The sequence below is a fragment of the Neolamprologus brichardi genome, chromosome 4 (assembly GCF_056152115.1).
Source record: "Neolamprologus brichardi isolate AB-2024 chromosome 4, ASM5615211v1, whole genome shotgun sequence".
Lineage (NCBI taxonomy): Eukaryota > Metazoa > Chordata > Actinopteri > Cichliformes > Cichlidae > Neolamprologus > Neolamprologus brichardi.
Genome location: NC_142107.1, coordinates 3737384 through 3858537, shown reverse-complemented (window position 1 = coordinate 3858537; position 121154 = coordinate 3737384). Strand labels below are relative to the sequence as shown.

General features: G+C 40.6%; 7 protein-coding genes across 8 annotated transcripts; 2 read left to right on the top strand and 5 right to left on the bottom strand.

The window, feature by feature from the left end:
- Positions 1-10088: 10088 nt before the first annotated feature.
- On the bottom strand, positions 10089-31149 carry slc29a4a (solute carrier family 29 member 4a). Of its 2 annotated transcripts, none has more exons than XM_035910812.2 (11): positions 30946-31149; positions 28827-29192; positions 25404-25535; positions 25205-25318; positions 22562-22690; positions 20736-20810; positions 20358-20626; positions 16187-16307; positions 15814-16001; positions 13554-13794; positions 10089-12681 (listed from the first exon to the last, which is right to left on the bottom strand). In XM_035910812.2, the coding sequence occupies exons 2-11, from the start codon at positions 29047-29049 to the stop codon at positions 12536-12538; spliced, it is 1638 nt and encodes a 545-aa protein (XP_035766705.2). In that variant the 5' UTR covers positions 29050-29192; positions 30946-31149; the 3' UTR covers positions 10089-12535. The 2 variants fall into 2 exon arrangements, with proteins under 2 accessions (XP_035766705.2, XP_087695769.1); XM_087839643.1 differs by having other exon boundaries at positions 20367-20626.
- A 17960-nt stretch (positions 31150-49109) lies between these two features.
- Positions 49110-51945, top strand: atp5mf (ATP synthase membrane subunit f). Its single transcript, XM_006797984.3, has 4 exons — positions 49110-49202; positions 50113-50220; positions 51623-51739; positions 51849-51945. The coding sequence occupies exons 1-4, from the start codon at positions 49115-49117 to the stop codon at positions 51875-51877; spliced, it is 342 nt and encodes a 113-aa protein (XP_006798047.1). The 5' UTR covers positions 49110-49114; the 3' UTR covers positions 51878-51945.
- A 102-nt stretch (positions 51946-52047) lies between these two features.
- On the bottom strand, positions 52048-55676 carry cpsf4 (cleavage and polyadenylation specific factor 4). Its single transcript, XM_035910842.2, has 8 exons — positions 55248-55676; positions 55056-55106; positions 54444-54596; positions 54248-54343; positions 54019-54112; positions 53714-53786; positions 53395-53553; positions 52048-52654 (listed from the first exon to the last, which is right to left on the bottom strand). The coding sequence occupies exons 1-8, from the start codon at positions 55348-55350 to the stop codon at positions 52586-52588; spliced, it is 798 nt and encodes a 265-aa protein (XP_035766735.2). The 5' UTR covers positions 55351-55676; the 3' UTR covers positions 52048-52585.
- Positions 55677-58370: 2694 nt separating this feature from the next.
- shmt1 (serine hydroxymethyltransferase 1 (soluble)) lies at positions 58371-65404 on the bottom strand. Its single transcript, XM_006797983.3, has 12 exons — positions 65254-65404; positions 64470-64612; positions 64214-64359; positions 64000-64115; positions 63731-63891; positions 61868-61949; positions 61507-61719; positions 61272-61385; positions 61058-61180; positions 59619-59735; positions 59043-59153; positions 58371-58955 (listed from the first exon to the last, which is right to left on the bottom strand). Exons 2-12 carry the CDS (start codon positions 64560-64562, stop codon positions 58783-58785), a joined length of 1449 nt encoding a protein of 482 aa, XP_006798046.2. The 5' UTR covers positions 64563-64612; positions 65254-65404; the 3' UTR covers positions 58371-58782.
- A 1816-nt stretch (positions 65405-67220) lies between these two features.
- Positions 67221-71453, bottom strand: pdap1b (pdgfa associated protein 1b). Its single transcript, XM_006797982.3, has 6 exons — positions 71326-71453; positions 70968-71059; positions 70317-70421; positions 70058-70179; positions 69625-69776; positions 67221-67677 (listed from the first exon to the last, which is right to left on the bottom strand). Exons 1-6 carry the CDS (start codon positions 71336-71338, stop codon positions 67613-67615), a joined length of 549 nt encoding a protein of 182 aa, XP_006798045.1. The 5' UTR covers positions 71339-71453; the 3' UTR covers positions 67221-67612.
- A 247-nt stretch (positions 71454-71700) lies between these two features.
- bud31 (BUD31 spliceosome associated protein) lies at positions 71701-76701 on the top strand. The gene is made up of 4 exons (XM_087840252.1): positions 71701-72041; positions 72489-72611; positions 73858-74024; positions 76233-76701. The coding sequence occupies exons 1-4, from the start codon at positions 71948-71950 to the stop codon at positions 76281-76283; spliced, it is 435 nt and encodes a 144-aa protein (XP_087696378.1). The 5' UTR covers positions 71701-71947; the 3' UTR covers positions 76284-76701.
- Positions 76702-111267: 34566 nt separating this feature from the next.
- LOC148102898 (uncharacterized protein C2orf81 homolog) lies at positions 111268-112402 on the bottom strand. The gene is made up of 2 exons (XM_087840251.1): positions 111693-112402; positions 111268-111523 (listed from the first exon to the last, which is right to left on the bottom strand). The coding sequence occupies exons 1-2, from the start codon at positions 111924-111926 to the stop codon at positions 111272-111274; spliced, it is 486 nt and encodes a 161-aa protein (XP_087696377.1). The 5' UTR covers positions 111927-112402; the 3' UTR covers positions 111268-111271.
- Between the last annotated feature and the right edge of the window lie 8752 nt (positions 112403-121154).

The window sequence follows — 121154 nt, the reverse complement described above, 5'->3', positions numbered from 1 at the left end:
GTCAGCCAGCTGGTTTTAGCATTTTAAATAAATAAATCTGGTATCAATCTCAGAAGTTGGTGGAGACTAAAAACAGATGAAAGCAGAGTAAACCTCTGACTTCTGTGCAGTCATCAGGTGGTCCCAAACCCTCCTGAATCACAATGTTTCCCTCATATCAGCTCGTCGTGTTTACTAAATAAGTAACGACTTGATTGCACATGTATATGTTACTCCCGATCAGATTCATCCTGCTTCAGGTGACTCCGTGTTTCACGCTTTTGCAAAGCTGCAGAGCTCCAACAGCGTGGAAGTCCTGCTGAGCTGCAGGATGGTGTAGATTTACCTGACATGTCTGTGAGTGCGCATTCTTTGCTTTCTCTGGCGTTTGATCTCCTCTCACTGCGTCTCTCGTTCTTCTCCCTCTTGTGATAAATCTGAATGTGAAAAGACAAATATTAGTTCAGAGCCACGTAGCAGAGTGTGTGCTCGCGCGCCGTGCGAGCACGTGCGTGGTCTACTGCATATCAATTAGCTATCTATTATTCATGCTGACAGTGTAATGAATGAAACATCACAGGCTTTGTATTTCAGGCATGTTTACTTGTCTCTCACTCTCTCACACACACGCAGCTGCCGTTGTGCGTATTTAGACAGGAGAAGCAGTGTGAGCTCAGTCCCATTGTAGCCGCGAGGGCGAGGTGGCGCTCGCTGATGATGTGACAGCTGAATCCAGCCAAAGACAACCAGCTCCTCGTAATTAAGAGGGAAGGACATCATTTGGACTGAGAATGAGGGAGGGATGATTTAGTTTGCAGAATCTCTCTCAGCAGCGTCCTCCAACTGGTCCAGGTGCCAAAATCCAGAGAAGAGTTGAGTTCATAAAAATGTCCATGTGCTGGTCTGCCCTCATTTGTTATCGTGGGCTCAAAGCAATCAGAGTGGAGGCTGAAGCGTCTGCTCTGTGGGCGTTTCCCCCCCGGGTTTTGCCTCTTAGGCGACATTCTGTTCAGGCTGCCCTCACCCTCATGATGGGTGGAGGTTGTTAGGGCCCACGTGAGAGGTCGTAGAGACACGGAAATGTCAGTTTTAAAGGGGAAAAACTCAACGTGCAGTTTGTTTTTTACGTAGGAAACCATGAGGATGATTTAAACACAAAGAGGCATGACACATTCTTGGCAAGACCAGAAGTTGCCTAAAAAAAAATGTACATGTGGTTTTGAGTGACATTAATAATGTATGTTTACTTGGTGTCAAGCTCTTCCTTTTCTTTGTTTGTTTTTATTACCAGGCAACAAAAAGAAGTACACTGTAATTACTCATTTCTAAATAAAGAAGTGTATTTTTCTAGCGAAGAGAGCGTGTTTTGCGTTATGTGTGTTCATTATTATATTTAGTTATGTAATGACGTGCCTTCTTCGCCATGTTTCCCTTGAAAAAATAATTTTAATCTCAACGGACTTCCTTTTTAAATAAAGTTTTAATTAAAATAAAGCAAATAGAAATAATTAAATAAATCGATTTTTTTTCCATTAACCCAGTTCAGGGTTGCAGGATCGTTGGTGCCTGTCCCAGAGAGGCGGGGTACACCCTGGACAAATCTCCAATCTGTTGGAGACTCACACAGAGAGCAGACAGCAACTCGCACTCACACCTATGGCCAATTTATTTATAATCATAACAGCAGTCATATATTGAGGCTTTATACTGAGCAAGCTCTTGTCGACAGTGGGAAAGAAGAACTTCCTTTAAAAAGGAAGAAACCTCCAGCAGAACCAACACAGGACAGGACAAAGGCGTGTCTATTTATTATATTATTTTACATATTTATTATATTATTTTTAATAAAATAATCGAAGAACCACAGTGGTCCTATAGATACACTGAAGCTTGTTAGGGTTTTTATTACTGCTATTATTTTAATGTTTATAAACTCTATCTCATCACGTTCAATAACATTATATTTAGTTTTAAAATAAATGAAATGAATATGTACAAAAAATCTATTTACTTAGCTCTCATGTTGAAACAGCTCTGTATAACTGTGGCATAATGAAAAATTACCATTTTTGGAGCAGGATCACAGGAAGGGAGGACTGAAAATGAAAACCAATTTTTCTGGCTTGATTTTTGTTTGCTCTGTGGACTGTTTAAGGAAACGGTGTTAAAAACCAGAGAAAATTGAACAAGAAGAAAAGATTAGTCAGAAAGAAACCCAGATAGTTTTTCAGTATATCCAACATTTGTCTTCCCTGTTCTGATAATTAAATATCTTTAAACATCTTTAAAGAAAAAGCATTTTTATACACAGCTAAACAAAATCTAGAAGGTTCCAGATGTTTAAGAAGCCCAAGCTAGCTTTGGCTGTAACATGTAAGGAAAAAAAACACGTTGTGGTCTCAAGAGCTGGATTTGTTTTCAGGATAACTGTGGGCATGACTCACCTACTTAAGCTGTATTTATGGCTCAGTATTGAGTTGCACTAAAAGATGCTTTAAAAAGATATAGCTTTAGCTTTTGTGGAAAGTACCTTATATTTAAAGCTTGTTTTTATAGCAAACTAAAATTAGCATCTCAGTGAATATCACAGTAAATTAGCTATGGACCATGCTGCTGAACTAGCCAGCCCTTGCTGACTGATAACTCCCAGCTATGCTCACTCCTCCAAATATAGCCACAAAAAAGGCAAACCAACGGATGGAGAGACATTGGGTGCTTCTATCTTTTATTTACAGTCTATGGTGAGATTATTACATTTATTATATTAATTCAGAGTTGATTATCGATATCTTAGAGGTTGGTATCTGAATTAAAAAACCTACAGGAGAATGTCAGAAAATAATGCTGAAATATCTTAAAGTCTCTTTGGGAATACAATCTCACGCTTGTTTGTTATAAATAACTTGCTTTTTAAGTCTTACAACCTGTTTGGATTCATTCAACTTCATAGTCATGACATTAAATTAGAGTTTTATTATTTAAAGTAGCAGAGGGCTGAAGCGTTCGCCAGCTCAATGCTGCCACCTGTAGGCCAGAGCTCACATTCACGTCCTGAAAAGTTTACTGTCATATTTCATCTTTTATATGACAGATTTGTATTGTTTTCTATCCATCTCAGATATGAGACAATTCAGAGCATTGTGTCTCTTATCAGGAGGCCTCCGTCTGTCCCTGTAACCAATCCACTGCCACTCAGCCATCGCCTCTCCTTCCTCCTTCTCCTCCTTCCTCCATACCTTCACGCTGTAGCCATTGTTCTTTATCATGTCTTTCTCATTTGCTCTCTTCTATTTCTTTCAACCTCATTAAGTCAGAAGTCGTGATGCTACTTTTTCTGCCATTTTTCCTTTGGCTGAACAACAATTTAAAAAAAAAAAAGACTTGATAGCAAATAGCAGCCTTGTGGTTGGACATTAGCTGTATGGCAATTATTTCGAACCCCTGCTGTCTCTTTATCAGCATAGATAGCACGTATTAGTTTGTGTTTGTCTTCCTTGCTTTAAGCATTGAGTTTGTTTAGTCAAATCTGTGGTCCATTAATAAGCAACCCTAGAATGGAAATGAAGGATGAACCGTAGCATAGAGAAAAAGACAAGTGATCCCTCCTCAGGGAGGCACGGAGATACAGCAGATGTGCAAGGAGGAAGCATAGTTTACATGTTCTGATGCTCAGATAGGATGCTGCAGATTGTTACAGATAATTGCATACAGCGCGATCATGGTGCTTATTTCCTACATTCCTCTCATAGCCTCTGATGATGTTCTTGCAACATTTTAAATTTAGCTGTGACCATGAAATGCCGAACTACAACAGAAAGACTAAAAGTAGGACATCGACAGTCACATGCAAATAGCTCGTTACTAGAGGTGCATACAGAGACATTATTATCTCTGTGTGTATCTGTTCAGCCAGAAAAACGAGAACAGCCGACTGGAAGAGGTTGATCTGTTATGTCTTCATGTAATGTTTTCTGGAATGTAATTGTTGTACTTTATATACCAGCATCCAGTAATGATGAAATGTCTGTAGTACTGTATCAGTTACTGTATTTAATATTTCACATCTCTCTGTCTCATGTTTTTTTTAACCAAAGTTTTAAAAACTGCCTGAACCCCACAACAACCACACCCTTCAAGCCAAAAGTGAAAAAAACCTATGTGTCAGATATCCAAGAGGTTTATGGAGGAAATGCAGGATGATCTGATCTATCAGATGCTCTTATGAATGTTTTGTACAGAAAGGATGTGCATCTGGAAAGATCCAAAAGTACACAAGTTCATGGATCTGTCAGTCCATGATGTTTACCGGGGCCCTTTCACGGAGTTCTGATCTTACACAGATGGTTGTGTTATATTGTCCTGATGTGATATGACTGCAATTCGTCAGTTAGAATACAAGATTAGTACATCGCAAAGCTCTTATGTCTAGCATAATAGAATCAAAGGGTTTTTCAGGAAACTGCGTACAGTTAATGGAAAGTTATAGAAAGACTAAAAGAAGATGTGACTGTGTTATTTTCACTGCTTTATAAATTGAAGGATTCTGTTTTGCACACATGCACGGTCCTTCATACTGGTTGGTTAGCTGAAATAGAGAAGCCTTACAAATCAGGTGTTTAGTTTGTCATTCAAAATGAAAATCAGGTACTGTTTTTGTCTATTTTTCTTTTTTTCTTGAACTTTAATCTCATTTTAACGACGAAACTGTAAACGCACACGTCTCTTAAACCATCTGCAGTTACTCCAAACTCCCCCAAGTTGTATTCAGTGAAAACCAGGGCTTGCACGTGACTCTGGAGTGACAGAGTGACAAACACATCCTGCTGTGACAAATAGTGTGTCTGATGAGATGTTTGGTACAAGGCAGGTCAGCTACTTGTGTCCCTGACTTCAGCCCTAGTTTAATTGGACTGGTGTTTGGGACGAGGTTAAACAGTCCTCCAGAAATCCTGCTTATCAGCAAATACACTTAACTTCCATACACAGGATGCCCTATAGGCACCACTGGCACCTTATATGGTGTAGTATGTGAATGCACTGGAGTCTCCACTTTTTTGCAGAGTGGTTGGAGATATTACTTATCTGCGGTCTCCATCTATCCTGACTTTAAATTATTTGCATCAGCTGCCATTGCACAAAACCCAGAAGCGCGTTTTTGCCGACGTGACAGCTGTTTCAAAGATGGTTTGCTTTATCATTATCAGAGCTAACGTTTATCGATGTTGCTTATCACTCTCCTCGTCTATGTTGCTCCATTCCTCTATTTCTGGTTCCTGTGGGTTTGTCATTTGCTTAATCTTTCTCTGTGGTTTTAGTGAATGTGTGACAATTTTTGTTCAAATGGCGATAAAAATGAGATCTAAGCATCTAAGCGTGCCAGCTAGTTAGGTTTACACAGATTCCTGGAAGCAGCAGGTTCTCCAGACGGCTCGGTCGACTTATCTACCTCAGCAAAAAACAAAACATCCATCCTCAGGTCCCTGAGAAGTGACTTGGGTACCACCTTGAATCTGCCTTACCTTGGGGACCAATCATCAAGGACTGGTCAGATATTTTGACCACATATGGACAGCTACTGTGAACACATGTTTCTACTGCTTTATTTGAACTAAAGGTGTCCAACAGTAAAGCTTTGAGAACCTGCACACACATCAACAGAAATGAATGAGCCCCACAGACTGGACAGTCTGTACTCCGGCCTCCACTGTGCACTACTGCTAGTGCACTAATGAACCCCTTAAATCCGTCTGTGTCCTCACTGCAGTGATTAACCTTTTCTTGCTTGAACATATGGAGTGTAGACTTCCACCCAGTGGACAGGGGAGCCACCGGGACATTTACTCCTGGAGTTCAGCGAGCAGCCTGTTTGAGTCACCAAGGCTGCTTCAGAGTTCAACATCTTCACAAATCTGCTGTTTCTGTCTCTTGAATATGAAAGCACTTTGAAAGCTTAATGGAAATCCCTAACCAAGAACAGTCACCTGACCAGGTGTGTGGGACGTGGGGAAAAACCCTGATACAAGGGTCATTATTTAGTCTTTCAATTGCGTGTCTGAAAATCTGAAAATACAACACCACAAATAAAATCCATAACTATATTTTAACAGTTTTCCACAGTTAGTTGCTGTGTTATAGGAAACAGACAGACTGACTCCAACTTATTGCAACATTTATGGTAGCCTTTTCTGACCTGTTGGTTTTCTTGACAGTCTCATTGTTAAGCCAATAAATACCCAACGTGGCGTGACTTCATCTTATTGGATAAAACAGATGCTGACAAAGTTTAAGTTTGAGGACGTAATTTGCAGTTGACAAAGGTGATAAATTGCACTATATGTTACTGAAATACTGGGGTAGGGCTTGGCTTCTGTGGACTCGCACAGAAACCAACTTCCAGAACAGTTTTGTTTTGTATCCTATCAGGTTTTATTGTAATTAAAAACATTATTCTCCTATTCCTCATTTATGTACAACCCTGGCAATAAAAGTGATTCTGATTCTGGTTACAGGGAATAGATGTAAGTTGCACAAAAGTGAGTGGTCAGCTCAGCAGTTTTGCATGTCTAGTGCTGGTTCCTCCTTCTCTGTTTGGGGTTTGATTCGCACCACAGAGAGAGTAAAGAAGAACAATTTTTAACGATGCGAAAACAGCGCTTGTTGCAATTTCACATCAGTAAAAATAAAGGATGCAAAAATAAGCGCCCCGTGGCACAGAATCACACTTTTTCTTGCAAGTTTCCTGCAACATGTGACGGATGTGACAGATAACGTTTCAAAGGAAGCAGTGGGCTGATGATGCACCATGTTTAGAGAAACAAATGAGCTGATGTGAGGCTTCTCATTATGTGTTTAACTTCAGACTTTAAATCGCAGCATCCACACAACAACACTTTCACTCTCTTTCCACCTTTATGTATCTCCTCCACCTTCCTCCCTCTCCTCCACTCTTCCTCGCTACGGTATGTGGAGCAGAGTGACTAATGATCAGTGGCTCTGTCACACACGGGAGACTTGCTTTCCCTGCAGCCACATCCAAAATTAGCACGCACAGACACCAATGGAACACAGGCGTACACAAGTCTGCGTGCAGACGTTTCCAACCAAAAACCAGAAAGGTGCATGCACGCACTTGCAGATGAGCAGCTCCACAAGAGCGCTTTGACCTCTGTAACACAGCACACAGACGGAGGCGTCATTTGTCTCAGTGAAGCATTTCTGTGCCAAAAAGATAATTTTTTGTTTGGAGCCCCTGATCTGCTGTAGATATTGAAGTCCTGTGAAGTCCTGATACTGCACGGGACTAAATGCTGTGCTCTGATCTTGTGCTCTCTCTGCTGGATGGAAGCAGCAAATACAAATCAGCTTTCAAAAGCAGTTTTCTTTTCAGGAGCACTTTAAGAGTATTGCACTTGCTGGAGTGAAATGAAGAAAACCACAGTTTCTTGTTTCTTCAGTTTCTTTCCTGCAGCAGGCTGCTAACTGACCCCAGATCACACAGCAACCAACCCACACCTGAAGAACAGAGCAGCTCCGGCATCAAACCTCCCTCTAGGGTTTCGTGTTGTGCACAAGCCCAGATAATTCAGTGTTCAAACACTCGTAATCGTGGCTGGATTTGTACGAGCTCAAACGAAAGGAAAAAAAAAAGATTTTGCGAGATTCGAGCTTTTGTGGTGCAGATCGGTGCTGCTTACAGCTGTTTAAACATGAGAAAAAAAGGGGGGGGGGGAAGAGCCAAATCCTAGCGACTGAATGTGGTTGCAATGTTCTTCCTGTTTTCACAGATAAATGATCTCTGATCTAAACCACAGCATGCGAAAGAGTCTTATCTCCATTTCCATAACTGCAAAAATAGCAACACAAACAGCAGATGTTTGCTGAGGGTACGGGCAGATGGATCCTAAACCAAAAAGAGAACAGTTCATATAAAAGCACTTTTAGTTTAAGTCATTTTATTTTATTTTTTAATTTTTGCACATTTGCTCAGTTCCTACAATAATATCAGTCATGTTTTGACAGGTGAAGTACTACATATCATTTTTTAAAGGGTATCCTGCCCTTATTTACTTCAACACCCTATAAATTGTAGTCAGGAGAATGATCTCTGTTGAATCCTTTGCTAATGCAAAAGGATTTTGCATCAAAAAGCTGATTAGAGACCCAAAGCTCACACAATAATTTAGCCAAAAGTAGCTCGCGGCCCCTCTTTGCAGAACAGGTCTTTAAAGAGGACGCGCAAAGCCCTTAAACTCTTCTTTGTTTCTTCTGTTTCACAAATTAACTGTGAAATATCATCACGTTACAGTGTGTGCGTGCATGTCTGTGTATGCTCCATCCTTTTACACCATCTCAGTGTTTCACAGCGTGCAGTCACATGTTAAAGCCTAAAATAGTCAGCGTGACGTAGTCCTAAAATATATCATAGTTTAAAAAAAGTGTTATGGAACAGTGTGGCTGAATTTATAAACAGAAGCAGGAAATCACAGGCTAGGTGGAAGATATCGGCCCCCGATGGGTGAGATAAAATGTAGAATGAAAAGAGTTCCCGTGCTTCTGTTTCTGTTCTAACCAGATCCCTGTTTTCATGAGGCTGAAAGTGAAAGTCGTTGCAAAGCTGTGGAGTAACCTTCAAACTCCTTCACTTTCCATCACAGGCACAAACCTCCCCCTTGGGGATCTTTTGCCCACTGCTCCAAGGCTCACTCTAATTGTCATCCGACTATTCCTTCTGCCTCTTTTGCCCCTTTTTTATGTGATTTCTTGACACGCTTTCTCTTTGAGGATCTTTCTGCTGTCATGTGTGATTTTGTCAGAGCTCTCTGAAATTTTCAGAGATTCATTTTTTCATGAAGCTCGTTCTTCTGTGAAACCCATCATGTGTCACTTTGGATAATCCGAGAAAAGTCTATGACATGATGAAAGTCCGACATCACCAGTGGAAAAATTCCCGGAGTGTACATGCAATTCTTCTTGTAGTAGATTATTAATATCAATTTGGCTGGATTCATGTTCTCAGCTGCTCCTATGAGCTGTGACAGCATGGCTGTCTTCATCCTGGAGACAACTTTTTTCATTTTTTGGCACATGGTTACAGTTAGGTCCCTAATTTGTCGGACAACACACAATATTTCATAATTTTTATAGTGTTGCCTCTTCATACTGCCTCCATGGATTCATTCAGACTGGTATTGCATTAATTGTTTAGCAATATCAAACATTTTTCCTCAAATTTCTAAAGGTTTTGCTTTGGTTTATTGTCCATTTGCACTTTAAATCATTGTCCAGATAGTTTTGGAGCATTTGTCTGAATCTGAGCAGAGACTATAACCCTGTACACTTCACAAGCCATCCTGCTGCTTCTTTGCAGTCACATCATCAATAAACACTGATGAACTATTATCAGCCACACATCTGCACAACATCCTTCACCATGTTTGACAGATGATGCAGTCCGCTTTAGATCCCGAGCAGTTTCATCAAGGTTATCTTGGTTTCATCAGTCAAAATTTTTTTTCCAGAACTGTGCAGGCTCCTTTAGATGCTTTCTTAAAGCTGTTTTTCCTAACCATGGAATTAATTCGGTCTATTTAGTCATCTTTTGTGGTCTTACTGCAGCAGGAATGATCACAAAGTTGCATTCGCTGGTGCAACTGAAATCATTATTAAGAGTTTAGGTGTGGTGTGTGATCGTACACCACATGGTCTCTAAGTATTCATTCTTCCTGAAGTTTAAATATGTACAAGTATGACGTCCTTTGAGGTTGTTTCTTCCACAGTGGGCGTCTTGAGGACCATATTTTGCAGTGGTGAGACAGAAAAGAGCGAAATCAACATTTAAAAAAAAGCCATCTCCACCCCATCATCAAAGCTCGTAAAAATGGGGAGTTGGTTAGTTAGATAGCTGCTAGTTTCTTGTTTACCCTTCTTGAAAACCCTACAGAAAAAGAATTTCCATAAAACACCAGACTGCTTTACTAATCCTCACAATGAATGTGCGAGTTCATCGTGAGGAATGGTTAAAAATGCATTCCTGGGAAAGTTGGATTTCCCCCCTCTCTCAAAATGTCTGCAGGAGAGAAAGAAAGAGAAGGAGAGAGACTTTTCATGTCCTTTAATGACACAATTGACCAAAAATAACTAAAAACACCTTCAAACCCAGCAGCTCGCTGAGAGGCCGCAGGAAGCAGGACATACATACAGTAATGAGGTTAGCTCCCAAATGGCATCCCACCGTTTCAAACAGTGCCAACATTCTCCATCCAAGCCATCGCTTACATAATGCAGTGCACATTTGCGGCTCTTTACACTGAGGTCTGTTATTTATTTCTTTTTTTAAAATATAATATATAAACTGTGAACTCGGCTGCTTCTCTTATCGCTGAAAAATTAATCAAGTCCAACAGGAAACATGAGGGAACGGAGACGCTGCTGCGCGTCAGCTGGAAAAAAGAAAGAGATAAATAAAGGAGGGGATCCAGGGGTCACTTCAACTAAATAAAGCTACAAAAGATATGAATCTGATTCTTTCTACAGGCTTTGCAGTAGTGAAAATAAATGCCTTTCATTGCCTTGAATGCATTTTATTCTACGTATTTACAACTTTACATTCACTTTTTTCTCCCTCCCCCAATCGCATCTGTCATAAACACAGACTGTTTGGCACTAATTTTTTTGTCCCCTTATATCCCACATCATCACATAGACATTTAATACAGACACCATTCAAAGGAGGTGCAAAGCATTTCAGATAAACCAACAAAGACTAGCGCGACAGGAGCGCAGTACCTCCGATACCTCTAGTAAATAAATACTTTTTTCAGCCATCAGGGGGCGCAAGAAGTGACCTGAAATCTCTCCTTTTACAGGATTTCTTTCTTTCTTTTTTTACCCTACAGCTGGTATTGTTTGTGTGTCATGATGACAATTGCGTGGTCCTGAAGACCCTCTGCTGTAGTAGGAAATACCACACCGACAGGTTCGATTACTTTGTGGACAGATTCTTTCAACACAGTTTCACAAACATGCAAGATGCAGTCACAAAATGTTACAAGTGTTTAGAGATTGAAAAAAAAAAGAAAGAAGGTGAGTTTAGAGAGGAGCGTGGTCCGCTCACGTGAAACCAAGCGGTCACCCCGAGGTTGAGAGTGTTGCCTGCTCCAAGGGACGAAGCAATCGGACTGATTGGTGAATTTTTGCTGATAATCATTGTTTAGTTTACTTTATAAATGGAGACAGATCGTCAACATGTTGCACTCAGTCTATAGTAGTCTGCATCGAAGAGTACAACTTGTCTGCAAAGTGTCTCGTTGTAGTAAGGGGTTTGGATCAAATGGTTGCAAACTAGTTATTCTCCTGTTAGAACGCAAGGTTGTTGAGCAATCCTGCAGCAACTATGTCACTATTGAAACAGAGGGAGTTCTCTTTCAAATCTGTGAGGTTCTGGATGGATTCCGAATTTGAAGTAGTTGTTGTGAATTTCAGTGTTTGTTGTTATCAAAAACAGACTGCCAACTTGACTCCATTTAGTCTTTTTGTTCCTTTACCGTCATCTCGATGCAACAAATTCACTTTGAAGACAACGACTGACTGCAAGTTGTTGCAAATCCGATTACGTTGTCAAAGCAACCATTTCAAAGGCAATGACATTAAAATTTAATTGCACACAGTTGCAATAATTGCCTCCACCATTAATTCCCCCAGTCTGGTTGCAGCATTAGATATCTAACACAGTGCTCTCAGGGTCGAAAAAATGTCTTTGGGTCTTAGGCAGAAAAGACACTGTTTGTTTAACCCTTGTGAGGTCTGAGTCGTTATTGGTAACAGCTCATAGCCCGAGCCCTAACCCAAGACGTAAGTTTTTTTCAGTTAGAATGATTATTTGTTTGAAAAATGACTTATTCTGATAGCACAGGGTTAGGGTCGTCCTCAATAAGGGCTGAGATCTCATAAGGTTAAACTGGTTTTAATAACAGGGCCTGAATAAAATGAGCATTTTCGGAACTCATCGTCTAAAAACGCTGATCATATTTTTATGTGAGTCTGAACACCATCTCGCTATGATGGGCGACAGCTCTGAGAATTCATAAAACATAACATCACATATAATGCAAGGTCTCCTCTAAAACCACAAGCCATTAGCTCCCCGCAACAAAATATCACTTGACTTTGCACTGTACAAATGTCAGATGATGTGTTCGCACATATGCAGACAGTAATTTCACTGTGTGATACTCTGAGGGTTAATGTCTGCCTGCTGGCAGACGCACAGCTCCACTTCTCTTCCTCCGGGGAAGTTCATCGGAGCAGATGCTTGAAGGTCAGTGGATTACCGGGAGATGAGCGAGTGGAGAAATCTGCACTTTTTTCACTTAATCCCTTTCAACACTAAAAGCCACTGCTTGTCTTTTCTTTTGTTATTGTTGAGTTATTTTGCAGCTGGAGTCTAGTACATCAGTTTATGCTGCTGAAAGGGCAAATGTCCTGTCCTTACGCAGCATGTGTGTACATGTAAATGTATACAGATGGATGAGTGAGTGCGTGTCAAACCTACGGACATTCAATACACGGTAGTGTTGGCAGGTGTGTGTATGTTGAGCGTGGAGGAGCGTATTCCTGTTGGTGGAGCAGTGAAGCTATAAGCTGCATACGCTACAGCGGAGCCAACCATCAGGCCTGTCATGTAGGAGACAGTCATAGTATTCCCTGGCGAGAGAGAGCAGAGAGTAACTGTAGTGCTGATCATACTGCCTAATCCGGGGGGAATGCTATTTTTAAATAAAGAATACTGCTCGGCGTGAACAAGTAAGCAAGAAACATGTTAGACAGTGAGTAACAAGTCTAAGAAAGTACATCTTTGCTATCCACTCTTTGATGTTCTTGCATGTTAGCATCAGCAGGGATAGCATGTGCCATTATAACCATCCTAATTTAGCATGCTAATTTAGCATGCTAACATTAATAGGAGCGCAAGACATCAAGCACAGGTCACTCAGAGGAAAATTATAATAAAACCTATAATTATAATCTAAATGTAACTTTAGTATTTCTTCACAAAATCCCAGCCTGAAAACAATGTGAGACTGCTAGCTAAAAAAACACTTGAAATATGCATTACTTTTGAGTGTTAAAGATAACATTTAAAAAGCATCTCACAGGTAATAATGTGTAATATTACAGCGCACATAACAGTGTTGAGTTTGTTTGATATCTCATATGTAATCCTTCTCTGAAGGCTTAAGCTAACATAAAATTACATCTAATATAGGCTATATTTGCCTGGTTGCTACTAGCTAAGCTAAGCTAGCTGTCAGGCCAAAAAGAAGTCATTCATTCTAAAGCAAGGCACCTTTATTAAGTTGATAAAATAATTAAGTTACAGTTACAGTGCTAAGGTCAGTGTTATTCTGCTAAGAAGAATATAATGATCTAATTTTCAACCATTTAATGGTATTCTTGTGACATACAACAACTTATATGGCTAAAATTAAGCTAAATGGGTCTAATCAACTGGCTTCAGTTCAATTATTGATGCTTTTTATTTAACAATAAATCAGACAAAAGAAGTCAAAAATCACCTGCAAGCTCCCGCTGTTCAGGTGGCACTTTGCCCGCAGCCTGGATCATCGGTACGGACCCAAAATATCCGTTGGTGACTCCCATGAGGAGAGAAAAGAGACAGGGCCAGGCAGGGTGGGATAGAGTGGGTTCATTGGCAGGATACACACACATGACAAACAGAGGGATGAAGACCACCCTCAGGCAAGAGAAGAAGAGCAGACGACCCCCAGACCAGTCATATGGCAGTGCTGCCAGGATCTGAGGGGACAGCAGGAGTGTTTCAGTCAGGCTGTGTATTACACTTTGGAAAAACAAGGAAAACTATTCAAATAATATATGAAATATACGAGCATTTGCAGTTTTGAACTTAAGACCGTTATGTTCAGTAATTCTCCATTGCTTGGAACAATTTCTAAGGAAAGCACTTGTCAGGGAAAATAATTAAGAACAATAACAGTATTAGTGCAAAACAAAGTGAACCGTGAGAGAAATGCAAAAGAAAAATCCTTTTTACACTTTTTCAGTGTCTTATTGTGACATTTTTCTTTCTCTCTCTCTTTTTTATACCTCTAAGCTACCTTAATTTTTCCTTTTCCTTTTTCAATTTAATTCCTCTTCTAATCTCTTTCCCTTTTCATTTGAAGAAAAAACTCAATTTGCCGCGAGGACAAAGCCAAAGCCTACATAACAACTTTCACTAAACCAAAGTTGGTGCCTTCAAAGTCAAAATTATGACCCAAGGAAACCAGATAAGTTTCAGAGTGTTCGGATGAAGCCTCCAAGCTATAGTAAGTGCAATTATCCCACAATACACCAGACGTTTTACCAGCCTTACGTTAAATTAATGGGTTGACGACTTTAATGGTTTCACGAGGTTAATTCTGCCTTTCTGTCTTTCTTGTTCCTTTAATGCCAAGATGCCTGTAAATGGAAATTTAAATCCCAAAATCTCAGTAAGTGTAGCGTGAGAAGGGCAATAGCATTTAATATTAATGTTAAACCAGTGAATTTTATACATTGGCAGTAGGTTAATACAGGCCCAGTTCCAAAAATGATGGGATTCACAACAGAACAAATCTAAAACTTAATTTAAAAAGAGCATCTTAGAGAGGAAGACTTTCAGCAATCTGCAAAAAAACTGCATTTTTGGAACAATTTCAGTAATATTCCTCATCATCTGTTATACATAGTAGATCAAACAATTCTGATAAATCTCTGTGTGCAAGGGACAAGGCTGAAAAACAGCTCAGACAGCACTGCATTAAAAATTATGGAAGCCTGTTTCTGCCACAAAAAAAAGTATCCATAACTTGAAATTTTGAGTTATTTTCTTGAAATTTCGACTTATTAACTCAACATTTTGAGTTAGCGCTGCCAATCAGTAATCTACATGAATGAAGTCATTTCCTTGTTACCTGGAAGCTGAATCCCTCAGCTACAAATGCTACAGCTAAGCTACCAGTATTACAGCCAGTCATGAACGCACAAATTGCTGATTATTTTCTTCACAAATGATGAAATCCTTGTGTTATTAGCTGAATCACGTGGCGTTACTATCAGCAAACGTAATCTAAAAAGCCCCAATTTGTTGCGATCCGGTTTTGAGTGCGTATTCCTCTTTGCCGTATCCTTCCAGGTTGCAAGAAAATGACGCCATTCACGTAGATTACTGATTGGCAGAGCTAAATCGAAATGTCGAGTTATTAACTCAAAATTCTGAGAAAAGTAAGTCGAAATTTCAAGTTAATAAGTCGAAGTTTTGAGCTATATCATATGGATACCCTTTTTTTGTGTGTGGTGAAAACAGGCTTCCATAAAAAACAGACATGACTCTGTCATAGAAATCACTGTGTGGGCTCAGGAGTGCCTCCAGAAATCACTGTGTGTGACCACACTGTGCTATCCACGTATGAAGATACAGCTCCATCGTGCAAAGAAGAAACCATATTTTAAGATGATCCATGTTCTTTGGATGGATAAAGAACATGGATCAGCCAAAGGCCAGGCTTTGGATTTCTGTTTTTCATTCACATTTTACACAGTGTCACAAAAGTTTTGGAACTGGGGTTGTTCTCTACAAAGTGCTCTCCAAAAACTTAAATCCCTGGAATCAAAGGTTAAAAGTCACCACCATGAAACATATGAAGGCATGATTGTACGTCCTTGGGCTGGAAGCAGAATAGCAGATTCTAATCTCTCCGATTTTATAGAAAGTATCATGTGTGAAGTGGTATTCATGTAAAAGTCACCACAATGTGAAGTTAATATATGGCTCACCTTGCCAACAAAGTCCGACATGTTGAAGGTGGCCATGATGAGGATGGGGAGCCATTCACCTAAGGTGGAGTTTCGTATCTCTGACTCCAGCCCGGGAAACAGACAGAGCGTGATGCTGTAGGTCACAGCTATCGACAGCATGTAGGCCCAGATCACACGGGACACCACGTAACGATGCAAGATCATGTCTGGTTTGAGAACACACACACAGGACCGTATTAAAAATTCAAATGATTCACTCGAGCAGTCATTTCATTGAGATCGCTCCTCTACCTAAACAAAATCACCAGGGGATGCATTTAAATTTCAGATCCATCTGTTGGAGTCAGAGGGTAATTGAGAAGTGATTAGACAAGATTTTGAAAGAGACTACCTCGGAGCCCGGGCCAGCTCCTTCTCATCTTGGCTTTTGGGGCATCAAATCGAACATAGGTACCGCCCGCAATGTCCTCGACGCCTTCCTCCACAGAAGACGCTCCTGTACCACCGTTTCCCTGAAGAGAGACAGACGAGATGTTTACTGTAATCTTCTAAACTGAACAGACACACGAGACTTTATGTTAATGCTTTCAAATCTTAATTGTAACATATCTCTCTCTATATATATACATAGATATATATATATGAATGAAATGAAAAGAATGTAAAATAGTCAGATATCTCAGATCATTCAGACATTTATTTGTCTTTACACGTAGTGGGTGTGCAACAGAAAACATGAACATTTAATATCAATGTGCTGAACGACCCTAGCTTCGGGAACTCATTTGTGTTGGATCCAATGACATATTTAAAAATAATTAGAAGGCTAATCCTTCAACACTGTGGGAATGATGTCCTAAGGGCGAATTTTCTAGAACATACTTGTAAAAACTACAAGATTAGGAGTGTTATTAAAGATCACTACATTACAACCCCAATGTGAAAAAATCAACACGAAATAGACCCGATAATGATAATGAGTGAAGATGTGGTAAAAAATAAGAGTCACAAAGCAAGAACATTATGTCGCGGGCCCTAAAGCGACAAACTTGTTAGTTTGCAGACTGTGAAAACAACAATCAGAAAGCACTTCTCATGAGATCAGAGCTCCAGCTACTCATATAATTACTTACAGTTTGGGTGGTATCCAAAAAAAACTGATTAGAGTGAGAGAGGAAGAAAAAGATTGCTTTCTCTCTAAGTGATCATTTTAGATCTTAGCCGCTGCTTTAAACTTATATTCACGATCGTTTCAGGATTTTTAGAGGTGAGTGAAAACGGTCTTGTAAGTTAATGGGCTACATTTCCCTGTTTCACACTCTCATCTCTGTGTGATGACAGAAACAGAAAAACATATGTAAATGAGAACAGCGTTTTGGGGATATTTGCTGTCCCACAGAATAAATATATTACATAAGAGTACAGAGAGTAGGCGAGCAGCAGAGAGGTGGTGATGTTAGCTGCATTAGCTGCAAGATGCAAACTTTGTTTTGGAGGTTTTGGAGTTTTTTATTTTGGAGGTGATATGGTTTTGGAGTTAAAGTAAGCAAACGGTGACTCTAGAAAATAACAAAAACCCAGCTGGTTATTAAATTAGGAATGCAGATCCATTCTGCAGGTGTGGGCAGTACTTATCATCTTTTGAAGTCACAGCCTCCCTCATATACTCATCCTTATCTTTAAGGTTTAAAAAAAGGGTCCTTTGTCCTCAAAAACACTCAAACATGTGATTCGGTCCCCTTTTAATTCACTATGCTAGAAAATACTGAACTGTATTCATTTTTAAACATAGTTCTGAGTGGGAAAATTAAGACTTCGTTGCTCATTTCTGAAAACCTTTTTAAAGCATTTGAAGGTTCTTTAAGGAAACACTAGAGGTAGCCATCACACAATAAATAAACACATTCACTTTTACTGCTTTGACCTTTACATGTTTTTGTTTTTTTCATTAGCAATGGCTTCTGGGATACATGACATTCCCTTTTTATGACAGTGACTATTAGAGAGGATGGCTGTGACCGGCTGAAGGTTGACGTAATGATGTCCACCACCACACACACACACATGGGCACATCGTTTTATGCTTAGGTCTTTCCACACTAATTCACTGAGCCAGGTGACACACACACACACACACACACACACACACACACACAGATCCGTTAGTTGATTAGAGGGGCTGCCGGGCCAGAAGGCACTCCTATTCTTGATTATCGCATAATAGGAAGAGCTGCATTCATTTCCCATGGCAACCAGAACAAAGAACTGCCAGAATCAACCCCACACACACACACACACACGCACACACACACGCACACACACACGCACACACACAGACACAGAGCTGTAAAACACCCGGGGACGTCCATCACACACTTGTATGTAATGGCGCACATACAAATATGAACACGCACACATTAAGCAATGACAGCCTCAGGTGCAGTTTCTTCCTTTGAAGGCTCTGAGTGCACACACACACACACACACAGACACACACACACACTGAGCAGGATGAGCAGTACTAGCTTCATGTCTTCAGGCTACAAAATGCTGCTTAAAGCACAGCTACAAAGTGGGTTTCAATTCAAAGTCGTTTTCTTTCCCTCTTTTCCTCTCGTTGTCATGGCCGGTGTCCTGCTCTCTTTCCCTTCTCTTCCTTTAATTTGTTTCGTCTTATGTTTTCTCTACAACTCTTCCCCACTCTCTGCACTGCCTCTCTCACTTGTCTCGCATTAGTAGCTTCCCGTAAACTTTTTTTCTCTCTCTCAGCATCGTGACTCTCTTTCTCTCTGGGTTCACAGGAGGCGTCGTCAACTCTCCGTCTTTCTCCTGCACCACTCCCTATATACCTCAGCCCTAAAGAACAACTTCCAATATCTTTTGCTCTTTCTCTCCTTTAGCATCTTTCTGACCAGCAGCCAAGAAACAGCTCATAGCTACTAAGTGATTGCATTTTTAAGCACAACCAGCCCTCAATACTTGTGTGCGTGCTCGCTCTGGATGACATTACAGTTTAGAGGCCTGCCATTTCCTCCCTGTCTGAGTCCAGAAACTATTTGTCATTACAATATTTATAAATGATTTAATGAATAAAACATGTAGCGGAAGCTTTAATGAGGGAGCCTGTTGGTCTGTGTCGAGTCAGTATCCTAATCTAACTTGAAAAGCAACGTGAGAAAAATATCAAAGACGCTGAAGATACAACGCTGACAGCAAAATATCAAGTCCAAGCACTTTGGCATATTTATGACTTTTGGTACCAAATGCACTACAGGAGATATGCATAGCTTTCTTGTCATTTCTTTAAGTATTCTTCAAGCTCTTCTTTGGATGTTTGCTGCCTTTTATTCTGTTCTCTGTCAAGATGATCCCACACTGCTTCAATAATGCTGAAGTCTGGGCTCTGGAGAGGTCCATCCATGACCGATGTTCCTTTTTGTGTCCTTCTAGCCAGCTATGCTTTTACTGCATTGGCAGTGTGTTTGGGATCATGCTGAAGAATGAAGCCAATCAGATGCTTTTCAGTTGTTACTGCACAGCGAATTAAAATCTGATGGTACTTTTCTGCATTCATAATTCCATCAGTTTTAAAAACACCAACAGCACTGACTGAAATGCAGCTCCAAACCATGACAGAGCCTCCACCGTGTTTTACAGATGGCTGTAGACACTGTTGTACCTCTCCTGACCTTTTCCAAACATACTGATGAACAGTTAAACCAGAAATGTCAAAACTGGATTCATCACTCCATCAGACATGTTCCCGCCTATTTTCAGTACAGTTCTCATGCAATTTGGCATAACTCAGTCTTTTTTCTTTCCCTTCATTAAGAACGGCTTCTTGAGAGCCATCCTTCCACCATCTTTAGTGAACAGTAGATGGATCGACTGAAGGGCCAGATACATCTCTCTGATTGTGTGTCAGGTCTTTGCTGGATTTCTTTTTCTTATTTCTTAAGACCATGACTTTCAAATACTCTTCATCTGCTATAGATACTTGTTTAGTTCTTTTGTTTGCTACTTACAATTTCATTCATTTTTTAAGAATATGCTGCACAGCATGCTGAGACATAAGTTTTCTACTGATAGTGCTTTGGGAACGTTAGTGTCAAACATTTTCTGCCTGTTAAACTCTGTTATCTTTGACACTTTTCATAGATTTAGCTCAAGAAATGGGAAGAAATTTTGTGTCTTTGTCACAGCTGTTAACGGTACACTTAAGACAACACTGATCCATCTGCTAAGTTAGCTTATTAATGATTGAAGGATTCATAGGTTAGTGTTAATGGCATAATAAACAAAAATCACTCCTTTTAAATTATCAGCTACAAGGACTGTAATATAAAAGAGTGAAAACCAGCCAATATCTAAAGGCAATAGTTCAAGAGCACTTTAAACACTTTAAAGAAAGCCTGGATCCTTGGAATATATAGTATATATGTTAAGATGTTTGTTTTGTGCCAGAGTAATTGAGCCTGCTGCTGGGATGGCTAACAATACTTAGTATTTGCAGTGAACAGACATAAAACACATGTGAGTCAATAAGCTGTCCATAAACTTACAAATCTTACTTCCTCTGCAGTGACATCGTGGTGAACCCTGTACCCGGTCCCGTTGTCTCTTGGATCGTGACATTTGCCCGGACCTTTACCCTGGGCGTGGCTGGTGTAATACCGGACAAATCGTGAGCGGCGGACCAGCAGGTGAAGCAGGAAGCACAGCATTTCCATGCTGATGGAGACGAGGAAGAAGATCAGCGTGTTCTTCTTGTCGTCTTTGATCAGCAGCTTGGTGAAGATGCGGGACAGCGAGATGATCACCCCGGCCGTACCTGAGGAGGGTACGTAAATGATGAAGGAGATGAAGAAGGTGAGGAGGATGACAAAGCCTGGCAGCGAGAGCTAACGTAAACGTGTGTGCTAATCGTTGAGTGTACTTACTCTCTCCAGTCATTACCCCCTGTGTGTACCTCTTGGGCAGCATCCCCATGTAACCATAGAAACTGGACTGCTGCACTGAAGAGGGAGGAGGGAGGCAGTTATCAGTGTAAATAGAGGCCCAACAGTCAACATTGTAACAACACGATTTATTTAGAGGGGAACTTAATGAACCACCACACACCACTTGAGAGAAGCTGCTCTGACCCTCAGACCTCCACTAATTAAACTGATATTACAGCAGGCAGAAACTCTGAGTTCTCACTGACAAACACACAGAGGAAAACGGCTCTGTGTAGTCAGCAGCAGCTGAGGACCAAAACCTCTATTGGGTTTGTGTTTATCCCAACAGGGGGAGCTCTGACACATATTTAGTTATAATTTATTATCCTTTTAATAAAAGTAATTGTCCTTATAGCTCTATATTGTTTTCCACAAACTCATGAGGGAATTGTCTGGCTATTAAGGAGCTAAATGTTCCACTTTTTCTGCCTTCTTTTACAGGCTGAATCGGTGGTGTACAGGCTTTAGCAGAGTGCTGTTGTCTGCTAGCTGCCTGCAGACAAAACAGTACATTGTCTGTAAGCTTTTTGCTACGAGCCACACTTTTCACATAGTCATATACAACCAGCAGCTCCAGAACTAAACCCAATGCAGGTCCTCTGATCTCCACTTTAGGCACAATTGAGACAATTTCAGAGTCCCTGAAATCAACCTCATTAAGGTGATTGTGTTGTTAGCGCCTTTTGGAGGGTTTTTTTTATGTAATTATGAGGCAGACCTCCAAATAAGTTTGTGCAACAGTTATGGCGATTCAAATTCTAGTATTTAAAGGTCTGTTACCTAAAGCTATTATTACACATGTGTCTGTGTTGCATCGGTGTATTTTAAAAATGTAGCTTGCTAACCAAGCTAAATTGTGCCATCTGATATCTGAGCTGTGCACCTCAGCACAGCTCAGATATCCATATATGGTTAAGTGACCATATATGGTCACTTATATGGTTAAAAAAAACTCACATGAGAGCCATTATTTACATACAGCCTGTACAGTAAAACTAGCTAACATCTCTATAGCCTGGGACAGAAAAAGAGAGTATTTGCTAATTTCTCCCTTCATTAAAAAAATCTGCAGCTGTGAATTTTTAAACATTTTTCAAAGATGTTAAGCCGTAAAGCTTATAAGCATTGTTACTGCGTTGATTTATATGGGAGACAAGGCACAGGTGGCTGTAATAGCGGCTAATGATTGCTAGGCTTTTGAAAGGCTAGCAAACATTTCTCAAAGGCTGCTAGTTTCAGTTAAGTCCGAAATTACATGCAGCCTGTTTGTGGCAATTGTGTGTGATAAACTGATAAACTGGCATGTAGATGCCATCTACATACATAGAAATTCATATTAACTGCTTACAGTCATTGCACAGCCAGAACCCGATGGATATGAAACTGAAATTCTGAAATTTCTCCACAAAAAGTGACATAATTGCTGCGTCTCTGTAATTTAACTGCAAAATGCAAGAAGTGCTTGACCACCTCGATTTTATATAGACTACAACCAGAATGCAACCAGGTGCCAGATAGCTGAGCCGAGTTCCCTACTGCAAAGAGCCACATACAGACAAGTTGCGCTAATTGGTGCAGATGGACTCTGCTGATTGTAACATGTTGGCAATCTGTCTTTCTAGCCTTTCATCCAATTATAGTTCATCTAGTTCCAAAAAGTCAATGCTGCAAGGATGTAGTCAAGAGTGGCTCTTCTGCCTTTTAAGTGTAGTCTACTGTCATTCAGTTCGTTTAACCATTATTAGGGTAAAAGAACATCAAAGTACCTGTACATCCAAAGGCCACCACTCCCACTGATACCAGGTTGATGACATAAGCCTGCTTGGTGGTGAACTTTTCCAGCCAAACGTCGAACACGCTGACAAAGATCAGGGGCCCCAAAGCTAAGATGTAACCTGCAGAGAGAGTGACAGGCTGAGTCAGTGATCCAGGTAATGTTGTGACTGCAGGACTGAACACATATTTGATAAGAGTGAGGAAACTATATGTGAGGCAGTTCATTAACTCTTTAACCCGGGGATACGCTCTCAAGCTGACAACAAACTTCAAAAGACCTTTAACCAAAAATACAAGCACAGCTATTTTAAGCAGCAGAGGCTATTGCGGTGAAACCCTGTTCTGAAATTTATCATGTATGTGCAGTGATCTCAAACTTCCCGGGAACATGCATATTTAAAGAACGTTTTATCATGATTTTTTTAAGGGTGAGCTTGAAGGGCTTTAATATTTCTAGGTTCATCTCCAATATCACAGTTTGAGAATCATTCCTGCAAAGATTAATATTTTTGGCCACATCTCTCCAGTATCTCCAGCTAAGACTTTAACAAACATGATTTTAAATCAGCCTGTATGTGCTCGCCTGTTACCGAACAGCTTATTCAAAGAGCATGTCAAATCACCTTTAAAGATGTTTTTGAAATATGAAAACAATCTGAGGAAGATGCAGATGAATTCTGAAACCGCTGCTTGTCAATTCACAGTTTTCGGCAAAAGCCAAAAATGGATCTCCTGTGGTGTTTATGAATAAAGACCACAGGAGATCCGTGGAAAAATGGATTTTTCTTTATCTTTAGAACATTTTCCCATTTTTGCACACTCTGATAAGCTTTAAGCTTCCTGCTGTTTTTTGACAGTTGTTACTACTGCTGGAAGTAGTGCACCGTTTTACGTGTCCACACGTGAAGGACAGCTTGTAAGGTTAGGCTTAAGAATTAAAAATAGAAAGTTTTTGGCTTTATGCTTCATGTGTGTGGGAGTAAAATATGATTGTTGACTCATTAAAATGAAATATAAATCTTGGCATATCTTGACCGGCACTTCACTTTCAGCATGCTGTAAGGCAGAAATTATACACCAAAGCCATTAAGACAACATGAAGAAGCTTAACGAGGATTACAAAATGATCAAAGACCATAATAAGAGTTATGTTCCATTACCAACCACAAGCCAAGTCTTGTGTCATTCTTGTGCAAATTCTCCACAAGGTCAGACCATGCAACACTCAGAGAAACTTCATCTTGGACTCTACAGGCCTCAGCCAGCACGTCAAATGTTAATGTTCATCACAGTACAGTGTACAGCTCTTTCAAAAGGTTTGAAGTGAAAGCCTCGTCTCTCTAAAAGAAACATGACAGCACAGATTTGCAAAGATAGAACTGGAAAAAAAGACTTCTGGAACAATGGTCTTCTCAGTCCAAAGGACAGAGTGAAGATGTTTGGCTATAAAACACAGAACCCTATTTGTCAAAAACCAAACACAGCACATCAGCGCAAACAGCTCATACCAACTTCCAAGCACGGTGGGGGATGTCGGATAATTTGGGCTTGTTCTGCAGCCACAGGACCAGAGTGCCCTGCAGCCACTGAGTTGACCATGAAATCCTCAGCTCGTTCTCACTCCGGAGGCATAACATCCTGACGATTTGTTACGTCCGGCAGCGTTCCTGAGGAACGTGGAAGGCGACCTTCGGCGTTCTTAAGGTAGCGCCAGGTTATGGGTGAAATACAGTAGAATGACGATCCCGTGGTAAAACATGTTCCAGCCATGTATTCCAGCCTTAACCATAACCTTATTCCTAACCTTAACCAGCACTTTAATGACGTAAAATAGTGTTTTCCAAAGCGATTTGAGGAAATTGAACGAATATGTGTGGATTGATTCCAAATGGTTCTCATATTTCCCAATTTTTCCGATCTTGTCATTTAGGAACGTGTTGGGTGCCCGGAAGCGTAACATGTTGACGATTTGTCACCTAGCATAAAATATTGAGCCTCGGGAGTGAGAACGTGTTTAAATTCTCCAGAGTATTCTAGAGTATGTGAGGCCATCTGTCTGACAGCTCGGCCCAGGCTGGTCTTTCAACAGGACCATGATTGCAAGCACATCAGCAAATCTACAACAGAATGGCTGAAAAAGAAAAAAATCAAAGTGTTGCAATAACCCAGGCTCAAGCTGACTGAAATGCTGTGCATAAACAAATGCCCACAAGGTGCACTGACATTTTGGCAATACGATAATGTGAGAGACTGAAGTCATACAGAAAACAGCTTCTTCAATTATTGCTATCAAATGTGGTTCTCCAAGCTGCTGAATCATAGGGTGCACACACTCTACTGTTCATTTTGCCTTAGTGTTTGTAAAATAAAGTGGCATGGTGTAAAAATATATCTGAGGTTATATTTAAATAGTCTGAAGGCCAAGATGATTTTTTTATACCCTGATCTGTGAAAGAATTGAAAAGGAATGTGCTTTCTTTTTCATGACTGTAGTTCTCAGTGAAGCTCCCCTGTGGGTAGATCTCTTCGGGACTGTGTGCTCCCAAAGTATTTAATAAGTAACAGGGTAAGTTTTAATGGAACAGTTTTTAATTTTCCACTCGGTCTGTGCTCTTGGTGCCTCTCTGACTTACCCACAGTGATCCTGGTGTGCATGCTGAGTCGCTCCACCAGCACATTGTTGAGGATGACGGCCAGCAAAGCCACTAAGATGTACGTCAGACTCATGTCAAACACTATCGATGTCCCTGAAACACAAGGGAGAGATGTGACAGCGTAGCCTCGAGCCGTAACCGCAAACGTGACTTTGTGCACACTCATCCATATTTATACCTTTAAACTTCTGATGCAGGTAATCCACATCTGTGATGAAGCTGTTGTAGGGAAGCAGGAAACCCACTCCAGCCAGTAGCATTGCAAAGTAGATGCCATGGTAACGGTCGTCAGGGATCGGTTCCTCAAAGTCTGAGCAGCAAAATGGGAGTCATAGGTTAGAGAATTAAAGCAGCATGAAATCAGACGGCGGGATATGATTAACATCTGAATTAGGACTGAAGCCAGAACACTCTGTCTTCAGAGAAGCTAATCAGGAGGAAGAAAGGTGCAGCGGCAGCAGGAACGCCTCTGTTCCACTTGATGGAGCAGCTGATGGTGGAACAGACTGTTGCGCTTGTGTTAGTGAAAGATTAATCACGGGGATCTCAGATCATGGTCTAGCTGTCGAAATAGCTTCAGTTAAAACTCGTACATTTCTGTTTTGCAGCCGGATCGGTTACATGGAGAAAGTGTGATGTGCAGGTTTTTTATATAACTGTTCTTAATCCTTTCCTAATCCTGTAAGCCTAATATTAATGGCCCCAAATCATTCATCATGAGAATTTAGGCTTTACTGCAGACTGAGTGGGAAAACGTCCTTCTCGCTGACTCATGTCACTACTTTATTACTATAGAAACAAAATTTTTTTTTACTGATGCATCTGATGATACAAATGGATTTTCACCTTTTTAAAATTAATTTGGCTGCTGAAAATAAAAATCAATGTACACCTTCATAAAACCTGTTGTCCTCTGCTCAGAAACACAGTTGTTGTGCAGCTGCAGAACTGAAATGACATTTCTGCTGCTTTGCCACATCTCTATCTTTTATTTTCTCCTAGGAGAAGGCAGACTCTGTGGAGATTGCATCCCCTGTCTGTTTTGTTGCAGACTGAAATATGAAGACTGACAGCTTCAGAGAAGAAAGGGAAGCAGGAAAAAAGAGCAAAATATAAGTAAGAAACACATGAAGAGAGCAGCGAAAAAGGCTTCTGCCTGCAAGGCCGTCATTGTGCGTCACTGGTCACTTATGACCTGATTAACATGGCCTTTGTGTAACCAGGCAACACAGCAGTTTTTTGTTATCAAGACCGCCCTCTGTGTCTAACATGCACTGCCCATACAAATCTTCAAGACGCTTATTAAATCCATTCTGACTTATTATTTACAAAAGTTTAAGGGCACTTTGATGGACTGGCAACCTGTCCAGGGTGCACCTCAACACCTGCCCAAACACAGCTGGGGAAACCAATCGGTTTTCTACATTTGGAAGAACTTATCCAGAGGTTAAGTGGGCTGGAATAATCTAGCAGCATGGCCATGTTTAACCTTTGATTTAAAAAATCTGATGTCACTTTCAATATTGTTCATTTTTTAAATAAAGTTTGCATATTAGTTATCTGTTGCGGTAGCTGTTGGTATAGAAGCTTAGCTGCAGCACTGAAGTTTGATGGTCTCATTGTTAAAAATGGTAAAAAGGGGAGGGGGAAGAGACTTAAAGCTTAATATAACTAAAATTTTTATTTCAGATTTTTTAAAACTTTTTTTTTCCAGTTAGCTGCTGTTGTAAAGTGTATTTGACAATAAATCGAAATGACAATACAGCGCTGTGAAAAAGTCTTGAGCCACTTCTCAATTCTGCTTCTAAAGAGCCAGACTTTCTGAAGAACTTTAATAGTTTTGTCTCTCTCTCTTTTATTCTTTTTCTTTCAGAGGAACATTCAAATATAAAAAAGCACCTAACTTAAGGGATGAACCACTGTAGTGTAATCCACGTAACCGACAAAGAAGAAGAACAGCAAAGAATCAACTTTAAATTGTATCTTCAGCCACTTTGTTGCAAAAACCTTTGTTAAAAATCCTTTAGTATAATCTATAAAAAATCCCACAGACAACAGAGTTTGACAGGAATAACTTAGTATTTTTGTACCATTGAGGTGATTCCCAAAAAGGTGTTAACTGAAAACGGCTCATTAGTATGTAGAGATGAGGTCAGTAGAGAAGTACAACAGTGGGTGTGTACAGCCATCTGTAAAACATGGTGGAGGCTCTGTCATGGTTTGGGGCTGAATTTCAGCCGATGTTGTTGGAGATCTTGTCAAAATTATGAACACAGGAAAGTATCATCACAGTTTGATACACCGAGCAATACCATCGGGCAACAGTTTCATTTTTCAGCTTGACAATGATCCCAAACACACTGCCAATGCAGTAAAAGCATATATAAAAACACACAGTGGAACAGTATTAGTCATGGATTGGCCTCCCCAGAACCCGGACCTCAACATTATTGAAACCGTGTGGGATCATCTTGACAGAGAACAGAACAAAAGGCAGCAACATCCAAAGAAGAGCTTTGAATGTCCTTCAAGAAGCCTGGAGAACCATTCCTGAAGATTACTTAAAGAAATGACAAGAAAGCTGCCTAAGAGAGATCAGACTGTGCTGAAGAATAAAGGTGGTCGTACCAAATCTTAACTTTCAAGCTGATTAGAATTATACAAACTCTGTTTTGTATTATATACTGTATTTACATGTATGTTTGCATATGTTTCAATAAATCTCTGCACCCATTTTCCTAATTAAATATAAAGAAATTAACACTTCCGAACAGTGTTGTGTTTTGTTGTTGTTGTTGTTAAACAAACAACAATAAAAAACACTGCAGTTTAAACCAGAACAAAGTTGATTTGGATGGATGCAGTGAAGGTGAGTTATCCACACTCACTGACAGCTCGGGTTCGCAGTCATGCAGTTTGAGTTTCTCCACCTCTCTCTTGTCAAATCCCACATAATGTTGTGGCGTATGTGCTTGTTTCAGGTCAAATCAATACAGGTGAGCAGATCACAGCCCGTCCACACAGATACAATTTCAGCATGTCTTAAAAGATAAGACAGTTTGGGTAGTTAATCTGCGGTATCAGTAGCAGTGATATAAAAGATCTTGGGGTTCTTCGATCTATACAACTGTGCAAACTCTGAAAACTTCCAGTTGAAAAATGCAAATGTCCTATAACCACCGTTTTCACTGCTTCTTACAATCTCAAATATCTTTTAAAAACATCCAGAGCAGAGCTTTACTGCCCTCTGAATACATATCTAACAGTTAATCAGTAAATATGTAAACAGCACATGTAAATGCTATTCTGTCTAAATTCTTTATATATAGAATATAATGTGAAAGTGTGGTAAACAATGAAGAAGGTGCATTTTAAATTTCCTGGTGGAAAATCATTGGCAAACACTTTTCTCTCTGTCCACGTATCTAAACACTTTGTTCCTGGTGTTTAGGAGTAAAAGGATATTAATGTGCTTTTTTTCACTTTGACAAATTGCTGTTTGTTGGTACACCTACCCCTTTCCTTCCATGTTCCTCGCCTCTCTCTTTATAAATAGTAGATTACACACACACATGCACAGATAGAACAAAAACTCCCTCACCGGGTTCGGACAAAGCCAGCACTCCTCGCTCCGGTGCGTCTTTACTGATCTCCTCCTCCTCCAGCTGGTATGAATCGAAGCTGTAGCTCTGCACAATGCCGCTCTCTCTTCCCTCTCTCCAGCCCTCCCTCCAAACAGATCTTCCTCCATCCCTCCACACGTCCCTCTCCTCGGGCGTCTGGGCCGGCGTGGGCCTGCGGCGCTCCGCGCCCACCGAACCCATTCCTGCACTTGACGTACGCTCGCGAAGAAACACGCACTGTGGTTGATTAGACAAGCTGTGCGCTCTTGTGAGCGTGCATGTTAGACGCAATCACAGAGGCACGCCCTGGAAGAGATGCAGGAGGCCTTCCGATGATGGAGGATCTGCAGGGCATGAAAGAACAGGAAACAGAATTAAATATAAGAGAAGACAGAAGAAGACTAGAAAAAACGCAAGCTGTGCTTTCCGGAAAATAACAAAACTCAAGGTTAGACACAGCAAAAAAAAAAAAAAAGTGGCCCCCCTGTTTGTGTATGTGTGTCGGTGTGAGAAGCATATTAACAGAGAGAAACAGAATGACAAAGGATGCATGACTGAGTGACAGACAAGGTGAGCATAAATGCATCTCTGCATTCAGTAAAGAGGCGCCGAGAGAGCTGCTGCTGTGCAGTGTAGAAGAGAGGAAGAGGTCCAAGTGGAAATCAATAAGCTGACTAACAGAAATATCCGTCATCTACAATTCAAGTCATTATACTAGTTTGCATTTTTGCAGCTTTACAATTCAACAGAGAAGCCCACTGTATTCTTTCACCTGTTGAATCGTTTTGTCTACAAAGATCAGAAAACAGAGCACGATGCTCATCACAGTTGCAGCATGCAATACCAAAAACACCTCAACACTCGCTTGGAATCGCTTGTTGTCACCACTACCCTGATTTTTATTTGTAGCCAACTGTCCAAATCTAGTCAGTTTGCAGGCTTATAAATGAGATAAGCACTGACCTTTGCTACCGAGCAATTAATGAGAAACTTGATTTGCAGTCAGAACACACGCCAATAAATTCTCTGCACTATGACTGAAAGTGTAGGAACCCCTGCTCACTTTTAAATGTAAGTTAGTCCCTTCTGTCATCAGAGCAGCTGAGCTGCGGTTCAATACGTGTTTGCATTTACTTCAGTCAACATTGTTACAAGCTGGATCAATATTAATGGCCGCTGATGTTGTTCCATATGCAAACTGGCGTAGAAAGAGAGCACAAAAGCGCTTCTATTCTGCGCACCTGCGGCAGGATTGTGCAAACACCGGGGGACATGCAAAGAAGAGGCAACAATTCAACCCTGCGGCCTCGCTGCCAGTCTCCCTGCTCACCTCTGGAGCCCTGCAAGTGCTATTTCACTCCAGGCCAACAGCACGAAGCTCCCGAGTGCGGAACAAGCCTTCTTTATTTCTTTTTATGTTCTATTTTAATCCTCTGCTGTCTGGAAACTGGTAGGATCAGATGATGTAAGAAGGTTATCATCTGTGTAACATCACGGGCCCCGGTGGCCCCTCAGAGGAACAGGTGATTAAATACAATGCAGTGACAGCTCTGTTTATGAAGTAAAGCCGGGCTGCTGTTCTAGATCAGATATGATCCCAGTTTACGCTCTGTACAGATTCCACGTCCAGACTTCGGGCGGCGCTCTCAGCCCTTCTCCTTTTAAATTAAAAGGCTCCAGCCAGCTGCTGTAATTGAATTGCAGTCTGATGTGCTGCAGTTTCTATTGTTGACTTAAATGAGCAACAAAATGTATAAAAGAAAGAAAAGAAAAAGGATTAAATAAAACTAACATCTCGTTTTACGCCTTCTGAAGAGCGTACGCCTGCAGAAATGGCAAATGAACAAATTAACTCACAATCATTTGCTTTTGATAGAAAAACGCGTGATTTTCATAAAATCTAATGAAAAAATAAACATGAGCAGGACGTTAGAGCGGAGGGCGAAACAGAGATAATAATGCCAGTTCCTCTTTTAGAAATCCAGCCCAGTCAGTCCAGCACGGCTAACGTGTCGCTCTCACGTCGCTCATTCGGCTCTCCTCTTTATGAACGACAAACAAAAACACACCAACAACAGGTTATTAACGGCCCGTTACCTCCCGAGTCTCCCCTCTCGCTCCTCTCCCCCTCTCTCTCGCCTTCCTACAGCAGCAGCGAAGTCCTTCCTGCAGGATCCTCGAGGTGGTCTCCGCCGACCGGACTCGCTCCTTTCCTCAGCGCCGTCTCCATCAGACAGAGGGGAAAAGCTCCGGGTTTCCTCCTCCGTGGGGTCCTAAAAACGCACCATCCAGCGGCAGAGGCAGAGGGAAGCGCGGATGGATGGATGAGGAAAGCGAAGGAGGGAGGAGGAGGGGGCGGGGGGCGGGGGGGCACCCGCCTGTGGCTGTTCATCTTTTGCAATCAGCCTTTTGAAAGGCACCGATAGAGCAGAGAATTCATCCCAGTGCGTCTCCAACAACTTTCCAGTTTAATCACCTGCTTTAAAGATTTGAAAGTGCTGCTTTGTTTTTTAATGATTTATAAGTCATGGTGTAAGTCATCAAACTACAACTAAAAATTATATTTCAGTGGAAGAAAGGGGAGAAAATGCAGACATTATGCACTTACTTCACACACCACAGTCCTCTGTGCATCACAGATCCATATATAAATGTGTTTAACAGTCCCTCCACCCCCACTTGTTTTCAACATTTACTGGCCTGATGTGATAACCTGCATACACATGTGTCGCCAGAGCACGTGGATGAGACACACGGTGGTAGGAAATGGGGATAAATCGTGCACACCTACACACCAAACAAAACAATGCTGGCAGTGGGGCCTCCAAGTGATTGACAAGTTTATCAGTTCAGTTCAATATGCTAATGCTTTATTACTGGCAAGCTCTCCGTCATGCTGCACACCCCCACTGCTGCCATAAAGGAGCCAAGCCAGGCGGGAATTAACTAAATGGGATAGCAGCCTTGTTAGGTGTGGGCCTGCTGTCAGTGTCACAGCAACAGCCTCAGGAGCTGCTGCTGCTGTTATTGTTTCTGCTGCTGTTGCAGTGCATGATGTGAGGCCCTTGGTTTGAATCCCACTCTGAAGCTTGCTAGTTTAAGCGTTGATTTCACTCGTGCAGAGTTCAGCTCACTCATCTCCAAGCTTAAAATCACCGGTCACAGAAAAGCTCCAATGCTGTAAAGCATCAAACAAAAAGTTGATCTAATTCGAATGCTGAATTTGTCCTTTGGTGAATTTTAGTAATCGCCACGTTTGCACATAGCTGCTTGCTGATCTCTTAAAGATTATGTGCAGAGAGCAAACCTTTGATAGTCTGGATTTCTATTTCTGATTTCCTCCTGGCACACGCTGTGCATGGCAGACTAATTCAGAGAAGACACGCAAATTAAAAAGACGCAGGGCGAGAACACAAGTAGAAATATTTTTTTTTAAAGTGAAGCAGTGGGAGCTGTGCTGAAGCATGTTTTACAGAAAAGAAAATCACAGCTGCATAGCAAGTACTTTTTGATGCTGCTGATTTCGTATGTCTGTCTTTTTCATAATGGCATCACACAGACCTTTACTCTATACCTGAAATGAGTCCAAATTACAGCCCTGTGCTACATCATCAGTGCAAAGAGCGCATTCGCTGACTCACAGCACAGCAAGGTGTATTTTTTGGTTTTTTTAAACCGATTTCTGAGAAATGAACAATTTGAAGTCATGAAAAAGACAAGTGCACCCATCATTGTGTGTCTCCACACCAGTGTTACTCTGCATATACAAAAGAAAAGCATTAAAATACCCCAAAGAAGACGCACTTGTCATTAAATTTCAAGCTTCGGTGTTCTCCTCTGTACATTTAATTCTTTTCAAAGCAAAGCTGCACAGTGCTAGAAAAACTGCACACACTTTATACACAGACCTGTGTGCTGACAGGGGATTATGAGCAAAACGAATCACACTGTGGGTGTAATTTTGGAGCCATAATTACAGTATGTACGCTTTACACAGCAGAACATATATCTGACAGATGTAAAGGACTGGCCCTGGGACTTATTGGTTTTCTTGCAGAGTTAGATTAAAAGATCAATACCTCTGTCACAGCTGTGCCTAAAAATGCAAAGCTCACTAACAACACATTTCCCTTGTATGTTTAAACCATTCAAAGAAGAAAAACAAATTGAATAAACAGAGCTGGCTGCTCCAATTTAGCACTCTTTCCCCTCACTGACAGCTTTTTTCTCATTGGCTGCCCCTCCTAAAAAAATAGCTGGTGCTACAGATTGATAGGGCAGTTGTGTTTACAGCCAGAGCCGCCTGTCCTGTTTGATGTCATAAAGAGCCAGGAGCAGAGAAGAAGTTTGAAACGGAAAAGGCAGTACAGTCTGTACCATTTGTAACAGTATGTACTGTATCTGACACAAAAGTAAGGGAAAAGACAACAGGTTCACTTTAAGAGGGGCTCTTAGGAGGCTTTTATCCCCTGTGGACCCATCCAGGCAACTCTTTTCTTAACTTCATGCCAAACTAATTATAAAAAATGTTGGGTTTCCCTGATTGCATCGTTTACTGCTTGGAGAATTTGAAAAGCTGAACTTTTATCTCTGAATTCCTTTCAGTTCTTATGTTGCTACTCAGAGAAAGGAAAGAAAGTCGGTGGTTACAGCTACAGGGGAAGACAAGACACGCAAAAAGATCTTGTGGCCGAGGAGCAGGCATTCTGACGGTGGTCCAGAAACGCTTCCTTAAGATGAATTTAATCTGTGTGAAACACCCTGGATCTGGTGCCTGCTTTATCTCTTTAGCTGGCTGTTTTGTTTGTGCACCTGTCTTCCTCTCCCTCCACCCGTCTGCCTGTCTGCCTGGGTTATAACTGAGTCTCCAGCCTGCCCGTCTCACCGGCTCTCTCGTTTTGGCTGCGCGCCTGCCTCCCTCTGCTCAGCTCGTAGGAAGGCTCACATCTCTGGATTTATGCTGCATGTTGAATAGTAATGGCTCGCCGTGTTGTTTTAGCCCACAGCAATATGTCCACAAAAAAAAAAGACTTCCTGTAGATTTGTTGGCATCCACGTCTCACTTATGTTGTGGAAGACCTAAATGTGTTTGCACGGTCACATTATGACTTCCCTCTTCTTGATGTAAATCTTTAAATTTGAAAGCAAATACCTTTTTTTGTTAAAAGAAAGTTGTGGTGGGGGTTCAGGTGAGACTAGATCTCCAGGAAGTAAATGTCAGTGTAATATCCTCCGAAATCATGGATGCAACACTTTGTGAGTGAGTGTGTGTGCCCCGTAAATATTTTTCTCAGTAGCTCTCTGTCATGAATGTGTAAAAAGGTCAGAGCGTGTTATGCCTCCTTTGCTCAGATGGAATTTGTTTTCTTCCCAACAATAGCCCGAGGTGCTGCACTGACAGTAGTATCTATGTGTGGTACTAGTTTATCATCTGTATCCAATATTTATCCTGCTCTTCACCACACTGCCTTAGAGCAATGTGTGTGTGTGTGTCCCTCCATCCGCTCATCCATCCCTCCTTCCAGCCTGGTAAAGATGCTGAGCCTCTGCTGTGTCTATATTTAGCTCCTGGTTCAATCAATGACGGCAGAGCCACAGCGCCATGACTCTGCATGCTGATAGTACTCCTGCCTATCACCACCTCCGCTCACCTCCGAAGAACGAGATGGAGAAAGGCAGCAGGCGGAAGGGAGGGAGACAAAAGCAGGAGGATCAGCGAATGAGAGAAAACGATGACAGCAAAAAGATGAGAGCAAAACAGGCTAAAAAGACCCCAAAAAACCCACAATCAAAGACAGATGGAGGCCTTCATCCTATCACGCGGGGAAGAGTACGAGAAATATGAAGAAAAGGAGGTGACGGCGACGTGCGAGGCAGGCAGGTGAAGGAGAGAGATGAAAGGAGAGAGCAGGTGTGGAAGCAAAAAAAAAGGCAGAGGCATTGGGAGATGGAGACAGATGGAGCGAGGAGGGGGAAAAGAGAGAGATGAAGCGGGAAGAGGAGGTGGGGAGTTCACACGAGCAGAGATGAAGACACACGAATCGAAGGGTGAGAGAGCAGGGGAGAATAGCTGTTGTGTCTGAGGAAGAGGGAGTGAAAAGTAAAGGAGAGTTCAATCAAAAATAAAAGTGCATGTACAGGAAGTGGAGACTACAGGCTTTTCTGTAGCGAACAGAGGAGAGGCGCTCAGTTGATGTGAGTTTGGAGGGAAAATGAAAAGTAGAGAGGCAGGAACAGGTGCAGGAGGGAGAACGAGGCAGAGAGAGTGCATTGACTCTGCAGAGGCTCCAGTGAGATCTGACAAAGAGAGAAAAGAGAGGAAAATTGAAGGATTTTCAACAGACACGCAGCGCTGCATCGTGGACTAGAGAGAGCGAGAGAGAGAGAGGTCGGCACTGACTCACTGCTCGCTCGTGGTAATACCAAATTCAGAAGCTGTGACCTGATTAGGAATTTTAACTTCGCAACACCGCTCTTTTTTTCATGTTCATTATCTAAAGCTTCACGGCCAAAGCTAGCCACCCAAATCTGTAAAAAGTGTGAGAAACTGGAAGGAAATCAAAGCACTGCAGGTGAGTTCAGCTGAACAGCCTCACAGAACAGGCTCAGTGCAACCCAAAGCCTGACATCTGTACAGACCATGTGTTGATCCCTTGGATGATCACAGACTGTGTAAATGCTCCAACAGTCGAATGTGTGTGAATAATGGCAGATAAATATTTGCTTTGCTTGTGGGCGCTGAGGCCGGGGGGTAAATTTGCCGGGAAGATTGCGGCGTTTTCTTAACACTTACCTGAATGCTCCAGAACATCTGCTTTTATAGAGGTGCTCATACTTCCCGGTGATCAGTCAGTCAAGTGCATTTGGTTATCAGCGCCTGCTGCTATTTATCCTCATAATTCCAATGGAAGCAGTGAGGTTTTTACAGGACTGTGAAAACGTTTGAATCACACAGTTCCTAACTACCAAGCTTTTGTTTCACCTGGGATAGCTGATAGCTGAAAAGACTGAAAATTGTCCAGAATCATATTATGTATTCCTCGGGTCAGGATTCAAAATGTCATACAATGTCATTCTTGTTGATCGTGACCTACGACATTTATCAGCAGGAATCGTTTGCTGCACAGGCTGTCCTTCAGTCCTTCAGTATGAGAAGAAGATGTCTTTGTGTAAGAGCAAGAACGTCACTGTACAACACTCAAAGTTATTTTAACAGTGGTCACTTTGTCCACAGGAATATTTTGTGCATATGATCCTGAGCACAAGAATATCATATTTGTGTCCGAGATGACGTGTTTTAGAAGTGCCTGCTAATTTCAACCACACTTTAGAATTTAATGTTTCAGGATTAAAAAAGACTTAAAAATGGCTATGATTGAAAATTTAAAAAATTTTTTTTTTCTTTTTTTCAATTATCAAAACACAACAAAACAACAGATGCACCATAACAAGGCTGTAATAAAAAGAGGAGCTTCAGTAAATATTTTCTGCACACAGAGATGCTCACACAGTGAAAAACCCACTTTGGTTAATGAGAAGAACATGATTCAGGCCTTCAGCTTAAAATAAAACGGTTTACTGTATGTTGTAGGAATCAAATGTTGTCTCAGGAGCCTGGTTGTGGCTATTGCACATACACACACATACACACACATACACACACATACACACACATACACACACATACACACACATACACACACATACACACACATACACATCTAAGAAACAGAAACATGAGCTCCTAATCTTTACTGTTCTCACACATGCAAACATTATCTCAGTGTCTTTATTGTCTCGCGGGGCATATACAAGGAAAACACATTCAGACAGAATACACACACACACACACACACACACACACACACTAGGAAGCTGTGAAGACTGGAGAGTGCCTTGAGCACTTGGAAAGCACTTGCTGTAAATCCACACTATTGTTATGTTTGGCAGTGATCAGTGCTGGGACGGAATTACACGACAACACAGGCAAATCCCAGCAAGTCTCTGCTTTCTTTCTTTTTTTCCCTTTATGTAACACAAAACTGCATGCAAACACACAGACACAATGCATAAGCATTCAAATTACACACACACACACACACACACACACTGATTTAAGCTTCTTAGATAGATATATAGATAATGCTAGGGTGCTCTCTTCTCTTTCCTCAAGAGGCGTGTGTGTGTGTGTGTGTGTGTGTGTGTGTGTGTGTGTGTGTGTGTGTGTGTGTGTGTGTGTGAACATGCATCGTGCTCTGTATCGCTGACACTGGGAGGGTCAGAGTTCAGCACTGCCTCCCTCTTGTGTGTATTAAAGGCTGATATGTAACGAGGAGCTTCTACACACCATGCGTGTTTTATTGTGCGCCTTTCAATGTGTGGCTTGTGGTTTTATGTTTCTTTGCCCCCCGCTGCAGTATTTTACAGCCAAACAATTGGACCAATCTGTGTTTAATCTCCTGCACAGGGCGGCCGTGGTTCTCTGATACTCTATTGTTTCAGCTCTCATAAGATGGTTTTCAGACAGAGTCTGTAGCTGATCTCAGTGAAAAGCTCTATCAACACTTGCTCAGCGTCAAACGACACGCAGACAAAGTTAGCGACTGAGCACTTCCTGCTAACAGAGGATTTCTGTCAGGAGGCAGTGAAGATGAAAACGGGTCTAAAAGCTGGAATTGTCATGGTCCCTGTGTCTGCCCAGCTATGCATCGCCTGGGCGGAGCTCGTTGCGGGCTCCCCGCCCCTGGCCCTCACACCTGTAAGTCATAACGCACCTGTGGTTCATTACCTCACCAGCGTCCACTACTTAAGGCAGTGGCTGAGAACATCTCACCTCTGGACTATTGAGTTCCCTCGTTAGTAAAGCCACTCGTTCGCATGTTTCTAGTTTTCTCTTCGTGTTTCACTAGATTAACCTCTTGTTCTTGTACATAGGTCTCCCGCTCCTTGGAGTCCTGGGCAAGCAAAGTGACTTGTGTGTGGCGTTTGTTTTCTGTGAGTGGAGCTGTGTGAAGACCCCCTGTTCTTGGATTTCCCCTGTGCCCCCCTCTGGATTCCCCTCTCTGTCCTGGATATACAAGCACCTGGTGTCGTGTGTTAATAAAAGGAACTGAATTGTGCTTTTCAGTCTGCGCTTGAGTCCATCCTGCCTCGTGACAGGAATAGTGGATATAAATTAAACAGATAAATGTGAGTTCAGTCCAAAATACCCACAGTGGCGTGTAAAGTCTAAATAAAACAGAATGCAACGATTTACAAATCTCATACACAGTGAGGCACAGAAAACATATCAGGTGTTTAGAACTTGATGGAGCATGTTTCAAAAAAGGTTGGCACTATGGCATCAAAAGCCAGGAAACATTTTGGAACTACTTATGTTAACTGGTAACAGGTCAGTCACATGACTGAATACTTAATATAAAAGAGCACCTCAGAGAGGTAGAGGTTCACCAATCTACATAAAACTTTATCCACAAAGTTGGAAAGAAATGTAAATGAAAACTGTGAAATTGTGAAGCCTTTGAATATCTTGTTATCTACAGTAAAAAGCATCAAAATATTCAGAGAATTTGGAGAAACCTCTGTGTACAGGAGTCAAGGCGCTTCACCGTACCATCTACAAATGCACGTTAGAACAGGCCATATGTTAACACGATCCAGAAACACAACAGTTTACTTTGAGTCAAAGCTCATTTTAAATGGGCAAAACTACTCTGTGGTCATTTTTTGTCATTCCTTTTGGAAAACATGGACATTGTGTCCTCTGGAATAAAGAGAGAGAAAACATCCAGCTTGTTACCAGCGCTCGGTTTAAAAGTCTCTGATGGTACGGGGGTCCATCAGTGCCTGCAGAATTGGCAGTTTGCATATCTGGAAAGGCACCATAAATGGTATATTCAGGTTTTAGTGCAATATACATCCAGATGAAGTCTTCTTCATTTTACAGCAAGATCGTGCTAAACTGCACACTGCATTTATTACAGTGTCGTAGCTTCTTGTAGAAGACTGAACTAGGAGGTGTATATCTCCCAAATGAGACTGGAATGAATGGAGCAACATTCATCAGACTGTTGATGCTACACAGTGGTAAACTGCCATCACATTCACAATTTCATTTCATCGCCTCGCTTTACAACATTTGATATGTTTTCCATGTTCTATCGTGAATAAAATGTGGATTCAAATCACTGCTTTCTGTCTTTATTTCCATTTTACACAGCATAACAACTTTACTGGAATTCGGGTTGTAAGTAAAAATGCATTTCTTTCTTATCAGTTCAGGATATCAAACTAAGTATGATAGAGATTGTAATATTACTTCAAAGTTTGCAGTAGAACAATGCAGTCGAACATGGTTCCGGTACAGAGAGTCAAACTGATCTTATAGCTTTTGTTAATTCCCAGCCCTTGAGGCTAGCCGCGTGTTTACATCCACAACACACAAAATGCAATTTTACAGGGTTCAGTCACATAAAGCACAGCAAACCACAGATAAAAGCCTAAATAAACAGTAACTGTGAAGAAAAACATGGACGCAGAATAAAATATATACTGAATTGTTTCTCGACTAAACATGGATTGTGATGAAATTCAGAGGCGTCGTGCTTTCCAACCATGAATTATTCTTCAAGGTTAAATGAGCAGTCAGCTGGGTGCTGTCCTAAATAAATGAAAACAAGCAATGCTGACAAGCATTCGGGATCCACGTTGTAAGTAAAGCAGCCAATTAATTTGACAGTAAACTGAAAGCTGGCTTTTAGCTCTCTTAGAAAATGTATGACGTGCTCGTCTGTGATTGAGTTCATCCACAAGTGTGCCTTTGATTAGTCCGCTTGCCATTAGCACCTCTTACAATTACGATTGTGATTGGATTTGAATGGGAAAGTTTGATTTAGGGGATGAAGCCATTATCACTGCAATGAATAATATATTCCCTGTGGAGCATTTCTGTGCATGCAGCATCCATCCCCCTCCACCCTGCTGGCTCACCTACTCTCTAACGCACGCACACACCCACCAGTTTCCTGTGGGACCTTCATCAGGCTTGTGATCTCCTTTTAGTTTCTCCCCTGATGATCTGCATATCTCTAATGACACTACTGTAGTAATGGAAAATCTTTTAAATCTATTGCTCACTAACCATCCCACCTTTGTTACATTTCAGGGCATCAGAAAGGGGGGAAAAAGCATCCGGGTCAGCAGGAGAACAATGAGAAAAGGACATCTGTAACAATGTGGAGAAGAACAGGTCGATGTGAAAAGACAAGAAAGAGAGGAAATGAGCAAAAAAGTGAGTGACACTTACAGATGGGGGAAGGGAGGAATTTCTTGCAAGGACGATAGGAGGAAAAAAAGTGGCAGTTTTAAGTAAAACATGGATAAAAAAAACCTAAAAGGATGTGCCTGGTGAGGGATGGATGAACAGGCAGAGAGTGGCAGCGTGGCTGTTTAAAGGTCATGTGTATTACAGAGCCGTGTGCAGAGACACGGGGCTCCATCCTCTCCTCTTTTCTCTTCTTTATCCTTCATCTCCCTCCATCATATTCTTTCCGCTGCCAGTTTCTCCTTTTGTAATATCTCTGTTCTAGCCCCTCGTCCTCGCTCGCTGCTGTCTGCCTGCCTACTCTTCACCCTCACACGAACCAGCCCCCCTCCCACCATCTCCCATTCTTTCTCCCTCTATCTCCCTCCATCAGCTTCAAAGAGCTGTCTCTGTGGCAGACCTCGAGGGCACCTGCCTCTTGAGGTGGAATAAAATCATACGTCCCCCAGTGCCTTTGTGTGTGTGTGTGTGTAGCTAGTGCAGACTCCTCTGAAGTGCACTGAGGCCGCTGGGCAGCAGCGCTGCAGCAAACAAGCAAAACTAATAAACAAGCAGGTGAAGCTCGGCCGCGGGGTCACTTCTGCCTCTGGGTTCATTCTCTAAATGAGATTACGTTACAGTTTCGCTGGTAACCCTCAGAGCCCAAATGAAATTTGAGTGCAGCAGACATGTGGGTTTGTGCTGCACCGTTGCTCAGTGTGCCAGTCTGCCATTGTACATATGTGTGAATCAGTGTGTATGTGTGTGTGTGTGTGTAGGCGTTTTGATGAGAGCATTTGGGAAAATGCCGCTCTGGAGGTTGGTGCCGGCTTCTCGGTGTCAAAGGATGACATTGGATTAGAGGTTCTGGCCCACACTGTGTAAAACGCACACAGGTCTTGGTTCCACAGAGTGTGTGACTGAATCTGACCTTCATTCGGAGAAGAGAAGAGCGACGTGGATAGACTAAGCCGTTTTCTGCAGACATCGCAGTTAATTGACTTTTTGTGTAGTATAATAGACACATTTAATTAAAGTAGACGCTCAATTCTATTTTATTTATATAGCAATAGATCAAAACAGTGGCATTTATATTGTAAGACAAAGAGCCTACAATAACCCAAATTGTAGAAACTTTGCCAAAACAATGTCCTTTAACTCTCACATTAATCCACCATCTAGTTCCAAAAGCTCACAGAAAAATCCATCATATTGCTCCTGTTTTAGCTTGTCTTTATTGACTCAAAGGCCTGAACGATCAGGCCTCATCATATCTTTCTGACTTATTTGTCATTCCTAGACTTTCTATAAAGTTTCTACAGGTAGTATGGGAGCCTTCAGCTCTCAGGCCACTCTCCTGTGGAACCTGCTCCCAGTTTGGATTTAGGAGACAGCATATTTCCGTTACTGACTACCTCCAAGCGTTTTTGGCAGCGTGTGCATGTGTCATCATTCTGTCTGTAAACAGTAGCTCAAAAATTTGAGTCAATTGTGATCAAACATTGTAGAGGTGTGGAGTGGGGTCAGGTTAACAATAAGCAAAAACCTCGTGACTGAGAAACTATAATTCTCATAAGTGCGGTGTGTATTGTCAACATATTTAAAGTAGCATATAAAGATTTAAAATATCATCCCACTTTTGAACACTGACTTCTCTTTCAAGATCAGCAGACCAATCTGAAGGCCATTGATGATAATTCTACACAGAGCTATTTAAATCTTTCTTACTTCAGTTGTTTGTATCGACAACATAGACATACAGGGAACAATAAATAGAGAAGTTACTTTAACCTCTGACCTCTTCTTCAATCTCAGAATTTCATAAAACGTCTTTTATCTTTAAAACAATGCATCAATTTCTGCTGCCTTTTTGTCTTGACATCATTTATTTCATTAAGACTTCATGTACAGAATAGTAACAGGTTATAACCGTTTAAATACATGCACAATGTTCATGAATACTTTTTTATACAAAATATGAAGTGATCTCAAAAACTCTTTACACTTGACATTTCTAAACATTTAAATTAATTTTAATAAACAAAGAAATCAGTGCTACACATGTACTAAATCCACACAATTGTTTTAAAGTGATTGTACTCAAAATTATGTTAAGTATATTAAAATTGGTTCAACGGGGTAAATGACAAAAGGCTTCACTTTGTATGTTACATCCCCACATGAAAGCTAGGCGAAGAGGGTGGGGGACAGTAACAGTTGGATCCGGGTTGAAATGAAAAGAACGCCAGGCAGAGGTATTTAACACAAAATATATCTTTATTATAATCAATTAACTCAATATTCATATACACAGTAACAACAAAAAGAGACAGCAATGTTGCTTTAATGATAAATCAGACAGGCCAACCCAAAGAGATGGTGACCACTTCAACAAAGAAAACAACTATAAGGCTTCAACAGAAAAAGACAGCAACGCTGCTATTAGCAATAACTAGGCAGGCCAAACCAAATAATGGAGGCTGCCGTCACTTAAGCAAAACCACTGCTCAGTTAAGAGCTACTCACAAAGAGCCACGCACGGTGGGGCTGGTCACACACACAGCAGGCCTTTTCCACACCTAGACCAGAGTCACACACTGACCAGCACAGAGGAACTCCACCAGAAGCCTCTTCCACTGCTCCTACCACTCCACACCGTAGGCAGGACAATCACACACCTAGCACTCAAAGCGGCGACACCAGAAAACGCCACCCTCCCACATCCAGTTCATCCCCAGCTTATATAACCTCAGAGAGGTGATCGCTGACTGGGCCCAGGTGGTAAACGAGGCCAATGAGCAGCAGCTGTATCCTGGGGAGAGAGAAGAGCAAGAGAGAGACAGAGGGTGGAGCAAGAGAGGAGGCAGTGGAGAAAAACACCACGCCCACACAAGGACAGTATCAGGAGGCCCAGCTAGGGCCGTAACACCCCCTCCCATAAATACAAACCAGTGGTTTGTCACAGAACGTCCTACCCAACTTTTAAACATTTCACCTACCACGCACCATAATAACGGTTAGGCATACCCTGCCAAATCTGCCAAGACCTTTTTGATGGGTTGAAAACACTGAATGGGGTTGGCTCAAGTTGTCACGGGGCCGAGTGGCCTGTACTGAGCAGGACTCAGGTGCAGAAACCCAGAGCTGAGACAGCAGATGACGTGACAATTAGGCGTAGTGCAAAAAACGTAGCAAAGACAAAAAAACAATAAGACGTGGAGTGGCCTGGGAAACGTGGCTAGGGCGAGGGAACGGGATGCAGAGTGGAGCTGAGCAGGGAGCAGTCACACTGAAGAGAGAAGACAGTGGAGTTAGGGAGGTAGTGGAGGCAGCTCTGAAGTGGCAAGTTGTAAGGGTAGCAATTCTTACTTGCAGTAGGGGACATGGAGTGTTGAGAGGGGGGTAAGAGAATCCAGGGAGGGCTGAGTGGCGTAGAAAGGCTGACCTGAGATCCGGGGCTTCAGATGGAGTGTGATGGCAGGAGGGCAGGCAGGTGAGGCACAGAGGGATTTTCAAAATGATTGCTTGGTATCCTGAGTCTGGAGGTGGAGCGTGAGCCAAGGTGAAAACAGCAACTGCAGCACAAGAGAGTCTGGTTAACAAGATACAGCACAGCAAGAACTTGAAGTATAAGGCCTGTTACCAACATGTGTTGATGACGAACTGGCAGTGAATGAACATCAATGTGTGGCTTAAATCCCTCTGGCTTGATTGCCTGCAATAGGCTCCAGGTGTGCAGGAGTTGGCCCTGCCCAGGGGCGGATCCCAGGTAGGTTCAGGAGCCTTATGGAAATTCCAGCCACCCACTGCAGACCATGACACAAGTCCCTCAACATAGTGTCCCAAGTGACAGCCAGATGTTTTTTGAGCCATCACATATGGAGAACCCAGCGAATAGCTAGAAGGCCTTTCCTAAACACTTTTCAGACGCTTCTTCGCTAGATCATGCCGACAGGTATGCTGGTTAGCCAGAGGTGCAGGTTTGAATGTTTGTGTCGTACACAATGTGTCACATTGCAGGTCTTCTGGACCTAAAAGACGGTCAACAGGTGGCGGACCACAATTAGTCGATCTCTGACAGTGACCAAATGACACCACCGAGCAATTATGCTCCAATTGTCGCCTAGGACTGGCAACTTTGTCCGTTTGTGAACCACAGTTCACTCTTTTGAAAGCAGATCGATTTTGCTTTGAGTTGTCTTTCGAACAGTGAGCAATCAGGTGGCCAGGTTTGTGGCAGAAACTTGAAACCATGCCTGCATTAGCATTGTTAGCTGGCACACTCCTAGCCCTTGAGACCTGTTTGTAGGCCTCACAATTTGCAATTAAATGGTCAGGCTTAAAACAGAAAAACACTTTTGTTTTGCCTCGGGATGGGACACAAGTCTCTTTGGGTACTGTGCAGCTGGCACATCACTAACCTCCACTGAGGCGACGCGTTGTACTTTGTACATTGTACATTGTACTTTCACTTTTACTTCAAACTACTTAATAGGTGTTTAAAAAGCACCTGGATAGAAACCACAATGCTTTTGTCTTAGTAAGAAAATCCTGTCCAGAGAGTGAGCTGGCTTGGCGGAGGTTTGCATTCACTGAGTGCTTCTTGTTACTGGTAATTTTAGGTGCTCGTTGGCACACACCTCCACATTCATATGAAGTCTTCATAATGAAAATAATAAAGTCCAAGCACCAGACGTGAGCCGTGAACACAGTACGTACTCAGCATCATCATTAGTCAGCATACTGAGCAATCCAGTAGATACAGAGCAGTAGTATGATAAAAGTGTAGTGTTAAAGTGGTGTGTGGGTTCGGTAAATAATTGCAATACTCACAATGTAACTGTGTTTTGGTCGTGAGGCGAGCATCTAGGTTTAGTGCTCCTCTGTTATTTCTGTGCCCAGGTAATGCAGGGAGCTCTTTAAAACTTCATTATGAAGAATTGTATAAGGTAATTTCTGCTGCTCCCCAACTTCCAAAGGTATTACCACAGCAGCTGGTCCCTCATGTTTAATTTGGTGCAGATTTTATACTTAATGCCCTTCCTGAAGCAACCTTCTTTATGGGGACTGTGAAGCCTGCACGAGGCGTGCTTTAGTTTATAACTCCTTGTACTGGGGTTGCGTCTGCCCCTAGGTCTCAAACTGGGAATCTTTTTCATATAAGGTGAAGGTGCTAACCACTACATCATGGAGGATCATCATAAGGAATTTGATGCTGTGTCTAAAAACCATTAAACATGCGGACTGTAAATCCAAAACAAGGGGTTGAATGATGCTAAAAAGTTTAAGCTTGATTAGGACTTCTGTGGTATGCATCTACCTGGTGTGTTGATCCGATGTGTTTCTCGGGAGGTGCACAGCAAGATACGTAGAAGATTGCGACGTAGGATTAAAATGGGGCCGTGGTTATGGCCTAAGATCTGACGCAGAAGTATAACTGACATGTTATTTCTCTTTGGATTTTAGTGAACCAAATTACCATACAGCATACAGCTCTGCACCTCATATGAAAATTATGATTATGTATTTTCTTTTCTTCCTCTTGATCTGTTGAACATGCATGAGAGAGATACTTCTGTACCAAAAATATAAAAACTGAGCTGCACTTCCATGGCATTTGGGTTAACATGCATTAAAGAGAATTCAGTCATCAAACATCAAAGAGTCTCTCTCTCTCTCTTACACACACACAGTGTATTTATGTATCCACCTACAGCAAGGAGAAACAGAGCTAAGGATAGTGGGTGCTGGACATCTCTGCGAGTCGTCCATCTAATAAAAGTCATTAGAGAGAAGCAGGAAAATCAGTCTAATAAAGGAAAGAGGTTGGTGCTGAGTCTTGAGTCTTGGATGATGGCCAGAGACACACTAAGCATAATTTAGTTAGTGGTATGTGTGTGTGCATAGGGGTGGGGTTGATACACAGGGGTGTATTGATTGGTGGGTGTGTTTAGCAGGGACCTGAAGCGCCACAGCACCTCCTCTCCCACTAACACAAACCCCGCTCTGAATGAGACCGTATCTTCAGGTACATTATGTATAAGTGCTACAAGCTGTTGTTGTGCTGCTCATCGATCGGCTCCTTTTCTGAAACCAAAATAAAAAGGACCTGTCTGATAGCGTGTCGGGAGACATCAATAGTAAACCCTTCAGGTCAGTATTTCAGAATTCATGAGCACCAATCCTTTAAAAAAGAGAGAAAGAAAATGTGAGAAAATGTGGAGAGCAGCCAGCACAAGAACCATACACAGGTTATCCTGGATAAATAAGTCTGCAGATTTCCCATTCAAATTCTGCACAGGTTACAGTAAATAGCACTACTGATCAGCCACAAGATGGTCTGTGCTCTGACTCCAGCAGGGCCTGCTGTGATTTGACCCGGTGGGTGTGTTCTGTTCTTTGTCCAGGTGTAGCTGCTTCCCTTTTGTACGTCTGACTTGACTCAGCAATAAAGCCAGAGAACTTAATGCCAGAGAGAGGAGCACGCTGGTGCCAGAGAGCCGTTTTGATTATAATAATAATGGATTGGATTTATATAGCGCTTTTCAAGGCAAGTTACAGTTGTAGCCACAGCTGCCCTGGGGCAGACTGACAGAAGCGAGGCTGCCATATCGCGCCATCGGCCCCTCTGGCCAACATCAGTAGGCGGTAGGGTAAAGTGTCTTGCCCAAGGACACAACGACCAGGACAGAGAGCCCGGGGATTGAACCGGCAACCTTCCGGTTACAGATACGCTTCCCAACCCCCTGAGCCACGGTCTCCCCAGGTTTGCATAATTTGCACTTTATGAGCTGTGTGTCTTCTGGTGATACCCTTCATAACTTACTCTTTTGTTTGGTGGCCAACTTCTGGGCTCTGTTATGTTTGTTTCTCTCTTTTTTTCAAAGTCATAGCAGAATTTGCATCTTTTACATTTTTATTATTAATAAAAACCTTTTACTTGGATTATTTTGCCTTTTAGGTTACTTTCCCACTTCCCCAGTTTAGGCAGTCAACACAGTGACCCAAGGTTTCCCAGCACAGCATTTCAGTGTAAGAAGAATGGGCCTTATTTACTTCACCCTGCCACGTGTGCTGTGGAAAATCAGGGTTTGTAGTCCTGACATTTTTAAATGTATTATGAAGTCCTTTTATTATAAATAAGTAAGAGGCTCTTTTATAATGGAAGTCCCTCTCAGTTCAGCTCTTTGTGTTGCTCCATGTGGATGCTTGAGCGTCGCTGTGCAGCACTGATGGAAGTCCTGCTCTTTCATCTGCTGCAGGGGGAAAGCTGTGAGCTCACCCTAAACTGTACGTTACAAAGGTAACTCTGCTTCTGTGAATCACAGATCTTTCACAAACGGAACAACAAAATCCCACATGGCAGCCTAGAACCGGCCTCTCAAAATCCTTATGCCCTGAAAGATTCACAGAGACGAGTGCGGCTGTTTTGTTCCCTCGCAACTTAACAAGGTTGATGACTCATCCCAGCCAACAATCTTACAAAAACACAATTCCCACCCGCTGATCACCTTGTACTGGCTAATGACAGAACATCCAGAGCTAGCACGGACCCAGAGGCCACGCTGAGCAATTAACCTTAGAAAATGTTTAAGGTGCCTTGAGAAATACTCTGTGAGCTGCATTGCCCTAAAGGATGAAAAACAGTTATAAGCTCACATCAGCAGCCTTCAGGTTTCTTTCAGGGACTCCAGTGACCTTGAAGTGGCTTGATCAATGATATGAACACTGCTCCAGTGGTGTCCATCCGAATGAGCCCTTCAGAACAGATAAGAGGAGACTGTTTGAGACATGTGCTGTTTTTCCCTCCAATGGTTTCCAAACTCACTGGACTGACCTCTTCTGTCATATCAGCCCTTCATCTGTGAGGATCTTTTTGATCACCACATGGACAAACTATGCAACAGAACCGCCAGGCATGAGCAAGGCACTTGTGTCCTAAAGTTAATGGGGGAAGACAGCTCAGGGGAAGGACCCTGCATGGGGCTCAATGCACCTTTGCTGGCATGAAACTGAGACATTAAGTCATGCTCTGTCTTACTCCAAAACACAAATGGCCACTTTGACAGTTGCTACGGTCCTTCCGTGTCCTGCCTCTTGTGCTTCTCCTACTGTTTGTTTGAAATCCAACTCCAGTGTGAAGGTGTTCTATCAAATGCGGCATTTCCTCTCTTTGAGGCAGACAAAATCTTTATCTGATATACAAAGCAGACCAGGCTTCCCTGAGGTGATGCACACTTGAAAAATTAACTCACAACAGCGGCCAAGCTAAGAACTCCCATCCAGAGCTGAGACCAGGCCACTGAGCACAAATCAGTACCTCCAGGAGGTGCATACAACTATTTGCATCTGCAGTGCCAATTTCACACATGTGGGGCAAAACTGTAATCCTAACAAGGTATCAGCAGCACAGGTGCTGTAGCCAAAGTCAGGAAGGAAAGCTGGCAACAAAAGCAGGCTTCTGCAAGTGTGCAAGTTAATCTTTTAAGTCTCTGCTCAATCAATAAGTTATAAAGGGCAGATCTCACTCTAATTAAATTTGTGCACAACATTTAACAAAAGTGTTGCTTCAATTATGGTGTGCCTGACAAGTTTGTTCCGATTTTTTAACACATGTAGAGACGTAAACAGACAACCGGGAGTAACATTAAAAATATCTGAATAATGATTCATTCTAGATTTTTAAAAGTGAGGGAGGATGAATAGATACAAATTTACACCAAAATAAATAAAAAATTAAGAGGTCAATAGACATGAACGTATTATTCAGAGTATTATTCAGAGATAATAAATTTATTTAGGAAAAAATAATATAATAACAATAACAATAACAATAACAATAACAACAACAACAACAACAACAACAATAATAATAATAATAATAATAATAATAATAATAATAATAATAATAATGTTTGGTTTTATTGCTTTTGCCGCTCTCTAGTGGATTCACTTTAAAACTACATGACCTCCCATAATGCACTTTGTCCTTTTATTCCCATCATTCCCTGCAGCAAATCTTCTGCACCGGTCAAGATGGCGGACAGAGCAGGTACCGTAATGTGCCTTCTCCCAAAAATATTGTCCTATTTTTGTTTTATATGTCATCATCTTGGCATATAATGAGGCTTTTGGGGACTGAGGGGTGTTTTCTATCAGACAAGCCGTGAATTCGTCACTTGAACGTCTTTTTCGGACTGAAGGCCTCGCTAAACCCTTTGAGTCACGTCAAGGACTTTGCGTGTCATTGGCGGATTTACTGTGACAATAAATCTGCAGGCCGCTTTTTTACATTTAACTGCACCTTTCAGAGTGACCTTCAGCTTGGATGAAGCTCTAATAATCGTGCTGTTGATAAACGTGTCAATTATATAACGGTTTCTTTAGCTAGCTTGCTCGGTAGCACGCAAATACGGTGCGATTAGCACAAAGTAGGATGGTCTCTTTGACCAACTTTAATTGTAAAAAACATAAAGAAGAACTTAAAATAAGCTTGGGTGTCTTGTTGTGTACTTTATGGTGTTTTTGAAAAGCGGTCCAGCAAACTTTCATCCATTATCTCATTACAATCGGCTACACGCACCTGATAAATGTCAAATTAGCTCCTAGCGAGTCGGCTGCTGTGTTTTGAGTTGAATTGAATTACTGCGACGACTGAAAACTTGTTCACAAGTTGTTAATTATTTTTCAGAATTAAGAGCTTCGGTTTTTTTTTAATTAGTCTCCGTAACTGTTAGCCTGATAATTATTTGAATGGTTAATAGTTTATTGGCTATTAAAAAAATATGTAGGAAAATTACACTTTTGTCCTCGGTACACGATGTTGCCACTTTTTTTGCCTTGTTAGACAAGCGGTTTAAACGTGTTTTTAGATTGCTAATGTTTGTAATTCAGTGGCATGTTTTTATTCTTTGTTGACAGTGTGCATTTTCAGTGATGACGCTCTTTTTACGTGTTTTTAGTTTCCTTAGCTGAGAAGCGGCTGATGGACGTGAAACTCAACGAGCTGGGAGCCTGGCTTGGAGGTCGAGACTTTACTCCCAATGGCGTCCTCTCAGCCATTCGCAGGGGTGAGTACAACTTGCTCCGACTACTTCTGGTGGGCAGGGAAAACTTTTTTCTTTTTTTTTACCTACTGGAGCTTGGTTTTTAAACACTGATTATTTATATATGTATATATTCAGCTTGCACTCTTCCTCACATCTCTTGTGCACTGTCGGTTGCTTTGGATGTTTGACCCCCACATATTTAAACCCAACCACATTAACTACTTCAGCTTATTGCATCTTTACTGTTTCACCTGTAACGCATCTATGTTATGTAAGGCATATGTTATTTATGAGGGCTCAGCTCTGCCTTTGGCTAGGCGCTTCCTTAGTACAGGGGTCCTGAACCTCTCCAGTATAAAAATAAACAATGGCTTTGTGTGTGAACATTTCAGTTTTTGGCATTGATCTAAAGCACAGATGTCCAACTCCAGGCCTCGAGGGCCAGTGTCCTGCAGTTTTAGATGCGTCCTTGATCCAATACAGCTGATTTAAAGGCTAAATTACCTCCTCAACATGTCTTGAAGTTCTCAATAGGCCTGTCAATGAACTAGTCATTTCATTCAGTGGTGTTGACCCAGGGTGTTATCTAAACTCAGCAGGACACCGGCATGGAGTTCGACACCCCTGATCTAAAGCACTCTTTACATTTACCAGCAGTACAATTGTGTCCTTAAACACAGATTCTTAAAAAATATTTTACGATGTGCATCATAGCTCATGTTTATCACCTTGATTTTTGCTGAACCTCAGTAAAAATGGTTAGCATGGCTGTGTAGTTTTAACTCCCAGTTGGTATGGATTCCAGATCTAAAAACAAAAAAGTGTGAGGGGAAAATGGAATGATTTCTTCACTTTCACCAAGAATTTTTAATCTAAAGCTTAAGTTAAAATTATGTTGAAAATTGACTGTTTTAAAGTTTTTAGATTATTTCACTTTGTTTGATATATTGTCTGATTGGGCCCCCTTAAAATTGATTTGCACAGAAACCTGGGTTGAAAATTATACCTGCTCTGTCTCAAAGTGGATTTAAAAATGCTAATTTTTTAACTCCACTTTTCTTCTGTTTTGTTAGTAATAAGTAAAATAAAGTGAAAATCCAGAATTGAAGTACAAAATAATCAGAAATAGCCCACTGGAGAGTAAGAATCTACTCCTTTAGGCGACTTTACACTTAATAATTTCAGTATCCTTCTTTACATGAGGCTCATGCTTTGTGGTCTTTTTTTTTTTTTTAATCACAAATTGCTGAAAAATGTCTCTTGACAGTAAAGGTTGCTGACCCCTGTACTAGTAGCTTTACTTATACTTGGAGACTAATTTGAGAATGTGGCCTCAGTAGTAATTAAAGTCACAGAATGAGTGCTCCTCTTGCATGTATTGAATACTAAACAGGACACTTGACCATGCTGTTTTCTCTTCTAGGCCATGACAGATACTACAACAAGTACATCAATGTGAAGAAGGGGGGCATCGGTGGTGTAGCTATGCTGCTCGTGGGCTACGTGGCCATCAGCTACTTGTGGGAATACGACCACATCAGTAAGAAACACTCGCTTACAGAGCCTCTTTTCTTTCTTTGCACTCCTGTCAGTTAACCTCACTGGTGAAGAAAAGCTAATATTTTAAACAACTTCTGCTTCTTTTGTAGAACACGATCGCTGGAGGAAGTACCACTGAGCCCCTTCAGGAACGCATCGGCTCTGTTCATATGTGATTGTTGTGACCAATAAAAATAAGGATAAGGATTTACTGTTATGTTGTGTATTGTGTGGGGTGAGTGTACTGTGTAAATCTCAGAAGTGGCTATGAGAAGATCAGAAGTGTGAGGGGTAAAAATATAAATAATCTGAAACAAGAACATTTATTTGTACAGACAAAATATGTTCAGACTGTCAACAAAGCGTCTCTTCCAGCTGCTCTGCACTGCCGTACCTGCCACACACAGCTGCTAAACCGAGGCTGAAATGTCCAGAATGAGACCTTTGTAGCTAGTGTGGATTTGGGCACTGAGTACAAGCTAAATTACATTCCTAAGATGTTTATCACATTTGTTCAATTTTTTTTTTTTTCACGGTCAGACTTGGAACATGGCAGTTGCAGTCACATGACCCGAGGAACAACAGCACCTGTATTGGTGTTTGCAGCAGTCTGGACCCTGGGAGTGACTCTTCAAAGTCACCCGTACTGTACAAACCCAGCAAATCAGGCCGGGCGACCTTTTTTCTTGTCACTTTCATGTGTCCACAGGCCCCCCTCCCACTGTCCGTGTCTGTCGGGCGGCAGTTAGTCTTTAAGAAACACCAGCATGTAGAGCAGTCTTCCCCCTTCTCTCTTCTGCTCACATCAGGGGTGGTGCGCTACAGCACTGAGGTGTTCGGCTGAAGGTTACTGACCACTCAGGAAGGCGAGATGGCCCTTAGTGCATTTGTTGGCATAGTGGCCCTTCTCGCCACACTGCAAACAAGAGGAAGACAGAAATGAAGTAATTAACGACATTTACTGCATGTTCCAGTTGTTCCCAGTAGCGAGAAAAAAAGAACAAATCCTCTATTTTTAAAGGAGATTGTTTTAGGGGTGTTTATTTACAGTCATATGTGCTGTGAGATTGGTGGCTCTGTTAAAAGTGTACAAGGTTTTAAATAATGATATCAGTGAATGTCCAAGTAAACCCTATGACCCAAAACCCCAGTTGGAACAGCTGCTCCACCCACATTCATACATGTTCAGCATACAATTTGCAAGAGACAGCCAATCAAAAAAAGTGGGAAGCAAACTTAAAACTGATGATTCCAGATTGTGTTTGAACTGAGGAGCCAGACTCTTGTGCACATTTTTCATCCCAAAGAGATTTGTGTTACCATCTTTTGCTTTTAGGCAAATGTGTAAAGTACTACACTGTGGAGAGCCAAGAAATTCAGAAAATTGTTCCCCTTTAAGAAGCTGGATAAATTCACAAGAGCACCAGTGATCCATCTTATTCAAGGCTCACTGCAACCACGCAGAGGAAACCAGTATTATAGGTAAAACCTTACAAGTGCATCTAAACTTGAGAAAATTATGGTTTTAATGATCTAAATGTATGGCCGGTGCATGCTTTGGCAATATAACCAACCACAGTTTGATTAATGATTGCAATTACGACCAAAGCGAGAGACTGGCATAGCTTTAATCACACAGATGTACAGCCGACTCACCTTGTAGCAGGTGACTTGGTCCAGCGGACGAGGCCCTCTGTTGGCATTTAGATTGTTCTGCTGAGACACAGTAGTCGTGTTGTTCTGCTGCCGCTGGGGTGGGATGGAGTTGGTGAGCTGGATTAAGGAGAGCGACGAGCGACCAATGGTAGGCACGGGCTGCGGCAGGAGGCAAGCAGAGAGACTGTTTTCACTGTGCACCTCAGCAACAGGAACGAACAGTTAAATAGAAGCACCGAGAGTCATGCTGATTCATCCTCTGAGATGGATCCACGCCGGCATCGGGATGCATCATTTGAGTGTTTGTGTGCATTCTTACCTTTGCCTGGTTCTGGTTTTGCTGTGGGAGAGGAGGCTGTTCAGAAGCGCCCATAGGCAGCTCAAATCGGGGGCTGTGGAGGAACATCAACGTATAATTTACGTCACTGCAGGGTGAAGTCTCAAGAAGCTTTTAATCCAGCTATCCATCATTATAAAATCAAACAAAGACCATTTATACTGGAGTGAAATGTAATGAAATTCCTGCACAATTGCTTGGCAGATTTAACCAACTTAATGTGGAGCAGAGGTCCTATCAGGAATCATACCTGTTGTGTAGGAAGTAAATGTAAAAGGACTACTTACTGCATAAATTTACAGGACTTTCCTTCTGGACAGAAGCCCACCAAGTAGTTCACACAGATCACCCTTCTGGTATGTCGGTGTCGGCAGTCAGGACCTGAGGTAAGAAGACGGAGACACAGTTGAGGACATAATAAGACGTACTGTGTTTTTCTCCATTTAAACCACAGAACAGACAGGCTACGTCTATAAGCAGTGGGTTTGTGGTATTAGTACCAGAATTTGACCTTACCGTGTTTGCAGAAGCCTCGGTCATACCAGGGACAGTCTTTAATCTTGGACTCTGGATCTATGTGTAGGAAAGGACACTCCTTGTTGCTGCATTCACCTGTGAGGGTCGCAGAACAAAACATTAATCAGTACGGCATTCATCTGACAAGATCTGTGCAAAGTTTAACCAAATAAATGCACTCATGATGTCAACTCACCGAACTTGGAGTAGAAGTAGCATTCAGGCATCTTGGTCATGTCGTATTCGTGGAGAAACTCGCACTGGTCTCCCTTCTTACACAGACCTCTGAGCCAGTGCTTACACACCACTGTCTTCTCTCCACTGATGTGACGGAACGGACACATCCCACCTGTGAGACACAGTGTGCTCTGTGACCTTCTCCTCATTAAGACACACATGGCTCTCAGTGTCATGCTGATCACTTAAAACACAATTTAGTACTTTAAATTTGGACATTTTGAGATCAGCAGAGACTGGCCTAATGGCAGGGATTGGAATGGTTACAAAAGCGCTTAATAAAGATGGGGGGAAAGGTCATTTTCCTTGAAGCTATTAAGAGGAGTAATATAATTCACAACATTATGAAAATGGGCTATTCTTGGAAATCAGTGAGGTGCAGGCTACTGTAGCCGTGCGTAACAGTATATCTAAGGCTGTATTTAGAAAAAGGTCAACCAGCACCGATCTGTGCGTTTGAGTGGCGTGAAGTGTCTAAACTTTAACTTTACGGAAGTTAAAGAGTTCATTGTTGGGGCCGTTCACGCTGCAGTGACATCACCACAGAGTTGAGACCATGTTGTGATTTTACCTTTCTGACACGCAGCTCTCATGAAGAACTCACACACAGCAGACCCGGACTCTGCAGAGACACACACGATCACAGGGTCAATGAACATAAGTAGTCAGTGGCGGTCAACTCTCCCCTCGTCACTTTTACCGTTAATTCCGCTTAAGGTTAACCCGCAGCGGGTTTAGTACCAGCTAGCATCCCAGCACTTACTATCCATGCCGGGGAAAGGCAGCGGCTGGGCTCCCAGCTGCTGCTCCACGGCAATCTCCAGGTCAAACTTGATGTGGTCCACGTTGGCCAGTAAATCCTGCATGTCTGCTGCAGTCTGTTCACTCCTCCGATCAGATAAATGTCCGTTTCGGTTAAGCTAGCTCGAAGTCTAGCTACTAGCTACCAAGTTCCCTCTCAGCCTGCTAAGGCGGCTAGCCAAGCTAACTGATAAGTTAGCACCAAACTCCAAACTCCGATACCGAGAATACAACAGATGCCGTAGTTTGTAGCTCTAATGTCGATTTTAAAGACAAGCCATGGACACGACCGGCCCGTAAATGTTTGTATGTTCCCGAACTACTCCTTGTTCAGTGTGGATGATGGGAGGCGCGCAGGCTGACCTCCGACCTGACAAAATCAGACAAGACTAAACGATCGCAGAGCGCTTCGTTAAATCCACAACTCAACAGTAAGTTTCAGTTTTTCCACATGATGAAGAAATGCTGCTTTAGTAAAATCTGTCAGCATTTCTCTTTGGGCTTAAACTGTAAGAAATTAGAAAAATTACAGGAAAAAACTGTGGAGCCAAAACAGAAATTTCTATAGTAGATCATTTGTAATCTGAATGTAAGAGCATTAAAATCAGAAATTACTGTAGCGTAGCATGAATAGGCAGGGGGGAGCTGGAAGGAAAAGATGTAAAACTGATTACATTTGAATTCTGGTGCCCCTTTATGTCTGACACCATTGGTACAAAACATATTTTATATCAGTCTGTGTGGTTCAGAGGCCCGACAAGGTTTTATTCAGCTTCACTGAAGTGTTTTTTTTCTTTATAAAATCCATCGCTGTTGCTTTCGTGCATTTATTATGATTATTATAGAGCTTCTCAGTGTGAAAGCTGAGGGTACTGGGATGTGTTATTTTGATCTTCATGTCGAGCAAAACCTGCTTTTGGCTCATTTGAACCCAAACACTAATCACTTCTCAAACCGAGCTTGTCTGTTGATGGAGAACTAAATATTACATTTTAGTTCAAGTTCAAGTTCAACTTTTATTCGCCACATGCAGTGGCAGGTTGCCCTGCAGTGGAGTGCAGGGCAACCTGCCCCCGACCTTACACACACAACACAGACATCACATGGGGATACAAGTAGGAGGACAGCATGAGAACAGGAAACAAAAAAACTCCTCTGCACAGTTCTGCACATAAATGTCCACAGTACAACATTATAGAGCACATGGCCAGCAACAGGGTTGGGGATGAGGAGTAATCCCAGGCAACATCTGGCTACTGCGCCGTCTCTCCAGCGCAGGCCTAGACACCCACCCCAGTGTCCTCCGCCCTACCAGGCTAAGTAAACAATCTACCAGCCAACCCAGGTGGCCTTGCATAGAGTGGGAAGAACAGTCAACACACAGTCGTTATCAGGGAGTTTTTGTTCGGCTCCAGCCTTGAGCCCACAGCTGGTGCCGAGGGGATGTCCGCATTATGATGTTGTCGATGTTGTTGATTTTTCTTTTATGCGAGCAGCTCATGAGAATTTCAAAGCTGTTCTTTAACACTCCGACACTGGTCTCTCAATCTCCCATTGGAGAGCCGCGAGCTTCTCCATGATGTTATCAAACTTGCGCTCCGTGGTCTTGTCATTCTTGTGCTCAGAGAGCCGATTCTGAGAACTCACGACTGCCGATTCTGAGAACTCACGACTGCAGTGAGCTGTTCCACGATGTAATCCAACTTTCGCTCAGAGATGTTATTCTGAGCGGACTTCTCCTTGATGTAACCCAATATACGCTCAGAAGTGTTATTCTGAGTATTCACGGCAGACGTAAGCTTCTCCAAGGTCTTATCCATGCTGCACTCAGTGAGCCCATTCTGAAAAGTCGCGCCTCGTCCCGTTGTTTCAATCCCAGCGGGCAGCCATGGGGGGGTTTGAACAGCCGGTTCTGCTTTCTTAATTCTCCGATAAGCCAGGGCCAAGCCAGCTTCGATCAGCAAGAACCCTGTTATCATGGTTCCGAATAGGTAGATATCTTCAGCGTCCTCGATCGACAGTCCCGCCAGGCACACGATCCTCCATTTCTGCCACCCGTCCATCGTGTCTCTGGCAGGGAAAGTCCCTCCAGGGCACTTGGGCTCTCCCAGTGCCCAGACATCGCCTTGAGAAAAGGGTGTCAATAGCATTCAGAGACCAGCTGATCAAATCCATAATTCTCTTTTAGGTTTTAGTGACAGAATGTGAGAGAGTGTTCCAGGGAAAGTAATACACACGAGAGAAGACAAGGACGCAAGAGGCTAAGCAGGGAAGATAAGGGGAAGGAGGAGAGGAGAAAAGTGCGACTGCCTTCACCGAGAGCCAAAGATTCTAATCTAAAATAATCAAATGTATAGATTAAGAAAAATTTAAAACCCCCAAACCAGTGATTGTACCAACATTTGTAGTTTTCAGTAGAAACATATCAGATCCTTGTTTCCAATAAAATTGGGACACCACGTAAAATGTAAATAAGGTTGTTTGTTTAATTTAAAATTGGTACAAAAGCAACACATGAAAGGTAGAAAATTGGATACTTTTTTTTTTTTTTTTTAAATTGGATGCCAGCAGCATGCTATGCTGTTTCAGAGTTTTCTAGTGTCCTGTATCACCTGTTCTTTCAGGATTACTGACCATTTTTCCTGAAAGAGACTGTTATAGCACATACAGATTCATACAGCAGTATCCAGTTTGAGTGAAAATCCAAGTCCAGGATATCTCTTCACTGAGAATTGTACTAGGAAGAAAAAATGTCTACTGGAGAAAACTTTTCACCCTTTGAAACCAACGTCCAGGTTTCACAGGAACACAGGGTCTGGATATTCGACCCTCCACGGACTCGTTCTTATCAAGGTGATTTGAATTTTAATGACCCCTCAACTTTTATTCTACCAGAATTTTTATTTGTCCAGTGCTCTTGTAATGACATTCCAGTCGGCGTCAGCTGTTTTTCTATTGCTGCTAAATCAAGATTATTAAACCACTGTAAGCTTCTAATATCTACTTAACGTAATCAGAGTCCAGAGCACTGATGTACTTAGACTGGGGAAAAAAAAAATAAAGCAAAACAAAACATAACAGCTGAGGTTTCTTTCATTCTTAGTTTATTCAGAATGTAATTATTTTATTTTTAAAGTTGTACTTACGATACTATATATGTATACTATATACTGATAATGTGGTAGTTTGCTACAAAACCTTTGAAGTGTAACCTTAATACAGATGAAAGTGAGATTTCTGATGAGCTCAAAGCTTAAATATGATTGTAACACCCGATCTTGAAGCTAAATGGAAAACACGTAAAAATGGGAAAGGCTCAGTAACAACACAGAATAATTAGATGGGTTTTGAATCTGTTTGAACAGAAATCGTGTCTATCCATGCGAACTGTGAGTCGACAGTCAAAATAAAGGAAAAACAAAAACCCAGCATCATATGCCTTCATATTAATCTTCTTGAATCATCCATTCAGCTGCATTTAGAGTCCGAAATGTGCTCTACAGCTCGGGTAGACCCGGCATTGGGAATTGTCCGGCGAAAGCCTCCACCTCAGCCCTGATCTCCGCTACCCGCTGCTGGAACTTCTCTCCCTGGGATAATGCCTGAACAAACTCCTTCAGAGTGGCTTTGGGATCCAGACTTTTCTGCACCTCCACAGTCAGTACAATGCCTGCGGAAGAATGAAAGCATGGGTTATTTACATTTTGTTTGTGAGAAATATTTTTACACCAATTCCTGCTTTAAAGGAATAAATTACCTCTGTGAATGAACTCAGCCACCTTCCTGAAGTCATTCTCCACCAAGCCTCTGGAGGTAAGAGCCGGCGAGCCGAACCTCAGGCCGCTAGGTCGCAAAGCACTTTTATCTCCTACAAAGATGTACGAGAAAAACTAAGAATGGGACTTTGCAGAGACATCAAGCAAGCAAAAATGGGATCTATCTACTTAAAAAAAACAAAAAAAACAAAACTTATTGTATATCTTTAAATTTCACTTAACTTACATTTTAACTACTGATTTTATCTACTGTTTTTTTTAAATAAATTTTAAATCATGGTTTTTATTGTTTTTGTTTTTAAATTTCTCTGTAAAGCACTTTGAATCACCTTGTTGTTGAATTGTGCTATATAAATAAACTTGCCTTATTCCTCTGCTTCTCCTGCTGCATTGAGCATGTTTATGACAAAAGAATTTACCTCAGGATAAATAAAGTTCTTCTTATCTCATCTTAAATATGAAATGTGCCTTACTTGCCATACTTGTGTATGTTAAACTACTTTGCCTTAATGGTAAACACACACACACACACACACACACACACACACACACAGTACCTGGACAGGTGTTTTTATTACAAGCAATGGCACATGCTTCCAGGACCTTCTCTGCTCGTCCTCCATCGGTTCCCTTGCTGCGCAGGTCCAGCAGGATCAGATGGTTGTCAGAGCCGCCTGCACATTAAGAGATTACAAAAAGGAACATTAGATGAGCACGAAGCTACAAATCATCCATCCACCTTTCTAACCCCACTGAGATAGTGGAGAGCTACACTCTGGGCAGGCTACTCCATCACAGAGAGATGGTCAATCATTCAGGCTCACTCAGGCTTAGGATCCTCAGTTAAGTCAACGACCATATGAGGCTGATGCTGTAATTCAATTCTAATGAATCGATATTTTCCCCCTTTGCACCTACACGCTGCTGAGCTCTCGTCTTCCAATCAAAGCAGTGCAGCAGATCTTTTATTAAGCATCTCAAAAGCTACCATTTTCTTCTCCACTTCTGAAAAAGACTCAAAATCAGTTCTTTTGAGAGTAGATCCATTTTAGGGAAAAGAAAGTCACATGGTGCAAGATCAGGCAAATACAGAGTGTGGTGTGGGCCAAAGAACCTTTCAGAGAGAGCAGTGTGGGTCCTGATGAAAGAGGGAACCATTTTCCAACAGCTGTAGCCTCTTTTTCTTCACCCTTAGATGAAAATGTTCAAGAGCCCATTTATAATAGAGTTTTGGCTCAATCCCTTTTGTTAATTCCTCTAGAACCCCGTCCTCTAATCCATAATTATGCTCTTAATGTCAAAGAAAACCGTTAACACAGCCTTGAACTTGAACTCTTTCATCCTTGGCAACCCAGGTGATGTCCAACCTTCTCCAGATACAAGTCTCATGAACATATTTTTCCAAAAAATAAAAACACCAGATTTGCTTCAATTTGTTTCACGAGTTTATCCCAACCGTGGGATAACCTTTGCATGAATGTCCTTCTTCATGTTGTGCAAAGATTTCCCTAACAGTCTCTTTGTTGGTGGACACATTGCTGCAATCATTCTGACGCCTTCATTTGATTTGTTTTCGAACACTCGTTCTTGGGCATCCACGGCGTTCTCCGTCTTCGACATCCTCCGAAACATTCACAGGATCTTTATTGCCATGCAAACACACATGAACATGCTGGTCTTCTGAAATTTATAAACAACCCTCTCTTTTGAACTATATATAAGGGAGGCTTTATAAAGCATCGCATGCACCATGTCTCATGTTCACATATGACATCAATCAAATAAGATTGAGCAGGGATGGATGGTCAAGTTATTGCGGGATTGGGAACTTCAAGCCTCTTTTACTCTGAAGAATGACAAAATAAAAAAGTAAAGGGGCTTAGTTATACTTTTTGCATCCATGTTGATTGCTCTTCTCCCACTCAGTGTATTTTCAGCTGGCTGTCATGGCAGTTTTCTCTTCCACTTGTCTATTATGGTGCTCTGCAGTACTTACCGGTGACAATCTTGTAGCCATGATCAATAAGAGCGCTGGATAGAGCCCTGCAGTTAGCGAGAACCTGCAATTGATAGGCCTTGAACTCTGGTGTCATGGCTTGCTTCAGAGCTACAGCAACACCTGCCATTTGTAGGAAAAGAAACAAACAAAACACGACCCCAGTGAGAGACATGAAACTGAGTAAAAAGCGAAAGTGGAAGAAAATGACAACCTGCGATGGCGTGGTTGTGCGGTCCTCCCTGCAGTCCGGGAAACACGGCCTGGTTAATCAACGACTCCAAGTTGTACAGAGTCTCTTTTCCTTTGGCATCCACATTCCGCACTCCTGAAGAGATGAAGAAGAGAAAGAGGAGAAGGTCAAATAAAAACACATACCAAGACAAAGGGAGAAAAAGTTCAGTGTTTTCTTTGCCGTTTTTGGCAAAAGCTTCAGGTCCCTTTTATACCTTTTCTGTAGAAAATAAGCCCAGCACGGCAGCCACGCAGTGTCTTGTGCGTCGTCGTGGTAACAATGTCACAATGCTCAAAGGGTGAGGGCACCACTCCGGCAGCCACTAATCCACTTATGTGAGCCATGTCTCCCATCAGATAGGCACCGTTCTCATTAGCAATCTGCTTCAAGCGGGCATAGTCAAGGTTGCGAGAATAGCAGCTCGTTCCTGAGAAAGACAAAAAAACAAAAAACAAAGACAAAGTGTAGAGATTTTATTTTCTTCTCCCGACAAATACCCTCAGATTTAAAGTTCCCAGTCACTGCTCACTGATGCATAAAAGTAAAAAGATAACAACATAGGAGGGATGAACTACCTGCGATGATGAGTTTAGGGTGGAAGAGTCGTGCATTTTCCTGCAGCCTGTCGTAGTCGATGTAGCCAGTCTCTGGATGGACCTGGACAGAGAAGCAGCAGACCACATCATAACCAAAATATAACACCTGCTATACACAAGATGAGGACAACACCACATAGTTGGACTTTGGATAAAACTTGAACCAAAGTGCAATTAGTTGTTTTGATTTTGCCACATCAGATACTGGTCAATTTCAATGAATCTGACTAGAGCTGGGCGATATATCGAGTTTTTAAAAAATATCGATCTATTTTTATACGAGATATAAGATGTGACAATATCCTTTATATCGATATAGTCTATGTTACGTTATAACTATACTTGTGGAGCCGCAAGTTTGCCTCTCTTTCGTCCACTTTTGTCTTTACGCAACGTTACTCGGCCTCGCCCCTCCTCCCCCATCGCTTCACCTGCAGGCAGCGACAAGATGGACACGGCAAATCTCCGTTAACGAGTTACTGCGCATCGTTGGACGCCGTCAACGTGTTAGCTAGCTAACCACGCTAACGAGCTAACCACGCTAACGCCATGCAGCCCAGAGGCGCTGCACGGCCTAAAATCCGTTCATTTTCTCAAAAGTTGACAGCGCGCCTAATGTATGAATTCTGGTTGTGCTTGATGGCCGCGAACAGATTTAATGTGGAACACAGCGCTCAGCAATCTGTCAAAAAATATTTTAGTACGACTTTGCTAAGCTACGGTGCTGCACCGGTTGATGGATTGTCAGAGCATTACGGCTACCGAGGAGCCTCGCGGAGTGATACGTACTGTGCTTCAACGTAATATTACCCTACTGTGTATAAGGACCATAAATGGCACCTGTTAAGAGACACGGTTACGAAGAGGATTTCAAACTCCAGGCTGTCAGTCACGCAGTAGAAGTTGGGAACAGAGCAGCTGTGAAATCTGTCTTTGTTATTATGCTCTGCATCTTTTAGTTTACATTTTGACTGCACAATTGTGAGCTCTTTGTTATGCACAAAAACAACATTGTTTTCTTTTATTTATGGAGCATTATTATTTAATAAATGTTCATAATTTATTTTTGAGTAAATTTTATGTACATCTATGCTCTATGTTAATAAAAGTGCCTGTGTGACATCTGGGACACAGCTTTGACTAAGAACTCTCTTTTTGTTCTTACTTTATGGCTTTAAAAAAATATATTGAGATATATATCTTATATCGCCGTCCAGGTAAAAAATATCGAGATATGAATTTTGGGTCATATCGCCCAGCCCTAAATCTGACGATATTTTTTTTTCAGCATGGATGGCATCACAACCCGTGGGAGATTCAGTCAAACTTCACACATGTGTAGTTCATTGAGTCTGAAGTACTCACTAGTGTTACAGATGGTGTGCTCCCACCACGAGGTGATTTCTAGTGCTCACTTGTTTCCAAAAATCTTATCTTTGACCTTATACACCACCTTAAACAGCAATATCTATAATATTTATGACTTTAATTGAATGAATTTAAGAATGTAGACATGATCAGCGCGACATGCTTTGAGCATTAGAATGGGGACAAAAAGGTGTTTTAAGTGACTTTTAATGTAGTATGATTGTTGGTCTGAGTGTTTCAGAAACTGCTGGGTGAGCGGCAGTTCTCTGATGAAAAAGCCCTGTCACTGTCAGAGAAGAATGGCAAAACTGCTTTGAGCTGATAGGAAGGGAACAGTAACTCAAATAACCGCCTTGATTCTGTGATTTGTCCCAGCTGTCGTGAGGAAATACCAGAGCACATCGCTTCTTTGAGAAATTTGTTCCCAACTCCGACAGAGCCTTTTGGTTCCCGACCATACGTGCGCATACATACCTTGTATGGCATGGACTCAAAGAAGATTGAGGTTGCCGAGATTTTTTTCTTCTCAGTCATGAAGCCGTGCGTCAGGTGACCTCCATCTGGAAGATCCAGCCCCATGATCCTGCCGTGGGGCTCCACAACAGCCGTGTAGACGGCGAAGTTTGCAGGTGACCCTTACCGAGAAGCACAAACGGTATGACAGTGAGTGACAGGAGCACGGCAGATGTTGCATGCTAACGGGTGTAGTCAGACTGAGATTTAAATGCATCCATATTTGATACCCGAGTATGGCTGAACGTTGACACCCCATTTCTCCGAGTCCAGACCGTAGGCCTCCAGTGCTCTCTTCTGACAAAGTCTTTCTAGCTCATCGATATGCTCCGTACCACCGTAGTACCTGTACACATGAATCATGCTCACCATTACAAATAATGTTCATAATGTTAATGCCACACTAATGAGATCAAGCCAGTTGGAATTTTAACTAGATTGTACCTCTGGCCAGGATAGCCCTCGGAGTATTTGTTGTTCATACAGGAACCCAGCGCTTCAAGAACAGCTCTGCTGGCAAAGTTCTCAGATGCTATCAGCTCCAAACCGTACGTCTGCCTGTGCTTCTCTTTTTTAATAATGGAGAACACCTGAATACACACACGCGCACAGATTTCTGTTAGGTGGGAACTCTCAAAGGCCCATTATTAGGTACACGTTTATTAGGTAATTTGATGTTTTACCTCCCCTAAACACAAACCTCTGAGTCGTTGACTGCTAGCGGCTCCAGCAGCATCTTGTTGTGCGATTCCCATTCTTCTTTGCTTATATGACGGGCGTTAGATAAAGACATGATTGCTGTTTTTTTCTTGATCTCACAAAGTGGAAATCTAAAAGATGAGACTTTTACACAGACATAAAAACAAAAACAATATCAATTTGAAAGAAATTAACACCTGTGTGTGATGATACAGCATGCAGACAGCGCTGCTGACAAACTGGCCCTACAGATGCTCCATTATTGCAGCACAAAGCCTCAGACAAAGAGTGAATATGCAGCAGCACACCACCCCTGCTACAGTATTCGGTGATAAGGCTTCATCAGCTAAACTTTGAACCGTCGCACAGACCAAAAAGGTCACTGAACTACACAATAAGCCGCATCACTGGTTATTTTGTAACCCAGATAACAAGCTCACTGCTCCATGAAATGCACAGCTGCCAGATCTTTATCAGACTGTCTCTCCTCATGACAGTCATGTATCTGTGCAGCGCATGCTTCTCATTACTCTTACCATCTCCTGACTGACCCAGAAAGACAGCAACAGCTGTTCAGTGCACACGCTGGCTAAACCTGAACTGAGAGGACCCCTGAACACATCACCAAGTTTAAAAAACACAAAACGTGAAAACTTCTACCTGCAGAGCTAATCTGCTTTAACGAAGGTTAAAGTGCAAAACACATTTATTTCTCCACATATTTTCTCCCTGCTCGCATTAACATTACCGTCCTCTGTGTGTGAAACTTTAACCAGCTCACTCACCGTCTGTGGAGACTCCCGCGCTGTCAGCCTTACACTGAGCTGAAGTTCGAGCCCCTGAGCGCCAACAGTAATATCTGCTTCACAGCGGAGGGTAAAGTCCGCCAAACTTCCCACCAATCAGCGCATTGCTTCTTCTTCGTTTGCTTTTTATCCTGCGTGCTACATTCTTTACTGCCACCCTGTGCTACGGGCACAGACATGAAGACGACTGTGAGGAAAAATGGAGATCAGCTCACCGGACACATTATTAGGCACACTTATTAGCATGCTCATGGATATGCTGGGATTTTCCCACACAAACACAAACATATGTAGAGTTTACAGAGAATGATCTGAAAAGGGGAAAATATCCAGTGAGCAGCAGTTCAGCTAACCCCCTTCCACCGTAGGAATCTTACAGTGGACTGAAAGCAGGAGACATTGCATTGGAAAACTTTTATTTCTTATAAATGTAGTCATTAATAATAGGAGGGGTTGTGGGTTGTTGTTGTTTTTTTACTTACCTCACATTGGCCATGTTTAGTAGCTGCATTTCTGGATTTTTAATGTACAATTTTATATTCAGTTAAAACAAACATTACTTTTGTCCTTGTGCCTTACTCCTCCTCACATAGACCGGTGTCTGTAAACCCTTAAGATGGTTATGTGGAAGAATCAGTGCATTCCCAAAAGCACTGATTTGCTGCCAAGTGATTGGCTGATTAGATATTTGAAGTTAATGAGTACCTAAAAAGATGTACCCAATAAAGTGGCCAGTGAGAGTATATCTATGCATATCATGATGAAGAACAGCTGTAAAATGGCACTTCTTATATCTAACTTTGGACTGTTGGTGCCACCACAAACACACGTCTAACAGAAATCACATTAATTACATATTAAATTGTCCACAGTTAAGATCAAATGATAGATAAATGTGATTAATAGCTTCAGCCATTTCAGTTCATTATAAATGTATAACTCCCAAAGAAATAAATTATATTTTCATTGATGCATCTTCTCATGTGTATTTAAATGCAGTTCTGTATTTTTCTATTTTGCATCTGTGGTTTGACTGAAGCTTGTAAAATATTATTTGGCTTTTGTGCGTCTTTATCAGTCTCTCACATCATTGTGGTGGAATTTGTGTGGGCCCACTTCTTAACTCGTGAATGACCTTTCTTACTGCAGCATGACAGACTTCAAATTGTTTAGAAATGACCTTATAATGCTCCCAGATTAATGTACAACAACAATTCCTCCTCTGAGATCAGTGCTGAGGTCTTTCCTGTTTGTGTTAACATACACACAGCCCAGCAAACTGACAAAACCTCTGTTTTTATGGAGGTGGCCACACTGACTGATGATCAGTTTATCAAGTTCATTTGATTAGCAGAACTTGCCGCTACTTACTGTTTCTAACAGAATTAAGAGGGTAAGGGTGGACTTCATCTTCGTTTTTCACGTGAGTCAAATTTAGGTTGATAGTCTCAGATAAAGAAACCACCTATTTGCGTGCAAGTTAATTTATTGTAATAAACATAATTTGTTAGCGACAAAGGGTTAGATTAAAACTAATTTGTAATACATGTACTGAACCCATCGTGCCATGAGCTTTTTCATGTCATAGAATGAGTGTGGCATCTGGGACACCGGTCAAATCTTTATTTAAATGCTCCTAATTATTGGGTTGCAGGTAACGCTTCCATGCATTATACCAATGACTACCACACTTCCAAAGCCATATGTTACTCATTTTAATTTATCAGTTACATTACCTGATAACTATTTGATTTTTTTAAACTACCTAATGAATGCTGTCTAAACCTGCAGTGAATCAGCAGACTCCACAAAGTAAATATCAGCAATAGTGACTCATCTGACTTCCATATCAGCAGACCCAGACGTGGACTCTTGCACCTAAAGTTACAAAAGTCTCCTCTACACCAGGACATACCGGTAAAGAAGCAAATAAATGAACAGACACATTTCACTGGTTCATCTTATTAATCTGAAATATTTTCATGAGTCAGTTATATACAATGTAAGTGCCCCCCCCCCAAAAAAAAACCCAAAAAAAAGAGTGGCAAAGCTCAGTTAGGAAAGTTGAAATTGTACAATGATGAGTTTACCATGTTCAATATCGAGGGGTTCATCCCAATGTACGTGAATTTGATTTCAATTGTAGCTTTACTTCCTGGAAGGAACGAGGCCGTTATTCCCACGCCACAATATACACAACCCCTCTTCACTGGTGTCTTCTCCGACGGTCACACGTTACAGTAAATATCAAATACTCTTCATAGATCTTCCTTTAAAAATAGTCAAAGCTATATTGCCTCAGTCCATGCGCAAGTGAAAACGCTTCGGATACTGTGCATCATTTGAGAGATAGGGAGTTTATTCCTTTAGCTGCTGCTGCTGCTGCCACCGCCGCTTCTTTTGCTGCAAAGAGAAAATTCAAGATGAAAACAACCAGTTGTTGTAGTGGACCTAGGATTGATTAACTACTAATCCACGACTACTGCAAATGCTGGGATTGTGTCTATACGTTTCTGGAATCAGACTAGACATCAATACATGCTTAATAGACCATCTCAGAGCAGGAAATCAGTCACATGAATCACAATTGTTTTGGAGAAGACTAAGCAGGATTAAGTACTTTGTCAGCTTTCTTAATTTAATTCTGAACTTCAGTGTGCATGACTCAAGTCACAGCCTGACCTGACTATCAGAAATGTACCTACACATGGCAACAACTGGATATTATTGTCAAAGGTCTGTTTGACAGCAATAAGTGAGTATATTGTTAGCACAAGGATGAGACAAAATGTAATAAGCTTCAACTGTGTTTTGTGTTCTGCCAGTGTAAACAAGTGCTGTTTTTTTTCTACTCAGAGTCAACAGGAGACTTCTTTCACACAGAAATACATGCACACACTGTATAGGACAAGAGAGATTTATCAACACTAACAAGTTTATTAAAGTACACCTAATATGCTCTTTCTGACTTTTGTATCAACTGTGGACACTCATGTTATCAAGGTCAACGGTAAAAAAAAAAAAAGTTAGATCTTTCTGATTAGTCTCTGAGAACGAAAGGTTCAGGCTTTAAACTGCTCCAAACACTCAGTGTCAGACAGGTTTTTTTCTACTGTTGGCTCTGTATGACATGAATTAGAGCAGAGATCCTGAACATAGTCATTTCAGGTAGATGGCTCTGGCATGAGCACAGAAGCCTCGCCCACCTGTTGTTTCAAGCCTGCTGGCTGGGCGGGACAGCCAATCAAGAGAAAGGTTTGTCTTAAAGGAGGAGACACTAAAACAGCCTACTGCAGACAAAGGACATACCAAAATGCTCAACCAAAGACTAGTATGAGAAATATGGATTCTTTTTGAAATGGGAATCATTCAAAGCTATTTTAAAGGAGTGGAACTGAAAACAAGCGTAACAGATCAATGCCGGGAGATACAAGTATGGCAAACATCAATTACAATACTGCCATAACTGTGACAATCTGGCTTTGTAACACCAATAATAACACTTTGACCATTGCTGCAACTCCTCAGGAAAAGTGCAGAGTAATCGTGCTTGTCCTCCACTTGGTATAAGACACAAGAAAAACAAATATGAGCTAATGGGAGAGAAGTGGGACATATAGCACTTGCAAAATAAGGCACTAATTCAGGTTTTGTACAATGTAACAGGACAGTGATTTGTCCCTCAACTAAGTCTTATCACCACTTTAAACTGTAAGACATATATTGTTATGTTGTATGACTGCCATTGAGTATTGAAATAGAAAAACAAGGTTTTAGGTAAATTATTTTAATTGATTTAGTAAACATAAAAAACACTTTATTGTGAGAGCCTCTCCTTGCTGAAAGTCAGTGAGGAAAGTAACATATTTATTACTAACTGAAAACTGGAGATAAGATGAGTAAAAACATCATAAAACAAGTTCGGAGGTAACGGTAAGGGGACTGGTACTCCTATAGCACCTTTCCATTTTTAAACGGCGGTCTACGATCACACACAATAAATTAGTGCTTTTATCTAACCCTAAGCACCTTTTAATATCTAATATCGTAAACTAAACCTGTTACAATAATAAATATATAATACATACTGTATACTATTAAAAATAGTATGTATTTTCACTCCTCCAGCTGCCCTTAAGATATCATCGAAAAGAATGCTGAACACTAAAAAAAGTAATAGGGTGTAAGGTGTGCCAATAACAGTGCAGTTTTTCCGAAAATAAATGTAAAGAATTCACTTTCATTGCCAGTTTTCCTCACAGGAAACTCAACATTTACCACCTGCTGTTTAATTCAGTCTGTGCTGTTAAATAACCACTTATGAAATGCCTGCACAGCTGAGGTACTTACCTTTTTTCTCCTCTTCTTTCTTTCTCGCCGCATCCTCTCTCTGTTTTCTAATGATGGCGAGGCGAGCGAGGTCAGCTTTGGCCTGGTCTGTCTTGCCGGCCAAGTGCATCTTCATGTAACGCTCCTTGGCCTTCTGCTTCTCGATCTCTTCTCTGTGCAGAAGAACATGTTTCAAGGTTAGAGGAATGACAAGAGTTCAGTTTTGCTGTAATGTTCTACACACAAAAAGCCTTTATGACACGTAGTCAACTCAGATTAGATTTGTGTGTACCAAACAGCTTTTTCTCAAACTGTTAACAATTTGCGCTTCAGGTTCATAATCCACAATAGTCCAAATGTCATAAGCTCATTGAAAAGGTTTCATTTAATACTATACTTTCAAGTAAAGTCCCCTATTGGCACTAATACAAGGTGACAGGCTGATGACACACACCTCTCTCTCCTTGACAATTGCCGGGGCTCTTCCAGCTCAATCTGCGTCACCTTCTTGGACTTCTGAGCCACTCTGTTGGGGTTCTCAATTTCTATCAATCCCTCGACACCGGCTCTCCTTCTCTGCAGACAAACACCAACATTTCATACAGTGCAAGGCAAACACTAACAACATATTGAGATCATAAGAAGTGCTTTAAGTGTGCACATTAAATAACACATTGGCCTTTATGTACATGATGGAAAAGCTGTGGCAGTACCTGGGAATCTTCATCATCGCTGTCCTCTGATCCAGAACCTGGTAGCTTCTCTTCTGCTGTGTCATTCTGAGCTGCACCTTCCTGCTCCTGCTCTTCTTGCTCTTGCTACAATACATAAATGACTGTTATTTTTTACATAATAAAGATGTTTAACTAAACATCTAATCGCTGAGATACCTTAAGAAAAAGAAGTGCAATTTCAATTTCAACAATACATCTCAATTTCTCTACATGATATATTTTTATAAAATGGCATAACCCCCTCCCTTTGTTTGGTAGCTCATTAAATAAAAAGGTTCTATAGCAGATGGTGAAAACTGTAACTTTTCAGTCATTTAGTTGTTTAGCTGTTACTTAATCACTTTGGTTCAGTATGAGTTGTTATGGGGGGGACTGGCTTTTCTTTTTCAATAAGAAAACCTATGAAAAAAAGTGGGCCGGACTGGATTCTTTGCTGGACCGATTCTAGCCCCCTTGCCTTATGTTTGACATCTCTGACGTAACAAGGATAACTTTCAATCAAGAGTGTCTAACAAAAATGTATCCGGCTAAGTTTTATTCTTTTCAGCTGCTTTCGCGTTGCATTGTGGGAAATGTAGTCTCCAGCCGGTCTACTTGTGTGGGACATGACTGAGTGTACACTCCACCAACCTTTCTCCTCTCCTTTTCTGCCTTCATCTGGGCATCTATCTCTTCGGGGCTGGTGTACGTCCGCATCCGACCCTTGTGGCCACCTTTCTTACCTGGAAGGACGACGAAAAACACAGATGTAATCGCATTTTGTACAGAGCACGAAAGAAAGAGCGGACAGACAGGCATCAGATGAATCTGAGCAGTTTATAGACATGCTGGCACAGGCCTGCTTAATGCTGAAACATCATTCAGAGCGTAGTTATGCGAGTTAGAATGCCGCCCCTGCGGTACATGTCGATCGGGTGGCTAACAGCGGACAAACAAACATACAAAAATGATTTCAGTCCATTCGAACAACTTTTAGAGTCACTCTTACCTCCTTTTGGCATTTTAACAAACGAAGTCTTTACTATAAAGTCCCTAACCAGTGAACACTGACAGAAAACATAAATGTGGCGGCAGCGACACAAACTGACAGCTGGCTAAACTCACAGTTGCGATCAGCAGCAGTATATTTTGAGTTGTCCAAGGATATGCCGGTTCATAAATAGTGAACACATGGGTTTTTTGGTAAGCCCGTATGCCGCTATGAACCACACATAAAATATTCCAAGAAACGTGTTAGTTATTTTTCTAAATAACATTGGCTATCGTAGTGTAGAAATCTAAATAATGCCCTTAAATGTAAGGCAATTTGTAAGACTGCTAAAGTGATGCAATAGACCAGGCCCGACAGTAAAACATACTTAACCGTACGAAATAAGTATTTTAGGGGAACTTGCATAGTTTATTAGGCTGAGACAAGTTTTAAGAAGTTACTTAACGCCTTTATAAAGAAGTTATCTTAAGGTTCGCGCAATGACGTCGTTCGAGAGACGGAAGGCCTTTTAATCAACCCCCGCATGTGACGTCATATATACGCGCCTGAGAGGGGCTCGTAAGACAAACAGGAAAATACTTAGAGCGTTTTGTTGCATTTTTAGCTAAACATAGACAAAATGCCAAAAGTAAAGAGGAGTCGAAAGCCTCCCCCAGACGGCTGGGAGCTCATTGAGCCCACTTTGGACGAGCTGGATCAGAAAATGAGAGAAGGTAGGTCAGGGAAGTTTCTCGGGGTGATCGGCCGTGGGGCTGTATGCGCAAAGTGCGTCCTGTGTATGACACTGTGAAGCAGCATGGTCTCCCCACACTGATGGATTCGGGTTATTCAGTTTAAGTACATGTTTATATTTGAAACACAAGTTGGCTCTCACCTGAGTTATGTGTATGTACCCACAGTAAAAAATTGGGGTGAGGTGGGGTGGGGGCGGCGGCAGTGGTTTTCCTGGATTTCCTGTTCACATCAGCTACATCCGATAACTGGGAAGAAATGGGAAGCTCACCTGGCCCATCATATTTCTGCTTACAGGTGCCAAAATCCTGTGTGGGTTCACCACATTAATACATTGCATTGTATCAGTTCCCCAAGGCAGGTAGTCCTTGTGATGTCATGCTCCTGGTATCAAAGCTAACCATCCTGAATCTTGTTCTGTGTTCTAGCTGAAACTGAGCCGCACGAGGGGAAGCGAAAGGTGGAGTCCCTCTGGCCCATTTTCAGGCTGCATCATCAGCGGAGTCGATACATCTATGACCTATTCTACAAAAGGAAAGCCATCAGTAGAGGTGGGCATAGCCAGCTGAAGTGTTCCATTACACAGGTTGTGTTTAGGGCAGCTATGGACCACTGCTAGCACTTTCCTCTCCTTGGAGGACCACTTTAGTCTTCAAGTATTACAAAAAAACCCTAACAAACAAACAAGAAAACACCCACAAAATATTTCAGAAAATGTAGTTTTGTTGTTGTTGTTGTTGTTGTTGTTTTTAAATTTCAGATATTGTATAACAAAACAAAACTGCACAAGTAAACACAATTTTTTTCTAACTTCCAAATGAAGCCTTTTATTGAACTACCAAATAAACAAATTGGTACTTTCTTTCTGGCCAGACATGTGACAGCACTTCTGCTAATATTTTGTTTGTATTTAACACAATAAAATATAGACATAAGTGTACACAATAGTTTTTGAGTGCTAGTGAAAATAGTTTTCTTTACAAATAACTCTCTCACTAAAACACTCACAGCCAATCCCTCAACATGTTTGTACTCTGCTCATTTTGCCTTCGTATTAAATAATTTTTTGCTTTTTAAAGAACTTGTTTTAACATTGCACTCAACAACAAACAACAAATCCTCCCTAACCAAAAAGGAACTTTAAGGGCCAAATTGCATTATATTTCTTCACATCAATATACAGGCTGAAAGTGGCCCCTGGGTTGTGAGTTTGAGACCCCTGGTCTAGGTATACGCATTCATAGTGCACTTACTCGGACTATACATGTGGAAAATGCATCTATGAAAAGCCATCAGTGTCTTCATTTGGTCTGGAGACTCGTGGCATTGGTGGCTGGGAAGAAACTCTTATGTCATGGCATCAGCAGCTTGTTTTGAAATGCAGTAAAGGCTAAAGCTAAAACATTTTTTAAATAACATTAAAACGCTGGGGGGGAAAAAAAACACTGAAACAATAATCCTCTCTCCCCGAGGTAATTTGTACATTGACAAACTCTGGTAGGAGGTACAGGATTCCCTCATGTAAGCCTAACCACTATACTCATTTGTTCTTCTGTTAGTTTTTGAGGTGAATATTTCAAATGATAATTATTAATTATTAATTGTTATTCATTCTAAAGTGTGTATGCCTGTTTAGGGTTTTTGTCTTGATTTGTGTTGATGTCTAATTATTGATGCAACAGTTGCCTGATCCAGGACGAGTTTCTTCTATGGGAGATGGTAAAGGTATCTTATCTTAACATTTCCTGTACTGGAATGTACAAGATATCAAACCTTTACTGGGTTTCGTCCTTGCAGAGCTATACGAGTACTGTATAAAGGAAGGCTACGCAGACAAGAACCTCATTGCCAAGTGGAAGAAGCAGGGCTACGAGAATCTGTGCTGCCTGCGTTGCATCCAAACACGAGACACCAACTTTGGAACCAACTGCATCTGCAGAGTCCCCAAGAGCAAGCTGGAAGTTGTAAGTCTGGCAGTATTTTAGCATTTCTTGTTAGACTCGTCTTTTCAAACAGTTTACAAGGAAACATCGGTTTGAGCTTGTTTCTGTTTAGACAGAATTTGTGTGTTTGTATGAAGAAAACACAAAAAGGAAACAGAAAAGGAGACTAGAAAGCTGACAAATTGAAGAAAATATGAGCTTATTTTCTTGATCAAGCAAACACGTTCAATGTACAGTAGCTTGCAAAAGTATTCGCCCCCCTTGAACTTTCCACATTTTGTCACATTACAGCCACACCAATGGATCAATTTTATTGGAATTCCACGTGAAAGACCAACACAAAGTGGTGTACACGTGAGAAGTGGAACGAAAATCATACATGATTCCAAACATTTTTTACAAATAAATAACTGCAAAGTGGGGTGTGCGTAATTATTCAGCCCCCTGAGTCAATACTTTGTAGAACCACCTTTTGCTGCAATTACAGCTGCCAGTCTTTTAGGGTATGTCTCTACCAGCTTTGCACATCTAGAGACTGAAATCCTTGCCCATTCTTCTTTGCAGCTTGAGCTCAGTCAGATTAGATGGACAGCGTTTGTGAACAGCAGTTTTCAGATCTTGCCACAGATTCACGATTGGATTTAGATCTGGACTTTGACTGGGCCATTCTAACACATGGATATGTTTTGTTTTAAACCATTCCATTGTTGCCCTGGCTTTATGTTTAGGGTGGTTGTCCTGCTGGAAGGTGAACCTCTGCCCCAGTCTCAAGTCTTTTGCAGACTCCAAGAGGTTTTCTTCCAAGATTGTCCTGTATTTGGCTCCATCCATCTTCCCATCAACTCTGACCAGCTTCCTTGTCCCTGCTGAAGAGAAGCACCCCCAGAGCATGATGCTGCCACCACCATATTTGACAGTGGGGATGGTGTGTTCAGAGTGATGTGCAGTGTTAGTTTTCCGCCACACATAGCATTTTGCATTTTGGCCAAAAAGTTACATTTTGGTCTCATCTGACCAGAGCACCTTCTTCCACATGTTTGCTGTGTCCCCCACATGGCTTGTGGCAAACTGCAAACGGGACGTCTTATGGTTTTCTGTTAACAATGGTTTTCTTCTTGCCACTCTTCCATAAAGGCCAACTTTGTGCAGTGCATGACTAATAGTTGTCCTATGGACAGATTCCCCCACCTGAGCTGTAGATCTCTGCAGCTCGTGCAGAGTCACCATGGGCCTCTTGGCTGCATTTCTGATCAGCGCTCTCCTTGTTCAGCCTGTGAGTTTAGGTGGACGGCCTTGTCTTGGTAGGTTTACAGTTGTGCCATACTCCTTCCATTTCTGAATGATCGCTTGAACAGTGCTCCGTGGGATGTTCAAGGCTTGGGAAATCTTTTTGTAGCCTAAGCCTGCTTTAAATTTCTCAATAACTTTATCCCTGACCTGTCTGGTGTTTAAATCCAATCGAGAATCTGTGGCAAGATCTGAAAACTGCTGTTCACAAACGCTGTCCATCTAATCTGACTGAGCTGGAGCTGTTTTGCAAAGAAGAATGGGCAAGGATTTCAGTCTCTAGATGTGCAAAGCTGGTAGAGACATACCCTAAAAGACTGGCATCTGTAATTGCAGCAAAAGGTGGTTCTACAAAGTATTGACTCAGGGGGCTGAATAATTACGCACACCCCACTTTGCAGTTATTTATTTGTAAAAAATGTTTGGAATCATGTATGATTTTCGTTCCACTTCTCACGTGTACACCACTTTGTGTTGGTCTTTTACGTAGAATTCCAATAAAAGTGACTCATGCTTGTGGCTGTAATGTGACAAAATATGGAAAAGTTCAAGGGGGCCGAATACTTTTGCAAGCCACTGTATATAAAATAGCCAGTATGAAAAGATGCTGAAAGGATGATCCTCTCGTTTTTATTTTATTTGTGACAGAAAGAAGTAGCTTATGATCTGCTTCTATTAAAAAAAAATTTGCTTAGTTTTACAGAAAATTACACAAAAAACAAGTTATGGGAATATATTGTGCAAGATGTTTGAACCAATATAAAAGCCCAGATAAATATCCTACTTGACTCCATGTTTTTTGTGAGGTGTAGTCTTTATGTAAATCTTTAAAATAAAAAAAAGATATGTCAGGAGACTTGATGATGTTTATGTATTTTAATAAGCAAGAATTTGGAGTTATAAATACCCGTCTGACCTCTGCTGTGTCTTTTTTCCCTGCAGGGAAGGATCATTGAATGCACCCACTGTGGATGTAGAGGATGTTCTGGCTAACCCTTACTTGTATTTTTGGACTTATGATTTTTCTGTCAGAACCTTGAAGCAACATTATCTTTTTGGAGTTGCCTTCATGTAAAATAATCTGTCATTTTCCCATCCATCACCTTGAGTTGCCATTATAGGGGAGAAAAACAGTGGAAAATGATAATACACCAAGAGGGGCCGTGTTGAGTATATTAATTTTCTGTTGCGTTGTTTTTTTGTTTTTGTCTTTTTTAAATATCTTGCTAAAGCTTGCAGCTCCAAAAGAACCAACTTAAGACCGGTTGTTTCTGGGTCAGGTCATTCCAGCAAGACAGCCACTGTGGAGGTCATTTTTAATGTGCTTGTTTCATTTAAAGCGCGGTGTTTCAATTTGCTTTAGATTCATCACTGTTATAGTGCAGTTTTAAATAAAGTGTTTCAGATTGTCTTGCTGTCTTGTTTTGCTTTGTTGTTGTTGTTGTTGTTGTTGTTGTTGGGGGGGGGAAGAGTTGTGTGTTTTGTTTTGTTTTGTTTTTCAATCAAATAGAATCTAGACTTTAACAGTCTTCATCTGAAGAAGAGTATATTTTAAGTAAATAGCTTGCTGAGGACAAGTTCTGATTCTGTTTGTCGTGTTAAAATAAATCCCCAAAAGGCCTAAGGTCTCAAAGATTCAAGTGTAATCATAAAAATGAGATATGGATAATTGAGGATGGGTACTTTGCATTTGCATGTTCTAAGTATAAAATATTGATGTAATATTTTGTATGTGTTTCATCGCTACAATGACGCAAGGCTCCACAAGCATGTAGCTTTAAAGGTTATGGAAGTAAAGATTAAATGCAAATTAAATCAAGACCTAAGTTTATCAGTGAACTTTTAATAATTCAAAATGCCAGGCTGTGTCTCGATTTCAGATTAATAATCTATAGCAAACATATTATGATTATGCATTATATACACCCGCATACACATCATGAACAACAATAACTGTGATCCAATAATGAAGTCACTATTAGGGCGTCATATAGTGGGCACACTATAGTGGAAATATAGCTCATGTAACATATATACACACAATCTTTTTCATATTATCAGAGGTCCCTCAGGTACGGAGATCATTTATGTATAAAAAAATATTTACTCCAACAGTGACACAGAAATTACAGAAAAAAACTGCTGAGAATTCAGGATCAGAATTCAGGATCACAAGTAGCTCATAAAATTAATCATTTTTAAATGTCACAGCTTTCTTACTTACTTTTCTTTTTTAAATGCAATTTTAAACTTAATTACAAATGCAAAACTTGCAATACCAGATAAGGCCCACCAGGGGGAGGTGTACCTTTGTCCATATTTCTTTATGGACAACAATTTGTCCATTAAAATGAGGTAAGTAAGTTAATGTTTTATATAATAGTGGTGCCACATTTTACTTGCTTTATTCATTTTGATGTTTGAAAACGGGGTTAAAATAAGTGTATTTGTAGATTTGATCGAATGTATTTGTCTGTTTGACTCCTGGCTTATTAAAAGAGCCAAGTTAATGTTCCTGTATTCTTACAGCCCACTTAAAAATAAATAAATAAATCCAGTTGTAGTCCTACCTTTTCACGAAGGAGCTCTTGCACAAGGAAAGACCTAATTTTGAGATTTAGGCATAATTTTACTATACACAGACATAAACAGATACACTGGTAGCACAATACAGGAAGAAATGCAAGATTCCAACAGAAGCCTACAGTACTGTGCAAAAATCTTGACCAACCCCACATTTATTTTTATTTAGAATAACTTTATTATCCACAATTTATTATTAATGGACAATTCTCTTTGATTCACCAAGTTATAAATCAATCAAGTGACTTCATATCAACCCACATATACATGTACAAAAAAATGTCATTACAAAACTTCAATACAATGATAAAAACATATCAGAGCATCTAATTATTCAGTATACTAATTGCTCTGAGCACAAATGTCCATGTATGTTTGGCTGTTTCAATAAATCGCTGCATCCATTTCCAATTTTTCTAGAAAATTCCAAAGAAATAAGGAGTGACTGACACTATAACATTTTGTAACTTGGGTTTGTCCTGTTGAATTAAAAGATGGACATTACGTGCAGACTTTAACAAAGGAAACACAAAGCAGTGACTCAATGCCATCTTTATTATTTTGCTCTTTACATTGTAAAGATCAAGAAGTTTTAAACTTGGTGATTAAAAAACTGCAGATGATTTCCACTGTTTTCTTTAACAAACTCAAGTTTAATGAGAGGAGAATCGGCATTATGAAATAACATCAGTTCATGTTCAAGTTCATGAACAAAAGAAAGTGATTTCAGAAGCATAAGTGTGACCACACAGAGCACACCTGAGCACAAAACAAACATGCTGCCACACAATGCCTTCATAAGCAATATCATCTGATTTGCTGCTTGCTGCTAAAACTCTGGTTACAGACATCTATGAAAAGTCAAGTCATCAGTGAAAGTGAAGAAATGTAGTTTTAAAAAGCCAAACCACAGATAATATTGATCATACTATATAATATTGATAGATCTTAATTTTCAGGTGTTTTCATTTGGTAGTTTTTAACTATCAGAATAAAACACAAATGTATGAACAGTGCGGTGACCCTCCTCGGCTTGTATTTGTAGGTCACATAACTATTGGGCGGAGGTGAAGAAGTCTAGCTGCCTAGCTGTCGTCAAGGGGCAACTGTGGCTTCGAGGACATAAGGAGCTGGCCTGACTCTAATGCATAGTAACTCATCCAAGCATGCATCACACAGCTGATTCACTCACTTTCCTTGTTGTGCTTAATGCTTCACATCCTTGTGTGGTCTCACACTTCAGAGAAAAGCTAGAGCAATGAAAGAGGGTGCTTTTATTTGTGATGAGCTTTAGATCATTTGAACAAGACTAAATGTTAAGAAAATAGACAAACGAGCCCCTTTTTACTATAAAAACCAAGGAGCAAGTTAACGGCTCTCATTTATATGCATCTAAAAGTGATTATCAGTGAGTGGTGTTACAAGTTGCGGATCAGTCTTAGAGAGTCTCATGTTTGCAAGAGGGTCTGCAGAGGAGAAACACTGCAAGGTGAAACAACCATAAACTTAAACCTCAAGAAACATTTTGCTCAAAGACACTCAGTAATCTCCCATTACAGCTACGCTAGGAAATCACACACTAACCGGCAGGTCCGGGTGATGCCGAGGGCAAACAGAAAAACTGGGACTGGGACAATCGCCCAACAACCGTGTGAGATTGAACCTCCACCTCTTCTGACTTCAAGGTTTGGGGATGAAGGAACGCAGCTGTTTGGAACCCCCAGTTCTAAACAAATGTCTCCTCCTCCAGGAAATCTTATGTACATTAAGATATGTTTTATTTTGACAGTGCACGCGCACCTGCGGACCACTTATGTTCACCCCTGTACATAAGGTCCCTCGACCATTGAGCATGGGTGGGCAAAAGAGCACCCCTCCATCTTAGTAGGGTCGCACATCTAGCCACAAGGGAGGCGAAAGACAGTGTGCAACACTGTGACGAGGTCAACCGAGAGATTTTGAGGAACTTCCAGAGGTGGGAAATGTACTTAAGTAGAATTTTCAGGTATTTGTACTTTACTTGAGTAGTTCTTGACAACTTCTACTTTTACTCCTGACATTTTAAAACAAATATCTGTACTTTCTACTTTAACGTACTTTGAGATAGCTTGGCCAAAGTGGCTGAAGAAGGGCAGGAGACTGATCCTGTATTTCCTGCGTTTCACCACAACAGGGGCTCAGAGTAGAGCCGCTGCTCGTTCACATCGAAAGGAGCCAGTTGAGGTGGTTCGGCATCTGACAAGGATGCCTCCTGGGTGAGGTGTTCCGGGCATGTCCCACTGGGAGGAGGCACCGGGGCAGACCCAGGACACGCTGCAGAGATTAAATCTCTCAGCTGGCCTGGAAACACCTTTGTGGAGGTGGCTGGGGAGAGGGAGGTCTGGACTTCTCTGCTTAGGCTGCTGCCCTTGTAAACTGGTCCCGGATAAGCGGAAGAAGATGGATGGATGGATGGATGGATGTTTTAGGTTTACCTCTCTATTGTTGCTTTAGCGGTGGCTTCTGGAGAAAGTCTCTCTTGGATCAGAATACCAACTTTTGTCTCTGTTATCAATTTGACCATTAATCTGCATTCAAAGAACAAATTAGGGCTTTACTCATGTTGCCAGCTCACATGAAAGGCATTTTAAGGGCTTTTATTGTGAAGCAAACACAAACTTCACCAACTATACCGATTATTGACCAACTTTTTCTTTCTCTGAGCTTTGCTACAGTATTAAAGCGCCCTTTAGAGCGCTCTCACCTTAAGCATAACCAGGTAGTCGTCATGACGCGGTATCTTGAGGATGTTTGACAAAGCTGTAACTCCTGCTTTGAAATCTGGAGAAACCTGGAAAAAAAACACATTGTGGTTTTAACTCTGATCCTGTGAAGATTTAAAGAGGGAAAGACGAAAGCCAGAACGGAGGAAGCTCAAGTCAGAGTTTTACTTACTCTTGAGGTTAACCAGAGGGTCCACGGCTTTATCGCTGTTACTGGAAGCTGCCAGGGGCTGACAGTTTTTGTACTTCTCCACTGATGAACAGACTGACTTGCACTACATCAACGGTGGAGCTCACACTAACGAGTACAGGGGTAACAATTTGTTCTTCTCATTCTGCAATAAAAGGTGACATATGAGCTGACACTTAGCAAACAGTATTCCTTTTGTAATGTCTCCATCTCCGGGTCATCACTGGAATTTCAACTAGTGACACAGATTAAAGAGACTATGTTGATTATGTTGCTCATGAGACTAAAGTCATCTCACTTTGGTAATGTAAATATAATATGGCCAATATTATAGTTATTATATTAATCATTATTAGTTATTACAGCAGTGAACTTGAACTCTGTGTCAAATACTGAGCTTCAGTAAAGATTCAAGTTGCAGTTATTTATATTTGCTATCACCTTAAATCTTCATTCAAAGACAAGTATCTCTGACAGTTTATATACAGGTGTATCATATATAAGAGACAAATGTTGTTCGCTTAATATGTTGGTATTACTAAATTTGGCTCAGTGCTTACATATATATGTGTAAAAAAAAATGTACGAGCTGTGAAAACTGTTTCTGATAAAATGAAGAGTAGACTGATATATTAAATATTCCTTTATTGGGTGAGAAAATCAGACCATGTCATAACTGCTTTAAGTCATACGGAATAGATATCAGAGCCTTAAACAGGCTGACTTCTGCTAAATGGGTCAAACTGGGCAGAAAGTATCCAAACACATAACATCCTTATAGAATATGATGTAACACTATAGATCAACTTACCTCAGAATATATAAAGCATATAAACAATTACAGCAATATGATGCAACAAACACAGCAGTGCTACTAATCCAAAATACTCAAAGCTTCATAGAACTGAAACAAACATTTATTTTTAGCTCCATTCTGCTGCTGATACATACTTTAGGTTTCTGAACATTAAACTTGTTGCTGCCTTTCATAGTGTGTAACTTGAAGGCCCTGAGTACTTTCTCCCACACTGAAAACACTGGAATGATACAATGATACAGGGAACAGTCTGTCTATTCTCTCCATCTGTCAGCTGCTGCTGGCTCTTCCTCCTCCTCTTCCTCACACACATTCCTCACAGATGATGTGCAGCAGTGGGTCCCTCAGTCTGTCCTCACTCTGGACACTTGCAGTTGTCACACATGGAAATCAAATGTGTGATGAGCTGCAGGATTCAAACACAAGTGTAACTTATAAATACATGTTCATACTTTTATTCCACAATCAGAGAGAAAGAAACAGAGAGAGAGAGTGCAGGACAGACACACAGGTGACAGTCTCAGGTGTATACACTGCTACAAAACAGCACAAGAGAAGGAAGATTTAGTGTTTGTGTTATTACGAAACAAGAAGAGTTCCCAGATGGTACAGTGGACACATGTGTGACTCCTGTGATTAAAGCATCTTTCTTTCAGCTTAAGGAGTGAACTGTCAGCTCGTTCAAACACACGTTAAAGTCCGTTTGGCTCGACACTACCAAACAGAGGCAGCAATATAACATAGCTAACATTAACAGTGTAGTGGATCCTGCTTGTGCTGTGATATTCAGGACTGCAAACCGAGCAGCATCACTGACTTTCAGCCTGTTGTGTTTGTGGATATATGACTGACTTTAATTATCCACAAAATCATCACATTCTCTGTAAGATTAAGGTCGACTATTGAACGGCGTATATTTTAAAGGCTTTAAAACCAAGTAAACGCTGAAAGTACAAACATGGCTAATGTCACATAACTTTGCCAACAAGTGGCCAACAGTAATGTTTTAATGTTCTTCATTATTAAACATTCGCACATAAATAAGTGACATAATATTCAGTATTTACTTTTAACAGTTTACTCTCCGGCCGCTCCGCCTCTACCGTCTGCGGCAAAATTATCCAAACCGACTGCCGCGCTATGAATTGTGGGATATGTTGGGCCACGAAGTCTACACCGCCACAGCCTTAAAATTCAGGGAAATGAAGGACGCATTTGAGGGCTGCATTTTGAGCAACCTTTAAATTGGGACAGCCTTCGGCACGCCGCTGTGACGTAATCGGCCTTAATATGCAGCCTTTAAGGCTGCAGACCCTGAATTGGGATACAGCCAAGGATACAGCCTAGATGTGAGGCACATAACCGTGTTTATGTGAACCCCCTCTGCAAATCTGTAAATCCAGGTTAACCCTCAGGATATCTCACTAAACCTCTGCTCTGTAGCACAGCTCTCTGCACGTACTGCATTCAATTCAGCTTTATTGATATAAACATATATTAGGGCAGTGGTTCCCAAACTTTGTTTTGCTGGGCCCCCTTTGTTCTACAAGAAAAATGTCCGCGTCTCTCTCTCTACCCCCCCCCCCCCCCCCGCGCGCGGGATGGTCAGGAAGCGTTCACGGTGTCTTCTTGGGCGCTGATAATTGGTGTCTGTCTTGTGTCACTGATGTAAAAGATGGAGTTAATGCAACATGACCATTCGAACAGCAGTCGCTTTCGAAAACATCAGATATGTATCAGATTATATGGGGCCCACATAGACATGTTTTCAGGGTCTGACTGGCATTTGCCCATGTGGGACCCATACAGTTTGACCAGGTGGGCCCCACCTGTGTCATCGATACTAAAACATATATTGATTACCTCACTTTGCCCCACCTGGGGCACACAACAACAGCCTATCCTTAAATGACTGTGTTAGCCCATGTCTATCTTAGGTGGAAAACCCAAGTGGGCCCTACGTGTGTTTCCCATTTTGGACCAAGTTAAGTCTTTCCCATGTTTGACCCAGCAAGGACCTGCTATATGTTTCCACTTGGTTTTGCCCATATGGTTTTGATGTGAGAAACCCAAGTGGGTCCCATATATACTAAACAATCCTGAACCCACATAAAATATAAGCCCATATTAACTTAACATAACCCATATTGGGCCCACATAGACATGTTTTCAGGGTCTGACTGGTATTTGCCCATGTGGGACCCATACAGTTTGACCAGGTGGGCCCAACCTGTGTCATCAGTGCTAAAAATATATATTGATTACCTCACTTTGCCCCATATGGGGCCCACATAGGCATGTTTTTAGGTTCTGACTTGCATTTGCCCATGTGTAACCCATATTGTTTGACCAGGTGGGCCCCACCTGTGTCATCGATACTAAAACATATATTGATTACCTCACTTTGCCCCACCTGGGGCACACAACAACAGCCTATCCTTAAATGTCTGTGTTAGCCCATGTCTATCCTAGGTGGAAAACCCAAGTGGGTCCTACGTGTGTTTCCCATTTTGGACCAAGTTAAGTGTTTCCCATGTTTGACCCTGCTAGGACCTACTAAAAGCGCCCACTTGGGATTCCCCATATGGGTTTAATGTGAAAAACCCAAGTAGGCCCCATACAAAAAGCCCAGTTTGAGCCCATGCCCACATGATACCCATCCAGCCCGCGCAAAAACCAGGTGGGGCCCATATATACATGTTGGCTGGGTATAGATATAGTGTAGATGTGAATACAAATAACTTAATGGTGGCATTTGAATAGAAAACAAATAGAAGAGACTGATAAGAGTACCTCCTGTGCAGCAAGATGTTGTTGATGGATAAGAACAGGCACACATCCTTGAGCCCAGGCATCGGAAATTGGTGGCAGAGGCTCAGAATCTTCTGTTTTTGATCTTTCGCCTGGTCCTTCTCCCTCATCTAGGCACAAGATTTGGTGCTCTACAATCTGTGTGAGGTACCTCTTGGCCCAAGATGCAGAGAAAGGTGGTAGCTTATTGCCAAAGACAGACAATATCACAGATGTGAAATGCAATATATATTATTTATGGATAAAATCAAGACAAAGTATTTGCTTAATGATTGTAGGTATTATAACATTAATGTTGAACTGATTGTAAAAGAAAAAAACAACAAAAAGCTGATAAGCTTCTCAGTTTTACCTGGCTCTCAGTATACACATCAAGACATCCTTTCATGACCTTCCTCAGCAGTTCATCTAAGATTTCCCCCACTGCCTCATCTGCATCCTGAAGCAACATATTTGTCCACTGGGTCCGGGTCAAGTGACCTGGGATTATATCTTCCCCTTTCTGCTCTGCTGCAGGTGAGATCACCTGTACAGATGACCTACGTCTGTGCTTGTCAGTTTGAGGCTTGGGTGCAGAGCGTGGCATTTTTGCTCAGAGGCTGGTGTGAAATATAAATTGCAAAAAGTCAGATCATGGAAAACTAAAAAAAACTGGCATTATCACAAACCCAAATTCTATTTAATGATGAAGATCTTGGTGAGCTCACTTGGTTAAAAAAATAATCAAGAAACAGTCCTGAAACCTTTTGATTGACCTTTTGACCTTGTGATTTGGTGACACTGTAGACATTTAAAGGTTGCAATAAGGGAAAGTCACACTTTTAGGGTTTTATTAGGAGGAGAGTAAATGCATGGGCATTATTTTGTGTTTTTATCTATAGAGTAAAAAGCATGTTAGATAACAGCATGCCAGATAGCTATCATTTTTCAAGCAATTTATTTTCTTTGGTCAATGAAAAAGTTTATTTTATTTTTTATCTGTGTTATGGTCGTGTAACGGTCAGTATGCTGGCAGTTGCAGACAGGGCATTCAAAAGCTCAATTAGTGCATCAATCAGGAAGTTTGTGGCTTTAATTCCGTTAGATGATCAAATCGCAAAAGACGAGCCCAAAAGTCACAATTCTACGTTAACAGACACAATTTTTACGTGATCCCCACACTGGAGTTAAGAATACAAACAATGACCTGTATATTTAAAAAAACAAAACAAAAACATTTTAATATGATTTTGTCCCGCTGCAAATGTCATTTCTACACAGGCAGCCAACTGGCTGCTCGTTCGGGGTGTAGAGAAGTTATCTTTTTTATTTTTACTCCTGTTATTATCTTAACTCTTTGTAAAACTTCAAAGTCCTACCCTTTCGTGGTCCTCGGGACCAAAAATGGTCCCGCCCCAAAAAGTGCTTTAAAAATGTTATATATCAATATTTTTTTCCACTTTAAATTAGTCAGTCTTTTAAAACTACTTCTGCTTAAAATATCCACATTAAGTTTTAATTATATTTTCATTGTTTTAACCCTTTAAATCCCAGTTTGGGTACATGAGCGCCCTGTTTTTTAACAGAAAAAAAAATAAAAAAAATTATATTTTCCATAAAATACATTTAAAGTAATATTTGATTGTTATTATAATTAGGCCTTTAGATGGTCCAAAGATTGGCACCAACATTCATTTTGATCCATTATTATTTTTTGTGCAGGAGCACATTTTAAAAAATCCATCCTTTCGTGGTCCTCGGGACCAAAAATGGCCCCGCCCCAAAAAGTGCTCTAAAAGGTTATATATCAATATTTTTTTCCACTTTAAATGAGTCGGTCTTTTAAAACTACTTCTGCTTAAAATATCCATATCAAGTTTTAATTATATTTTCATTGTTTTAACCCTTTAAATACCAGTTTGGGTACATGAGCGCCCTGTTTTTTAACAGAAAAAAAATAAAAACTTAAATATTTTTCATAAAATGCATTTGAAGTAATATTTGATTGTTATTATAATTAGGCCTTTAGATGGTCCAAACATTAGCACCAACATTCATTTTGATCCATTATTATTTTTTGTGCAGGAGCACAATTTAAAAAATCCATCCTTTCGTGGTCCTCGGGACCAAAAATGGTCCCGCCCCAAAAAGTGCTCTAACATATTATATATCAATATTTTTTTCCACTTTAAATTAGTCAGTCTTTTAAAACTACTTCTGCTTAAAATATCCATATCAAGTTTTAATTATATTTTCATTGTTTTAACCCTTTAAATCCCAGTTTGGGTACATGAGCGCCCTGTTTTTTAACAGAAAATAAATAAATAAATAAATAAATATTTTCCATAAAATACATTTAAAGTAATATTTGATTGTTATTATAATTAGGCCTTTAGATGGTCCAAAGATTGGCACCAACATTCATTTTGATCCATTATTATTTTTTGTGCAGGAGCACATTTTAAAAAATCCATCCTTTTGGTCCCGCCCCAAAAAGTGCTCTAAAAATATTGTATATTAATTTTTTTTTTTCACTTTAAACGAGTCAGTCTTTTAAAACTACTTCTGCTTAAAATATCCATATCAAGTTTTAATTATATTTTCATTGTTTTAACCCTTTAAATACCAGTTTGGGTACATGAGCGCCCTGTTTTTTATTTAACAGAATAAAACTAAAAACGTAAATATTTTTCATAAAATACATTTGAAGTAATATTTGATTGTTATTATAATTAGGCCTTTAGATGGTCCAAACATTGGCACCAACATTCATTTTGATCCATTATTATTTTTTGTGCAGGAGCACACTAAATGTCATATAGTGCCATATCAGATTTATCATTTTTTGCATACACCAAATGCTTATTACCTTGTTTTGTTCTAAAATAAAATAGAAATTGTCTAAATAACAATACAAGATCACTTTGAATCAGAAAAACATTTATTTTAGAAGGATGAACATGAACATTTATGTTACTGGGAATCAGAGAAAGTTGTGTGTCCGGGGGGCGTTGCAACACCTCCAGCGGTCCACTAGGCGCACCTTTGCGCGCCACGAGTAGCACCATTGCCCGCTGCCAGGACATGGGTCTGGGTCTTGGTGTCAGTGTCAGTGTCCCCAGCGCGACACGTCGACACCACGTGAAAACATTTTTTTTTTGTCGTAGCCCCAAACTGAATGTAACGATACTAATTTTTCACTCTTTTTGCTTCTCGCGAAACAAAGACACTTCTTCGCGCAGCCTAAACCTGCGCCGTCTAATTTGGCACGACATAGCACATGTGAATAGTAAGATTCAAGATTCTTTTTTTGTCACATGCATAGTTCATCACGTAGTGTACAACACGCAGTGAAATATGTCAAAAAAGTTCCTTATGCTTCCCCCAAATGGCGCTTCTCTGCTATGCGGCCACGTTGAATAGCGGCCAGACCCGCGCTGCGCGCCCGCCACCGTGGAGACTACACGGGATACGAGCAGCCGAACGGCCGGTGTCGGGTGTCCAAGATCACAAGCGCAGCCTTATCACCAACGTTTAGAAGTAATCTGCTGCGTAGACAATAAAGCAAGAGGATCCACAATAAAACTAGAGGATTTTTATTTGTTTACATCCATAGTAAACAAAGAAATGAGATCGGAAGGACATCTCGGCCATCGTAACATTTAAAAAGTAATAATTTTCTGTAATAATAATGTAACAATACTTACGTTTACCTTCTCACGAAAAGATCAGCACTTTTCGTAGTCCCGACTGCGAGCAGGGTATTTATTCCAAAGATTTCGCCACCTTCTCCGTGATAGTGATGGGTCGTTCGCGAACGAAATGGCTCTTAGAGCCGACTCTTTGAAGTGAACGACGCGAGCCGGCTCCTTATTGGGAGCCGTGAGGGTTTTTTTTTTCTTTCTCTCACCCTCTCTCTCGCCCTTTTTTCTGCTAAACTCCGCATGCACGCCTGTACTTTGCGCTGGGCAGAGGGGGGAGGGGCGTTAGTTACACTTGCAGTAGCTCAGGAACAGAGCCAGAGAGAAAGAGAGCGAGGGACAACAACGTCACATTAGAAAGGTATAGTAATCATCCACTATTTTCAGTTGCAGATTATAAAGGATTCAGAAATCATGCAGGTCCATATGACAGAGAATGTGCATCTTCTTTTTGTTTTAATATTTTAATTTATATTTAATTGTGTTGTGGTTTGCAGTGTTTTGTGTTGTTTCACGTTAAATTTGTTTAAAAGGAAAAAGCTGAAAATTTAAATAGTTAAAAGTTCAAAATGTAAATAGTTGTTTTTTGTATTATATGATTTATTTATTACATTTTATATGGAGTGAATAAATAAAGTATATTTATGGTGACCCTTAGAGACAAAGCACGTACAAACTCCAAAACACGTACAAACTCCTAAGCATGTACAAACTCCAAAACACGTAAAAACTCCAAAACACGTACAAACTCCAAAACACGTAAAAACTCAGAAGCACGTACAAACTCCAAAACACGTACAAACTCAGAATCACGTACAAAAGACAACAGAAGTGCTCCAGGATGCTAGGGCGCAGTGTTGAGCTTTTGTTACCTAGTGGCTACACAAGCCAGGAACTATCAACAACCGGATTTGGTGTGTGGTAGTAACAGGTAAATGAACTTTTTTTTAAAATTATTTGAATAAATATAAGTGCTTGTCTATAAATACACAAACAATACACACATGCTTTCAATTGTGTAATTTAAGTGATCTGGGTAGCTCTGCTTTGGAAGTTCAGTAAACGCTAGAAATGTGTTTTGGAGTTTGTACGTGCTTTTTGGAGTTTGTATATGCTTTAGAGTTTGTACGTGCTTTGTCCCTAGGGGCCATATATAAACATATATAAATAAAACCACTTTTTTTTACATTAGTAATTACTTTTCTGCATAATTTTATATTATTGTTAATGATTAAATAATTAAAGCAACAAAACAACCTGAAGAGCCGGTTCGGAGCCGAAAGAGCCGGCTCTTTTTAGTGAGCCGAGCCGGAAGAGCCGGATCTCTAAAAAGAGCCGGAAATCCCATCACTAATGGGAAGAGGTCGTACCTTGTTTTATTGTTTTACGGTAGGATAAACGTAGCTATATCTGTTTTCGTCTGAGTGCCTTTTGTTTAGATGAACTGCTGGACTTTCCAGACCAGTAGGTTTAGGGAAGTCATTTATGGGGTCACACTCTGACCCCCCCCACACACACACACACACACACAGTATTCTTTGTTCACATGTTTACCTATGTAAGATGTTATATGTTAATGACCCTATGCATATTCATGTAACCACAATAAAAGGAGTGCTATGGGGAACCTGGCTGAGAGTCTGACGGAGGTCAAGTGGTGGAACGACACTTGGCTCCAGGCAGGTCTCCCTCATGCATGAGTAACACAAAGAACTTTGGTGCCTTGTGTCTTGCTTTTTGCTGTGTAGCAAATTGTCCTTAACGTTCCAGCGAATAGGTTTATGCTACAAACCTATCAATATTAATCATTATTAGTTATTACAGCAGTGAACTTGAACTCTGTGTCAAATACTGAGCTTCAGTAAAGATTCAAGTTGCAGTTATTTATATTTGCTATCACCTTAAATCTTCATTCAAAGACAAGTATCTCTGACAGTTTATATACAGGTGTATCATATATAAGAGACAAATGTTGTTCGCTTAATATGTTGGCATTACTAAATTTGGCTCAGTGCTTACATATATGTGTAAAAAAAAAAATGTACGAGCTGTGAAAACTGTTTCTGATAGAATGAAGAGTAGACTGATATATTAAATATTCCTTTATTGGGTGAGAAAACCAGACCATGTCATAACTGCTTTAAGTCATACAGAATAGATATCAGAGCCTTAAACAGGCTGACTTCTGCTAAATGGGTCAAACTGGGCAGAAAGTATCCAAACACATAACATCCTTATAGAATATGATGTAACACTATAGATCAACTTACCTCAGAATATATAAAGCATATAAACAATTACAGCAATATGATGCAACAAACACAGCAGTGCTACTAATCCAAAATACTCAAAGCTTCATAGAACTGAAACAAACATTTATTTTTAGCTCCATTCTGCTGCTGATACATACTTTAGGTTTCTGAATATTAAACTTGTTTCTTCCTTTCATAGTGTGTAACTTGAAGGCCCTGAGTACTTTCTCCCACACTGAAAACACTGGAATGATAAAATTATTTGAACATCACCTAATAAGACTGATTCAGGACAGACAATTAGTTATTCTAAACTTTCCTAGCAGTCCTCTACAAACAGGGAACAGTCTGTCTATTCTCTCCATCTGTCAGCTGCTGCTGGCTCTTCCTCCTCCTCTTCCTCACACACATTCCTCACAGATGATGTGCAGCAGTGGGTCCCTCAGTCTGTCCTCACTCTGGACACTTGCAGTTGTCACACATGGAAATCAAATGTGTGATGAGCTGCAGGATTCAAACACAAGTGTAACTTATAAATACATGTTCATACTTTTATTCCACAATCAGAGAGAAAGAAACAGAGAGAGAGTGCAGGACAGACACACAGGTGACAGTCTCAGGTGTACACACTGCTACAAAACAGCACAAGAGAAGGAGGATTTAGTGTTTGTGTTATTACGAAACAAGAAGAGTTCCCAGATGGTACAGTGGACACATGTGTGACTCCTGTGATTAAAGCATCTTTCTTTCAGCTTAAGGAGTGAACTGTCAGCTCGTTCAAACACACGTTAAAGTCCGTTTGGCTCGACACTACCAAACAGAGGCAGCAATATAACATAGCTAACATTAACAGTGTAGTGGATCCTGCTTGTGCCATGATATTCAGGACTGCAAACCGAGCAGCATCACTGACTTTCAGCCTGTTGTGTTTGTGGATATATGACTGACTTTAATTATCCACAAAATCATCACATTTTCTGTAAGATTAAGGTCGACTATTGAACGGCGTATATTTTAAAGGCTTTAAAACCAAGTAAACGCTGAAAGTACAAACATGGCTAATGTCACATAACTTTGCCAACAAGTGGCCAACAGTAATGTTTTAATGTTCTTCATTATTAAACATTCGCACATAAATAAGTGACATAATATTCAGTATTTACTTTTAACAGTTTACTCTCCGGCCGCTCCGCCTCTACCGTCTGCGGCAAAATTATCCAAACCGACTGCCGCGCTATGAATTGTGGGATATGTTGGGCCACGAAGTCTACACCGCCACAGCCTTAAAATTCAGGGAAATGAAGGACGCATTTGAGGGCTGCATTTTGAGCAACCTTTAAATTGGGACAGCCTTCGGCACGCCGCTGTGACGTAATCGGCCTTAATATGCAGCCTTTAAGGCTGCAGACCCTGAATTGGGATACAGCCAAGGATACAGCCTAGATGTGAGGCACATAACCGTGTTTATGTGAACCCCCTCTGCAAATCTGTAAATCCAGGTTAACCCTCAGGATATCTCACTAAACCTCTGCTCTGTAGCACAGCTCTCTGCACGTACTGCATTCAATTCAGCTTTATTGATATAAACATATATTAGGGCAGTGGTTCCCAAACTTTGTTTTGCTGGGCCCCCTTTGTTCTACAAGAAAAATGTCCGCGTCTCTCTCTCTCCCCCCCCCGCCCCGCGCGCGGGATGGTCAGGAAGCGTTCACGGTGTCTTCTTGGGCGCTGATAATTGGTGTCTGTCTTGTGTCACTGATGTAAAAGATGGAGTTAATGCAACATGACCATTCGAACAGCAGTCGCTTTCGAAAACATCAGATATGTATCAGATTATATGGGGCCCACATAGACATGTTTTCAGGGTCTGACTGGCATTTGCCCATGTGGGACCCATACAGTTTGACCAGGTGGGCCCCACCTGTGTCATCGATACTAAAACATATATTGATTACCTCACTTTGCCCCACCTGGGGCACACAACAACAGCCTATCCTTAAATGACTGTGTTAGCCCATGTCTATCTTAGGTGGAAAACCCAAGTGGGCCCTACGTGTGTTTCCCATTTTGGACCAAGTTAAGTCTTTCCCATGTTTGACCCAGCAAGGACCTGCTATATGTTTCCACTTGGTTTTGCCCATATGGTTTTGATGTGAGAAACCCAAGTGGGTCCCATATATACTAAACAATCCTGAACCCACATAAAATATAAGCCCATATTAACTTAACATAACCCATATTGGGCCCACATAGACATGTTTTCAGGGTCTGACTGGTATTTGCCCATGTGGGACCCATACAGTTTGACCAGGTGGGCCCAACCTGTGTCATCAGTGCTAAAAATATATATTGATTACCTCACTTTGCCCCATATGGGGCCCACATAGGCATGTTTTTAGGTTCTGACTTGCATTTGCCCATGTGTAACCCATATTGTTTGACCAGGTGGGCCCCACCTGTGTCATCGATACTAAAACATATATTGATTACCTCACTTTGCCCCACCTGGGGCACACAACAACAGCCTATCCTTAAATGTCTGTGTTAGCCCATGTCTATCCTAGGTGGAAAACCCAAGTGGGTCCTACGTGTGTTTCCCATTTTGGACCAAGTTAAGTGTTTCCCATGTTTGACCCTGCTAGGACCTACTAAAAGCGCCCACTTGGGATTCCCCATATGGGTTTAATGTGAAAAACCCAAGTAGGCCCCATACAAAAAGCCCAGTTTGAGCCCATGCCCACATGATACCCATCCAGCCCGCGCAAAAACCAGGTGGGGCCCATATATACATGTTGGCTGGGTATAGATATAGTGTAGATGTGAATACAAATAACTTAATGGTGGCATTTGAATAGAAAACAAATAGAAGAGACTGATAAGAGTACCTCCTGTGCAGCAAGATGTTGTTGATGGATAAGAACAGGCACACATCCTTGAGCCCAGGCATCGGAAATTGGTGGCAGAGGCTCAGAATCTTCTGTTTTTGATCTTTCGCCTGGTCCTTCTCCCTCATCTAGGCACAAGATTTGGTGCTCTACAATCTGTGTGAGGTACCTCTTGGCCCAAGATGCAGAGAAAGGTGGTAGCTTATTGCCAAAGACAGACAATATCACAGATGTGAAATGCAATATATATTATTTATGGATAAAATCAAGACAAAGTATTTGCTTAATGATTGTAGGTATTATAACATTAATGTTGAACTGATTGTAAAAGAAAAAAACAACAAAAAGCTGATAAGCTTCTCAGTTTTACCTGGCTCTCAGTATACACATCAAGACATCCTTTCATGACCTTCCTCAGCAGTTCATCTAAGATTTCCCCCACTGCCTCATCTGCATCCTGAAGCAACATATTTGTCCACTGGGTCCGGGTCAAGTGACCTGGGATTATATCTTCCCCTTTCTGCTCTGCTGCAGGTGAGATCACCTGTACAGATGACCTACGTCTGTGCTTGTCAGTTTGAGGCTTGGGTGCAGAGCGTGGCATTTTTGCTCAGAGGCTGGTGTGAAATATAAATTGCAAAAAGTCAGATCATGGAAAACTAAAAAAAACTGGCATTATCACAAACCCAAATTCTATTTAATGATGAAGATCTTGGTGAGCTCACTTGGTTAAAAAAATAATCAAGAAACAGTCCTGAAACCTTTTGATTGACCTTTTGACCTTGTGATTTGGTGACACTGTAGACATTTAAAGGTTGCAATAAGGGAAAGTCACACTTTTAGGGTTTTATTAGGAGGAGAGTAAATGCATGGGCATTATTTTGTGTTTTTATCTATAGAGTAAAAAGCATGTTAGATAACAGCATGCCAGATAGCTATCATTTTTCAAGCAATTTATTTTCTTTGGTCAATGAAAAAGTTTATTTTATTTTTTATCTGTGTTATGGTCGTGTAACGGTCAGTATGCTGGCAGTTGCAGACAGGGCATTCAAAAGCTCAATTAGTGCATCAATCAGGAAGTTTGTGGCTTTAATTCCGTTAGATGATCAAATCGCAAAAGACGAGCCCAAAAGTCACAATTCTACGTTAACAGACACAATTTTTACGTGATCCCCACACTGGAGTTAAGAATACAAACAATGACCTGTATATTTAAAAAAACAAAACAAAAACATTTTAATATGATTTTGTCCCGCTGCAAATGTCATTTCTACACAGGCAGCCAACTGGCTGCTCGTTCGGGGTGTAGAGAAGTTATCTTTTTTATTTTTACTCCTGTTATTATCTTAACTCTTTGTAAAACTTCAAAGTCCTACCCTTTCGTGGTCCTCGGGACCAAAAATGGTCCCGCCCCAAAAAGTGCTTTAAAAATGTTATATATCAATATTTTTTTCCACTTTAAATTAGTCAGTCTTTTAAAACTACTTCTGCTTAAAATATCCACATTAAGTTTTAATTATATTTTCATTGTTTTAACCCTTTAAATCCCAGTTTGGGTACATGAGCGCCCTGTTTTTTAACAGAAAAAAAAATAAAAAAAATTATATTTTCCATAAAATACATTTAAAGTAATATTTGATTGTTATTATAATTAGGCCTTTAGATGGTCCAAAGATTGGCACCAACATTCATTTTGATCCATTATTATTTTTTGTGCAGGAGCACATTTTAAAAAATCCATCCTTTCGTGGTCCTCGGGACCAAAAATGGTCCCGCCCCAAAAAGTGCTCTAAAAGGTTATATATCAATATTTTTTTCCACTTTAAATGAGTCGGTCTTTTAAAACTACTTCTGCTTAAAATATCCATATCAAGTTTTAATTATATTTTCATTGTTTTAACCCTTTAAATACCAGTTTGGGTACATGAGCGCCCTGTTTTTTAACAGAAAAAAAATAAAAACTTAAATATTTTTCATAAAATGCATTTGAAGTAATATTTGATTGTTATTATAATTAGGCCTTTAGATGGTCCAAACATTAGCACCAACATTCATTTTGATCCATTATTATTTTTTGTGCAGGAGCACAATTTAAAAAATCCATCCTTTCGTGGTCCTCGGGACCAAAAATGGTCCCGCCCCAAAAAGTGCTCTAACATATTATATATCAATATTTTTTTCCACTTTAAATTAGTCAGTCTTTTAAAACTACTTCTGCTTAAAATATCCATATCAAGTTTTAATTATATTTTCATTGTTTTAACCCTTTAAATCCCAGTTTGGGTACATGAGCGCCCTGTTTTTTAACAGAAAATAAATAAATAAATAAATAAATATTTTCCATAAAATACATTTAAAGTAATATTTGATTGTTATTATAATTAGGCCTTTAGATGGTCCAAAGATTGGCACCAACATTCATTTTGATCCATTATTATTTTTTGTGCAGGAGCACATTTTAAAAAATCCATCCTTTTGGTCCCGCCCCAAAAAGTGCTCTAAAAATATTGTATATTAATTTTTTTTTTTCACTTTAAACGAGTCAGTCTTTTAAAACTACTTCTGCTTAAAATATCCATATCAAGTTTTAATTATATTTTCATTGTTTTAACCCTTTAAATACCAGTTTGGGTACATGAGCGCCCTGTTTTTTATTTAACAGAATAAAACTAAAAACGTAAATATTTTTCATAAAATACATTTGAAGTAATATTTGATTGTTATTATAATTAGGCCTTTAGATGGTCCAAACATTGGCACCAACATTCATTTTGATCCATTATTATTTTTTGTGCAGGAGCACACTAAATGTCATATAGTGCCATATCAGATTTATCATTTTTTGCATACACCAAATGCTTATTACCTTGTTTTGTTCTAAAATAAAATAGAAATTGTCTAAATAACAATACAAGATCACTTTGAATCAGAAAAACATTTATTTTAGAAGGATGAACATGAACATTTATGTTACTGGGAATCAGAGAAAGTTGTGTGTCCGGGGGGCGTTGCAACACCTCCAGCGGTCCACTAGGCGCACCTTTGCGCGCCACGAGTAGCACCATTGCCCGCTGCCAGGACATGGGTCTGGGTCTTGGTGTCAGTGTCAGTGTCCCCAGCGCGACACGTCGACACCACGTGAAAACATTTTTTTTTTGTCGTAGCCCCAAACTGAATGTAACGATACTAATTTTTCACTCTTTTTGCTTCTCGCGAAACAAAGACACTTCTTCGCGCAGCCTAAACCTGCGCCGTCTAATTTGGCACGACATAGCACATGTGAATAGTAAGATTCAAGATTCTTTTTTTGTCACATGCATAGTTCATCACGTAGTGTACAACACGCAGTGAAATATGTCAAAAAAGTTCCTTATGCTTCCCCCAAATGGCGCTTCTCTGCTATGCGGCCACGTTGAATAGCGGCCAGACCCGCGCTGCGCGCCCGCCACCGTGGAGACTACACGGGATACGAGCAGCCGAACGGCCGGTGTCGGGTGTCCAAGATCACAAGCGCAGCCTTATCACCAACGTTTAGAAGTAATCTGCTGCGTAGACAATAAAGCAAGAGGATCCACAATAAAACTAGAGGATTTTTATTTGTTTACATCCATAGTAAACAAAGAAATGAGATCGGAAGGACATCTCGGCCATCGTAACATTTAAAAAGTAATAATTTTCTGTAATAATAATGTAACAATACTTACGTTTACCTTCTCACGAAAAGATCAGCACTTTTCGTAGTCCCGACTGCGAGCAGGGTATTTATTCCAAAGATTTCGCCACCTTCTCCGTGATAGTGATGGGTCGTTCGCGAACGAAATGGCTCTTAGAGCCGACTCTTTGAAGTGAACGACGCGAGCCGGCTCCTTATTGGGAGCTGTGAGGGTTTTTTTTTTCTTTCTCTCACCCTCTCTCTCGCCCTTTTTTCTGCTAAACTCCGCATGCACGCCTGTACTTTGCGCTGGGCAGAGGGGGGAGGGGCGTTAGTTACACTTGCAGTAGCTCAGGAACAGAGCCAGAGAGAAAGAGAGCGAGGGACAACAACGTCACATTAGAAAGGTATAGTAATCATCCACTATTTTCAGTTGCAGATTATAAAGGATTCAGAAATCATGCAGGTCCATATGACAGAGAATGTGCATCTTCTTTTTGTTTTAATATTTTAATTTATATTTAATTGTGTTGTGGTTTGCAGTGTTTTGTGTTGTTTCACGTTAAATTTGTTTAAAAGGAAAAAGCTGAAAATTTAAATAGTTAAAAGTTCAAAATGTAAATAGTTGTTTTTTGTATTATATGATTTATTTATTACATTTTATATGGAGTGAATAAATAAAGTATATTTATGGTGACCCTTAGAGACAAAGCACGTACAAACTCCAAAACACGTACAAACTCCTAAGCATGTACAAACTCCAAAACACGTAAAAACTCCAAAACACGTAAAAACTCAGAAGCACGTACAAACTCCAAAACACGTAAAAACTCAGAAGCACGTACAAACTCCAAAACACGTACAAACTCAGAATCACGTACAAAAGACAACAGAAGTGCTCCAGGATGCTAGGGCGCAGTGTTGAGCTTTTGTTACCTAGTGGCTACACAAGCCAGGAACTATCAACAACCGGATTTGGTGTGTGGTAGTAACAGGTAAATGAACTTTTTTTTAAAATTATTTGAATAAATATAAGTGCTTGTCTATAAATACACAAACAATACACACATGCTTTCAATTGTGTAATTTAAGTGATCTGGGTAGCTCTGCTTTGGAAGTTCAGTAAACGCTAGAAATGTGTTTTGGAGTTTGTACGTGCTTTTTGGAGTTTGTATATGCTTTAGAGTTTGTACGTGCTTTGTCCCTAGGGGCCATATATAAACATATATAAATAAAACCACTTTTTTTTACATTAGTAATTACTTTTCTGCATAATTTTATATTATTGTTAATGATTAAATAATTAAAGCAACAAAACAACCTGAAGAGCCGGTTCGGAGCCGAAAGAGCCGGCTCTTTTTAGTGAGCCGAGCCGGAAGAGCCGGATCTCTAAAAAGAGCCGGAAATCCCATCACTAATGGGAAGAGGTCGTACCTTGTTTTATTGTTTTACGGTAGGATAAACGTAGCTATATCTGTTTTCGTCTGAGTGCCTTTTGTTTAGATGAACTGCTGGACTTTCCAGACCAGTAGGTTTAGGGAAGTCATTTATGGGGTCACACTCTGACCCCACACACACACACACACACACAGTATTCTTTGTTCACATGTTTACCTATGTAAGATGTTATATGTTAATGACCCTATGCATATTCATGTAACCGCAATAAAAGGAGTGCTATGGGGAACCTGGCTGAGAGTCTGACGGAGGTCAAGTGGTGGAACGACACTTGGCTCCAGGCAGGTCTCCCTCATGCATGAGTAACACAAATAACTTTGGTGCCTTGTGTCTTGCTTTTTGTTGTGTAGCAAATTGTCCTTAACGTTCCAGCGAATAGGTTTATGCTACAAACCTATCAATATTAATCATTATTAGTTATTACAGCAGTGAACTTGAACTCTGTGTCAAATACTGAGCTTCAGTAAAGATTCAAGTTGCAGTTATTTATATTTGCTATCACCTTAAATCTTCATTCAAAGACAAGTATCTCTGACAGTTTATATACAGGTGTATCATATATAAGAGACAAATGTTGTTCGCTTAATATGTTGGCATTACTAAATTTGGCTCAGTGCTTACATATATGTGTAAAAAAAAAATGTACGAGCTGTGAAAACTGTTTCTGATAGAATGAAGAGTAGACTGATATATTAAATATTCCTTTATTGGGTGAGAAAACCAGACCATGTCATAACTGCTTTAAGTCATACAGAATAGATATCAGAGCCTTAAACAGGCTGACTTCTGCTAAATGGGTCAAACTGGGCAGAAAGTATCCAAACACATAACATCCTTATAGAATATGATGTAACACTATAGATCAACTTACCTCAGAATATATAAAGCATATAAACAATTACAGCAATATGATGCAACAAACACAGCAGTGCTACTAATCCAAAATACTCAAAGCTTCATAGAACTGAAACAAACATTTATTTTTAGCTCCATTCTGCTGCTGATACATACTTTAGGTTTCTGAATATTAAACTTGTTTCTTCCTTTCATAGTGTGTAACTTGAAGGCCCTGAGTACTTTCTCCCACACTGAAAACACTGGAATGATAAAATTATTTGAACATCACCTAATAAGACTGATTCAGGACAGACAAATAGTTATTCTAAACTTTCCTAGCAGTCCTCTACAAACAGGGAACAGTCTGTCTATTCTCTCCATCTGTCAGCTGCTGCTGGCTCTTCCTCCTCCTCTTCCTCACACACATTCCTCACAGATGATGTGCAGCAGTGGGTCCCTCAGTCTGTCCTCACTCTGGACACTTGCAGTTGTCACACATGGAAATCAAATGTGTGATGAGCTGCAGGATTCAAACACAAGTGTAACTTATAAATACATGTTCATACTTTTATTCCACAATCAGAGAGAAAGAAACAGAGAGAGAGTGCAGGACAGACACACAGGTGACAGTCTCAGGTGTACACACTGCTACAAAACAGCACAAGAGAAGGAGGATTTAGTGTTTGTGTTATTACGAAACAAGAAGAGTTCCCAGATGGTACAGTGGACACATGTGTGACTCCTGTGATTAAAGCATCTTTCTTTCAGCTTAAGGAGTGAACTGTCAGCTCGTTCAAACACACGTTAAAGTCCGTTTGGCTCGACACTACCAAACAGAGGCAGCAATATAACATAGCTAACATTAACAGTGTAATGGATCCTGCTTGTGCCATGATATTCAGGACTGCAAACCGAGCAGCATCACTGACTTTCAGCCTGTTGTGTTTGTGGATATATGACTGACTTTAATTATCCACAAAATCATCACATTTTCTGTAAGATTAAGGTCGACTATTGAACGGCGTATATTTTAAAGGCTTTAAAACCAAGTAAACGCTGAAAGTACAAACATGGCTAATGTCACATAACTTTGCCAACAAGTGGCCAACAGTAATGTTTTAATGTTCTTCATTATTAAACATTCGCACATAAATAAGTGACATAATATTCAGTATTTACTTTTAACAGTTTACTCTCCGGCCGCTCCGCCTCTACCGTCTGCGGCAAAATTATCCAAACCGACTGCCGCGCTATGAATTGTGGGATATGTTGGGCCACGAAGTCTACACCGCCACAGCCTTAAAATTCAGGGAAATGAAGGACGCATTTGAGGGCTGCATTTTGAGCAACCTTTAAATTGGGACAGCCTTCGGCACGCCGCTGTGACGTAATCGGCCTTAATATGCAGCCTTTAAGGCTGCAGACCCTGAATTGGGATACAGCCAAGGATACAGCCTAGATGTGAGGCACATAACCGTGTTTATGTGAACCCCCTCTGCAAATCTGTAAATCCAGGTTAACCCTCAGGATATCTCACTAAACCTCTGCTCTGTAGCACAGCTCTCTGCACGTACTGCATTCAATTCAGCTTTATTGATATAAACATATATTAGGGCAGTGGTTCCCAAACTTTGTTTTGCTGGGCCCCCTTTGTTCTACAAGAAAAATGTCCGCGTCTCTCTCTCCCCCCCCCCCCCCCGCCCCGCGCGCGGGATGGTCAGGAAGCGTTCACGGTGTCTTCTTGGGCGCTGATAATTGGTGTCTGTCTTGTGTCACTGATGTAAAAGATGGAGTTAATGCAACATGACCATTCGAACAGCAGTCGCTTTCGAAAACATCAGATATGTATCAGATTATATGGGGCCCACATAGACATGTTTTCAGGGTCTGACTGGCATTTGCCCATGTGGGACCCATACAGTTTGACCAGGTGGGCCCCACCTGTGTCATCGATACTAAAACATATATTGATTACCTCACTTTGCCCCACCTGGGGCACACAACAACAGCCTATCCTTAAATGACTGTGTTAGCCCATGTCTATCTTAGGTGGAAAACCCAAGTGGGCCCTACGTGTGTTTCCCATTTTGGACCAAGTTAAGTCTTTCCCATGTTTGACCCAGCAAGGACCTGCTATATGTTTCCACTTGGTTTTGCCCATATGGTTTTGATGTGAGAAACCCAAGTGGGTCCCATATATACTAAACAATCCTGAACCCACATAAAATATAAGCCCATATTAACTTAACATAACCCATATTGGGCCCACATAGACATGTTTTCAGGGTCTGACTGGTATTTGCCCATGTGGGACCCATACAGTTTGACCAGGTGGGCCCAACCTGTGTCATCAGTGCTAAAAATATATATTGATTACCTCACTTTGCCCCATATGGGGCCCACATAGGCATGTTTTTAGGTTCTGACTTGCATTTGCCCATGTGTAACCCATATTGTTTGACCAGGTGGGCCCCACCTGTGTCATCGATACTAAAACATATATTGATTACCTCACTTTGCCCCACCTGGGGCACACAACAACAGCCTATCCTTAAATGTCTGTGTTAGCCCATGTCTATCCTAGGTGGAAAACCCAAGTGGGTCCTACGTGTGTTTCCCATTTTGGACCAAGTTAAGTGTTTCCCATGTTTGACCCTGCTAGGACCTACTAAAAGCGCCCACTTGGGATTCCCCATATGGGTTTAATGTGAAAAACCCAAGTAGGCCCCATACAAAAAGCCCAGTTTGAGCCCATGCCCACATGATACCCATCCAGCCCGCGCAAAAACCAGGTGGGGCCCATATATACATGTTGGCTGGGTATAGATATAGTGTAGATGTGAATACAAATAACTTAATGGTGGCATTTGAATAGAAAACAAATAGAAGAGACTGATAAGAGTACCTCCTGTGCAGCAAGATGTTGTTGATGGATAAGAACAGGCACACATCCTTGAGCCCAGGCATCGGAAATTGGTGGCAGAGGCTCAGAATCTTCTGTTTTTGATCTTTCGCCTGGTCCTTCTCCCTCATCTAGGCACAAGATTTGGTGCTCTACAATCTGTGTGAGGTACCTCTTGGCCCAAGATGCAGAGAAAGGTGGTAGCTTATTGCCAAAGACAGACAATATCACAGATGTGAAATGCAATATATATTATTTATGGATAAAATCAAGACAAAGTATTTGCTTAATGATTGTAGGTATTATAACATTAATGTTGAACTGATTGTAAAAGAAAAAAACAACAAAAAGCTGATAAGCTTCTCAGTTTTACCTGGCTCTCAGTATACACATCAAGACATCCTTTCATGACCTTCCTCAGCAGTTCATCTAAGATTTCCCCCACTGCCTCATCTGCATCCTGAAGCAACATATTTGTCCACTGGGTCCGGGTCAAGTGACCTGGGATTATATCTTCCCCTTTCTGCTCTGCTGCAGGTGAGATCACCTGTACAGATGACCTACGTCTGTGCTTGTCAGTTTGAGGCTTGGGTGCAGAGCGTGGCATTTTTGCTCAGAGGCTGGTGTGAAATATAAATTGCAAAAAGTCAGATCATGGAAAACTAAAAAAAACTGGCATTATCACAAACCCAAATTCTATTTAATGATGAAGATCTTGGTGAGCTCACTTGGTTAAAAAAATAATCAAGAAACAGTCCTGAAACCTTTTGATTGACCTTTTGACCTTGTGATTTGGTGACACTGTAGACATTTAAAGGTTGCAATAAGGGAAAGTCACACTTTTAGGGTTTTATTAGGAGGAGAGTAAATGCATGGGCATTATTTTGTGTTTTTATCTATAGAGTAAAAAGCATGTTAGATAACAGCATGCCAGATAGCTATCATTTTTCAAGCAATTTATTTTCTTTGGTCAATGAAAAAGTTTATTTTATTTTTTATCTGTGTTATGGTCGTGTAACGGTCAGTATGCTGGCAGTTGCAGACAGGGCATTCAAAAGCTCAATTAGTGCATCAATCAGGAAGTTTGTGGCTTTAATTCCGTTAGATGATCAAATCGCAAAAGACGAGCCCAAAAGTCACAATTCTACGTTAACAGACACAATTTTTACGTGATCCCCACACTGGAGTTAAGAATACAAACAATGACCTGTATATTTAAAAAAACAAAACAAAAACATTTTAATATGATTTTGTCCCGCTGCAAATGTCATTTCTACACAGGCAGCCAACTGGCTGCTCGTTCGAGGTGTAGAGAAGTTATCTTTTTTATTTTTACTCCTGTTATTATCTTAACTCTTTGTAAAACTTCAAAGTCCTACCCTTTCGTGGTCCTCGGGACCAAAAATGGTCCCGCCCCAAAAAGTGCTTTAAAAATGTTATATATCAATATTTTTTTCCACTTTAAATTAGTCAGTCTTTTAAAACTACTTCTGCTTAAAATATCCACATTAAGTTTTAATTATATTTTCATTGTTTTAACCCTTTAAATCCCAGTTTGGGTACATGAGCGCCCTGTTTTTTAACAGAAAAAAAAATAAAAAAAATTATATTTTCCATAAAATACATTTAAAGTAATATTTGATTGTTATTATAATTAGGCCTTTAGATGGTCCAAAGATTGGCACCAACATTCATTTTGATCCATTATTATTTTTTGTGCAGGAGCACATTTTAAAAAATCCATCCTTTCGTGGTCCTCGGGACCAAAAATGGTCCCGCCCCAAAAAGTGCTCAAAAAGGTTATATATCAATATTTTTTTCCACTTTAAATGAGTCGGTCTTTTAAAACTACTTCTGCTTAAAATATCCATATCAAGTTTTAATTATATTTTCATTGTTTTAACCCTTTAAATACCAGTTTGGGTACATGAGCGCCCTGTTTTTTAACAGAAAAAAAATAAAAACTTAAATATTTTTCATAAAATGCATTTGAAGTAATATTTGATTGTTATTATAATTAGGCCTTTAGATGGTCCAAAGATTGGCACCAACATTCATTTTGATCCATTATTATTTTTTGTGCAGGAGCACATTTTAAAAAATCCATCCTTTCGTGGTCCTCGGGACCAAAAATGGTCCCGCCCCAAAAAGTGCTCTAAAAGGTTATATATCAATATTTTTTTTCCACTTTAAATGAGTCAGTCTTTTAAAACTACTTCTGCTTAAAATATCCATATCAAGTTTTAATTATATTTTCATTGTTTTAACCCTTTAAATACCAGTTTGGGCACATGAGCGCCCTGTTTTTTAACAGAAAAAAAATAAATTAATTAATATTTTCCATAAAATACATTTAAAGTAATATTTGATTGTTATTATAATTAGGCCTTTAGATGGTCCAAACATTAGCACCAACATTCATTTTGATCCATTATTATTTTTTGTGCAGGAGCACAATTTAAAAAATCCATCCTTTCGTGGTCCTCGGGACCAAAAATGGTCCCGCCCCAAAAAGTGCTCTAACATATTATATATCAATATTTTTTTCCACTTTAAATTAGTCAGTCTTTTAAAACTACTTCTGCTTAAAATATCCATATCAAGTTTTAATTATATTTTCATTGTTTTAACCCTTTAAATCCCAGTTTGGGTACATGAGCGTCCTGTTTTTTAACAGAAAATAAATAAATAAATAAATAAATATTTTCCATAAAATACATTTAAAGTAATATTTGATTGTTATTATAATTAGGCCTTTAGATGGTCCAAAGATTGGCACCAACATTCATTTTGATCCATTATTATTTTTTGTGCAGGAGCACATTTTAAAAAATCCATCCTTTTGGTCCCGCCCCAAAAAGTGCTCTAAAAATATTGTATATTAATTTTTTTTTTTTCACTTTAAACGAGTCAGTCTTTTAAAACTACTTCTGCTTAAAATATCCATATCAAGTTTTAATTATATTTTCATTGTTTTAACCCTTTAAATACCAGTTTGGGTACATGAGCGCCCTGTTTTTTATTTAACAGAATAAAACTAAAAACGTAAATATTTTTCATAAAATACATTTGAAGTAATATTTGATTGTTATTATAATTAGGCCTTTAGATGGTCCAAACATTGGCACCAACATTCATTTTGATCCATTATTATTTTTTGTGCAGGAGCACACTAAATGTCATATAGTGCCATATCAGATTTATCATTTTTTGCATACACCAAATGCTTATTACCTTGTTTTGTTCTAAAATAAAATAGAAATTGTCTAAATAACAATACAAGATCACTTTGAATCAGAAAAACATTTATTTTAGAAGGATGAACATGAACATTTATGTTACTGGGAATCAGAGAAAGTTGTGTGTCCGGGGGGCGTTGCAACACCTCCAGCGGTCCACTAGGCGCACCTTTGCGCGCCATGAGTAGCACCATTGCCCGCTGCCAGGACATGGGTCTGGGTCTTGGTGTCAGTGTCAGTGTCCCCAGCGCGACACGTCGACACCACGTGAAAACATTTTTTTTTTGTCGTAGCCCCAAACTGAATGTAACGATACTAATTTTTCACTCTTTTTGCTTCTCGCGAAACAAAGACACTTCTTCGCGCAGCCTAAACCTGCGCCGTCTAATTTGGCACGACATAGCACATGTGAATAGTAAGATTCAAGATTCTTTTTTTGTCACATGCATAGTTCATCACGTAGTGTACAACACGCAGTGAAATATGTCAAAAAAGTTCCTTATGCTTCCCCCAAATGGCGCTTCTCTGCTATGCGGCCACGTTGAATAGCGGCCAGACCCGCGCTGCGCGCCCGCCACCGTGGAGACTACACGGGATACGAGCAGCCGAACGGCCGGTGTCGGGTGTCCAAGATCACAAGCGCAGCCTTATCACCAACGTTTAGAAGTAATCTGCTGCGTAGACAATAAAGCAAGAGGTTCCACAATAAAACTAGAGGATTTTTATTTGTTTACATCCATAGTAAACAAAGAAATGAGATCGGAAGGACATCTCGGCCATCGTAACATTTAAAAAGTAATAATTTTCTGTAATAATAATGTAACAATACTTACGTTTACCTTCTCACGAAAAGATCAGCACTTTTCGTAGTCCCGACTGCGAGCAGGGTATTTATTCCAAAGATTTCGCCACCTTCTCCGTGATAGTGATGGGTCGTTCGCGAACGAAATGGCTCTTAGAGCCGACTCTTTGAAGTGAACGACGCGAGCCGGCTCCTTATTGGGAGCCGTGAGGGTTTTTTTTTTCTTTCTCTCACCCTCTCTCTCGCCCTTTTTTCTGCTAAACTCCGCATGCACGCCTGTACTTTGCGCTGGGCAGAGGGGGGAGGGGCGTTAGTTACACTTGCAGTAGCTCAGGAACAGAGCCAGAGAGAAAGAGAGCGAGGGACAACAACGTCACATTAGAAAGGTATAGTAATCATCCACTATTTTCAGTTGCAGATTATAAAGGATTCAGAAATCATGCAGGTCCATATGACAGAGAATGTGCATCTTCTTTTTGTTTTAATATTTTAATTTATATTTAATTGTGTTGTGGTTTGCAGTGTTTTGTGTTGTTTCACGTTAAATTTGTTTAAAAGGAAAAAGCTGAAAATTTAAATAGTTAAAAGTTCAAAATGTAAATAGTTGTTTTTTGTATTATATGATTTATTTATTACATTTTATATGGAGTGAATAAATAAAGTATATTTATGGTGACCCTTAGAGACAAAGCACGTACAAACTCCAAAACACGTACAAACTCCTAAGCATGTACAAACTCCAAAACACGTAAAAACTCCAAAACACGTACAAACTCCAAAACACGTAAAAACTCAGAAGCACGTACAAACTCCAAAACACGTACAAACTCAGAATCACGTACAAAAGACAACAGAAGTGCTCCAGGATGCTAGGGCGCAGTGTTGAGCTTTTGTTACCTAGTGGCTACACAAGCCAGGAACTATCAACAACCGGATTTGGTGTGTGGTAGTAACAGGTAAATGAACTTTTTTTTTAAATTATTTGAATAAATATAAGTGCTTGTCTATAAATACACAAACAATACACACATGCTTTCAATTGTGTAATTTAAGTGATCTGGGTAGCTCTGCTTTGGAAGTTCAGTAAACGCTAGAAATGTGTTTTGGAGTTTGTACGTGCTTTTTGGAGTTTGTATATGCTTTAGAGTTTGTACGTGCTTTGTCCCTAGGGGCCATATATAAACATATATAAATAAAACCACTTTTTTTTACATTAGTAATTACTTTTCTGCATAATTTTATATTATTGTTAATGATTAAATAATTAAAGCAACAAAACAACCTGAAGAGCCGGTTCGGAGCCGAAAGAGCCGGCTCTTTTTAGTGAGCCGAGCCGGAAGAGCCGGATCTCTAAAAAGAGCCGGAAATCCCATCACTAATGGGAAGAGGTCGTACCTTGTTTTATTGTTTTACGGTAGGATAAACGTAGCTATATCTGTTTTCGTCTGAGTGCCTTTTGTTTAGATGAACTGCTGGACTTTCCAGACCAGTAGGTTTAGGGAAGTCATTTATGGGGTCACACTCTGACCCCCCCCCCACACACACACACACACACAGTATTCTTTGTTCACATGTTTACCTATGTAAGATGTTATATGTTTATGACCCTATGCATATTCATGTAACCACAATAAAAGGAGTGCTATGGGGAACCTGGCTGAGAGTCTGACGGAGGTCAAGTGGTGGAACGACACTTGGCTCCAGGCAGGTCTCCCTCATGCATGAGTAACACAAAGAACTTTGGTGCCTTGTGTCTTGCTTTTTGCTGTGTAGCAAATTGTCCTTAACGTTCCAGCGAATAGGTTTATGCTACAAACCTATCAATATTAATCATTATTAGTTATTACAGCAGTGAACTTGAACTCTGTGTCAAATACTGAGCTTCAGTAAAGATTCAAGTTGCAGTTATTTATATTTGCTATCACCTTAAATCTTCATTCAAAGACAAGTATCTCTGACAGTTTATATACAGGTGTATCATATATAAGAGACAAATGTTGTTCGCTTAATATGTTGGCATTACTAAATTTGGCTCAGTGCTTACATATATGTGTAAAAAAAAAAATGTACGAGCTGTGAAAACTGTTTCTGATAGAATGAAGAGTAGACTGATATATTAAATATTCCTTTATTGGGTGAGAAAACCAGACCATGTCATAACTGCTTTAAGTCATACAGAATAGATATCAGAGCCTTAAACAGGCTGACTTCTGCTAAATGGGTCAAACTGGGCAGAAAGTATCCAAACACATAACATCCTTATAGAATATGATGTAACACTATAGATCAACTTACCTCAGAATATATAAAGCATATAAACAATTACAGCAATATGATGCAACAAACACAGCAGTGCTACTAATCCAAAATACTCAAAGCTTCATAGAACTGAAACAAACATTTATTTTTAGCTCCATTCTGCTGCTGATACATACTTTAGGTTTCTGAATATTAAACTTGTTTCTTCCTTTCATAGTGTGTAACTTGAAGGCCCTGAGTACTTTCTCCCACACTGAAAACACTGGAATGATAAAATTATTTGAACATCACCTAATAAGACTGATTCAGGACAGACAATTAGTTATTCTAAACTTTCCTAGCAGTCCTCTACAAACAGGGAACAGTCTGTCTATTCTCTCCATCTGTCAGCTGCTGCTGGCTCTTCCTCCTCCTCTTCCTCACACACATTCCTCACAGATGATGTGCAGCAGTGGGTCCCTCAGTCTGTCCTCACTCTGGACACTTGCAGTTGTCACACATGGAAATCAAATGTGTGATGAGCTGCAGGATTCAAACACAAGTGTAACTTATAAATACATGTTCATACTTTTATTCCACAATCAGAGAGAAAGAAACAGAGAGAGAGTGCAGGACAGACACACAGGTGACAGTCTCAGGTGTACACACTGCTACAAAACAGCACAAGAGAAGGAGGATTTAGTGTTTGTGTTATTACGAAACAAGAAGAGTTCCCAGATGGTACAGTGGACACATGTGTGACTCCTGTGATTAAAGCATCTTTCTTTCAGCTTAAGGAGTGAACTGTCAGCTCGTTCAAACACACGTTAAAGTCCGTTTGGCTCGACACTACCAAACAGAGGCAGCAATATAACATAGCTAACATTAACAGTGTAGTGGATCCTGCTTGTGCCATGATATTCAGGACTGCAAACCGAGCAGCATCACTGACTTTCAGCCTGTTGTGTTTGTGGATATATGACTGACTTTAATTATCCACAAAATCATCACATTTTCTGTAAGATTAAGGTCGACTATTGAACGGCGTATATTTTAAAGGCTTTAAAACCAAGTAAACGCTGAAAGTACAAACATGGCTAATGTCACATAACTTTGCCAACAAGTGGCCAACAGTAATGTTTTAATGTTCTTCATTATTAAACATTCGCACATAAATAAGTGACATAATATTCAGTATTTACTTTTAACAGTTTACTCTCCGGCCGCTCCGCCTCTACCGTCTGCGGCAAAATTATCCAAACCGACTGCCGCGCTATGAATTGTGGGATATGTTGGGCCACGAAGTCTACACCGCCACAGCCTTAAAATTCAGGGAAATGAAGGACGCATTTGAGGGCTGCATTTTGAGCAACCTTTAAATTGGGACAGCCTTCGGCACGCCGCTGTGACGTAATCGGCCTTAATATGCAGCCTTTAAGGCTGCAGACCCTGAATTGGGATACAGCCAAGGATACAGCCTAGATGTGAGGCACATAACCGTGTTTATGTGAACCCCCTCTGCAAATCTGTAAATCCAGGTTAACCCTCAGGATATCTCACTAAACCTCTGCTCTGTAGCACAGCTCTCTGCACGTACTGCATTCAATTCAGCTTTATTGATATAAACATATATTAGGGCAGTGGTTCCCAAACTTTGTTTTGCTGGGCCCCCTTTGTTCTACAAGAAAAATGTCCGCGTCTCTCTCTCTCCCCCCCCCGCCCCGCGCGCGGGATGGTCAGGAAGCGTTCACGGTGTCTTCTTGGGCGCTGATAATTGGTGTCTGTCTTGTGTCACTGATGTAAAAGATGGAGTTAATGCAACATGACCATTCGAACAGCAGTCGCTTTCGAAAACATCAGATATGTATCAGATTATATGGGGCCCACATAGACATGTTTTCAGGGTCTGACTGGCATTTGCCCATGTGGGACCCATACAGTTTGACCAGGTGGGCCCCACCTGTGTCATCGATACTAAAACATATATTGATTACCTCACTTTGCCCCACCTGGGGCACACAACAACAGCCTATCCTTAAATGACTGTGTTAGCCCATGTCTATCTTAGGTGGAAAACCCAAGTGGGCCCTACGTGTGTTTCCCATTTTGGACCAAGTTAAGTCTTTCCCATGTTTGACCCAGCAAGGACCTGCTATATGTTTCCACTTGGTTTTGCCCATATGGTTTTGATGTGAGAAACCCAAGTGGGTCCCATATATACTAAACAATCCTGAACCCACATAAAATATAAGCCCATATTAACTTAACATAACCCATATTGGGCCCACATAGACATGTTTTCAGGGTCTGACTGGTATTTGCCCATGTGGGACCCATACAGTTTGACCAGGTGGGCCCAACCTGTGTCATCAGTGCTAAAAATATATATTGATTACCTCACTTTGCCCCATATGGGGCCCACATAGGCATGTTTTTAGGTTCTGACTTGCATTTGCCCATGTGTAACCCATATTGTTTGACCAGGTGGGCCCCACCTGTGTCATCGATACTAAAACATATATTGATTACCTCACTTTGCCCCACCTGGGGCACACAACAACAGCCTATCCTTAAATGTCTGTGTTAGCCCATGTCTATCCTAGGTGGAAAACCCAAGTGGGTCCTACGTGTGTTTCCCATTTTGGACCAAGTTAAGTGTTTCCCATGTTTGACCCTGCTAGGACCTACTAAAAGCGCCCACTTGGGATTCCCCATATGGGTTTAATGTGAAAAACCCAAGTAGGCCCCATACAAAAAGCCCAGTTTGAGCCCATGCCCACATGATACCCATCCAGCCCGCGCAAAAACCAGGTGGGGCCCATATATACATGTTGGCTGGGTATAGATATAGTGTAGATGTGAATACAAATAACTTAATGGTGGCATTTGAATAGAAAACAAATAGAAGAGACTGATAAGAGTACCTCCTGTGCAGCAAGATGTTGTTGATGGATAAGAACAGGCACACATCCTTGAGCCCAGGCATCGGAAATTGGTGGCAGAGGCTCAGAATCTTCTGTTTTTGATCTTTCGCCTGGTCCTTCTCCCTCATCTAGGCACAAGATTTGGTGCTCTACAATCTGTGTGAGGTACCTCTTGGCCCAAGATGCAGAGAAAGGTGGTAGCTTATTGCCAAAGACAGACAATATCACAGATGTGAAATGCAATATATATTATTTATGGATAAAATCAAGACAAAGTATTTGCTTAATGATTGTAGGTATTATAACATTAATGTTGAACTGATTGTAAAAGAAAAAAACAACAAAAAGCTGATAAGCTTCTCAGTTTTACCTGGCTCTCAGTATACACATCAAGACATCCTTTCATGACCTTCCTCAGCAGTTCATCTAAGATTTCCCCCACTGCCTCATCTGCATCCTGAAGCAACATATTTGTCCACTGGGTCCGGGTCAAGTGACCTGGGATTATATCTTCCCCTTTCTGCTCTGCTGCAGGTGAGATCACCTGTACAGATGACCTACGTCTGTGCTTGTCAGTTTGAGGCTTGGGTGCAGAGCGTGGCATTTTTGCTCAGAGGCTGGTGTGAAATATAAATTGCAAAAAGTCAGATCATGGAAAACTAAAAAAAACTGGCATTATCACAAACCCAAATTCTATTTAATGATGAAGATCTTGGTGAGCTCACTTGGTTAAAAAAATAATCAAGAAACAGTCCTGAAACCTTTTGATTGACCTTTTGACCTTGTGATTTGGTGACACTGTAGACATTTAAAGGTTGCAATAAGGGAAAGTCACACTTTTAGGGTTTTATTAGGAGGAGAGTAAATGCATGGGCATTATTTTGTGTTTTTATCTATAGAGTAAAAAGCATGTTAGATAACAGCATGCCAGATAGCTATCATTTTTCAAGCAATTTATTTTCTTTGGTCAATGAAAAAGTTTATTTTATTTTTTATCTGTGTTATGGTCGTGTAACGGTCAGTATGCTGGCAGTTGCAGACAGGGCATTCAAAAGCTCAATTAGTGCATCAATCAGGAAGTTTGTGGCTTTAATTCCGTTAGATGATCAAATCGCAAAAGACGAGCCCAAAAGTCACAATTCTACGTTAACAGACACAATTTTTACGTGATCCCCACACTGGAGTTAAGAATACAAACAATGACCTGTATATTTAAAAAAACAAAACAAAAACATTTTAATATGATTTTGTCCCGCTGCAAATGTCATTTCTACACAGGCAGCCAACTGGCTGCTCGTTCGGGGTGTAGAGAAGTTATCTTTTTTATTTTTACTCCTGTTATTATCTTAACTCTTTGTAAAACTTCAAAGTCCTACCCTTTCGTGGTCCTCGGGACCAAAAATGGTCCCGCCCCAAAAAGTGCTTTAAAAATGTTATATATCAATATTTTTTTCCACCAAATTAAAAAAATTATATTTTCCATAAAATACATTTAAAGTAATATTTGATTGTTATTATAATTAGGCCTTTAGATGGTCCAAAGATTGGCACCAACATTCATTTTGATCCATTATTATTTTTTGTGCAGGAGCACATTTTAAAAAATCCATCCTTTCGTGGTCCTCGGGACCAAAAATGGCCCCGCCCCAAAAAGTGCTCTAAAAGGTTATATATCAATATTTTTTTCCACTTTAAATGAGTCGGTCTTTTAAAACTACTTCTGCTTAAAATATCCATATCAAGTTTTAATTATATTTTCATTGTTTTAACCCTTTAAATACCAGTTTGGGTACATGAGCGCCCTGTTTTTTAACAGAAAAAAAATAAAAACTTAAATATTTTTCATAAAATGCATTTGAAGTAATATTTGATTGTTATTATAATTAGGCCTTTAGATGGTCCAAACATTAGCACCAACATTCATTTTGATCCATTATTATTTTTTGTGCAGGAGCACAATTTAAAAAATCCATCCTTTCGTGGTCCTCGGGACCAAAAATGGTCCCGCCCCAAAAAGTGCTCTAACATATTATATATCAATATTTTTTTCCACTTTAAATTAGTCAGTCTTTTAAAACTACTTCTGCTTAAAATATCCATATCAAGTTTTAATTATATTTTCATTGTTTTAACCCTTTAAATCCCAGTTTGGGTACATGAGCGCCCTGTTTTTTAACAGAAAATAAATAAATAAATAAATAAATATTTTCCATAAAATACATTTAAAGTAATATTTGATTGTTATTATAATTAGGCCTTTAGATGGTCCAAAGATTGGCACCAACATTCATTTTGATCCATTATTATTTTTTGTGCAGGAGCACATTTTAAAAAATCCATCCTTTTGGTCCCGCCCCAAAAAGTGCTCTAAAAATATTGTATATTAATTTTTTTTTTTCACTTTAAACGAGTCAGTCTTTTAAAACTACTTCTGCTTAAAATATCCATATCAAGTTTTAATTATATTTTCATTGTTTTAACCCTTTAAATACCAGTTTGGGTACATGAGCGCCCTGTTTTTTATTTAACAGAATAAAACTAAAAACGTAAATATTTTTCATAAAATACATTTGAAGTAATATTTGATTGTTATTATAATTAGGCCTTTAGATGGTCCAAACATTGGCACCAACATTCATTTTGATCCATTATTATTTTTTGTGCAGGAGCACACTAAATGTCATATAGTGCCATATCAGATTTATCATTTTTTGCATACACCAAATGCTTATTACCTTGTTTTGTTCTAAAATAAAATAGAAATTGTCTAAATAACAATACAAGATCACTTTGAATCAGAAAAACATTTATTTTAGAAGGATGAACATGAACATTTATGTTACTGGGAATCAGAGAAAGTTGTGTGTCCGGGGGGCGTTGCAACACCTCCAGCGGTCCACTAGGCGCACCTTTGCGCGCCACGAGTAGCACCATTGCCCGCTGCCAGGACATGGGTCTGGGTCTTGGTGTCAGTGTCAGTGTCCCCAGCGCGACACGTCGACACCACGTGAAAACATTTTTTTTTTGTCGTAGCCCCAAACTGAATGTAACGATACTAATTTTTCACTCTTTTTGCTTCTCGCGAAACAAAGACACTTCTTCGCGCAGCCTAAACCTGCGCCGTCTAATTTGGCACGACATAGCACATGTGAATAGTAAGATTCAAGATTCTTTTTTTGTCACATGCATAGTTCATCACGTAGTGTACAACACGCAGTGAAATATGTCAAAAAAGTTCCTTATGCTTCCCCCAAATGGCGCTTCTCTGCTATGCGGCCACGTTGAATAGCGGCCAGACCCGCGCTGCGCGCCCGCCACCGTGGAGACTACACGGGATACGAGCAGCCGAACGGCCGGTGTCGGGTGTCCAAGATCACAAGCGCAGCCTTATCACCAACGTTTAGAAGTAATCTGCTGCGTAGACAATAAAGCAAGAGGATCCACAATAAAACTAGAGGATTTTTATTTGTTTACATCCATAGTAAACAAAGAAATGAGATCGGAAGGACATCTCGGCCATCGTAACATTTAAAAAGTAATAATTTTCTGTAATAATAATGTAACAATACTTACGTTTACCTTCTCACGAAAAGATCAGCACTTTTCGTAGTCCCGACTGCGAGCAGGGTATTTATTCCAAAGATTTCGCCACCTTCTCCGTGATAGTGATGGGTCGTTCGCGAACGAAATGGCTCTTAGAGCCGACTCTTTGAAGTGAACGACGCGAGCCGGCTCCTTATTGGGAGCCGTGAGGGTTTTTTTTTTCTTTCTCTCACCCTCTCTCTCGCCCTTTTTTCTGCTAAACTCCGCATGCACGCCTGTACTTTGCGCTGGGCAGAGGGGGGAGGGGCGTTAGTTACACTTGCAGTAGCTCAGGAACAGAGCCAGAGAGAAAGAGAGCGAGGGACAACAACGTCACATTAGAAAGGTATAGTAATCATCCACTATTTTCAGTTGCAGATTATAAAGGATTCAGAAATCATGCAGGTCCATATGACAGAGAATGTGCATCTTCTTTTTGTTTTAATATTTTAATTTATATTTAATTGTGTTGTGGTTTGCAGTGTTTTGTGTTGTTTCACGTTAAATTTGTTTAAAAGGAAAAAGCTGAAAATTTAAATAGTTAAAAGTTCAAAATGTAAATAGTTGTTTTTTGTATTATATGATTTATTTATTACATTTTATATGGAGTGAATAAATAAAGTATATTTATGGTGACCCTTAGAGACAAAGCACGTACAAACTCCAAAACACGTACAAACTCCTAAGCATGTACAAACTCCAAAACACGTAAAAACTCCAAAACACGTAAAAACTCAGAAGCACGTACAAACTCCAAAACACGTAAAAACTCAGAAGCACGTACAAACTCCAAAACACGTACAAACTCAGAATCACGTACAAAAGACAACAGAAGTGCTCCAGGATGCTAGGGCGCAGTGTTGAGCTTTTGTTACCTAGTGGCTACACAAGCCAGGAACTATCAACAACCGGATTTGGTGTGTGGTAGTAACAGGTAAATGAACTTTTTTTTAAAATTATTTGAATAAATATAAGTGCTTGTCTATAAATACACAAACAATACACACATGCTTTCAATTGTGTAATTTAAGTGATCTGGGTAGCTCTGCTTTGGAAGTTCAGTAAACGCTAGAAATGTGTTTTGGAGTTTGTACGTGCTTTTTGGAGTTTGTATATGCTTTAGAGTTTGTACGTGCTTTGTCCCTAGGGGCCATATATAAACATATATAAATAAAACCACTTTTTTTTACATTAGTAATTACTTTTCTGCATAATTTTATATTATTGTTAATGATTAAATAATTAAAGCAACAAAACAACCTGAAGAGCCGGTTCGGAGCCGAAAGAGCCGGCTCTTTTTAGTGAGCCGAGCCGGAAGAGCCGGATCTCTAAAAAGAGCCGGAAATCCCATCACTAATGGGAAGAGGTCGTACCTTGTTTTATTGTTTTACGGTAGGATAAACGTAGCTATATCTGTTTTCGTCTGAGTGCCTTTTGTTTAGATGAACTGCTGGACTTTCCAGACCAGTAGGTTTAGGGAAGTCATTTATGGGGTCACACTCTGACCCCCCCCACACACACACACACACACACAGTATTCTTTGTTCACATGTTTACCTATGTAAGATGTTATATGTTAATGACCCTATGCATATTCATGTAACCACAATAAAAGGAGTGCTATGGGGAACCTGGCTGAGAGTCTGACGGAGGTCAAGTGGTGGAACGACACTTGGCTCCAGGCAGGTCTCCCTCATGCATGAGTAACACAAAGAACTTTGGTGCCTTGTGTCTTGCTTTTTGCTGTGTAGCAAATTGTCCTTAACGTTCCAGCGAATAGGTTTATGCTACAAACCTATCAATATTAATCATTATTAGTTATTACAGCAGTGAACTTGAACTCTGTGTCAAATACTGAGCTTCAGTAAAGATTCAAGTTGCAGTTATTTATATTTGCTATCACCTTAAATCTTCATTCAAAGACAAGTATCTCTGACAGTTTATATACAGGTGTATCATATATAAGAGACAAATGTTGTTCGCTTAATATGTTGGCATTACTAAATTTGGCTCAGTGCTTACATATATGTGTAAAAAAAAAAATGTACGAGCTGTGAAAACTGTTTCTGATAGAATGAAGAGTAGACTGATATATTAAATATTCCTTTATTGGGTGAGAAAACCAGACCATGTCATAACTGCTTTAAGTCATACAGAATAGATATCAGAGCCTTAAACAGGCTGACTTCTGCTAAATGGGTCAAACTGGGCAGAAAGTATCCAAACACATAACATCCTTATAGAATATGATGTAACACTATAGATCAACTTACCTCAGAATATATAAAGCATATAAACAATTACAGCAATATGATGCAACAAACACAGCAGTGCTACTAATCCAAAATACTCAAAGCTTCATAGAACTGAAACAAACATTTATTTTTAGCTCCATTCTGCTGCTGATACATACTTTAGGTTTCTGAATATTAAACTTGTTTCTTCCTTTCATAGTGTGTAACTTGAAGGCCCTGAGTACTTTCTCCCACACTGAAAACACTGGAATGATAAAATTATTTGAACATCACCTAATAAGACTGATTCAGGACAGACAAATAGTTATTCTAAACTTTCCTAGCAGTCCTCTACAAACAGGGAACAGTCTGTCTATTCTCTCCATCTGTCAGCTGCTGCTGGCTCTTCCTCCTCCTCTTCCTCACACACATTCCTCACAGATGATGTGCAGCAGTGGGTCCCTCAGTCTGTCCTCACTCTGGACACTTGCAGTTGTCACACATGGAAATCAAATGTGTGATGAGCTGCAGGATTCAAACACAAGTGTAACTTATAAATACATGTTCATACTTTTATTCCACAATCAGAGAGAAAGAAACAGAGAGAGAGTGCAGGACAGACACACAGGTGACAGTCTCAGGTGTACACACTGCTACAAAACAGCACAAGAGAAGGAGGATTTAGTGTTTGTGTTATTACGAAACAAGAAGAGTTCCCAGATGGTACAGTGGACACATGTGTGACTCCTGTGATTAAAGCATCTTTCTTTCAGCTTAAGGAGTGAACTGTCAGCTCGTTCAAACACACGTTAAAGTCCGTTTGGCTCGACACTACCAAACAGAGGCAGCAATATAACATAGCTAACATTAACAGTGTAATGGATCCTGCTTGTGCCATGATATTCAGGACTGCAAACCGAGCAGCATCACTGACTTTCAGCCTGTTGTGTTTGTGGATATATGACTGACTTTAATTATCCACAAAATCATCACATTCTCTGTAAGATTAAGGTCGACTATTGAACGGCGTATATTTTAAAGGCTTTAAAACCAAGTAAACGCTGAAAGTACAAACATGGCTAATGTCACATAACTTTGCCAACAAGTGGCCAACAGTAATGTTTTAATGTTCTTCATTATTAAACATTCGCACATAAATAAGTGACATAATATTCAGTATTTACTTTTAACAGTTTACTCTCCGGCCGCTCCGCCTCTACCGTCTGCGGCAAAATTATCCAAACCGACTGCCGCGCTATGAATTGTGGGATATGTTGGGCCACGAAGTCTACACCGCCACAGCCTTAAAATTCAGGGAAATGAAGGACGCATTTGAGGGCTGCATTTTGAGCAACCTTTAAATTGGGACAGCCTTCGGCACGCCGCTGTGACGTAATCGGCCTTAATATGCAGCCTTTAAGGCTGCAGACCCTGAATTGGGATACAGCCAAGGATACAGCCTAGATGTGAGGCACATAACCGTGTTTATGTGAACCCCCTCTGCAAATCTGTAAATCCAGGTTAACCCTCAGGATATCTCACTAAACCTCTGCTCTGTAGCACAGCTCTCTGCACGTACTGCATTCAATTCAGCTTTATTGATATAAACATATATTAGGGCAGTGGTTCCCAAACTTTGTTTTGCTGGGCCCCCTTTGTTCTACAAGAAAAATGTCCGCGCCTTCCTCCCCCCCCCGCGCGCTCACATACACGTGCACGCACAAACACATCCTCCAACCACACACACCCATATTTTGCTCCATTGCGGTTTATTTCACACCTCAAACATTTAGTAAACAATTAAGCAAAGATTAAAGTAATCTGCAATAAATTTCAGGTAGTGAGAAAATAAACTACTAACTACTAACTACTAACTCGTCCACACCTACACGGGTATTTTTGAATATATACACACGCAGTTACTGTCCCTCCATTTAGAAAGGCACAGGCGTCACGGTGTAATTATCTTACGTGTAGTTGTTTTTTTCCTGTATAATAATATTCATTATTGCTATCCATACATTTTTCAAAAACTGCCCCTCTGTGTAAAATGGGTTTAAAAACATAAACAGCTGTACGATACTGTTTGTCCGTGATTTAGACAGGGGGAACAAATTGTGGCAGGATCAGCCTGATGTTATTTGTATCCCTCTGTAACTTTACTGCAGGGCTGGACTGGGACAAAAAATTAGCCCGGGCATTTTGACTAGAGACCGGCCCACCAGGTATTATAGGAAAAACCATAAAGCCTTTGAATGAAAGCAAACGCTGTTGTCACAGTGATGTACACTGTCTTGTTGGTATATATGTATCAATCTAATAAACTTAAACCTACACCATCCTCCCTATTCTGGTACTCTTAACAGTACCCAAAAGTAGACTGCTTGGTCGAGTTAACCTCCTGAACTATCTACAACACATGGTGAAAACCTGAAATTAAGACAGAAGAGACTAGAGGTGAGACATGATCATTACTGATTACTGATGACAGATTTAGATATATTTTCATAAACCATTCATTTGCCACATCAATAAACAGCATGACAGGGCAAAATATTTTTTCTAACATGGCAACCTGTAAAAAGTGAAAGGAGATCGAAAGACAGGTGAGAAAGAATAAAACTTAATTGACTTTTTGATGGCATTTTACACACAGTACTGGTACAGTATCTAGAAAATGTGGGAAAATACTGGCATCATATACAGTACTTAGCTACTTCTGACAAAATTATGTTGGGACCCTCAAAAAAATTACTATGTACAATAATGGATTTCTATACATTTTACATCAGATGAAAACGTTTGTTGTAAGATTCAGATAATTATTTATTCAAAGTTTTTAAATGACATAACAAAGTAAAGTATTTCTTTGTGCCCCCGTCTCCCTGTTAATGCTCTACATGGCAAAACTTTGCTAGAGCTGCCCCTGCACAGTTACCAGCTGTCAGCTACTTAGAAAAGGATCCTGGTGTTGTTAGTCTCTCAGAAACAGTTCATAACTTCCCTTCAACTCATTCATGTCACCTGAAAGGTAAAACTGTTTCTCCATCACCTGTTCAGCTCTGATGATTCAGTAAGGACATCTCCTGGTTTCATCCTCATGTTTCCCTCTCACCACATATCCAAACCGACATCCTGACCAGCAGCTTTTACAGCGGTGGCTCCAGCAAACATCAGCTGATACTAGAAATTAATATTAAATAAATTCTAACAACAGCTGATCAAGCTTAAACGTGCTGCTGTTGTTTAGCGCGACATCCGCTGGTTTCTTCTTTCTGGCGCAAATTGGGCGATAAACAAACAAGAGAGAAAAGCCGATCAGCTGATCATTGATTCGTTTCATGATTGAAGTAGAAACAGGAGAGGGAGGGGAGAGAATAAGAGAAGAAGAGGCAGCTGTGCAGCAAAGACGCAGAATAAATTCAGCTTTGTGTCTTTTTCATTGTAGCTGAAGTCCGGGACAAACTGTGTTCCTTTTCACCTCAATACAAAATGTACAATATTTTCTCTGAATACTAAACGATTACGTTTACGGGACGGTTGGAAACTCTAATAACTAACCTTATAAATGAAATAAGATAAAACAAGTTCAACATCAATAATATCATAGCACCCGCCCAGCAGTATATAAAATCCATCATGCTAGCTAGTACGCAGTACGAGTTATTGTAACCGACTGTAAAAAGTCAGCATAACGAAAATAAACTCCACCTAAACTTGGTTTAGGTGGAGTTGGCCTCCATCACTTGCTAATGTTATTGAATCTGTGGAAGCTCCGCAATAGCCACCACCAAACAACTGTCCAAGCGTTGTTGTCCGCCCCCCTGCAATGGCTCTGCGCCACCCCCCACCCCCTATTGGGCGGGCTCCACACTTTGGGAAGGTCTGCATTAACCGCAACGAGAAGGCATCGTTTAAATGTGTTAAAATTATCTTATTTTCTTCAAGAAAACAGTATTATTAAAGTTTATCATGACTGGGTCGAGTGTCCTCTTTTTTTGGAAATCAAAATATGG

Coding starts and splice junctions, on each gene's coding strand:
- LOC148102898 (XM_087840251.1), bottom strand. CDS start 111,926: ATGCCACGCTCTGCACCCAAGCCTCAAACTGACAAGCACAGACGTAGG. Junction 111,524..111,692: donor ATGTGTATACTGAGAGCCAG/GTAAAACTGAGA, acceptor TTTGGCAATAAG/CTACCACCTTTCTCTGCATC.
- shmt1 (XM_006797983.3), bottom strand. CDS start 64,562: ATGTCTTTATCTAACGCCCGTCATATAAGCAAAGAAGAATGGGAATCG. Junction 64,360..64,469: donor TAGCAGTCAACGACTCAGAG/GTTTGTGTTTAG, acceptor GTGTGTATTCAG/GTGTTCTCCATTATTAAAAA. Junction 63,892..63,999: donor CAACGTTCAGCCATACTCGG/GTATCAAATATG, acceptor CTTCTCGGTAAG/GGTCACCTGCAAACTTCGCC.
- cpsf4 (XM_035910842.2), bottom strand. CDS start 55,350: ATGCAGGATTTACTGGCCAACGTGGACCACATCAAGTTTGACCTGGAG. Junction 54,113..54,247: donor CCGAGGCTTCTGCAAACACG/GTAAGGTCAAAT, acceptor TTCTTACCTCAG/GTCCTGACTGCCGACACCGA. Junction 53,787..54,018: donor AAGTCCTGTAAATTTATGCA/GTAAGTAGTCCT, acceptor GTTCCTCCACAG/CCCCCGATTTGAGCTGCCTA.
- bud31 (XM_087840252.1), top strand. CDS start 71,948: ATGCCAAAAGTAAAGAGGAGTCGAAAGCCTCCCCCAGACGGCTGGGAG. Junction 72,042..72,488: donor GGATCAGAAAATGAGAGAAG/GTAGGTCAGGGA, acceptor TCTGTGTTCTAG/CTGAAACTGAGCCGCACGAG. Junction 74,025..76,232: donor CCAAGAGCAAGCTGGAAGTT/GTAAGTCTGGCA, acceptor TTTTCCCTGCAG/GGAAGGATCATTGAATGCAC.
- pdap1b (XM_006797982.3), bottom strand. Junction 69,777..70,057: donor CAATTGTCAAGGAGAGAGAG/GTGTGTGTCATC, acceptor TCTTCTGCACAG/AGAAGAGATCGAGAAGCAGA. Junction 67,678..69,624: donor GAAAGAAGAGGAGAAAAAAG/GTAAGTACCTCA, acceptor TTCTCTTTGCAG/CAAAAGAAGCGGCGGTGGCA.
- slc29a4a (XM_035910812.2), bottom strand. CDS start 29,049: ATGGGTTCGGTGGGCGCGGAGCGCCGCAGGCCCACGCCGGCCCAGACG. Junction 25,536..28,826: donor GCTGGCTTTGTCCGAACCCG/GTGAGGGAGTTT, acceptor TTTGCTGCTCAG/ACTTTGAGGAACCGATCCCT. Junction 20,811..22,561: donor GGTGGCCTTTGGATGTACAG/GTACTTTGATGT, acceptor CTCCCTCTTCAG/TGCAGCAGTCCAGTTTCTAT.
- atp5mf (XM_006797984.3), top strand. CDS start 49,115: ATGACCTCCCATAATGCACTTTGTCCTTTTATTCCCATCATTCCCTGC. Junction 49,203..50,112: donor CAAGATGGCGGACAGAGCAG/GTACCGTAATGT, acceptor ACGTGTTTTTAG/TTTCCTTAGCTGAGAAGCGG. Junction 51,740..51,848: donor GTGGGAATACGACCACATCA/GTAAGAAACACT, acceptor CTTCTTTTGTAG/AACACGATCGCTGGAGGAAG.